The sequence below is a fragment of the Citrus clementina genome, unplaced genomic scaffold (genome assembly GCF_000493195.1).
Source record: "Citrus clementina cultivar Clemenules unplaced genomic scaffold, Citrus_clementina_v1.0 scaffold_5, whole genome shotgun sequence".
NCBI classification, from domain to species: domain Eukaryota; kingdom Viridiplantae; phylum Streptophyta; class Magnoliopsida; order Sapindales; family Rutaceae; genus Citrus; species Citrus x clementina.
The window spans coordinates 33273770-33410190 of record NW_006262201.1 but is presented as its reverse complement, the minus strand read 5'-3'; the positions used below and the strand labels follow the sequence as shown (position 1 = coordinate 33410190).

The window sequence follows — 136421 nt, the reverse complement described above, 5'->3', positions numbered from 1 at the left end:
CTAGGAGCTCTGCAAGAAGGCCAAAGTACCTCTCCGAAATATATAATATGTGTTTTCCGTTGTCTCAATTAAAATCTACTGGCAAGTACATGAGTTTCAAGTTACCTTTATGATTATTATAACATGAAAGCCAAATATATATATATATATATATGCAACTCAATAACTCTTACATGTTTTCTCTTGTTAGTCCTTAAAAAGTTTAATTACAATTTAACTATCACTAATATAAATATGGCATAATCAAATTTAATACTAAACTAAATATAAGTCAGTATGATATATAATCTAACTTAATCTAATTTAATCTATCATAGTCTAATTCTAATACTTATTTCAATTTAATTCTAAGTGATAAACGTAAAAATTTAATTAACTATCACAAATATAAATGTAGCATTAATTTCACGTTATATCTTCTTCTGTGTGGAGATAAATGGTACTCAGGGCATGCAGCCTGCAAAATGACATAATCATTGTCTCATCGTCTTATTGAATTACCTCGAGATCTGAGCGGCATTGCGTGTACAGAGTCCCACATACACTTAATATTCTTCCTTCAATCGATCTATCTTTCTGCAGGAGGACCGCAGTAGCTAAATAATTGAATGGCACTGTCACGCATACACCAGTATGTGTGCACTACGCAGCGGCAACACAGCAGCATGTGTTTAGACCATTGCTTGCATTTTAAGGTTCTTCATTTGTGGGCACTGCTGGTTTCTTGTCCCCCCACGGCCCACTCCCTCTCTCTTTTTCCTGTTTCAATTTCCAACATATCTTTAATGGCCTATCCCATCAAAATCAAAACCACCCCAGCAAGACAAGCTCCCCCACTTTCTTAGGGTAAAAAGTGAAAGTATCACTGTTTCTTACTTTATCAACTTTCAACTGAGCCTGCCAAGCCGATACTTAATTGCTTTGCTTTATAGCTTCGTTCTAATTATAAAACTACCTTCCTGCAGGCTGCAGCCGACTGACACTTACGTATGCACATACTTACGTGTGGATCTTTTCCGCTTCGGCTTGTTCATTATTCTCCATAGCCACCCTAATAATGGAGAGTTGCATGTTGGACCAGGATTTTCTTGATCCAAGTTTTTACTCTGACTAGATATAGGACGTATGCATAGGGATGAAACTATTGTGAGTCTCAGTTAATTCATTGGCAAATGCTAAGTTACAATAATTGTAACATACATTCTTTATGTGAACCACACAAATTATGGGTCCTACAATTTTGTGTGGTTCACATGAGGGATGTATGTTACAATTATTGTAACTTAGAGGCTCCCTAATTCATTTAGTAAAATTTTCAAGATTGAAATAGTAAATTTAGGTTTAAACTTGTTGCTATAAGTGACGGCAGAGTTCTAAATCAGGAGAAGATGCTAATTTATTTTTATGTATTCTGCAAAATATAGTGCCCCTCAGACTCAGAAAACAGTAAATTTCAAGGGCAGGGCATGACTGATAAGGGCTTTGTTTGTTTTCCAGGACTAAAATTATAGTCCCAAATTAACCAGAATTTCATCTTGAGCGTGTATAGGATGAGAAAACCTTGCCGGCAGTCAAAAGGAAGTTTAAAATTTATATATCCGAGGCCGCTCAGGAAATTGCACTCTGTTCCCTCATTCAACAAGTTCCGTACTCAACAGTACCGCTAATAAAGTTTGCTCAATTTTCACGTCAAAATTAATTGCCTTCGATATTTATAGCTAACTGGACGTTTTTAGCCCGTAAAACAAAACTACAGTGATTTTAATTCCAACACAACACGTATCAGTGGTCCTTCACTGCAGTCTACAGTTTACAATGATCGATGCGTAGCTCTTTCCATTATTACATGCAAGTAAGTATCAGTGGTCCTTCACTGCAGTCTACAGTTTACAATGATCGATGCGTAGCTCTTTCCATTATTACATGCAAGTAAGCTATGTCAAGATAACTTCCCATTTGTTCGGCAATTTTTTAACATATTTTCTGTTATCTGCTTCTCAATTTATGCAATATATTTAAGATTTTAAGGAAAAGCCCAAGAAATGTAAACCAAAAAAAAAAAAAAATCATACAACAGCAACTTAGAAAAGTAGTAAAATAAAAATAATTGCAGTTCCTATAGAGGGTGTGAATTGTGAAGAAATTCAAGAAATAATCAATTTACCTGAATGTATGAAAACATGGACAGAAGCAAAGCTTCTTAATTTGCATGGAGAATGAGAGAATTGAGGGCGAGAAACACGTGTTGGAGAAGGGGAGCGCGTGCAAAGTCTTGTAAGATATCATATGATCTACGCATGTGAATTGCACGTGCCCTGCTTCTCCAACAAGAGCTACCCACCCATGCCATGAGTATGCTATAGCTAATTGCTAAAGCTTCTTCCTCTTCTTCATCTTCTTGAGAGTTTGGAAGAGCAAAGATTGCAAAGCCATGCATGCATTTATATATGCAAGTTTCTGTAAAGGAAGAGAGAGAGATAGGGAGAAAGAGAGAGGAAAGTGACAAGGAATTAAAGAGATTGAGTCTTGAAGTGGGCATTCTTTAAAGACTTACACCTAAAGTGAAAGCAATCAAAGTTTGTTTCAACTTTCAAGTCTTGGCCCTCTCTGTACAAAATAGCCATGAATGCCCACTCATAAAATCTTTATGGTTAATTTATTTTCGATCTTTTATAAAACCAAAAAAAAAAATTAAATAAAAACCCCATTTCATAACTTCAATTAAATTAAGCCAACAATAACAATAACTCCTTATCAAATTAAAAGAGTGAAAACTACGCAGCAATGAAATTGATTAATTGAATAGACCCTGGCACGTGATTTGCGCAGGTTTTGAAGAAAATGAATTGGAATTTGATTGGATCTAATTTGCGACCGCATGTGCCTGCTTAATGGATTTTGACTTCAAATTTGACAAGCTTGGTCAGTGAATCTTATTCTTACCGGCTTGGATCTAGAAGATGATAAAAGGGTTTGATAAAGAGGCAACATGTAATATTGTTGCGTATAAATTGGGTCATTTTGAGGGATACTTTCTGCCGCCAAAATCGGCATTCTCTTTCTTTTACTTCTTTTAACCAAAGATTTGCTTACCATTCTCTGTCATCATCATCAAACACATTGTCCCAATTATTTTTTTAATCAAAAATGGATTTTAAGTTCAAGTTTGAGTCAGTCTCTTTAAAAGTTTGTTTGATCACTACTTTCTTTACATTTCTAACTACTTCCAGTCTCTTTAATTCTAATCGATCGAGTCCAATGACCAAGAGAGCTCATTCTTCCAGAAAATAATTTTATTATGTAATATTTCTTTTGTACTTCTCCAACAAACTTGTCATATATATGATTTTGTTTCCTCAAATTACTAACATCAGTAGTTAGAGACTCAGCTCCTCGCTTCAAATGGGATTGAACTATTTAATCCAAGGACATGTCTTTAAACTTTAAAATATTTTGGTATCAGCACTAATAATGTGCGTAGTACTAATTACCGAGGACAAGATCTACTATTTAATATTTTGGTAAAATAATTTGGTCAGGTCACTTTGAACACATCAAATGATAGGTGATGAATGGATTGTGAGCATTTGGACCAACAGGCACAGTAATGATGGCAGTGAAAGATGGACACATAATGGTAGCAAGAAATCAGAAAGAAAGGGATATTGATATCGGATTGGATGGTGGTGGAGCAGATTTCAGAAATCGCACGTTGGGGTTGCGTGTTAGACGCGAGTTTTTTCTTGTTTTTTTTCGTGGACAGAGACGAAAATTTTTTGTTGGTTTTGAGAGAAGAGCAAAAGACTTAATTGAATTTCTAAGTAGATTTGATTCTCTAATTTCACTTTATCTTTTCTTTCTTTTTCAGTTCTCACCCTGCCAACACTACCAGAGAATCAACAGGTTCATATATCATACACGTTAGATTTGAAGAAATAAAAGGACTGGAGAAAAGGAGGAGGAGAAAAATAATTTAAGAGAAATGAGATGAATTTCATGTTAAATAAAAAAATAAAATTGAGAATGATCCTCTTTTGGAAAAAAGGGAATCAATTTCATTTTTATTATTTAGTTTCACATTGAATCAATTTTTTTTCCACTAATTACTTTCCTAGTTCCTCCTTTCCTCCCCTCACTTTTCCTTTAATTTCCTCAAACGAAACGTAGAATAATGTGAAAAGCGTGCTGATTACACTGAAAACTTAGAATTTATTCAAGCCAATTTGCCGTTTGGTGTATTATTTTTTGAAGTTTTTGCTTCCACAAATAATAATACGAGGTGTATTGAAAGAATCCAAGTGATTTATAGACATTAGCTCGGAAATGTATAATCACTAAAGGTGACATCTCTACTCCACGAAGATATTTACCTCTACTTAATTACCCATATTTGCTGGAAGGAGATTGATACTAAGCTTCGACCAGATGACTCGAAACACAATCCCACCAATAGGCAAGAAGTGTAAGTGGCAGTCTTGGTACTGTATTTCTGACAAGACATAACATAAATTTTCCTTCGTTAATGTCGTGGGTATTTTGATTAAAGTTAAGTTCGCTGTAACATTATAGTGCACAAGATTTTTGTGTCATATTTTCCTTTTTTTTTCACTACATAAATCAAATTCAGTGAGATGCAATATTACAAAAGCAATATATATAGACTATTCAACCAACTTTCATCTACTTTCAGTCGGGACTTTTTTTTATTCATTATTATTACTTTTTTTAAGAGCTCCTTTTCGTAAGAGAGCCTCCTAAGTTACATTCAAGTGTAACTTACGCCACACACAATAATAGTAACACATTGATAGAACCCGCATAATTTGTGTATGTGGCGTAAGTTACGGTTGAAATTAACCTAACATTTGTCTTTTTGTTAGAGTTGAAATGCTGTAGGTCTCTGTTTCCTAATAAGTAATAATCACGCAGGAAAAAAAGGGCGTGATTCTTTACATTGTACTACTACAATAACTGAAGAAACTTTCTAATTAGTTTCAATTCATTACCTGCCATTAGTAATTGCTATTCAATTCATGTTCACATGAATTAATCATCCGTTTATCTTTAAATATATTGGTGGGGCCGGGGGGGGGTCAATATTGTTCTAAAAGCCACAGAGTTTTTTCATTTTCAAAAACTATAATTTCTAATTGATTCAAAATACTCCCACGAAAAAAAAAAATAATACAGACAAGTTACCAATTATTTGGAGAAAAAAAAAAGAGTATCAAAAGAAGATATATGAACTTTTAACGTACAAAAGTTGGTTCAATTCCAATTGAAAAAGCATGCTCGAAAAAGAACTGTACTGCTTAAATAATCAATCAATTAATGATAAATAAATTCAATTACGAAACTAATATAAATATATCACAGCTAAAGTATCAACACCAAAGCTTTGGAAAGATGTCGCGAATGAGCCACATTGCCATGTACTTATTGGCCTTTTGTGTCAAATGAACTCCATCCCAGCTGATGCGTTTATCAAGATTTTCACAAACTGGAACGCCAGACATTCCACACATTTTTGTAAGATTGAAGTCATAATCACCTCCAATGCCGCAACAAGCTTTTTGCATCGATCCATTGTCAAATTCTGTTCAATTATTAAGAGTTTATGGTATCTCAGTAAATTATGATTCTCTCATAATCTGAACTTTATATGTATATTTATACACACACGTGTATGTACATACATATATATGTATGTATGAATGAATAAAAAAATATAGACAAAGATTTAGCAAGTTCAAATCTGGGAAAAAATTATTTTTATTAGGAGACACTATCTTAGTGTTAATAAACTTACCAAGAGTACGAACATGGCCAAGAATCCACATGAACGCAGTGTAATAATCACCATATATTATAGCTACATTAGGATGTTCATTTTTCAGCTCTTGAATGGCTTGTTGGAGCAGCTCATTATGATGGAACGACAAGTTGTTCAAGCACTTTAGGCAGTGAAATTGATCATAAGCCGCAGAATCATTGGTGCGGAATTGGGTAAGATAAATTGGAAAACAGCCTACAGGAAAGTTCCCAGGAACAACGACTCGAACAGCACCAAAATCAATGACTCTCTGAAAACCAAAAACACAGTTCGGAGAACTCAAGACTTATAAATTTATCACAGGCTCGCGTAATAAAATTCATACGCAGAGTAATTTGATTAATTAACTTGAAAGAAGATTAAGACTCACAGTAACAGCATCTTTTATGGCTTGGACAACTTCGGGCACCAAGGTCTTAACCTCTTCAACAGTCTTGCCTTGAAACAATGCATATTTGTAGTCATTTTCTCCAATCTCTCCGACAATGAAGAGAGAGCTTTTAAGTTTCTGAGCACAGTCTATCAAATACGTACAACAAGTTAATTAAGATATTAAAAACATCAATTACACGTAAAGCATTTTCTAATGTAAACATCTGCACGATATAGAATATGAATTTGAACCTCTATATATCATATAGTTTAACAACAACATAATAATTAATTGTAATTAATTAATTTATGTTGTCTGGCTCTAAGATTTATATTTTTAAATGGGGGGGCATCTTGCATGTTTGTGAGAAGTGAGAAATGATTTGGACACCGACACTTACCGTCATAATCGTAACAAATTCCATTGAAATAGGTGAACATCCAGTCGAGCTGAGTGCTCAGAGAACTGTTGGTGACGGGTGATGAAATTTTCTTATCTGCTAAAATGTATGAAGGCAAAGCAGTAGAGCCAGCAACGGCAAAATTCACTCCATGGCCTTGAATGTACAACGATGCATTTGAATTCAAGAAGGCATCCACAAATGGGATGCCAGCTGATATTGCTGCGAAAAGAAAGATGTTTACAAATTAACTCAGCTTTAGTTTATTTTAGCTACCATGTTGAATTTCAGAAATTACAACAATAAAAAAAAAAAAAATCACCATTACACCCATAACAATCATCATCAAATAGCGTGTAGGGTCTAAAGGGTATGAAGCGTGATGATAATTCATAATTATATAATTTTCTTTTTCCTTTACGTGGCCTGATGCGATTGGAAAACTCTGTTGCACCATCATCGTATCACTTTCTTAGTGTAGCATTAGTAAATGGAGAGTGTAAAAAAAAGAAAAGAAAAGAAAAAGGAATAGGGAAAAAGAAAAAGAAAAAGGCAATCTGAATTTTGAACATGCATAAGCAATTAATATTGTCAGTCGGTCACGTTGTTGATTCTTTACTCTAGATCTCAGATTACTGAATCCATCAAGGAATTAAAAATAAATAAATAATTGAGTTATTATTGTCGATTGATGTATCAAGAACAAAATGCTGGCAATTATATTGTTGAGTGCTTACCAAAATAATCGATCATTAGCAGCCCGTTTGAGCATCTACCAGTTGCATTCTTGAAGAAAGTTTCTCCGTAGGGAAGTTTAGCAAATGCAGATTCAGGATGCTCCTGTATTAGATTGCCTGTGTCCGATACCGAGTCGCCGAGTTGATATATCGAATTAAGCCCACAAGTTTTAAGAGTCTGTGCGTTGCATGGAAGTGGAGAAGGAGCAAGAAGAAAGAAACAGATGAGAGCAAGGACAGGAGAGAAATGAACGTTATCAGCCATTGATTGCTTGATCGAAAGAAATTTAGAATAAAGTTTTGGGTTTGGCAATATATATGTACGTTGGAAGAACTACAGTGAAATGAACGTTATCAGCCATTAATTGCTTGATCAAACTTAGAATACAGTTTCGGTTATAGCCAATATATATGGAAGAACTATAGGGCACCGAAAAGTTCTTAGCCATTAATTGCTTAATCAAGCTAGAGCTACATACATATAGATAAGATACGTTAATAGACCTTTTACACATTGAGAAGTTTATAGTGCTGTAAATAATCGAGTTTGTAGTTTATAAAGTGTAGATGTCCGTACTGTTGTTTGATTTTTCAAAGCAAAGTTTGAGTTTTGGAATTGTGGGTTTTGAGAGTTTTTTCCACTTTTGTAAATTCTCATTTATTAGTAAAATTATCTTCCAGTTTTTGTTCGTGAACGTAAGCTTTAGACCGAACCACATAAAATTATTATGTTTTTTTCTTTGCATTTTGTTTATACCACATTTATATTTATTTCTCCAGAAGTTGCAGTTTATATCAAATCTTATATAGAATCGCCCAAATTTTAATCATCTCAAATATTCGAGATGCGTCAAACTCCACTTCTAAGAGAATTCTAAGAGAAAGACTGCATTCACTCAAGTTTTTGAGGAAAAAAATTTAAATTAAACCCCTACAATACATCCGTGGGGGCTCGAACCACTTCTCTCACACTTGTGAGGGAGTGACTCTAGTCATTAAGTCAAGCCCTAGTGAATTATTTCTACTCATTGTTACTTGTTATTACTTGCTATTAATTATTTATAGAGTAGTTTTATCTTTTCATTTCTAATATAGTTTTATACTCAAATTATAAACATGAATTAAATTAATTACGAACCCACTACTCAAACAGTTTTACTAAATTTATCATACTAGAAGGACATCACTATAGATGCCTCCGTTTCCTTCAAAGACAATGAGCCAAAGAAACTCACGAACTCCGTAGTATTCATAAGAAACAACAAAATTTGAAAACTACAATAAACAATTAGGAAAAAAAAACTAAAAACTAAAACAATCTACAAAGAGATTAATAAAAAGGGTATAGTAAAAAAAAAAAAAAAAAAACTCTCCCTCGTGTGATCACCGATGGAACCAAGACATTGATATAGTCTTAGAAATCCTTAATATCAGTAAGTACAACAACATTAAAATGGAAGGTGGGACAATCAACGGCATGAACCGGGTCTGGTTTGGAAACGAACCGAAACCAATTCATTAGTCAAATGGCAGAATTACCAGTCAAAACCGTTCAAACATGGCATGCATATAACGCACGTGTTAAGAAATCTAAGGCGACAACGCACCATGTGATTCGTAGTACCAGCATTTGGTAAACGCGTCCAGCCGTGCACACGGGAAATAGCATACCGCCTCCGCCCACCGCTTTTTGAGGTTTACTACAAGTATTTGTCTTCCTCTTCTCTTTAAAATTATAATTAAAAATTCAAACACAATTTTCTCGCTTGTACGACGACTCCTTTAAAAACCAGACCGCCTCCTCGGACCTCATTTCTCATTCAGTTTTCGTTTTCTTCTTTTTTCATCTTCTCTGAAATAATCTCATAGAAAATCGATTCTCTAAAATGGCGGAGCACAAGTCAAAGCTCGAATCTGTTAGGGAGTGGGTCGTTCAGAACAAGCTTAGAACCGTTGGTAACTTTCTTTTTTTTTTGGGTTTAGCGAAGATCTTAAATTCATTTATCTTTATTATTATTATTATTATGGTGATGCTAATATTGTTGATTTTTGTGACAAAAGGGAGTTTGTGGCTCTCCGGGATTGCGGGTTCCATCGCCTACAATTGGTCTCAACCCGGTATGAAAACAAGTGTCAAGATCATTCACGCTAGGTATATTTTTCTTTCTTTATCTTTTTTTTTAATAAAGAAAAAGATTTTTTGATTTGGGAATTGGGATTTTGTTTATGTTGATTGATTGAAAGTAGGTTGGCAATTTGTATTTATTTATTTAATTTTTGGTATCTAAAGAGATGGTGCGAATTTAATCTGAAGTTCTAGATAATTTAGCTTTGGGTCAAATGGAATAATCAGATTTAAATTCTGAATTTGTAATCCCATCTGCGACTTCCAAACCTGATGGATGCTTTGTGTTATGAATTCCCCATAATTCTTTTATTGTAATGTACAAGCATTGCTTTCTGCAAATCGTTTCTTGCACCATCCTTTTTGGTGACAAAGAATGGTTGCTTTGTGGTTCGTTTATGTTGTTGGTGATGGTGGCAATGGTCAATGGGGAAATGTAGGGAAGTTGGGGCTATTCTTAGTGGTTGTGTATATTACAAGTTTGTTGCTGCTACCTTCAGCAAGCTTAATTGTCTGTGTTGTTGGTGCATCGTATTTGATAAGGGGTGTGCTTGTGTTTCAGACCAAAGAATGTTTCGTTCCTCTTTTATTAACTTAAGGTGTTGTCGTTGGCCCCCAAAGAAAATTGTTTGGGGATGTTTGAAGCCATTAGCTAGGAGGTTATTAAATTGTAATGATTCCAATCTTCAAAAGCAGACAAGATAACCCTCTGTTTTTGTTGTTATTGTTGTCATTGAAGTCATAGAACCGCTTTCATGATATTTTAGTCACTATAGTAACTCTTACAGTTAAATGCCAATTAGAATCAACCTGAGGGTTAGTCGAATGGTCAAGCATGTGGTTCGCTCATACAGGGTTTGGGGTTGGATTCCTCAGGCTACATATCTGACAAAAAAACTTTGAATTTCTTGCTCCCCTAAATTTTGTAGGGTTCTTTGGGGGAGCCATAATTTCAGAGTCAAGTTCCTTGTGTGGGGTATGTCGTATGTGACAAGTCCGGAGTATTAAAAAAAAAAAATTCCTTTGCAATAATTCTTGTTGTAAAATTATGTGAAGTAGTAACTATAATTATTTCAACTAATGCTTTATTTTATCTCTAATTTTTTTACCTTGTCTTCAAATATTAAACCTTGTGCTCTTAATTTATGTCTACTAAAGTTCAGACATCATTTTTGTTCTCTCACCTTGCTGACCACTTGTGTATTACAAACTTAATCTCAGGTTGCATGCACAGGCTCTCACACTGGCTGCTCTTGCTGGTGCTGCTGTAGTCGAATACTATGACCACAAATCGGGTTCCAAGACAGATCGATATGCAAAATTCCTCCCGGCTGATCCATACGCACACAAGGATTAAATGAACCTTCCTGCAGCATATGCTCGAACCGGATTTTTTCTAGGCCTATGATGAATGAATTGTTTTAACAATATTTTATCTGAGGAGGCATTAATATTTTTGCTTTCCTATTATTACATTCTTTGGCAGTTGAATTGGTGTATGGAGCATCATATGATATTATAGCTTGCTAATTAGTAGTTAAAGGCAGGCAGGTGCTCTTCTCAGAACAAACATTGATTTTTATTCAAGAATAATGTGTATTACTATGCTTATTACTGATGTGAATTATTAATATTATAGTATATATGGCATCTTTTTGGAACAGATTTTGCTACATAGTTGAGGTTCCTTCAAAAGCGTGAATAATTGTCCGATAATTTTGAAGTCTTGATTATTTTGATTGGAATTAATGTTATTTCCAGATTTTGGCAGAAAATCTTGTTTTCAATTACAAAATCTTGGTCAAATGGTCTCGAATATCAGTTTTATTTATTTGACCATTTGAGTTCACAAAATATTAGGTTTACAAAGCTTATTGATCTGTGAGGTCCAAGGTTGTAACAAATTGGGCAATATTTTTAAGAAGTAATTATACTGATAATGCAAAGAAAAAGCTGTTTTAATTGAAGAAAATTCTACAATGCCGTAATGAAAATTCATTACGGCAGCAATACTGTGATAGACAGACATCAATATTGTAAATTATATATAAAATTAGTGATTATAAAGTAAAATTAGTAAAATTATACAAGATTATTAATTATTTAAAAAAATAATATTATTTTCATAGAATTTTAATGAAAATTATTTTATTCATTCAATGAAAATATTTTCTTTAAGTAAATAAAAAAATTATTGATTAATTAAATAAGAAAATTATGATGAAACAAAGTGGAATAAGTTTTATTAAATTAGTTTAACCATAAATTCTATATTTATTTTAGGATATTTGTATACTTTTTTTATTTTCTATAATAATATCTATTTATTACATAAGGTAATTGAGCACAATTATTTATGTTATATGGATAAGCAAAAACAAAATAAAAAAATATTTTAATATTACTAGACACATATATGATATATCAATAAAATGATATCAAATTTTGAGTCAGCATACTTTATTTCGTTTGAAACTTTTTACCTATACTTATCATTTAGGGTTGTTGTTAAGAAAGTCTAAAAAGATGTAAAATAACCTCATCTTACAACAACTATGAAAGATATTAAAATAATATTTTTTTTTCAAAATCCAATTTTAAGAATAAATTTCATCCTTAATAATAAAACATCATATATATTATATAAATACAAAACTAGCATTATTCAATTTAAATAAAAAATAATAAATATATAAGGTAATAAACATTATAATGAGTTTTTATTTTATAATTGTGATTTTTTTTTTTTTTGCAGTAACTCTTATATTAATTTGTTTATTTTACCTTTTATTCATAAGTTTTAGGCATAATCTACAAAACTTATGTTTTATTTTGCACTTATGTTAATTTACTTGTTTTATATTATATATGTAAGTTTTCGTTTTATTTATTAGTAATACATCAAGTTACTAGCTTTATAGTAATTTATTTGTTTTACCTTTCTCTTACAACTCTTATGTTCTACTTCCAAAATTTATGTTTTATTTTGCACTTAATATTGATTTACTAGTTTTATGTTATATTTTTAAGTTTTTATTTTATTTACTAGTAATACATCAATCTACCAATTTTATATTAATTTGTTTGTTTTAATTTTTCTTTACAAGTCTTTTGTTTCATTTCCAAAATTTATGTTTCATTTTATAGTTAATGTTGATTTACTAGTTTTAAGTTATATTTGTAATTTTTTATTTTATTTATTAGCAGTACATCAATTTACTAGTTTTATATTTATTTATTTATTTATTTTATCTTCAATTTACAAATCCTATGTTTAATTTCTAAAAATTATTTTTTATTTTGCACTTAATGTTGATTTAAGAATTTTATACTATATTTAAAATTTTTTGTTTTATTTACTAATAATATGTCAATTTATCAATTTTAGATTAATTTAGTCGTTTTACCTTACATTTACGAGTTTTATGTTTAATTTTTAAAATTTATATTTTATTTTACAGCTAATATTATTTACAAGTTTTATGTTAAATTTATAATTTTTATCTTTCGTTTACATAATTTATGTTTAATTACGGTATTCTTACCGTAACTTTAATCACAATATTATAAAATGACCCTTCAATTGAAACGAGATTGCATTTTATGGAATAATTGATGTTAAAATGATGAGAAGTTATCCACGAATGTGATTAAATGTCTCCTTTGCCCTTACATAGGATGAATTTTATTTTTTTTAGCCTAACCGTAGTCGTTTAAATTAAACATTATTTACTGTCTAAAGAAATTTAAAAATTGTTTAGAAAAGACGAGATGTCGTTTACCAAGCTTCACAGAAAAAAATTAATGAGACGACGACTCGATCGCATCGTTTTTCATGGCTAAACGCCTAAATCACTTGTCATCCAATCCATGAATGACAAAACAGGAGCCAAATACAAAATATGGAAAGGACAAAAAAGATAGGGGTAAAACAGGAAATAGACAATATGATTCGTTCATTTTCGATCGTGCAATCAAAGTGATAAGCCTCATGAGTCATAACCTAACCGTGCACGTGACACCATAGAATCACAACCCTCTCTAAAAGACACGTCACTCCTTCCAGAATCGTCTTACGTTTTCTACACTCTCTCTCGTCTTTACCATCGCTGTCTTCATCCCTTCTTCTCTTTTTAATTAATTCTCGAGCTCCGAAGTATCACCAATTCCGGAACTTACAATCGAGATTTCCACCTCTGAAATTCTAATTTCCGATCAGGTACCGAATTTATTTACTTTCTGATGATCACAAAACAAGCACCATGCACAATCATTACTCGATGATACTGCAATTTTTTTTTTTTAATTTTAAGGAAATTCGGAATTAATTAATTGTTTTTATTGTTAATTAATTCCTTTCTAATATCTGCAATTTGATTATTTGAATTATTTATTGTTTCAGAAAAAAAAACAAAAATGAGCAGCCGATCGAGCCGTACTCTTTACGTCGGAAACCTCCCGGGGGATACGAGAATGAGGGAAGTGGAAGACTTGTTCTACAAGGTTTCATTTTCCATAGATTTAATTATTTATAATTTTAGGGGAACAGATTTGTTGTTATTTATTGTTTGTAAACTTTTTGTTGTTTCTATGGTTCATATAAGTTTTTTTTTTTAGAGTCTTAACTTCTGTAAATTGTATTTTATTTTTGTGCTGCTGCATGTTTAATAAATGAAATGATGAATTTTCTCTTATAATTTCTTGGAAAAACAATCAGTTCTGCATGATAGTATGAAATATTTACATTGGAAGAAGCTTTTGTTAGAGTGTTACGTACATTAGATTCTGGTTTTGCTCATTATTGATTTGCATGATACAAATTTCTTCTGACAATTACTCTCTAATTGCAGTATGGGCCTATTGTTGATATTGACTTGAAGATCCCACCAAGACCTCCGGGTTACGCCTTTGTTGAGGTGATTTGATAATTTACAACTCACATGTGGCTGCTTAAGTTATTAGACTACCTTATGGTTAGATTTTGTCCGTTTTCCCCCCCTAATTTTATTGAATTCTTTTTCAATTTATGATGCAGTTTGAGGACTATCGGGACGCTGAGGATGCAATTCGCGGTCGAGATGGCTATAACTTTGATGGGTATCGATTGCGAGTTAGTAGCTGATCACCTACCTGATTTTGTTTTCCTGGTGTTTCTTTGATTTGTTTCCATTATCACACTTTGTTGCTAAATATAATCTTTTTTGTTTCTCTAGGTTGAACTAGCACATGGGGGTCGAAGACATTCGTCGTCGGTGGATCGTTATAGCAGTTACAGCAGTGGAGGTAGCCGTGGAGTCTCCAGGCGCTCTGACTATCGTGGTATGTATTGGCAGTTTGGCACCCTTGACCTGCTTGTTTTTTTGTTTAAGTGCATCCAACTGAGAATTGACTGTTTCGCTGTCACTCTCCAGTTTTGGTGACTGGATTACCTTCATCTGCTTCATGGCAAGACCTCAAGGTTAGTATGATGTTTCTTCCTAATAATGGCTTTTTGTATCTTTTCTAACGTGTACGTACTGTTTTACTTGTGTACGTATTGTTTTACTTTGGCCCTTCGGAAAAATATGGTTTACTGAACTTCTTTGCCTTTATTTATTAAATGTTTATTGCTTCTCTTTTATGATCAGGATCACATGCGTCGTGCTGGGGATGTCTGTTTTTCTCAAGTGTTTCGCGATCGTGGCGGTAAGTGGAACTGGTTGGTTTTGTTTTGCATGTTGATTTCATTGTGGTATTTGTACACTACACAAGGTAATGGAAGGAGATAATGTGGGCATATTTTAGCTACTAGTGATGGAACAGTGGTAAATGTGTTAATGGGATGAGAATGCTGAGATGGATATGACTGGAATAAGTAGGCTAGTATATGTGATTTTTGGATGCACTAAAATTATGGCTTTCTACAATTTTGTTTTTAGTATCAAGGTCATTGACCTTTTATGGTTGTTGAGTCATTATAGAACTACATTGGCGGATGCTTCGGTTTTGGGGAGGAGAAGTCAATTGGGGAGAGATTCGAGAAGCAGGAAGGATCCTCGGTGGTGGAATGTTTAGCTGTTTATATAGGTTTAGGATATTCTTCATCTACTTTAAATGCATGAGACTCTCTTACTTCAAACATTTTAGAGAATCTTATCACAATATATTTGCAGGTATGACGGGAATTGTGGATTACACTAGCTATGATGATATGAAATATGCTGTAAGTTAGTTACTTTTATGTGATGATCGTAGTAGGTTTCAATTCAGTTGGCTATGTTTTGTGCCTACAACCTAGTTATTTCCAAATGGCTCTCTGAAAGTATTCATCTCCTTTCACTTTGTAGATAAGGAAACTTGATCGCTCGGAGTTCCGGAATGCGTTTTCCCGGTCCTATGTGCGGGTATGACATGGTGAATAGGTTACTGAACACAGGATTTTGTTCATATGCTTATAACTGCTGCACCTGCCCGCTCACATTGTTCAGGTGAGGGAGTATGATTCAAGACGGAGCTATTCTAGAAGTCCAAGTCGTAGTCCTTATTATTCGAGGAGCCGAAGCCGGAGTCCTTATTATTCGAGGAGCCGAAGTCCTAGCCGCAGCTGGAGCTATAGTCCCAGGAGCAGGAGGTGTCATTCAATTGTTTGACAAACGAAAATTTAGTATCCCAGTTTAACCTAGATGCAAATTGACTAAGATGAGTGTTTCTGCAGCTATTCTCCCAGGGGAAAATATTCACGTCGGTCTCCATCTCTGTCTCCTGCTAGGTCTGCTTCTCAGCGTTCACCCTCGGGATCACCTCCTCGGTCTTTTTCAAGGTACCTGCTTCAACTTGTAAATGCAGAAATCAGATATCCAGAATTCCTCTTGGTTCATTTTTATGTATTCATCATGCCTTGCACCGTCAATTGTGCCAAAATTCATCTGTTACTGATTTGTAGTTGTCTTTTTACATCAAATGACTTTTTGGGATAGGATGAATTAATAGAAATCCAGGACTATTCATCAGAAAGATATACTTCTAGCATCCAAAATTATGTTTCTTCTGCATATGATCGCATGATTTTTCTTTGTAGTTTTTTTTTTGGTGTTTTGGGGGGGGGTTCCCAGCCCCTGTTTTTCTTATGTTTTGCCTTGCCTACTATATAACGTGATAAAACAAACTTATTCCATGATAGGCTTTCTAGCAACTAGGATTGAAAGAGTGAATGTTCCTTTTTAACTGCATCCTAAAACCTAAAAACCTAACTTATTTTCAAGGTTAACCATGTGTTATAAATTGACCCAGAAGGGGTGACAATAATTGCCTAAGCAGCTGCATTATCATAATTGCTTCAAGTTCCTTTTCTGTGTTATACTGTATATCCTATGTTATGCATAATGAGTTTTAACGTTTTGGAGATCCTGTTGATGGTCTAAGCTTTTAGAGCAAAGATCTTGCTGCAAAATACATGATACTCATACCTGGCTCAAGTTTTGCTAGTGAATGGTATATTCAGGTTTGTATGTTCTAGTGTAGTTAAGCTGAGTTTGAGAACAATGCTAGCTACTTGAAAAGGAGCATTTTATCAGTGGGTATCTAAGCTTGAGATGGTAGGTTATTCTGTAGATACAGAAATTCATCATATAGGAATTTGATGCAAAGTTCTACATTTTATCTTTGTAGTTGTCTCATGTTTAATACGGTCCTATGTTTCAACATATTATAATGACTCAAAAGTTGCTTTGGCTGAAGAATTCAAAGTTTTCCTCGGGGTTGTCTTGTCAATATTTGAATGACATATGGTTACAAGATTATTCACTGAGCAGTTGTCAAATGTGTTGGAGCTCATGTAGGGTGTAGCTAACACGTAGTCCAGCTTAAGCCTTGTGCTGCTGGACATTTTTGCCTCAGCCCTTTTGTCCTTCGTCTATCTGTTTTCAATATATCTCGTAAACTGATCGTTTTATTTGGAAAGTTTACTGCATTTCAGTTTCATATTTTGGTCATCAACAGAAGTTATTTTTCTTTCAAACATTTCTCTTCTTTTATTATCATCTTTTCTGTTTTTCATTGCTTTTATTCTGGTCTATGGTTTGTGCCCCATTTTAACCATTTTTGTATTTATCCAAATGCTCTGGTTGTGCCGGAGTTGAGATAAGCATTTCTGTGTCATTTGGCTGGGAAACTTTTCATGTCATTTACTTCAACGTCAATTTTTCTCCCTTTCCTTATTGGACCCTTTTTCCTGCATCATAGACTTTCTCAAAAAAGTTTTTATTGTTGAGGAGTGGAAGGGGAGGGTTGAAAAAAGGCCTTATTGGTAAGCCAGTAATCATACCTTGTTTATGAAGGTTGTCTGTTTGTTTGCTAGATCTGGCTCTTTTGCGAGGACATGGGGAGTTGGATATTAGGAACTTGATGGGATGTGGTGCTCAAATGCCTGCAACTCATTTGGTTCTTGAGGTAATGCTGTTTTTGTTGATGAGCACCTGTGGAAAAAACCTAATCGATTTATATTTCTAATATGTTATGCATGGTGTTCCAATGAGTGCTAGAATGGAACAATATAGAAGGAAGGGTTGCATTTAGAGCTGGAAGGAATGATTTAGGTGCAATTACCACTGAAAAATTCAAGGCATCTTCGGCTTCCTTCAAACTTCTGCCCAATGATTCTCTTTTAACTTGGTGAAAAAGACTGGGTGGATGTTGTTCAGTACTTCAGTATTTTTTATTTTGAGTTTCGTCGTTTTGTCTTTATAATTTTTAGTTACTGGATTGATGCTTTTCTGTTGGTTGCTACTAAGATTGTTGGTAATTATTTGTTTCTGAATATGCCCTCAATGAGGTGGAATTGGCATTGAGGCTTTTGGATCAAACATTAAGGATTGTTCTGTTGAAATGGATTGTTTCTGGAAATTTTTGCAGATCCCGGTCTAGGTCCAGTTCTCCATTGTCATCTGTAAGTCAAATCTAACCTGGTTCTGTTATGCTCACCTTTTTTTTTTTTTCTCCCAAAGGAGAAATATAAAGGGTGGATTATGTGCTTTATCGCTGGGATACTGTTGATAGATTTTAGAATTTTCTATGATGAAGACGAACTATGTTGTATTATGCAGCCTCGTAGCCCAAGGGGACGCAGTCGAAGCAGGACCCGGAGCATATCTCGATCCCTTTCACCTTAGGTACGATTCTTCTCCCAGTTTTCATCCACGACTTGTCAATGATTTTTTTCCATCTGCATCAAGTGATTCCGACTAATATGGCTGTGTTTGACAGGTGAGATCAGGTTAATGCCAACTGGTATGCCTCAAGGATTTGACTATTTGGGATTCAAACATAATGTTATTTTATGTAGCTTTGTAGAGGTTTAATGGTAGAAACTTGGAATAACAACTAGAGAGAGCTCATTATGATTTGGATTTCGAGTACTGCAAATCGTCATGTATTGTTGTATACTTGTGTAGTAATTTATTATTATGGAGTAAATCATGTGTAATTTAAATAGCGTATGGTGGATTAACTCGTGTTGGTCTGTTCACATCTTTGCCTTTTTAAGATTGGATTATTGCTGAGGAGAAATTTTAAATGGATTATTGCATGGGAGAAATTTCAAATGATTACGACCTGACTTCAGAGTGCTGACAAACCCCACGCATTCATTGAACCCCAAGCGATCATTGAAGCTAACTGACGCCCTAAATCCCTTACCAACCGTTAAAACGGCGTGTGTTCATTGAAGCTAACTGACGACCTAAATCCCTTAGCAACCATTAAAACGGCGTTAAAAATTTCGCCACCGAACTCCCTTGCCTTATTTATTGGTATTCCACCGAACTCCCTTGCCTTATTTATTGGTATTCCTCGTGCCAAAAATATCATGATTTCCCCATAAATTGATCCTTGAGGGTCTTATATACAAACCCCTGGCTAACCATAGAGTCCGGATTGATATTAGTTTATTTGATAGACGTTAATTATTGGGATTCGAAGGATTTGAAAATTGAATTTTTTTCAAAGTAGCTATTGTTTAAAAGTCGCAGGATCTTAATCAGCTTCTATCTCGAACAGCTACTTCGTCAGAAAGAGAAGGCTGAATGCACGTACAGAATATGGTAATGCCATGCAACAAATGATCTTATTTTATAGTTGTATCCTCAAAAGGCAAATAAACTAGAGGAGACGAAAAAGTCCATCACATCGCCACACACGGCTGCATAGAAAGATCGTTTTTCAAGGCCACTCTCAGTATTTTGAGTCTTGTCACGATTGACAAGGGACTCCAAGCATTATATATCGTTTCTCAAGCATACATAATTCTGGGTTTTCAGTCAATAGTGGTGGTAGTTTTTCATCACCAAAAGAGGACAAGAAAGTAGCCCATGACTGATTTTGTGACAATGTCATGTCCTCTCAGACCCATGCCTTCGGCGCAAGCTGCTGGGACGTAGGCCTGGATCTGAGCCACTTGCAACTTGGTGCAGGTGGAAAGCACCCCAGCTTGAACTTGAATCTCTGTCCACCTGGCTGTGTGAGAATGGAGGCAAGTGATCTCTTTCCCATGCATGGAAGCGACTCGACGGCAGATTTTCGGCTTCTTGAAAGTTGCGACCAGATGTTCCTGGTGGGAAGAAATAGAAGCCACCATTTTGATCTGATGACGAGGCCACTGGCCCTACCTGACTTATAACTCTATGACTGCCAGGTCTTCGGGCACTAGGGATAAGCGGTGCACGCATGGCTGGTGAATTCCCTGGCTGCTGCTGTTGATAATATGCCTGAAGAGCCTGGACTCTATCACGTGCCCGAGTATTACTGCCCAGGTATGGCGGTATCATGGACGAAGCAACTGAACTTCCAGCTCTAGCACTTGAAAAGTGGAAACAAGACTATGTTATGATCAGTAATGCCCCAAAAAATTAACAGAAATTCAACTGAGGGTAAAAAGGGAGGGGGAGGTGTTCTAGCTTGCATATTTGAAGGGAAAAGGGATGGAACAGGAAATTTAACCCTCTTACTGTGGTGAAGTAGATGCACTAAATTTTTAAGTAACTCAGTTAGCAATGAAAGGAGATGACAAAGTTAAGAAACAATCCAGGAACCAACAAGAAATACATAGAGATATATACCCGTGACCAATAAGGAATGGATGCATAATAGACCCTGATCTTGGTACATCGGAACTGGTCCTTGATGACCTTTGAGTGACATGTGGAATTGAAGTTTGATCACCGCTTGCAATTCGATTACTGGATGTAGAGAAGGAAGAGGAATGCTGATCCCAACCGTGATAATGGAGATCCATGGCCGGGAAAGTATACGAAGTTGGCATCTCACTGTGTATTGATGGACCATTCCAGGGATTGTTAAAATTGGAATTATCTGAAACACTTCCACTGGTGTTCGAGGATGAGGGATGAATGGGTCCGAAGTAAGCAATATAAGGACATGGATGCGTAGCAGATGATACGGCTGTGTGTTCAGCAAAGATGGCATGTTGTCCCAATAGATCATGATCTGCATTTCAAAAATTACTTCAATCAATACATTATGCATTTCGCCTTCCAACTCAAATCCTCTACAGATATCTCTATTTATGCCACAAAAAGAGAGAGAGAGAGAGAGAGAGAGAGAGAGAGAGAGAGAGGAACATCTTACATGCATTTGATGATAATTCCCCTTCCCTGCCACGATAATAGAATGACAAAACATGTTAGAAAAAGTTGAAAGAAAAATAGAGGATCAAAAGAGTCAAAACAGCAGTCCAAGGAAACAAAACTGCAACAACAAGGTGGAAAAAAAAAAAAAAGAGAAACATCACACCCGTGAAAAATAGCAGTTTCCCAACGGAGGGGGGAAAAAGAAAAAACCTAATTACATCACCGTTAGTAGCAGAATTTGAGATGTTATGAAAATTTCTAAACAAAACAGAGCGTAAATGTTTATATTGTTAATAGAATATTCTCGAGCAACAAGTAGAATCTCATAAAACTCGCAAAAAGTAGAAATAGGATTGAACTCATTTCATCTTGAAAGGTGACTGATATGGCATAGTTAGGGCAACATTAAATTCCAAGGTCTACTGCACTTACTACAGTCAGTTAATGCTTTCAAGTAATGTGAAACAGGATGGACCAAATGCATCATTAGTCATGTAAGATCATCATGAACTTATTTACAAAGTAAAGATCACCATGAACTTAAAGAGACATGGGATATCCAGCATTTCACATCTTGCGACCAATTTGATGGTCAGAATCGGTTAGTCCGTGACTTGTGTTAATTGGCTCATGTACCAGATCAGTATCCACCATCCTCATAATTAAATTTTGACTTCAGTTACTTTCAGGTCCCAACAAACCTTTTAGAAATTTTTAATATTTTCCCCCCTATATATTAAGCCAAATACAGAGGTTACAAGCTTTGCTGACAAAAATTTTAACTGACATGGATTCCGCCGATTGCATGCATTAAACTGAGGTGCCAACAAGTCATGTACCACCAAATACCCCAATCAAGAGAATCCAAGTAAATTATTAAGAAAGAGGATGACTACAAGATTTTCTGATCAGGCTAGCACATGAAATGTATTAAGATGACTATTAAGAACAACAAAAGTCTATTGCAGCACATCCAGTTCCTTGTGAACTCTTTCAAAGCATCTTTTGCATAGCATCTCAGAGGGAATGTAATGCAAATCTAATAGTGGTTAAAGGGGAAATTTTAGCCAGGGTCAAGCAGGGTAACAACAACAAATGTTAGCATCCTTAGAGATGTCCATGATTGCAGCTTTTGGAGGGCCAAAGAAATTAAGACAAGTAAGAACTCTCCTGAACTCAAGATAGATAATCCTTAAAACAACCCATGCCACCATTTTTTACATTTTGATTTAAAGGAGACTCAGTTTTCCCGATTCTTACTTCTGTCTTTTGCAAAGAGGAAATCTCTTCTCTATGGATTTCAGTCATTTTCAATAGGAAATATCCATGCAAAGAATTCCGAAGAAATGAACAAATATGCAGGTATGCAACCTCTTCATGGAAAAGCAAACAGCACAAAATTTAATGCTTACTCAAAAGATGAAGGAAGTCGTGTTAAGCTACCGAATGGACACCAGTGAACTCCAAAAGACTGCAAATGGAAACAACAAAGAAATAAGAACATGTAAAGTTCAATCAAAGTATTATCTTGTGCGTGTAAACCTAAGCACATAATATGGTCAAAAGTGACTAACCATGAAGTTGATTTATTCTTGTCATGCATGTAAACAAAAATAAAACCAAAATGCAAGCAAATACTAATGACTTGGATGCATAAATCAAAAGTTGTAGAGAACCTCATGAACAACAGCAACATTCATGTAGAATGGTAGACACTCTCCCAATTGGCCTGGAAAACAGAAAAAGTGTTGGTCGCTCAGGCTTCTTTGTTCAAGGCTATCGCTTCAGTAACCAGAAACATGGACACTGAAACTTTTTGTTTGGTATTTAAAGAAGCAATAGTGCTTCAGAGACCTTAAGTTTGTTGTAACAAAATTTTCAAATAGTAAATCGTGATGAAAAATCTTTGAATCCAGAGAGAATCTGCTTTTTAGCAGAATGCACTATGATACCTCAACAATTTGAATGAATAAAGGGTTCATGCGCAATATTTTGAATAGACCTTTTTCTTCTTTTAATGAGCTGTACAATGTGATAATCTAGTGTAAATTAGAAAGTAAAGTAGAAAAGAAATAACCGCATTGTCAGCATAATCTTATCAAAAGACGTCGTTATGAACATCCGTGAAAAGGAAATGAATGGCCTATGTGGCGATGATAAGGTAGCATATATGAAGGTAAATTAAAATAAAGACAAGAGAGAATACAGATAATCAAAGGAATGTTTGAGCAAAAGTGATCTAATAAAAATTTCGTCTCACCATTTCAGAGTAGCTTAGATCATAAAGATCCTCATCATGGGTCCAGTCATCCATGCTAAATTCCGGAAATGAGCGACAACCATTAGAGTAAAGCCATTGGCCTTTCTCAATTTTCCGACAATTAGGGCATTGCATGGCACCCTTTGAATTGAATGCTGAACCAATGCAATCTGAAGACAATCATAACAAAATTAAATTATAAACTAAGAAAGGATATACACAATGGTACAAAGTGAATAAACTTGTGAGTGTATTGAGAATAAAAATATATCTCGGAATAAATTAATATTGCTGCATTATGATCCGGTGGGTGTTAATGTGCCAAGTGCAACCATAATGCAAAAAGTCAGGAGTTCAAACCAGTTGCAAACTCTGTTTTTTATAGTCTGAACAAAAGATGTAAGGTTATGGATCAGCAGTTCTTTAAATTTTAAATAAGATGTCCTAAAACTTTAAATTAGTTTCACCACAAAGTATCTCAGTGTATAATGTTACAAGATACCTGATTCTATTAACCAGGCATATTTAGTATCATCACAAACTTACAACCTAATTCAAAACAAGTATCGAGTGAATCTCTCACTCGTCACACCACCACCACCACCACCACCAATATAGCACAGAATCAATTAAAACTTACTTCTTACACTCAAATAAGTTGTTAATGTCCCCAAAGCTACAGTTCATTGATCCACGTTAAGTCACGAGTTTATTTGTGGGAAAATACACAACAACGACGCCATTTTGGAAATTCCCAGACATGAATATGCCTCGGTTTCAATTATCAACTATTACTGATCTCTAAAATCTAATCTCAATGATGATGACAGAAACTTGGTCTTAAAAAAATCATCCACTGCATCAGACGATGGGAATAAATCAACTGTGATCCATAAATATCCTCCTTAAAACAACATCCTCATAACAATAATTCAAACATTTTCTGCTGTCGTTGTTATTTTGCTAACAAAATGTAAGACCAGAAGATAAATTTGTGGAAAAACATAAATTTAAGAATGCTCATGTAATGAAAGCATAAACATGATCATCACAATTAAGCCTAGATCTCATCAATTCAACTGTAAAACAAATAAAAACTCAACATAATAATTTAAAAAAAAAAGTTCAAATTTTGACTTACCCAAATGAAATTGGTGACCGCATTGAAGCTTGGCCCACGATCGATCCCCATTGTCGGTGACCAATTCGAGGCAAATCGAGCAAGAAACGGTGCCAAAGCTTTTTCCACGGCTGTCACAATCACCAACGTCGCCATCGCCGTCGTCAACCACCAAGTCATCGTCATCATTACTCCCTAATCCCATAATTAAGCGAAAAGTCCCCAAATCTCAAACCCTAATTCAGGCGAGAATAAGTAACACGAAGACGGAATCAGCTTGATAAGTTAATAAAACTTCAGAATTGAATTCTCGTTTTTTTCTTTTTTTTTTCCGGTTTAAGCAGATAGAAAGAGATGAGGAGATGAAATGAAATTATTTTCTTTCAATTAATTTTTTTTTCTGTTTTGTTTTGTTTTGTTTTCCGCTTCGCTTATCTTTTTTGTCGTAAACTGGTTTCGTACCGTTAGATTTGCAGCTGTTGGATTGCTGTTATTAACCGCTGTCCGCTGTCCGCTGTCCAAAGGAGGAAAGATGGACGGCTCAGATTGAGTTTGGGTGGTTCTCGTGTTGGTTGATTTTTGTTTGACATTGGTTGTTGGCCTGCTGTTGCCCGAACGCCCTTTGTTTTTATTTTCTGGGTACTCATCTGACCTAACTATTATTTTTTTTAATTTATCTAATTTTTTATTTCGTTTTTGTTTCACAAAAATAAATAATAAATGAAAAAATGTTACTGATAATATTTTTTTTAAAAAAAAAGTGGAAAAGTGAATAACTGATATCATAACAAATAGTACATTAATAAATAAATTATTTGTCGCATTTATTGAAATATACAATATAAAAAATGGATGGTCATTGTTATGTTTATTATCCAATTATAGATTTAACTTTTTAATGAGGAAGTTACCCAACAAATTTTTTTATTTTTGTAAAAAGAGTTTGCAGTGCACATCTTCTTTGACATTATATGTATGATGCAGCAAAGCAATGTGATCAGTGGCCTGCTTTATTTATTGAAAGGAAGGAATCGATGATTTGGACAGGGTCAATATCAATCCGTACAGTGCTCAATATCGCTTTTCCTTTTCTTTCTCAGATTCTTTTCAGTGTCATTGTACAATTGAAATGGAAATGGCGAAGAAAAATATCATGTGTCAGTTTGATGGTAAATTTTGCAAATTGGACGTTTTGTGTGTTAAAATGTAAAATGTAAAAATAACATTTTAGTTAATTAATGCGATAATCTCGATTTTGATTGCTTATGGTCTTATTTGAAATTGAGATATTGTAATTTTTATAAAATAAAAATTATAATTATGAAATAAAAATTAATAATATAAAATAAATAAATATTTTTAATAATAATTTTAATAAAATTATTAATGATATAATTGATTTTTTATTATACAAGTAAAAAATCATATCAATATAATTTTTAAGTTACAATAGCTCGTATTTACTAAACATTTTAGTACAATAACTTTTAAACTACAGTTGCCAAACCTTAATTCCGAACACACCATATATGAACTCTGAAAAATCATATAAATGAGATTCCCAAAAAAATTGGAGGGGGTGATTTTAGAAAAAGGAAAATGAGTGCTTTTTAATTTTTGTTCTGTTTTTCATGTGGATGTACAGTTACAGTATTGTGTGTATTTACTAAACTTAACTTGCAAGGCTTCTAAATGTCCATTGGCATCAATTGATTCAATTCTTAAAGCTTGTGCGGGTTGTATTTTTAATATATCCATGATTATTATATAATCATAATTTCTAAATACTTGAATTATACTTCAAAGCTAAATTTATAAATATTTATAGCTTACAATTAATAATTAGAATCAACGCACACACTAAATTTGAGTATGAAATAGACTATTACGATTTAAAATCACACATGAACTGAAAAAAAAAAAAACAACATTGAAATTGCTCATGAACACCATTTCTTTATTTACAAGTTGATGAAGAGAGTGCATGCCAATTGCCTAATACTCAATTTGCATGTGGCAGTCACATGGGTCATTGAGAAGAAGCAATATTTTGTAGTCAAAGATTGAGGGTCTCACGATAAAAAGTTTTAGTAACATATCTCAGCTTTATCCTAAAAAAACCCACTAAGCTAATCATGTCAAGATCAAAGAGTATGTCTGGGTGCAATGGATATTCTTGCCAACTTGGCCCATATGTATATTTCTCTCTGCTTTTACCTTTCTCTATTGCGCGTACCTGCCTGCACCCAAATTGGCACCAGTGGTGCTTGATATAATTAAAAATATTATTGCTATATTTTTTTCTTTAGGGAAAAAAAATTCCCAGCATTAAAATTATATAAAAAAAACTCTATTATTTTTTAAAATTAAAAATTAAAAAAAAACATATGTCATTATTATTTTTAACCATGCTCCTAATTTTTAATATTAATTCTTTTGAAGTTGTATTTATTTTTTTTTTTTAAAAATTATCTCTACATAAACCATTATTTTACCATTAAAAAAAATCTATTAGAATTTGATAAAAAAATCTAAATAAAATAATTATTTGACCATAAAATGTATTAAAAGTCTTGGAACTCTAAAAAATTATAAAATTGATAATTATCTACAATCATATTTCTTATCTAATTATAAATTTTATTATTTTTAAAAATTTCAAAAGGTCAAAAGTAAAATAGTGATAAAGTGGTTAAGAATATAAATTAAAAAAAAAAAAAAGAGGTGCATAAAATATATCAATTTTGTTTTGATTGGTTGGTTGTATGTATATGACAAAAAAGAGTTCGTGTAAAGATAATTTATCTTCCTTCTTTATCTTGTTGTCAACATGTGTACGGTTCTGATTATCCCATCATGAATCTGATAGGCGTACATCATGTTATCATCAGCTTTGGCGTGGGCCATTGGAACTAGCTGTCACTGGTAGGTAAGACTATCTGTGTGTACTGCATAGTACCCCTTTCCTGTCGACATAGATTTTCTGACAGGAGTGATAAAAAAAAAAATCTAAGAACAGTTTGACTTTTTTCACGTCCAGATAAATCATCACGTGACAAATTTGGAGTTTCTCACTTTTTATTTAAATACGAAATAAAATATTTTATTTGAAAAAAAAAGGTAATTTGTTTTTCCTTAATTATAGGGTCAGTTAAAATTGTGGTCAATAGAGAGAGTCAAACTGCAATTTCGGTAAGAACGAGAGGTAAATTTGTAAGTTTGAACACAACAGAGTTTGGCCGCTCTCTGGTGCAACTCTTTTTAGATTTTTACTATAAATACTCGGCGCCTCAGGCTCCGCTGAAAACGCTCAGGCTCTTTTAATTTGCTCTCTTATTTCAGTTTTCTGAATCAAATTAAACAGATACCAAAAAAAAAAAATTTTCATAAACGTTAAACATGATAGTTTATCAGGATCTTCTCTCTGGTAATCCTCTTTTTCTTCGAAATTCTGAATGATTTCCATTGATTTTTCTGTCAAATATATGTTTACTTGTTCGTATATTTGTTTGATTTCATGCAGAATATATATATATATATATATATATTTATTTATTTATTTATTTTTCCATTGAATATAGCTATGTTAAACAAAAATATGAAAAGGGTATTTTTTAAAATTTATGATTTATTTATGTTGTTTTCCTTATAATTCAAGTTTTGATTTTTTATGTCCTTGCTACAATTTTCATTTATAAGCTAAATTTTGTTTGGTTTGTTTAATTTTCAGGTGATGAGCTTCTCTCAGACTCATTCCCGTACAAGGAAATTGAAAATGGAATGCTGTGGGAAGTTGAAGGCAAGGTTAGTGTGTGCGTGTGTGTGTGTGTATTTCTTTCAATTATGAACAATTGAATTGCCCCTTTAATGTTAAAAGGTTTATCTAGCTTTTGCTCTTACTATTAGGCTGCTATCAGATTCTTTTAGTGTTGCTCTTTTAATTAGTCTATATCTTTGCACATTGGTTGGATTTTGGCAGTGGGTTGTTCAAGGGGCAGTGAACGTAGACATTGGGGCTAACCCTTCTGCAGAAGGCGGAGATGACGATGAAGGTGTCGATGACCAAGCTGTCAAGGTTGTCGATATTGTGGATACCTTCAGGCTTCAGGTGGGTGAATTGAACTACTCAACAGCAGCATTTGATGATTTTATAACTGTAGCAGATTTTTGGTTCTTATATAGTTGTTGTGCTGATTTGTTTTCATTGATCAAGTGCAGGAACAACCTGCTTTTGAAAAAAAGCAATTTGTTACCTTCATGAAGCGGTACATCAAATTGTTGACACCCAAATTGGAAGCAGAGAAGCAAGAGTTGTTTAAGAAGAACATCGAGGGAGCTACCAAGTTCCTGCTTTCAAAGCTCAGTGACCTTCAATTGTATGTGTTTTGTTACTTGATACATGAATTCACATGGTGGATTTCAATCTTTAATGTGTTCTTATAAGTACAATGCTATGTGCGTTAATTACTCGAGTGTGTTTGCTGCAGCTTTGTGGGTGAGAGCATGCAGGACGATGCAGGCTTGGTGTTAGCATACTACAAGGAGGGTGCCACCGATCCAACGTTTCTGTACTTTGCATATGGATTAAAGGAAGTTAAGTGTTAAAATCAAGTCTATGGAATACGGGTGATTATTGGCTTTCAATGGCTGCGTAAACACCTTTAGTTTTAGGACTTTAGTTGAGGATATATAATTTATTTATGATCTTCTTAGTAGGCATTATAAAAATAGTGTGTTCTGAGGATCTCTGCGTTCAAAGTTGATACTTTTTTTATCTTTAAATAATATGCTTTTCTGTCTTTCTGATGATGAGGAGATGTATACTTAATTCAGCTTGAGTAATAAAAGAATACAGATAATATGATACTGTGTTTTTTATGAAAAACGTTAGGAAGTAGTAGGAAGGATACAGTGTGCCCCTCTTTGGTGCTTCATTCATCATTCGTCTATTCTAAAAATTTTTACTCTATTAAGTTCAACCAACGTGCCGAATGAAAAAAATTATGTAAAAAGCTTTATTGTTTATTCCCATAACAGGGTTTCTTAAATAATCAGCATGTTTTGGTAAAATTAAATTGATGATTGCCCTTCATTGGACCTAAATTTTCTCGGCAACCACTCTACAGTGCTCGACGGCAATTTTTAATGTTTGTTTCACTAATTAAACTCACACTCCTGTAGATGTAAGAATTTGAAAAGTTGGTAATTTCTGTTGATGCAAATTACAATCACGAAAGCGAAAATAGCTTGGCAGGCAGACAAATCCCCAGGCATCACAAAAGCACAAATTTCACTTGAAAATAGAACTTGATCTTTCAGCTAATGCATTTGTCACAATTATCATGTTTTCTTCTAAATTTCGAAACTTAGGGCAAAGTTTATATTAAAACAAAGTATTACATCAATGAATTGAAAAAACACATGATATTAACCTAACTCCCAAGAGGAGCTTCCTCTCGGGTATCAATGTCTAGGCATAATAATTCAGGCTAGCCTTCTTCTTAGCCTGGACCTGAATGATACCTTCATTGAAATCCTCATGGTTGACCTATATAAGACAACGATCGAAATACTCAAATTAGATTTGCTTTCAAGAAGCTCAAAGCCACATTAGCCTATTGTTGGAGAGAGAGTACCTCTGTAGCATCACGGCGAAGAGCTAGCATTCCTGCTTCAACACAGACCGCTTTTAGTTGTGCCCCATTGAAATCATCAGTGGACCGAGCAAGTTCTTCAAAATTGACATCTGGGTGAACATTCATCTTCCTTGAATGGATCTACAAGATTGATAATGGAGAAGATTATAAGATTTTTAAGTAAAAGCAAGAAAAAAACACGCGCAAAGTCATCGAAGAAAGCATTTCTGAGAGACATACCTGCAAAATACGAGCTCTTGCTTCTTCAGTGGGATGAGGGAACTCAATTTTGCGATCCAATCGACCAGAACGCATAAGAGCAGGGTCCAGAATATCAGCACGATTTGTTGCTGCTATCACCTGAAATAAACAAGAATCAATATTGTTAGCGATATCAAGTCTTATTCCAAGGGCCGCGGTAGAGTTGAGCTAGTCATAAAACACCAAAATGTCAGAGACAGTATTCTGCAGAAGCAAAATGTCCATCCAACTCAAATGACGAACAGAACACAAAACTGTAAACATAGAATTCAAGAATTCTGAAGGACTTTCAGTCATGTTGGACGACCCAAAAAGAGTAAATAAGAAGATCTAGCAGCTTGCACAAGCATTAACAAACCTTAATCCGATCATCACTACTAAATCCATCAAGCTGGTTGAGCAACTCTAACATAGTTCGCTGCACCTCCCTATCTCCACTCACTTCGCTGCAATCAGTGAATTGATAAAATATCAGTAATGCTATTTAAGAATAAACCTCGACAATAACCCCAACAAACCAACAACAACAACATTGGTTTTCATTATATGATAACTTGGTATGGTTTACCTGTCAAAACGCTTTGTGCCAATTGCATCAATTTCATCAATAAAGATGATACAGGGGGACTTCTCTTTTGCAAGCTGAAAGGCATCACGAACCAGTTTGGCTCCGTCTCCAATAAACATCTACACAATCGTGATAATTTGATCAGTAAGAAGAAAAATATAGCAAACATCATACTACAATTATTACATTGATAGAGCACCAGCTGTCAAAATCAATGCATGAAATGACATATTGTAAGCCAATAATGGCAATCTAAAAGAGTAGACGCAAACACTTATAAATTACACATTGCCATGCAGAATGTACTCAATATATTTACCAAAAAGAAACAGTTTGAGATATGAAAATCATACCTGGACAAGCTGTGGGCCTGCGAGCTTCAAAAATGTAGCATTTGTTTGTGCTGCACAAGCACGAGCCATCAACGTCTTCCCAGTACCGGGAGGTCCATATAGAAGCACTCCCTTAGGTGGACGAACCCCCAACTTCTGGAAACGCTCTTTGTGTGTCATTGGCAGCACAATAGCCTCAACAAGTTCTTGTATCTGTCACAATAAAAACCAGATAAAAGTATAAGACATCAGATTTTTTTTTGCATAAACAACCACCACCAAGTCTTATTATAAAGCATGAACGAGAAACTGACCTGCTTCTCCAACCCTCCAATGTCATTATAATCTTCAGTAGGTTTCTCATCAACTTCCATTGCCTTCACCCGAGAATCATACTCAGAAGGCAGTGTGTCCAGGATCAAGTAACTATCCTTATTAACTCCAACCAGATCACCGGGTTTCAACTTATCAGGATCAACAAGCCCGACTACTGGAAGAAAGATGGTCTGCAATCCAAAGTCGATACAGTTGCACATTGGTGTCAAAATTAAGGCTTCAACAGGAAGTTCATATCCAAACAACAAAACAGAGACAGTTTAAAGAAATAGCAATAATCACAAATCAGCTAATTAACATGGACATGCTCTACTGATACATACACGAACACGCACACAGAAACACATTTAAGAATGCGCAGCTCACCTGACGAGTAGAAGTCTTCAACACTACACATTTACCCTTCCTTTGCGAGTCAAGATCAATGTTAGCACCATCTTCCTCAGCCTCATCCTCCGGGTTCATCTCCAAAATCTAAACACATGAAAAAGATTAATACTGAAGCTTGCACTTATACTCAAATAAATCAGCTTAAAACCACACACAAAACATTCTTCAGTAACTGCATTGATAATTTTAATAAATAAATAAATAAATAACCCTTTCGCAAAATTAATAAGCTCAAATAAAAGGCTTTTAGCTTTACTCATACGACCGTAGATAATAATTAAATCATTGCCAAAATTGGGAAAATGCTGGAATTTTTTAACTAAAAATTACCTCAACGATGTTGCCCACCAAGTAAGGAAGCTGCTTATTGAGTTTAATCTTCTCTTGATTCTCCTTAATCTTCTCCTTGAACGAATCTAACTCAAGATTTGTTCTTTGTAATTCTTCCTAAACCCCACCCAAAACAATATCACAAAATCAACAAATTTCAGGTACCTAGTGCAAAACTAGCAAACGAATAAAACTCTTCAAAATTAAGTGTTGGTGTTTTAAAAAAAAAATGTGAAGATCTGTTACCTTTAGGACACGAATCTCGTTGTCGAGTAGCCGCGACGCCCGAACAATATCATCGGCCGTCATGGAAGACAGTTGATCGTCTTCCAAGTTGGGATCTTCCACCATCGCCGTCGCCATATGATTATTTTTTCACACAAAATTTGCACCGAGAAAATAAAAGAGAGACAAGAGTGTGGCTCAAAAGTTAAAAACTCCAACTTGTTACCGAAGAAACGGAGAGGTTGAATGCCGCTTATATGAAGTGCAAGAAATTATAAATTGGCCTGGGCTTGGGCTTTGTAATCTGACTCCAAAGGAAAATTACGACGGCTAGTGAAATCAAAAAACACGAAATTTTATTGATAAAAAAGAGAGCTCATATTAAAGTGAGGGAAAGTCTAAAAAAACACGTAGATGTTTAAATATTTTGAGTTTTAAAATTCTTAAATTTTATAATTTTATAATTTTTTTAGAATCTTCTTGTATTTATATATATATATATATATATATATATAAAAGGTTACGATACCACTAAAATATAAAAAAATACAAATTTCAATATATTTTTAAAATTTATATTTTTTGTCAGTTATTAATATCTTTACTTTGTTTTAATGTGTTTCAATACATTAGAAAATTACTATTACTATTATTATTGTTGTTGTTGTTATTAAAAATTTAAACAGATATGCTATCAAATTTTAATATAAAAAGTACAAATAACTAATAAAAAAATGCTCAAATTAGAAAAATTAAATCCTGTAATTTAAATATTTGACAAAATATTGTATTTACATAATAAATAAAAATTCAAAAAGTTCTAAATAAGTTAAAATTATTGATTTTTGCTGATACTATTTTAGGGGATTACTATATGTTCGGGAAAGAATTAATTTGGAAAAAAAAAAACAAAACAAAGTATCGCGTGCATGTGGCTACCCATATTTTTATCGATCTATCCTTACAAATAATCATAAAGAATTTATAATATCATGTGGAACATAGGGCTAGGTTGGGAATGCTGTAACTTCTAAAATAATTGATATTAGTTGTGCAATAAAAATAATCAGTTATAAAAAGAATTAGTTAAGTGTTTGGTAAATTTTGTTTTTAGAAGTATTGTGAATTTTGAAAGCATTTATGGATGTTTGGTAAATTTTACTGTTAAATTACTGAAAAAAATGACTAAAATGTACATAATGTAAAATAAAATTTACTTATACATATAAAAATACGTACTTATAATATTTTTAATTGTGTATTATAATAATTTTTACTAGAAATAAAATTTGTGATATATCAATTTTTTAATTTTTTTTATCTTTAAACAATTGATAATTAAATTTATAATATAGTGAAACAAATTTAATAATAATTTGACCAATAAATTGATATTAATAAATTTATACTGATGAGTTGCAATAAAAATTTATTCAAATATTGATTTTGTTTCCAATTTGAATAAGAATACTTTTGAGTTTAGGTAATAATTTTAAGGATGTTTATGAAATTGTATTAAAAAGATAAAATTGATTCTCAAAATCAGAATTTAAAAGATATTCTTTCCATACTTTTCAAAATCAGTTGTAAGAGGGACTGATTTTGACAAAGGTGATTTTAATTTTTTTTTATCAAACACTAAAATTAACTTTTAAATTTTTAAAATTACTTTTAAGCCTCCCAAAACCAATCCCAAATGGACCCGTATGCAATTGATGTCACACGTTCCTAATTGCAATGCATCCATGTAAATTATGAAATTCTCGTAAACAATATTAGTCATTAATGACGTGCTAGTTTTGCAACTCAATCTTGTCATTTGTATCACTCTCTTTTTGTTTCTCTATAGTTGTGTAAAATGCAACAGAAGAATACCATTTTTGTTTCTATAAAATGCATAATTCACGTGAAAAAAAAATGCATTTCTTTTCTGGATTCCCTTATAGAGTTTTGAAGATTCTCACACTAATATAAATTTTTTTGTTAATAATAAACAGTCAATGAAAAACTATTATCTCAGAAATTCATAATCATTATCTCCTCGCATGTCATTTCTTTTTTCTTTTTTTGTTTTCTTAAATTTGCTTTGTTTCGTTTATTTAATTTACGTTTAAGACATAGGAGGAAACTAATATAACTAAGTGACTCAACTTGAGTAGGCGAATTTTGTTGTCAAGCAATCACAACTAAATGTATCTTTGGGAAGTTAATATTATGTCAACTATTACGGTAGTGTCTAGTTGGATCGAGAGGATGGGTGAAAAACGAATTCAAGCTCCGTTGTCATTTCACTTTTTTGGTTACCATTACTAAACCGAATTTTACTTTCAAATGAAATTCATCTTCCGGTTGATTGAGGAATTGCGATTCCTCTATTACAGTGGTGGAATTTAGCTTCCGTTATTTTTACAATGTATGAATTGACAACTTTGCCCCATCTCATCCAACTCTCCAAAATCCAACCATTGTAAACCTCTGCCGGAAGTCCCGGAACAATGCACTTGCAATTAGGAGGCGGGAACGCATAAAACTTAAACTGTGTTTTATTTCTAGCCTTCATTCTATTTCAATAATTACAATTAGTGCAGTATACAGATTTGTTGATTGAAAAAAAAAATAGTAAAAATTTTATGAATTGATCTGGAGATACCTTTTAATTCATCTTCAAGATTTTTACTAATTCATTTCAATTTAAAGACATTGGATTTTATTCCTAATTTTACCCACACATATATAGTGCTTCTTAGATTTGGAATTAAAATTTAGAATAATATCCTAATTCTATCTTGGGCTTTAATTCCGGATAGTAGTGATTACATAGTAAAAAAATAAAAATAAAAATAATTTTAAACATAAAAAAATAAAATTATATATATAAATATATTTTAAACTAATTATGTATTACTAATTTATTTAATAATTAAATAAATTTAAAGTTTAAAAATTTTCAAATGTATTTAATAATAAATAGTGGTGTGTGGTGAAGCTAAGGGAGGCTAACTCAGGTTGTAGCTAGAGTAAGATTTTTGAAAAATAATTTTTTGTTAATTACAAAAAAAAAAAATTCTCTAGATTAAAATTTTTTTTAACATAACAAAAATTATAAACCGACGGTGGCTTAGCATTGGCAATTAGCTGCACTAATGGCTCCATGAGTTGGATCTGCCAATATAAGATGACCATAGATGGTTAAATGAGGTGAACATGGACTTTTAAGTCTTGATGTGAGGGATCAATGGGCTTTAGCTAAAGAGATCATTAAGGTTGAACTGAGTCCTCTCCTCATGAAGTTTTCTCTTGGAGACCTCAAAAGGATGAGAGAGTACAGTCGAGCCGTCATGACTCATTAAGTCACTCCGGGGTGGGTGGTTATTTTCACTGCTTTATTGAGGGTCTGTAGCGGTAGATGCAGATTTAGTTTGGCTAAGGGCTTGGTGGGGGTGCTCTCTAAGAGGCTGAGACACCAAATTAATTCAGCTATTATTGTTCAAAACAACCTCCAACGGATGGATCCAGAAGAGCTTATACGGAGATGCAGAGCAATAAGATTAAGTGAAGAGGAGGGAGGGAGAGTTTCTTTCAAGACAAAAATGAAGGCTAAGGGAGAAAAGATAGCTGCGGGCTGTTTGGTCGGAAAAGTGCTCCACACAAGGGGGGTCAACACTGAGGGCTTAAAAACGGCAATGCAGAGGGTGTGGAAAACCTCAAGGGAGGTCAAGATAGAAAGTTTAGGGGATAACACGTTTATGTTCAGGTTTGGCTCAGAGGCAGATAAAAGAAGTATCATGGTGGGGGGACCGTGGCATTTCGATAGAGCCCTTATTGTGCTTACCGAACCAGCAGGAATAGGGGATATCAAAAAGCAAGACTTTAGTCATGTATCATTCTGGGTACAAATCCATGATGTTCCCATTATGTGCATGACTAAAGAAATGGCCACCGAATTAGGGGTAATGGGAAAGTAAAAGAGGTAGAAACGGATGCAACAGGGGAATGCATTGGGCAGTTTTTAAGATTAAGAATTTCAGTGGATGTTGCAAAACCGCTAAAAAAGATAATTGAGCTGGAACAAGAAGGGGAAGAGGAAGAGGATATCCCCATGCGTGTGATGTACGAAAGATTACCTGATTTTTGTTTCTGTTGTGGGAGGATAGGGCATCAGTACAGAGAATGTGCTCACTACAAATCTCAATCCAAAGATGAATTGGCTTATGGTCTATGGCTTAAAGCAACTACCACAACTGAGAGATTAAGACAGAATAGGGGAAGAGATAGATGGGATTTTGAGCGTAATAATTTCAATCCAAAGGTCTCAACCCAGACAACAACGGAAACAAGCAGACACACGGTAGAGGAGGAGCAACACAGGAGGGGGGAATCGGGTAACAGGTGGTGCCCAGACCATCAGGATCCGGGTAAGGATTACCCGACTGATGAAATGGGTATGGTTCAGAGGGTGGTTGGGACGCAATTAATGAAAGGGACTGAAACAGGCCGAAAGACCCTTGGAAAATGCAGCCTAGATGCTGGGGATACAGTACCTCGGGATACGAATGGGCAAGCAGAAATGAGGGGAAAAGGGAAAGAGCAGAGAGAGGCAAGCCTTAAATTAGAAAAAGCAAAGTTTCCTGGAATGGCAAACGCGGGAACTTTTGAGAGGGAAGAAGTTGATGACTTGGGGGATGGGAAAAAAGGGGGAGGCAAACAAAAGGTAATGGTGGGCTCGGCCCATGTGGAAACTGAAGCTGAGAATATAGACAATGGGAATTGCTTGGACAAAATGAAGCCCAGGAAAAAGAAATGGAAGTCACAAGCCCGAAAAATGGAAGATAAAGCAAGGATAAATGAAGCAATCATAAACTTAAAAAGGCCCAGCAGTGCTATGGAGTGGGAGAACCCGGAAGCAAAAAAATGTAAAATAAATAGCTGGCAGGGCGCTGAACATTCATCACAGCATGAGGAAGTTACTACAACAGCTACTCAGCTAGTTTTCGAAAATGAAGTCGGGGATGCTGCAAAGGGGGTTCAGAATGCTGCTCCTAAGATATCGGCGGAGGCTGGAAGACAGCCCCGCCGACAGCCATGAAGCTAATAAGCTGGAACGTTCGGGGGCTGGGGCAAGACCGAACGTTCCGAGAAGCCCAGCAAATCTTGCAGGAGCATAGGCCTCAAATTTTATTTCTTTGCGAAACAAAGATGACGTCGAAGCAAATGCAAGAGAAAGCGAGTAAGATGAAATTTCAGAATTGTTTTTCAGTTAGCCGTGAAGGATTAGGAGGTGGGTTGGCAATGTTGTGGAATCCAGGGACAACAGTAGAGATAAAGTCTTTTAGTAAACATCATGTGGATGCAGTGGTTTGTAACGAAAATGGCAATTATTGGAGGTGTACGGGAGTGTATGGCCATCCAGAATCAGATCAGAAGAGACATACTTGGGAGCTATTAAGAAGGTTAGCTACTTTATCTTCGCTGCCGTGGCTTTGCTTCGGAGATTTCAATGAGATGTTGAACTTAAATGAGAAATTAGGAGGAAGAGATAAGAGGGTTAATATGGTGAATGAGTTTAGAAAAGTTATTAGGGATTGTGATTTAAAGGATTTAGGAAGTATTGGGTACCCGTTTACTTGGTCCAATAGACGATTTGGCCCTCACATTATAGAAGAAAAGCTCGACAGATTTTTGTGCGACAGCAATTGGGGAAACAGCTTCCAAGAAAAGGCTGGGTGGAATTTAATTTCTTGGAGCTCAGATCATAGTCCAATCTTGATGGAGGTGGTAGAAAAGAGGAAGGGAAAACATTTTATGAAAAGAAATTTCCCACGAGTCCATTACGAAGAGATGTGGAGCTCGTATGAGAAGTGCAGAGAGATAGTGAGGCAGGAATGGAGGGAGGTGAGTTATGAGAATGGTAGCAATCCAATTGAAATCTTCAAGAAAAAATCAAAGATGTCGTTGGCTGAATTAAAGAATTGGAGCAATGAAGAATTTAGTGGGCGAGAAAAGAAGCTGGAGCAGTTGCAAAACAAGCTGAAGGACATTAAAATAGGGTACAATCATGCTGTCAATGGAGAGGAGATTACAAAAGTAGAAAATCAGATTGATAATATCCTTCTTGACAAGGAAGTTTATTGGAAACAAAGATCGAGGGCGGATTGATTGAGGGAGGGGGATAAGAACACAAAATTTTTTCATTCGAAAGCCTCTGCGATAAGGAAAAAGAACCGGATAAGTGGGCTGGAAGATGAGAATGGCAAATGGCTTGAAGAAGTTGACGATGTAGAGCGGATGGTATGTGAGTATTTCACTAATATCTTCACTACAACAAACCCTTCATCAGGCCAGATAAGCACAGCTTTATCAAACCTGCCAGCCAAGGTTACAAGGGAGATGGGGAGCTTCATGGACCAGCCATTTACAAAAGAAGATGTAGCAGATGCCTTAGCTCAAATGTGCCCCACAAAAGCGCCAGGACCAGACGGGCTTCCAGCAGCTTTCTTCCAGAAACATTGGGGTTCTGTGCAGCAAGATGTTATCACCACATGCCTACATGTTTTAAATGAGGGAGGTAACATTGCACCCCTGAATCATACATACTTAGCTTTGATCCCCAAAGTGCAAAAGCCTAGAAAAGTGACTGATTTCAGACCTATTAGCTTGTGTAATGTTATATATAGAATTATTGCTAAAACGCTAGCTAATAGGCTTAAGAAGATTCTGCATGTTATCATCTCCCCGACCCAAAGCACTTTTGTACCCAATAGGCTCATTACTGATAATCTTATTATAGGATACGAGTGTCTTAATAAGATTAGACAAAGCAAGAGTAAAATAAATGGGCTGGCAGCTCTTAAACTTGATATTAGTAAAGCCTACGATAGGGTTGAGTGGGAATTTGTAAAATGCACAATGCAAAAACTTGGATTTTCAGAAAAATGGGTGAAGTTGATCATGAATTGTATCACTACAGCATGTTTTTCAGTGTTAATCAATGGAGTGGCAAAAGGCCTAATCCATCCTCAAAGAGGATTGAGACAAGGCTGCCCCCTCTCCCCTTATCTCTTTATTATGTGTGTAGAGGTGTTTTCAAACTTAATGGTGAATGCAGAAAATCAAAAGCTCATAAATGGTCTGAAATTCAGCAGAGATCTATCAGTCACACACCTCCTCTTTGCCGACGATAGTCTGGTCTTTACAAAGGCATCAATTAACGATTGTAGAAATTTAAGAAAGATCTTTGACAACTATGCAGCAGCCTCAGGACAAGTGTTTAATTTCGAGAAGTCCTCTATGTTCTTTAGCAGCAGCACAAGTTCAGGTCAAAGGGAGGAAATCAGAAGTATTTTCGGTTTGAATGTCGTTTCAAAACATGAAAAGTATCTGGGACTTCCATCGATGATAGGGAGGAAAAAGACTAGCTTCTTCAACGACATAAAACTGAGAGTGCTAAGCAAGCTATTAAGTTGGCAAAACAAGTGTTTCTCAAGTGGGGGAAAAGCAATACTCATCAAAGCTGTGGCACAAGCTGTGCCTGCCTATGCGATGAGCGTATTTAAAATTCCTCAAGGGCTGTGTGATGATATACAAAAGGCTGTAGCAAGATTCTGGTGGGGATCATCCGAAACTCATAGAAGGATTCATTGGGCAAGGTGGGAGAAATTGTGTCAGGCCAAGATTAGGGGTGGTCTGGGTTTTAGGGACTTTTCAAGCTTTAATCAAGCCCTTGTCACCAAACAGGGGTGGAGGATCCTACATAATCCTGAGGCTTTAATGTCAAAAATTTTAAAAGCCAAGTACTTCAAGCATACTGACTTTATGGAGGCAAAATTGGGGTCAAATCCCTCCTTTGTTTGGAGAAGTATATTATGGGGGAGACAAGTGTTGCACAAAGGATTAAGATGGAGAATATGTAATGGAAACCGAGTCTCAGTGTCCAGCAGGAAGTGGATGCAAAAACTCGAATGTTCCAGCTACGTTCCTCACCAAAATTTAGCAGAAAATGCTGTTGTTGTTGATTTTATTGATGACAAAAATCAGTGGATGGAGGAGAAGGTTGTGCAATGAGGTGGCACAAAGGATTCTAAGAACCCCTCTGCCAAGAACTCCCCAGGAAGACCTGATGATTTGGCACTTTGATAAGTATGGTTGTTACTCAGTAAGAAGTGGATACCAGGTGGCAGTTAGAATGAAATTCCCAGAGAATCCGGAGTGCTCTGATAGCTCTAAAACTCAATGGAAGGTAATTTGGTCAAATGAGATTCCGGAAAAAATAAAAATTTTCATGTAGAGAGCTGCTCAGAATCTATTACCAACAGCCAATAATCTATGGAGGAAAAATGTGGTGGGGAGTCCAGCCTGTCAAAGATGTCATTGTAAAAGTGAGAATGTCACTCATGTGTTAATGGAGTGTAAGGCTGCTCGGAAAGTATGGAAGTTGACAGATTTTAACGAAGATATGAAGTTGTTGTCTCAGCATGACATACTGAGTATGCTTCAAGAACTAGCATCGAGAAGAATGAAGAAAGAGATTGAGCAGATTCTTGCAATATGTTGGGCCATTTGGTATGCGAGGAACCGCTTTGTAATTGAAGGAAAGCAGGAAGAGCCAAAACTGACAGCAGCTAGAGCATCAGCTATTGTGGAGTCATATAAGAGAATCAAAACCCAAAATGGTCCAGCTAGATCAATTCATTATCAAAACAACCAACAAATTTGGACACCTCCTCCAGAGGGGAAGTATAAAGTCAATGTGGATGCTGCGATTCAAATGGCAGGTCTGAAGGCAGGGTTGGGGGCAGTGGTTAGGAATTCCAATGGAAAAATCATTGCTGCAGCTGTTAAGAAGGTGTGCTTTCAGGGAACAAGGGCGAGCATGGAGGCTGAAGCAGTCCTTTTTGGCATTCAAGTTGCCCAACAAGTAGAATATTTGCCCATGATTATTGAATCGGATTCAACAGAAGTGGTGGAGCTGGTCTGGAGCAGGAAAAGTAGCTTGACTGAAGTTTCTTGGACAGTAGAAGAAATAAAACAACAGCTGCAGATCTCGAATGCATCCTCATTATAGTATGTTCCAAGGAAGTGTAATGCCATAGCTCATGCTATAGCAAAAGTGGCTCTGGATTTTGAGAATTCTGTTATATGGCTGGAAGAGTTTCCAGTCCAAATCATGATGTTACTCTCAAATTTTATCAATTAGAAAGCTTTACTTTCTTCTCAAAAAAAAAAAAAAAGTCTTGATGTGAGGGTAGTGTTGAGTGTTAGAAAATGCATATTTATAAAGGAGAAAACCGTCATTTTACATTTCAAGTCTTACTAACAACCCTTACTTTTATGTATTTAACCTTCTTGTGATGTAATTACGTGTGTGTTATTTTAATTAAGTATTTTATGTATTTTAGGGGCATTATAGTCATTTCACAATAAAGGAGAGATCAGACGGCAAAACGGACATCACTTTTGAACTCAGGACGGTCGAAAACCTTAGGAGGAGCATAAAAGGAAAAATGGCACTATTCACATGTACGGTACTATTCACGTATACGGTACTGTCTACGTTACTGTTCACGATACTGTTCACATAGACGGATCGATGACGTGGCATTGACCGATGATGTGGCATTGACTGATGAGGTGTCACGATCCTGTTGGACTAAAATTCTTATGTACTGTTGACGGTGACGTGGCAGCATATCAGTGGACGAAAAATCTCGCGTACGGTGCATGCATCACACAGGATTATTTTCAACCAAACCGCGTTACTGTTCATCCGGGTCAAACCGTGTTACTGTTCATCTGCGTGGTCAAACCGTGGACTGTTGACTGATGACGTGGCGCAATCCTGAGCGTCCAAACTGTTTTTAATCCGATGGCCATGATTTACTCCATGTATCTATAAAAAGGGGGCCTCCCCCCCTTAATTTGATATCTCTGAATCCATTTTTGGGTTCCATTTTCTGTAATTCCTTCTCCATCTTGTATTTTCTACGTATTTTAATAAATTCCCATTTTGCCCTTAGTTCAATTATGAGTAGCTAATTTCCTTTCAAGCTTGGGTTGAAGGTGAAGTCTCAACATGTGTCATGGGCTTTATTTGGTAAATTTATTTTCTTTTCCCCTCTAGTTTTTTGTGGATGATTTGACTTATCGTCGACAAATAATACTGATCTTGTCTAGATACCGCCTTGGTTACACCGGCTCTCTAGTATAAGGTTATTATTATTTGGCACGATAAGCCCTTAGCACCATATTGATTAGAGCGTGGTTCATGAGGTGTGGATTCCCCCCTCATGATTTAATTGGCATTAATACGGATTATTTAGCCCATGATGCATGTTGATACGGATCCAGATACCCAAGTACGTCATTTCAATAGATTTCGCTTCAACTTATTCCCGCAATTACAATTCCAATTTTAGAATTTATTATCGCAATTTCAATTCCAATTTTAGGATAATTCAAATCACTTCCACCATAAATCCAACTACCCATTTACAAAATTAATTCTACACATAATTAAAATCTACCTCCTCGTGGGATCGACACTCGTCACCATTAGTCTATACTACAATAGATTCGTGCGCTTGCGAGTACATTAAAATTTGCACAACAAGTTTTTGGCGCCGTTGCCGGGGAGGTAAGTAATTTTAAGTCATAGAATTAATTTTTGTGAATAATTTATTTTAAATTGTTTTCTTGTATTTTTTATTTAAAAAAAAAAAGTGAATCCGCATTTAGAGGTTAGTATTTCTTTTCTTTTTCTCTTCTTTAAAATTCTGTAATTTAATTTTCAATTTATTTTTTCTTTGTAATTTTTGTTTATTTTATTAATTTAATTTTTAGTTAATTTATTTCACGTATTTGTTTTTGTGTATTTTTATAGAAAGGTTGTAATAGCGCAATAAGGTTAGTATCGTAATTTCTCCCTCTTCTTTATTTTTATTTGTTTTGTTCCCATCTTTATTTTTTGTTTTGTTTGCATCTTTATTTTTATTTTTATTTTATTTTGCATGCATGGTCGTAGGTCATTATTACCTAATCTTGAACCTATAGACCTTGAATTAGAAAAAACACTTCGCACACACAAACACGTTAAAAATAAAATGGATTTGCAACCACATGAGAGGTCATTTAAGGACTATTTTAGTCCCTTAGCTAATTTGAGCACATCATGTATTAGATACCCAAATGTAGCTGCTAGGAGCTTTGAACTAAAACCTAGTGTGCTAAATTGTCTCCCCACATTTTATGGCCTAGAAAATGAGGACCCATATAATCATTTGAATGATTTTCATGCTATTTGTCAAACATTTAAATATGAGAATTTTTCAGATGATGATGTAAAACTTAGACTATTCCCATTTTCTTTAAAGGATAGAGCTCGTTCATGGTTAAATACGTTGCCTGCTAATAGCATTTCATCATGGGAACAAATGGTAACTAAATTTTTGAATAAATATTTCCCAGTGCATAAAACCAATGCTATTCGCAGGGAAATTTCAGAGTTTACACAAAGAGATGACGAGCAATTTTTCGAAACGTGGGAGCGATTCAATGGGCTACTCTTGAAGTGTCCACATCATGGGTACGAAAAATGGCACCAATGCCAATACTTTTTGGAGGGATTATTGCCGAATGTGCAAGAATGGCTAATGGCAACAAGTGGAGGAGAGCTAATGTCAAAAAGCGCAACAGAGATTTGGGAATTCTTCCAGCGACAAGCGGATAATTCCCAACAACGGAGTCGATCACTCAGGAATACTAGAAGAATTAAAGGAGTGAATGAGGTTCAAATTGGCGAGTCAAATTCAGAAATCAAAGAAGTCAAAGCAATAATAGAAGGTCTCTCTCGACAAATAGCATCGTTATCGACTGCTAAATCAACAGAGCCACATGACCATGACTCATACTCAGATCAAGCCAATGCCATAGGTGTAATGAGAAAACCATCTAATTACAACCCATACTCCAACACATATAATCCTGGATGGAGAGACCACCCCAATTTTTCATGGTCTCAAGGATTCCAACAGAATGGACCAGCAGCTCCAGCTCTACAAATTCCTCAAGTTCCTCAAGCCTCTCAACCCCCATTTAGACCATTCAATCAGAACCAGAACTACTCTCAACCCAGACCATGGGAGGATGCATTCCAGAATTTCAAGAATGTTACTCACTCCACGATTGAGCAACAGAACCGCACCATTGATGGACTACGAAATGAATTGAGAGCGGGCTTTAACTCACAAGCCCAATCAGTTTCAAGCCTCGAGAGGATGGTGGGACAACTCGCTTCTTCAGTTCAGACCTTGGCAATGACTGTTGAGAAAGGTAAGTTTCCAAGTCAACCAGTGCCTAACCCTAAAGGAGTGCATGAAGCAAGTACCAGTTCACCACAACAGCATGGAGAGGTCAAAGCAGTTATGACCTTGCGAAAAGGAAAGGAAGTCAACAACAAAGTGGAGATGCATGTGACAAAAGAAAATCAAATTGTACCTGTGAATGTTGAAGACTCACCACCGGAGGAGAAAGAAGAAACCAACCCACGAGAATACGTTCCCAAAGCTCCATTTCCTCAGAGGTTAGCGAAAGGCAAGAAAGGAAAATCCACAGGTGAGATTCTCGAAATCTTCAAACAAGTAAGTGTTAATATCCCTTTGCTTGATGCTATTAAACAAGTTCCATCTTATGCCAAGTTTCTTAAAGACCTTTGTACTAAAAAGAGAAATATGCATGTTCAAAAGAAGGCATTTTTAACAGAAAACGTTAGTTCTATACTCCAACATAAAATTCCTTTAAAATGCAAAGACCCAGGCTCCCCCACTATCTCATGTAGTATAGGGAACAACACAATTGAGAATGCTTTGTTGGATTTAGGAGCTAGTGTAAATTTGTTGCCTTACTCTGTATTCGTGAAACTTGGATTGGGAGAATTACACCCAACTCCAGTGGTGTTACAGCTTGCAGATCGGTCTACGAAAATACCTTGTGGTATTGTGGAGGACGTGCTTATCCAGGTAGACAAGTTTTATTTTCCTGTTGATTTCATTGTAATTGACACTCAACCAATACAGGACTCAAGGAAGCACATCCCCATTATTCTAGGACGACCTTTCTTGGCAACTGCAGATGCTCATATTCAATGTAGGACCGGAAATATGCAATTGTCCTTCGGCAACATGACTATGGAGCTAAACATTTTCAACATTGCCAAACAACCTCACAGTGCAGATGATGGAATTGTTGATGTGGATTTAATAGAAACAATAGTTGATAATACTTTTCTTTCAAACCTTAGTGATGATCCTTTACAAACATGTTTAACTCACTTTGGTTTGGATTTTGATATTGACAGATCGGTCGAAGAGGTCAACGCCCTACTTGACTCAGCACCATCCATGGACACTAATAAATGGAAGTCAAGAGTTGAACAACTAGCACCATCAGAGAAGAAACTCATTCCATCATCAGAATCACCACCGAAACTCGAGCTCAAACCATTACCCAACACTTTGGAATATGCATTTTTGGGAGAAGAAAGCACTCTACCGGTAATCATCTCATCATCCCTAAACGACGAACAAAAAGGTAAGTTGTTAGATGTTTTAAAAGAGCACAAAGGAGCATTAGGATGGACCATAGCGGACATAAAAGGTATAAATCCAGTAGACTGCATGCATTACATTCATCTTGATGAAAATGCTAAATCTACTAGGGAAATGCAACGTCGGTTAAATCCTAATATAAAAGAAGTTGTTAGAACAGAAGTCCTTAAGCTATTAGACGCAGGTATCATTTACCCAATTTCTGATAGTTCATGGGTCAGTCCTGTACAAGTTGTCCCCAAAAAGTCAGGAGTCACAGTAGTTACCAATACTGATAATGAATTGATACCAACTAGAGTAACTACAGGATGGCGTGTATGCATTGATTATAGAAAGTTGAATTCTGTCACACGTAAAGACCATTTTCCTTTACCATTTATCGATCAAATGCTTGATAGATTAGCAGGCCACGAATTTTATTGCTTTCTAGATGGCTACTCAGGATATAATCAGATTCCCATAGCACCAAAAGATCATGAGAAAACTACTTTCACTTGCCCTTTTGGCACTTTTGCATATAGGAGAATGCCATTTGGATTATGTAATGCACCTGCTACATTCCAACGATGTATGTTGAGCATTTTTTCTGATATGGTTGAACGATTCCTTGAAGTCTTTATGGATGATTTTTCTGTCTTTGGTGACTCGTTTGATCAATGTTTACATCATCTAACGCTAGTTCTGCAGAGATGTACCGAGAAGAACTTAGTCTTGAATTGGGAGAAGTGCCATTTTATGGTAAAACAAGGTATTGTTCTCGGTCACATCATTTCGAGCAAAGGTATTGAGGTTGACAAAGCCAAGGTGGATCTCATTTCTAATCTTCCTCCACCTAAAACAGTCAGAGAAGTAAGATCTTTCCTTGGGCATGCTGGTTTCTATAGACGTTTCATTAAAGATTTTAGCAAAGTTTCTAGACCCTTATGTAATTTACTTGCTAAGGATGTACCTTTTATCTTTAATGATTCATGTCTCATGGCGTTTGAAAAATTAAAGCAGTTGTTGACATCATCACCCATCATTCAGGCCCCAAACTGGAGCTTACCATTTGAGCTCATGTGTGATGCATCTGATTATGCAGTAGGAGCAGTATTAGGACAAAGAGTTGATCGAATTCCCCACGTTATTTACTATGCTAGTATGACATTGAATGATGCACAGTTGAATTATTCAACTACTGAAAAAGAAATGCTAGCAGTAGTGTTTGCATTAGAGAAATTTCGATCTTATCTCATTGGTTGTAAAATAATTATATTCACAGATCATGCTGCTCTTAAATATCTTCTCACAAAGAAAGATGCAAAAGCTAGACTAATTCGTTGGGTATTACTTTTGCAGGAATTCGACTTGGAATTCAAGGATAAGAAAGGCACAGAAAATGTTGTGGCGGACCACCTCTCTCGTCTCCATTTTGACACAATTACAGAGCCATTAATATTAAATGAGTCATTTCCAGATGAACAATTAATGAGTGTGGAAGTATTACCTTGGTATGCTGATATAGTTAATTATCTTGTTACAGGTAAGCTTCCAGAGCATTGGACCAAGCAAGACAAGGCTAAATTCTTTGCGGAAATAAAGAATTTCTTTTGGGATGACCCGTATTTGTTCAAGTATTGTGCAGATCAAATTGTTAGACGATGTGTCCCTGAAAATGAAATTCAGAATATTCTTTCATTCTGCCATGCACAAGCTTGTGGAGGCCACTTCAGTGCTAAGAAAACCGCGACTAAAGTTTTACAATGTGGTTTTTATTGGCCAACTATATTTCGAGATGCTTACACTTTCTGTTCTTCATGTGATAGGTGTCAACGAATGGGGAGTATTACACGAAGGAACATGATGCCACTAAATCCAATTTTAGTGGTTGAGATTTTTGACGTATGGGGTATCGACTTCATGGGACCCTTTCCCCCTTCTTTTGGCCATCAATACATATTGGTTGGTGTTGACTACGTATCGAAATGGGTGGAAGCAATTCCATGCAGAACCAATGATCACAAAGTGGTGATAGGATTTTTGAAAAACAACATTGTTTCACGCTTTGGATTCCCTCGAGCGATAATCAGTGATGGTGGCGCCCACTTTTGTAACAAAGCATTCAAAGCTCTTTTGACAAAGTATTCAATCACACACAAAGTGGCGACCCCGTATCATCCGCAAACCAGTGGCCAAGTTGAGATCTCCAATCGAGAAATCAAGCACATATTAGAAAAAACGGTGAGGCCAGACAAAAAAGATTGGTCATTAAGACTTGATGATGCATTATGGGCATATAGAACGGCTTTCAAGACCCCGATTGGGATGTCACCCTACAGGCTAGTGTATGGAAAAGCTTGCCACCTACCTGTGGAACTCGAGCATCGTGCATATTGGGCCATCAAGAAATTCAACTTTGACATGCAGCAAGCCAGCTCAGAAAGAAGATTACAGCTGGCAGAACTTGAAGAAATTCGCAATGATGGATACGAAAATGCCAAGATTTACAAGCAACGAATGAAAGTCTTCCATGATAAGCAAATTATGAGAAAATCGTTCACTCCAGGTCAGAAAGTGCTTTTATTCAATTCTCGCTTGCACCTATTCCCAGGTAAGTTACGCTCTCGATGGTCTGGTCCCTTTATTGTTCATACTGTTTTTCCACATGGGGCAATTGAAATTAAGGACCCAACGAACGGTGTCACGTTTAAAGTTAATGGTCAAAGATTAAAGCCATATCTAGAATACCAACCACATGGAGAAGACACCGAAATAAATTTGAATGACCCACCAGATTTGAATTGATTTGTTTTTTCTTTTCGTTGATTTGATTTTTCTTTCTTTCTTTTTATTATTCTTTTGCTAATTGAAATTGTTTTTGCATAAGTGTGTTTATTTTACCATTAAGTTTTCTCTTATCATTTTTAATCATGAGTCTCCTACTTAGACCGTTCCTCCTGAACATTCTTAAACCACTTCAACGTGTCAAAACTCATCTCAAAAGGCAGATTCTATTTTGTAAAACACAACGCATTTGGGCTCTACAACCACCAGAGTTAGTAGCCTATGTTGAGGGTTTAGAACGCCAACTCAGAGACATTGAGAGAAGTGTTTACGACATCCAGTTGGAGCTTGAGGTAAATTCAATAAGAGGACGATTTTAATTTTCTTTGTGTGTTTTAATTTGTTTTTCTGTTTGTGTGCTTTAGTTTGTTACCCCGGTGAAGTGGCGGATAACGGTACTCCGTGACAATCAAGTCGGTTAACTTCAGTTTCCCATAATAACTGATATTCTGAGGCGAAGGTATGGACAGAAACGAGATTCTAGCGAAGCTTCACAAGCGATTCCCTTCACTTCCTCAGAATGCCCTCTTTACGATCTATAAAGCCCGGTCCGAACGCATGCGATTACTCATGAAGAATAACATACCTGCTGACATCTGTTGGTTAATCGAGGCTAAAGTACGATCGGCAGGTGAGTTACCTCCAAAATTTATTGCATTCATGCCTGGTTGTGGTAAAGGAAATTATGCAAGAAAACGACGAGCTCGAAGAATTTCTGTTGCTTGTCATAAGTGTGCCAGAATGAGTTGCGATAGAAACCCATGTTCTTTAGGAATGGTGTCTGATAACAGGGAAGATAAGATTCAATTCATTAGGGATGGCTTGAATAAGGAGTCATTGGATGATATCCTTTTGTCTCTTGAAACGCATCCCAGTGGATATGTGCAAGGAGCGATTCTCCAGTTATGGCCATTATTCCAGAAAGAGCATACACGATATAGTCTCGGGAATCTGACCATAAACGACCCTGTTTGCCAGTTTATAAGAAAACTGGATGGGAAGCCCATCCTCGACCCATAGAGGGCGTTCAAGCCGTTTCTGGACGTAAAACCAAAGGAAGATGTGAGCCACAGTCCCAACTACGTGTAAATATCCTTTTACTTTACTGTTATTTTATTTCATTTCACTGTTGTTTTACTGTTTGCATTATTGTCTTTAATAATTTTATTACTGTTTGTTTTTTCCTTTTTACTGTTTTCTTTTTGACTCGCGAGCCATGTGCTTCATGCGTTATTTGACACTAACATGTTACCTCATTCACAGCTGTGACCCACTTTCACCAAGACTCTTAAATGTGATTTCTTTTGTCAAGCACTCACAAATTATTTTTGAGAAGTATCACAATGGCAGCTACTCCCAATAGACAATTCAAGAACATTTGTGTGCTTTCTGGATTTACCTATGGCAAACATAAAGAGTTCGTGGAGGCAGCCATAGATCTTGGTCGAAGCATAGCAGCGAGAAATTTACACTTGGTGTATGGAGGAGGTAACCGAGGGTTATCAAAAATGGTTTCAGAAGCAGCTTTTATCAGAGGAAGTCAAGTGTTAGGCATCATCCCAAGAGTCCTAAAACCATTGGGCAGTTCGTCTGACTCATCAACTGGAGAAGAGTTAGTCGTCTCAGGTATGCAAGAAAGAATAACTGAAATGCTTAATCATGCTGATGCTTTTATTTTCCTTCCAGGAGATCTTGCAACACTAGAGGCACTTATCACACTAGCATCTTGGGCCCATCTGCACATCCACCAGAAACCCATCGGTTTGTTAAATGTCAATAACTTTTATGATGGCTTTATCGCATTTCTTAACCATGAAATAAAAAACTATTTCATTCCTTCTAATGTGAAAAAACTCTTTATTTGTGCTCACACTGCTAATGAGCTACTTGATATGTTACAAGCTTATAAACCGGAGCCAGACCCCTGGACCTTTGTGTTGGAGCGACCAAATAATGATGGTAACAGTAGCCGCAGTAAGAAGTACAAATTAGATTTAACTCTCCGCCTGTAAATATTTTCTTCTGTGTTGCACCACCCAGGTGATGTCTTCTAAACTCTACTTCTTTCCTTTAAAACATTGAGGACAATGTTTCGTTCTGGTTGGGGGGAGAGAATAGTCGACAATTGTGGAATCTTGGTTAAGTTTTTACTGATTTTTTGTTGTAGAAACTAACTGTTGCTAACATTTTGTGTTGAAGATGGCTGAATATGGAGTGTAGTTACTCTAGAAACGCATCTTCATCGTTTAAAAAACAAAAAAAAAATTGTTTTCTTCCTCTTTCTCCTTTATAAATATATATTTTCAAATTTTTGAGTCGAAGATGGCTGAATATGGAGTGTAGTGCCTCTAGAAACGCATCTTCTTAGTTAAAAAAAAAAAAAAAATTTCTTTTTCTAATTAATTTTTTCTACATCATTTTCACATTTCTGCATGCATATTTTCCTTTCATGTTTAGAATAGGTTGGGGGGTAGAATGTTGTTTAAAAAAAATAAAAAAATTTGTGTTGTTTGTTTTAACATTGGATGACATGATTAATTTCAAATTTTGGTATTTGTATTATCTTTGGTCTTAAGTGATGTTACGCTATGTTTGCTACTTTACATGTTGATGTCGGAGACAAATATGAGTTGCTTGAAGGAATGAACATGTCATAAATAAGTGCCAAGTGAGTTGTTGAGCCTATCATTTTCTTGGAGAGTAGCCCTTTTGCCCATTCTCTATACAGCTTAGCAGTTTATTATTTTATACACGATCTCTAGATTTCTTTTAAGTTAACCCTTTAAAAAAAATATGGTAAAATTAAAAAAAAGAAAAAAGAAAAAATGTGTGTTGCTACATTGGGAGGCCCATCTAACTAGTAGATATGGATAATTATTTAGAGCCCTAAAAGACGATGGAAAGGCCATCTTTGATCCGTTTGAGCCTTTCTAGCCATCCCTTTTATTAAATATCCATAGTTACCCCTTTTGAGCCTTTAAAAAAAAAAAAAAAAAAAAAAAAAAAAAGAACAAAAACCTTTTCTTTGTCAACTTATCATCTTGACCCACTCCGATTTGGAGTATTACCCAATGTCTTTTAAGTTCCATCACCTATTTATGTTTGAGAAAATGTAAATAATTATGTTGTTCAGTGAAGTTATGCCAAATAAAAGCAAAAAGAAGAAAAAAACAAAAACCAAAGTTGTTGTTTCAAAAGAATAAAAATAACAATAATAGGTGAAATCCACCTTGCAACTTCCAAAAAAAAAAAAAAAAAATTCTGCATTTTTCTCAAACATACACTTTGTTTTCCTTATTTCCTTTCTTTGTTAGCCATATCCCTAGCCTACGTTACGTCCTAATAAAAGTCCTTCTTGATTTTAGGGAACTATAGTTTGAAGTAGAAGCTAGTTATATGGGCTAAAAAGATGTAGTGATGCATAATAAAAAAAAAAAGATAAATAAAGTGGGTTGACTAACATTTTATTTGACTTGAGATCGTATTATTTCTAAGCTGAGGGCATATTTATTTCATCTTGGTGAGAGCATGTGATATCATTTCTTTATTATTTTCTCTCTCAATTACCATTCATTGGAGTGACTATGTTTATTAGGTTTTAATTTCTTTGTGAGAGTGTCACTACTTCCAGTGAGATTTTGGGGTTTGACATGTCATTCTTGAAAGTAGCTATAACAAAGTCTATTGGGCTAATTCATGTGGATGGTTGATGTGGGTGTGATGTTGCTTTAGACTGGAGATAATGCTTATACTTTTATTTGATTGCTATCATTAATCTGATTGAATAAACACGAGTGTTTCTAAAAAAATATATATATATTTTGAATTTGAATTTTGTTTTCGCTTTATTTGCTAGGGACTAGCAATAAGCTGGTTGGGGGGTGTGTTGAGTGTTAGAAAATGCATATTTATAAAGGAGAAAACCGTCATTTTACATTTCAAGTCTTACTAACAACCCTTACTTTTATGTATTTAACCTTCTTGTGATGTAATTACGTGTGTGTTATTTTAATTAAGTATTTTATGTATTTTAGGGGCATTATAGTCATTTCACAATAAAGGAGAGATCAGACGGCAAAACGGACATCACTTTTGAACTCAGGACGGTCGAAAACCTTAGGAGGAGCATAAAAGGAAAAATGGCACTATTCACATGTACGGTACTATTCACGTATACGGTACTGTCTACGTTACTGTTCACGATACTGTTCACATAGACGGATCGATGACGTGGCATTGACTGATGAGGTGTCACGATCCTGTTGGACTAAAATTCTTATGTACTGTTGACGGTGACGTGGCAGCATATCAGTGGACGAAAAATCTCGCGTACGGTGCATGCATCACACAGGATTATTTTCAACCAAACCGCGTTACTGTTCATCCGGGTCAAACCGTGTTACTGTTCATCTGCGTGGTCAAACCGTGGACTGTTGACTGATGACGTGGCGCAATCCTGAGCGTCCAAACTGTTTTTAATCCGATGGCCATGATTTACTCCATGTATCTATAAAAAGGGGGCCTCCCCCCCTTAATTTGATATCTCTGAATCCATTTTTGGGTTCCATTTTCTGTAATTCCTTCTCCATCTTGTATTTTCTACGTATTTTAATAAATTCCCATTTTGCCCTTAGTTCAATTATGAGTAGCTAATTTCCTTTCAAGCTTGGGTTAAAGGTGAAGTCTCAACATGTGTCATGGGCTTTATTTGGTAAATTTATTTTCTTTTCCCCTCTAGTTTTTTGTGGATGATTTGACTTATCGTCGACAAATAATACTGATCTTGTCTAGATACCGCCTTGGTTACACCGGCTCTCTAGTATAAGGTTATTATTATTTGGCACGATAAGCCCTTAGCACCATATTGATTAGAGCGTGGTTCATGAGGTGTGGATTCCCCCCTCATGATTTAATTGGCATTAATACGGATTATTTAGCCCATGATGCATGTTGATACGGATCCAGATACCCAAGTACGTCATTTCAATAGATTTCGCTTCAACTTATTCCCGCAATTACAATTCCAATTTTAGAATTTATTATCGCAATTTCAATTCCAATTTTAGGATAATTCAAATCACTTCCACCATAAATCCAACTACCCATTTACAAAATTAATTCTACACATAATTAAAATCTACCTCCTCGTGGGATCGACACTCGTCACCATTAGTCTATACTACAATAGATTCGTGCGCTTGCGAGTACATTAAAATTTGCACAACAGGTAGCACCAACTAAGGGTTCCAAAGTTTAAAGAAAAAGAGGGCTGCTTGTTTTACAAATTTGGAGGAAATGATGAAAAGAAGAAATTATCTGATTTTAACTTTTAAGAAATAAGAATTTTATTTTAACGTTTTAATGAGAGATGAGAAGGAAGAGAGAGACGGCGATGAACAAATTTTCATTACTTTTTTTTATTTTAATGTTTATTGTGCAAGGTCATGGGGTTTGTTTTTGTTATAATTTATTTATATTTTATAGTGCAAAGTCAAAAATATCTTTACGCTCTAACCATGTACAGTAATTAAAAGAATTTTAGTTCACCTTAAAAAAATGTGCAAACTTTGTCGCTGATAATAAATATTAATATCATGTACTGGAGATTTGGAGTTTGGTTATGTCCTGTTTAATGTTTTTTAAAATCATGATATCGGAACAGATGCCTTAGTTGGAACATTTAATTTTTTTCCTGTGAAATTTGTGCTTTTATTTCTTTTTTATTATCTTTAAATAATTCACTTTTTTTCCCTTCTGGAATTTCATTAGTAACTAGTAGTTTAAGGTTTAGTTATGCATTAAAAAATTTGATTTTTCAGATTTTTGCATCTATAGAAATTTCATATAAACAAAGCCTTGAAAGATATTGTCACATGTTTGGTGGCCGAAAAAAAATTAATATTGCATGAAAGAAAGTTCGTGAAGGGATTACAAATTTATGCATAATTTCTTTTCTTTTTATTTGAAATTAATACTTGCACTTTCGACTGGCTTGATGGTGCTTTATTAATTGAACAATTGAGCGAAATATCGCATCATATAAATATTGATTCTTTAGTACACATTAAAAGGTTTTATAATATATCAAAATAACGCTACCTTTTAAGTTTATATATAAATAATAATGATACATGTAAAAATTTTTGTACAAATTTACAAGATACATGTAAAAAAATTTGTACAAATTTACAAATTTTGTTGTTATAAGCTAATATAACAAAATATATCATTGCATGTGTCCCACATTTTTAAGAGAATAAAGCAAATGGCAATAATATAATGGGTGAACCATGTTACCCATCCTGTACGACATAGTAAATGCACGAGTTATCACCCATAATAATTCAATTGTTTCACATGCTATGACTTTTTAATTTTAAGTGACAACTCAAAGATTACTGCATGTTACATAAAATGTAAAATGATATGACCCTAATATAATATGCTTCATCATCATTACTAGCTATATAACTTCAGAAAAATCTTCAGCAAGAAGTTTCCACTAGACATTATCCACTTATTATTATTATTATTTATTTATCTATTTATTTTAAAAAAGACACTCCAAAAGGGTTTGTCCAACCTAACTTGAGCTAGTCTTGTTATACAGAACAGTCTTGATAGGCGCAATTCATTAGACTAAGCCATGGCGAGAGTAATTGAAGCCAGGTGATGATCAATATATAAATCTCAGTACTGGAAAAAGAAAACTAAAATCATTCATCAATTATCTTGCTGCAAACAAATTCACGGTGAAACTTGCAAAACTCTCTCGTATATGGTACCGTCGCATTTCCTTTCCATCAACATACATCCTCTAACACGAGTAAAAATATCTCAAGAGTAACAGTTTGACTTTCATCACATTAAAAAAAATTATCACGCGGCTGACTTGGGAGTTTCACTTCTTATTATAACATATTATGTACAGTACAAAGACAATGTTTAATACCCATTTTTTAATATTCAACCCAAAATATATTAATTACCAATTGAAGTAGAGGCTAAAACTTCGCCTTTGGATGTGTCTATGCATAGTAGTTTAAGCTAGCCTTTTTCTTAGCCTGCACCTGAATGATACCTTCATTGAAATCCTCATGGTTGACCTATATGAGACAACAATCCAAATACTCAAATTAGCTTTGCTTCAAAAAGCTTAAAGCCCCGCTACTCTGTGGCAGAAGGGGGAGAGAGGGGTACCTCAGTCGCATCACGGCGAAGAGCAAGCATCCCTGCTTCAACACAAACAGCTTTTAGTTGTGCCCCATTGAAATCGTCAGTGGATCGAGCAAGTTCTTCGAAGTTGACATCCGGGTGAACAGTCATCTTCCTCGAATGGATCTACAGGATCGATAAAAGGAAATATGATAAGAATTTAAATGCGAGAGAAAATACAACATACACAAAATCATTTAAGAAAGCATTTCCAAGAGACATACTTGCAAAATGCGAGCTCTAGCTTCCTCACTCGGATGTGGTAACTCGATCTTGCGATCCAAACGGCCAGATCGCATAAGAGCAGGGTCCAGGATATCAGCACGATTTGTTGCTGCTATGACCTGAAATTTAAAGGAAGTTATTGTTAGCGAAATCAAGCATCCTAAATAGAAATGGGATGATCTAATTCCAAGTGCCACACTACAGTTCATTTAGTCACAAAACACCAAATGTCAGAGACAGTATCCTAGATAAGCAAAATTTCCATCCCTCTCACATGAAGAACTCAAATTTACACTGCAAAAAGAATTAAAACGTTGAAAGAACTTGTACTCATGTCTGGACGACCATAAAGGGAGTAAATAAGAAAATCTGGCATATGTATGAGCCTTCACACACCTTAATCCGATCATCGCTGCTAAATCCATCGAGCTGATTGAGCAACTCTAACATAGTTCGCTGCACCTCCCTGTCTCCACTCACTTCACTGCAGTCACAGTGAGGCTATTTAAGAATAAACCTCAATAATAAACCCCCACACACCAATAACAACAACTTGATTGCACGTTATATAATGACTTAAAGATATGGTTTACCTGTCAAACCGCTTTGTACCAATTGCGTCAATTTCGTCGATGAAAATAATGCAGGGGGACTTCTCCTTTGCAAGTTGAAAGGCATCACGAACTAGTTTGGCTCCATCTCCAATGAACATCTATACATACTCAAGGTAAGTTCATTAGTAAGTACACAAATAATAGCAAGCATCATAACTACAAAGATCTCAATGATTAAGCACCAGCTGTTAATATCAATGGATCAATGGACACATAGTAAGCCAATAATGGGCAATCTAGAAGAGTGAACACAACAAATAATTCCCAGACAAATTACAAATTGCCACGAAAAAAGTGCCAAAATATATTTACTTGAAAGGAAAAATGAGTTTGAGAATGAAAAAGAAAATCATACCTGGACTAGTTGAGGGCCTGCGAGCTTCAAAAAGGTAGCATTTGTTTGTGCTGCACAAGCACGAGCCATCAATGTTTTCCCAGTACCGGGAGGTCCATATAGAAGCACTCCTTTAGGTGGACGAACCCCCAACTTCTGGAAACGCTCTTTGTGTGTCATTGGCAGCACAATAGCTTCAATGAGCTCTTGGATCTGTCATACCAGACAAATGCAAAAAAAAGACATCAGATAATTCGCATAAATAATCACCACTCAGTATTATATTATTAAGCATGAATCATCAACATACCTGCTTCTCTAGCCCTCCAATGTCATTATAATCTTCGGTTGGTTTCTCATCAACTTCCATTGCCTTCACCCGCGAATCATATTCAGAAGGCAGTGTGTCCAAAATCAAGTAACTATCCTTATTCACTCCAACCAGATCACCGGGTTTCAACTTATCAGGATCAACAAGCCCAACTACTGGAAGAAAGATGGTCTGTAGATAAATTCAAATTATTTGTTTGGCATCGGGATTAAAACTTCAACAGGGAACAAGAAATTTAATTAAAATCTAACCAACAAAGCAGAAACAGTTTTCAGACGCAATATTAATCAGCAATCAATTTAATCATATAGACATGCTCTACTGCTATACATAGAGGAACAAGCAGACATAGACAGATACTATTAGAAGATAAGAGGCTCACCTGACGGGTAGATGTTTTCAACACTACACATTTACCCTTCCTCTGCGAGTCAAGATCAATATTTGCACCATCTTCCTCGGCCTCGTCCTCAGGATTCATCTCCAAAATCTAAAGACATAAAAGATCAAGGTCCAAGCCCCAACCTCACAATCTCAGTATCTGACAGCAGTAAAACTTATATATGATTCCTTTTCCACTAGCAGCTGCTAGCGATTACACTCAAATAACACGGTTTTTCTTCAGGGAAGAACAGCTTTGAGATTTTTTTTTCTTTTTTTTTGAAAAAAAAAATCTTCTAACTTAAAATTATTATGCTTAAATAAAAAGCTTTGAGCTTTACTCATAATACCATAAATTGGGGAAAAAAGGATTGAAATTTTGAATTAAAATTAAACTCACAAAAAATAAAGGAACTGGGAAAATTACCTCAACAATGTTTCCCACCAAGTAAGGAAGCTGCTTGTTGAGCTTAATCTTCTCCTGATTCTCTTTAACCTTTTCCTTGTACGAATCCAACTCAAGATTTGTTCTTTGCAACTCTTCCTAAAACCCCATCAAAACAACAAGTAATTTAAACCCAAAATCAGGAAAAAAAATAATTATCAATTCAGTTATTTGAATACATATATGAATAAAACCCACTTCATTTTAGAGGGGGAAAAAAAATAAAGAGAGAAAATGGCACGTACGTACCTTGAGAACGCGGATTTCATTATCAAGTAGACGCGAGGCGCGGATAATATCGTCCGTAGTCATCGACAACAATTGATCATCTTCGACGTTAGAATCTTCGACCATGGCCGTAGACATGATTGATTATTGATTTTTTGAGAGATTTTGCGAGAGATGCCGTATGGCGTACACACAGAGAGAGCTTTTAGTGGTACTCTTGTATAGGATGGCAATATGCGGGCCTGGACCGGGCTTTTCCAAGTTCACCCCGAGTTGAACTTTTGTGCAAGGGAAAGAAGGTCGGCAGTTCATTTAAAATCGCATTAGGAAAACTAAATAAAAATAAATAAAAATCTGAATATTTAAAATTTCATTAATAAACTTTGTATATCGGGTTCATGTGCTACTATTTATGTAAGGTAGGATTTTATTCGTATATATCTTTTATATGTATATTAGAAATCCACTTTATATTTATAATTAGAAACAACGGCATGTACACCAAAAAAAAAGTAAAAAAATACCACAATATAATTTTTTTAGTTTATTGTTTGTGCTTTTGTACTAAATTTTACATTATTTTCGATCTTATATCATTATTCAATTAAAAATCTATTAGGACAATCCTAGATCGAGCCTATTAAACCGCAGCTTTGAGGGCATGAGGTTGCCGAACCACTCGTAGGATTTTATTTATATTAATGAGGAAGGAAAATACAAAAAAACCTTGATTTACAAATTCAAAAATTGAAGCCTACAATTGGCAAAATTTAACATGACTTGTTTACTCGACATGAACATGACACGAATAAATGAATTTAAGTCACAAATTTAACATGATTATTAAATAAGTTGGGTCCGAGTTAACACAATTTTTCTTTTGTATCGGATTAAGGTTCAAGTTTTTGACCCATGTACTCGGTTAATAACACAAATATTTATGAAGAATGAACATTAATATAATGTTTCATTTTGTAAAATTTTAGATAGATTTAAAATTTTAATGGGGTAAATGTGTAACATTTTGGTACACATGTATGTTTTATAATGTCAATAGATAATATTATTTAAATATGTAAAAGAGTGCAATTTTGTCAAATAAGTGCGAAATATTTGATGTAAATCATAATAAATAGGTATTCAACATGTTAATGAGTTGTGTTAAGTCACTGATTTATTTTTCATGTCGGTTCAAGTTTTAATATTTTGACATAATTATTAAATGAATTGTGTTTAAATTTGCGTAAATTTTATACGATATGAATGCGATCCGATGACCCAGTTTGTTGGCTCTACTGAAACTTATGGATTTGGATTTTTTAAATTTTTAAAAGAAAATACATCTAGCAATATTTGATAAAATTTCCCCAATAACTGTAAATTTTCAAAAGAAAATTGCAAAATGAAAATCGCATGCATAAGACTGTTCTAGCCCTTGATAATATGATACTCAAAATATACAATGAAAATCACAAAGCGACTAAAAAATATAAAGCACTAAGTGAAAATCCATTAAAAATTGTAATACAGGCACTAATACGACATTGGGATTCAGCAATTGTCCTTGTATCGACGATGTCTAATTGAACATTCAATAATTTTCAGCTTGAACCCGATAAAAGAGCTGTTCACAAAAATCTGGCAATAATATGGCACAAGAACAAATTTGTAGCAAATGTAATAAATTTGCGGAATCTTATTTATTCAGGATATTTTTATATCAAATGACAACATATAACATCAGAGGATTTCTTCTGTTTACAGTGTGGTTACAACTTAGAGTTTGTGTAATATAATTTGAGCTCCATGTTGTGGTTGAAGAATCATGACAGTATGAGGAGCATGGGAGTAGGAAGGTGAGAGTTGGAATGAGAAGTTTGGTAGAATCATAGCCAAAGCCAGCTTAGCTTCTAGCATGGCAAAATTTTGGCCGATACAAGACCTTGGTCCCCAGCCGAAAGGAAAAAATGCTAATTGGTCGTTATTAGAAGCCTTGGACACTCCTTCAGAGAATCTCCCTGGCTTGAATTCGTCTACATCGTTACCCCAGAGCTCAGGATCATGATGAACGAGCAGTGTAGGTAGAATTATATCAACCCCAGCGGGAACCGAGATTTCCCCTATCTTGGTTTGCTTGTAGGTATGTTGATACTGAGCAATTGCAGGTGGATATAACCTTAGCACTTCGTATAGTATCATGGTTACCTACAGGCACATTATCATTTGATTATGCCAATACAGTGAACAAATTGAGGTCTTAAATGTAATACATGATTAGTTACTCACAGTCTTGAGGTGGGTTATAGCTTCGAAATCCAGTTCCTTGTTTTGACAAGCTTGTAAACTTCCTGCCTCGCCTTTTCTTGCCAGTCAGGGTGCATGGCTAACACTACCACCGTCCATGTTAACAAGCTTGAGGTAGTTTCTTGGCCAGCTAGGTAGAACGCCTTGCATTCCTCTATCACCTCTTCAATCGTCAACCCTATAGTCCTTGTGCTACTTTCATTTTCGTTTTCACAGTACTGCAAGAGCAAGCCAAGCAAGTCATCAACCCTCGATTTTCCTGTTTTCAGCGCATTTGCTTTCCCCTCAATCACATTTCTTAGCATCGCCGTGATCTCTGTGTTCAATCGCCTTCTCCTTTTGTTCTTCTTTGTTGGAACAAATCTACAGTTCAGAGATTAGAGCGTATAACTTACATGTAATACTCATCCGAAGAGGAAGACCATAGAGTTTATACTATATATGCACCTGAAACCAGGGATGTATAATGTCTGCATGGCTTCAAGAGTTAATTGTATCAGCTATTTTTGAAGATGAAAGATATGTTTCCCTTCTTCATAGTTGCTTCCAAATGCAGCCCGTGAAATAACATCTGCAGTAAGCTTCTGAAATTGGGGCCAAACATCTAACTCGCAACTTTCTTGGCTACCAATCATCTGGTTCCACTGCTGAATCATATTTCTGCAGCTGGTTGCAAATTCCGGAATCATCACCTATAAGATTTAATCCAAAAATGATCAGTTGTAAATTATTTAAGTACATGAGAATGTACACTGGAATATTGATACCTTGAGTTTCTCAAGATGGAAGGAAGGATTGATTATCCTTCTGTGTTTAGCCCAATCCTCACCCTCTAGAGTTGTCAATCCTCTAGTTAAAATAAGAATAAGAGGATTGAGTGGTGGCTTTTGAAAGTGGCCCTGCTTGTTTGACAGAACTTGTGTCATCAATTCAGGATCTTTAATTATCAGCCTCGGGGTTGTTCCAGCCCAACAAAAGGATATTTTCCCTGTATTTTAAGACCGACATTAAAGAGTAAGCAAATGAAGTTTTAAAAGATTTGGCATTAACTTACGATATTTTTGTACATTGTCTAGTGTGAATGGATCCACTCTTTGAACAATCTGGTGGCTTAAATTAATTGGTTTAGACCATGCTTCAGTTATCAGCCTCACAAATTCTTTCACGTCTCCAATCAGAAGCTTGTAGGGCCTCCCTGCAATTCCTTGCTGCTTTAATTTCCTCTCTACTCTTTTGGGCTTCACCCAAAATCTACCAACCCCATAGAGGACCAGCAACAATGAGCATATTACAAAACAGTAGTATAGCACAAATCCACCCATGCTTGCTCTTTTGAACTTTGATATGATGTATGCTTTAATGCTTATGCCATGCCTAAACTTACACATGAAGCTCCGTCTGATATTTGACTTCAAATCTTTGTTTAAAATTTCTTTATTGACAAGAAATCAAAATTCAAGATTAAATATGTATTAATCGTTCCAAGTCCAAGATTTTGATAATTTATATTGGAGAACAAGACACGTTATACAACTTTTACTAATATCTTGATGGGGACATAATTAATATATTGTATTCCATTTTTTGACATTCTTATCTTCTTTAGAAAATGTTTGTATGCGGTGAAACCGATTTCCACTTTCTTTTATGTGCGTGTAGACCAAGTTAAGATTTTAGCCCCATTGAGAATAATTGGGGAATAAATAAAAGGCGATGACATTAATAAAGATCAATAGCTTTGTTCTGGTGTGAGAGGAGAAAAAAGCACAAGTGAATTTACATCCAGAAGAAGAAAATATGTGTACATTCATTCTCAAAACAAACTAAAGCTTCCAATAAATTCCAAACCGATGCAAAATGCCTGTGACTAAACCCCAAAACAGGATCTCTACGAAGATGACATAAAGAATAGTGCTGACTTTTCGTGAACGCCAAACTCCAAGGAAAGCGTGCTTTTTGATCCAGTATGGCTGCCACAGTACAATGCAATTCTCTGTTAAATTTTGGGATGTTAATGTAACAACTAACAACCAAAATGGTGATAAAAAGGGGAAAAAATGCTTAAAAGGAAATAATTTGGTCTTGGAAGTGTTCAACTATATCGAACTAGACCTCCTAAACCAGAAATGCTAATGCCAAAAAATGGTTCAAAGGTCTAACATAAGTAATAACTACAGGATCAATCAGCTGTTCATAAAGCATCAAGAATTGGCCAGCCAAACATAAATCTAGCTGAAAATTTTAAAGCCTTAAAGTTCAGTGGATATTATCAACTAAGCTTTGGAACTTCCAACTCAAGTTACAAAACTGAACATATAGAAATTTTCGTAGCTCCCATAAAAATGAATGCAAAATATATGATATAATGAAGAGAAAACACACCAGTGTATTATGTGGGTCACCATAATACCACCCGTTAATGAAACCAGCAAAGATGCCTTCAGCAGCCATCACATAAACAAGCATAGCATTCATGCCAATCCATGCCAATGGAAGAAATGGGTACTTCAAATTCCATATGTCAACCTGTAGAACAGAATATTTTACAAGGTTCACACCAAATTAGATAAGACAGTCCAACAACTGACTATGTCCAGGGCCCAAATATGTTGCAGTCAACCTGTGCTTGAGGATAAACGGCATCATTAATTACAGTGGCCAAACTACAGTAGCAGAGCTAAAATATGTTTCTCACTATTATCATATCAGAAGTGATTAGTATGGAACCTTACATATTCATTACAAAATGATCTATTGAGACATCACATTTTTAAAACGGCATCATACCAAGGCATAGATGGCTGAGAAAACCAATGCTGCTGCTCCAGATGTTACGCACACATAACTTAAAGTGTACAACTGTTTATTCAAAGGAATGGCTGCCATTGAAACAGAATAACTTTAGAATAGATGAACAAACAAACACAAGTTGTGGAAAATTTCCCGCTCCCATGCTCACCATTTGTGAAATGTAGAGTAAGTCCAAAAATGAGAAGAGCAAATCCCATTGTAACCCACTGTTTCAGTCTAGCCAAATGACCCTGCAACAGAAAATTAATTAGAGGACTGAATCGAGATATGCTGGTTCTAAGCAGTACACTATTAACTAGAATAGTGGACCTCACCTTCGTATGTATAATCACATGTCCAAAATGCACACCAATAATGGTAGAGAGGATGGAAGATACTGAGCTGCAATTGAAGGTGTATCCATATGTTAATTAAGTAGAACAATTTTTATTAGCATAACTTTGGAACTGAAATCACCACGGACATACTCATAGCTATTGATGGATTGGAGCACTCAATAGCTTCAAGTGCTATAAATCATGCACATAAAGACGTGAAACACATGTTTTAATATAATGATTCAGAGGAAGACTTCATGCTTTCTGAAAAATTCTTTAGTCCATCACATAATTCCCACAAAAGAAAGCTTTTAGACGGTATAAGAAATAAGGCTCAAGCCCTTCCTATTGGTTACAAAACATGAGTTTTTCTCTATCTTAACATACATTTTTAGTGCATATAGATTGAATGATGTCCAACAAACCTTAGGAGTCCTTCGGGTTCGAAAGGTGCATGACACCAAGATGGAGCATCCTTTCGCAGAGGCCCCTCAAATGGGGAATCTTGAGTGCAAGCCTGCGGCACTACATGGTATATTAAACACTTCTAATTGCAATCAACTATAACTAGTAACTTCAAATTTAAAGAGATGTTTTGTCTGCTTGCTACGCACTTTAGATCTCCTCCATGCCGGACGATGATACATATGATTGATTCCTAACACTTTTCTGTCGATATACCCCACTGCATTACATGGAGGATTGAGCTTTCCTCTCACTCCGCAAGTGACCTAAAAATAATAGAAGCTGACATAAATGAATAGAAAGCCTAAAATTTGACTAAGCAAAGCAGGTAGTAACATTGCTTAGTACCAGCACTATGATGAGAGGAAAATATACAAATCTGCAAAAAGGTGTTAATGTTTACAAGATTCATTGTCACCATCTTTGGATAGTTAAACAATACATAATGATATCAGAAGTTAGATTTTCATTTTCCTCAGGTGAACCCCCAGGCCAGTGAAATTAACAAACACTAATCAACCCTCGATAAGAAAAATTTTAGGCCCAGAAAAACATCATCCAAAAAAAAGTAGCAATAACATCTCAAAAGAAAATTACGACTCGATAATATGGGTATGGAAACTAGGTGGCTTACATTGAAGACCTTCCCATAATCTGCACTATCCTTGTTAATAATAGTAAATTGCCAGTCAGGAACATATGTACCATAAAGTAGTGCCAAGTAAACTACGAGTACACATGCAGCCATCAACCTGCAAATTTGAAAAGAAAAATGGAGTGGAAGTACCACAAGTATGATCGCTAATGTTAAATCAGGAAAAAATACAGAATTATGAACTTACCAATGCCAACAATATAACCTGAAAATAGAGAACTGGCCTACGGATTGATCCTTGTCTTGCACATCTTTTGTAAAGATTTCCACCAGAGACACTAACAAATATGACAATGCTATCCTCTATAACAGAAAAGCCAATTACTACATAGATCCATTTATTAAAGGTTGGGGGGGGGGGGGGGGGGGGGGGGGGGTTTGGGGGGGGGGGAAGGAGGGAAAGAAAAAGGCATTGAATTATGCACACAATGCCAACAATATATAGCCTTAGGGCACATTACCTGGAGAACACCACACAACCTTATCATTCTTACATCTACGCCATATGTTAGTTCGTCAGGAGCATGAGAGAAGCCACCTTGATAAGATAAGAAGCAAATTAATATCAAAATATTTCTTCATGAATCTTTTTCAGGTTGAAAAAGAAAAGATTGATAATCTATCTATTTGATAGGTTGTGATAGACCACCTGGGCTTTCCTGGAAAGAAAGAAATTACATCCCTATGTTCATGTGATTGTCAGATATTGTAAAGCAGCGATCACTTACTCACAATAGCAACTAGATTCTATCTACATGTAGCTGATCAAATCATTACTAATGGTGATTGATACTTCCAATGCAAAGGCCACAACCTTAACCAAAATAAAGAGATGCAAATAGACTCCCACCTCCTAATTCACATTTCACTACATATACAGCAATTCTCAACCAATCACCATTTCCAATTCAAAATTTTTTGAAAAAATGGGAAAGTGAAACCATGATTTCATCGAACAACTGGTCATTGCCTACAAAGAAACAAGAATGCTCTTTAAATTGATGAAATGTTTTATTATACGTGCCATAGATGTACACTGGCTTAAAGCCTAAACATGTTAGCACTAGATTGGATTTTACTTTTAAGTTCATCAAACAACAAAATGAAGGCAGAGTAGTCAAAATTAAATAAAACTGACCTTGTAACAGGATACCCCAAAAGAGAAGTTTCAAAGTTCTAAAAATCACCTTCTTAACAGCGTCAGCCCGGTCTGGTATTCTCTACAGGAAAGACTCGAAAGAAAAACAACAAAATTAAAGGAACAAAAATATTGCATGTACGAATCAGCATATAAACTTTCTCAGTACAACAATATCATATTGTTGGCACATCAGTTTGCGCCTAAAGACTTTCAATAGAAGTGTAAAACAAACCTTGAGAGCAAGTGCAATGGCCACGCCCACAATGAACAAAAAGAAAGGCATAACAAAATCAGCCAAGTTGCAGCCGTTCCATGGAGCATGACTAATCTCAGGCCAGTCTCCCCCAGCATGATCAACCAAAATCATCAACTGGGTGTTTAAAAAATTACAACCAGATTATTCATTTTAACATAAATTAATTAAAAAAAAGTGCATTTTCAAATGCTCAAAGCTTGAAAAAGAGGAAGCAACAATTTAGCCGTCATTTAACGGGGGTCAACGAGAACAACATACCGCCACAGCAAGGCCTCTGAAGATGTCTAGTGAAGCGAGACGCTGAGTTTTGAGGTGAGACTTCTCTTGTTGGTCCGAAACATCGGGTTCCGATATGATGAGAGGGTGGTGATGCGTTGTTTCGGCTTTGATTTCGGACATCCTTGTTAAAATACCAAAATTTCGGCGTTAAATAGACAGAGAAATATTTCGGACAATCTTCCTAGTAACCTGAGTTTGGTGTTCGTACGAGAAGAAAAGTTAGTTGTCTTGTGGAAAGTAACCCAAAAAAACAAGAGCGGTTTTATTTCACTTTTTTATTAATCAATAATTTCTTGCCATAATTAAGTTTAGAATTATCATAATCACTTTGTCCATAAGTGACAACTTGTAATGTTAATATAATGTTTAAATAATTGAGTGGGTCACGTGATAATTTGGAAAGAATATAATCTCACCTAAGACAGTGAAGATAGAAGGGGTTTTGGTGAGATAAGAATGAACAAGCTGAATGTCTTTGACCACATGTGGCAAAATTGACAAATGCCTTCAATTTTCTAAAAATTATTGAAAAATATTACAAAAAGAAAATCAGAAATTATATACAAGATATCGACTCAGTTATGAATATAAGTATCATTTATCAAGTTGTAAAATTTTACAACGGGTAATGATATAAACAAATAATACAAAAGGTTAAAAAGGGTGAATTGCTGAATCTGTTTTTGCTGTGGAAGTGGAACCACCATTCTCAAGTTGACGCCAAAACACAGCAGCAAAGCATGGACAAGATTTGATTGTGCCTTCAGCAATGTCTCAACCTACACTCCATATATATCAAAAACAAAATGTAATAATGCTTCCTCGAACACCAGCTGGATAAAATTACAAAAACAAAGATGCATTGTGTCGCTAATTACAAAGGAATAAGACGAAGAAAAAAATTCGGGTTTTTGGGTTAGATAAGTTTCCGTAAACGGTCATAGCACAAGATCCGTTGTCGTCCAGTGGTTAGGATATCTGGCTTTCACCCAGGAGACCCGGGTTCAATTCCCGGCAACGGAAACTTTTTGTAATTTCCATTCCATGGACTTTTCTTGCTTGATTGAGGCCCATGGACAGTCTGCAATCTGATGGGTTATGAATTGGGCTGGACCGATCACATGTCCCTCCCACTTTTGTGTAGCTACACGGACGGTTGTTGGTGCAATCAGTTACTACCGTATGCCGTGGGGCGTGGGATTTCGAAGCTTAAATGTCATTTATCTATAGAGAGCTAAACAAATTAGTAACTTCAAAATATGTATATATATATATTAGTACTAGGAAATCAGGTTGGGCTCTAATTTCCACAAAATATGAGTTATCCAACTTTACAAAATATTTGACAAACATCACAGAGAAAATGAAATTTCCTGATATACATGAACTGTAATCAACACCCAGCAGCATCATACACAACTAAAATGTATCTCTATTGACACGGTATGAATGGGATGGCAGATTTGCAAATGACCAAATCCAGGCAGGGTAAGAGGCGAAAAAGTGAGGAAGAATTTTGTATGCTGAAGTTGCAAGCTACAAATAGTTGGGGAACTCAACTAACTCAAATTTTACGCATCAAGAACATGGATGGCTTTGGGTTTTAGCAGGGTATATTCACTTTCCGATTCCAAGTTCTTTTGTGATTTCTCTTGTTAGGCTAAATTGAGAAGTGTTATGCCAAGGGAACAAGGTACGAGTAACTGGAAGTTTCCTCCGAAGATCCTGCAGCAGAATCATAGGTGTTAGATGCCTTGTGAAATAAAACTAAATTTACATCTTAACTCTTAACTAGCACAACTGTCATATTCCATGGATAATAAATATAAATATTTGGGTTGAGTCAGCTACTTGGTACTAGAAATTGATCACCCAAGGACAAGATCTACACTAACATGATTGAAACAAAAGCTAAATGCAGGACATAGTCAACAAGTGGCTTTTTAGGGCAATTTCAAACAGTCTTTTTTTTTTTTTTTTTTTTTTTGAAGGCAAAACTGAAGGAAAGAAATAATACACGATAAAAAAAAAGGTTCCTCCCCCCCCCCAAAAAAAACCGAGAAAAAAACATGACACCAAGCACGTTATAGGAGGGTGGTGGCGTAGAAGGGAAAGCATCTTCTGAGTTTTTAATCAAGTGAATTACCATCTAACAGGCATGTAACAGTCATACATTTTACAACTGATCTAGACAAAGTAACCTAGCTTAAATCTTGTTTACTAAATCTAAGAAAATCTATTAGGAAAGTTTGAGCAGATATATTTCTCAAACTAGACGGTACCTTGAATGTGTTATCTGGCAAATTGGAGTAAGAGACCTGTTAATGTGAGAATTGAGAGTAAGAACTAAGAAATAAATAATCAAGCATTTGAAAATCAAGAGAAAATTGCGAACCTCAAGAGATGCCAGGTACTCTGTCTCATGGTGACGAAGGATGTTGGAAATGGATATTGCAGAGTCATCAGGGGACTGAAACAAATAAGAAATAAACATAAAAAATATGCATGGATGATGAAAAAACAAAAAAAATATTGACGTACTGGAATAACAATAAGCTTCATGTACAAGATGCTTATTAGCAACATTGCCGAAAAATCCAAGAGAATTGTGCGACCTATTACAATTCCTACCACCTTGTTAGCATCAAGACCAAGCAAGTTGAACGCCATGTACTTGGCCAATAACTCATAAATGGCCTAAGCCTTAGTCTTACAGTTTGAAAAATGAAAATTGAAAAAAATTAAAAAGAAAAAGAAAGTGCTCCATGATAGAAAGAAATTCCTAATTAAATTGACATGAATTTTTGTGATAACTTACCTGAAAGAGTGTTGAATCTCCACATTCATGTTTTGCATCTAACTGCACATTGCCCTCTTCAAAATAATGGGCACCCACCTAGAACAAGAATAATGGACCAATAAAAAAATTTACATTACCAGTATATAAATATCAATTGTGGAGAAGCAGAAAGTCATAAATCTGACATGAAAAACACAAAATCACCGTAAATACCTGCAATTTGCCCTTTACTTCTAGTACTTGTGCTTCATCTTGGAACTCAATGGTCCATACTGAGCGCCAACTTCCATTGCTGTTAATATTCCAGAAATATATTGGCCGTTAACATTACAGTGAAAAGTATGCTTCCCTTAGGTAACTGATACATTATCGGTTAACAAAAAGTAAAAACACGCCGAGAAAAAGCCTGTGCGAGTTCTCATAAGCTGAACTGCATTACCAAAGAAAAAGCATCCTAACAATTCAAGATGATTTGATAGATTCACACACCAGAAGTTCTGCGGGCTAAGTCTACATGCAGAAATCACCACTACGAGCTCAAAATTGAATCCTGGTCCCTCCACTTCTTTTCCCTTGGTACAATAAACTGAACATACACCTTTTGGATAAGCTTCACCTGCATATTTAAGTATTTCTACATCCAGAGCAGACCTGCCACCAGAAAGAAAATTTGGCCATTGCTTAATCAAGATATGTAGGGTTTAAGCAATGGAAGTTGACAACTATGAGGCAATAAACTATCAATCAAACTGCACGACAAATTGATACCCCAAGAACCAATTCACATGAATTTGGATTGCCAACATGCCAAAATGGAGGTAATGGGACAATAAAATAGGAAAAAATTTAACATTCTGAATGTCTGAATCAAAGTTGCACAACAAACACATCTTTAAGCTCAAAATAGTGAAACACTTTGAGATTCAAAATTGAGTATATTTAGTAAAACAACTTATGGCATTTGAACTATATATACATGATACAAGAGAAGAAGCAACTTCTACATATTCAAGAGAAAACATCTATAAAGAGGAGAGCAATAAAGGGTACCGGAATTCCTCAACATAAGCAGATGAAAGTTCCTCGTCAGTTGCAGGTCTCACTTCTGTACAAACCTGAGCCAATTTAGCAAAAGTAACATAAAAATGGGCAAACCAAATAAAATAAAAAAAATCATGAGTCATCAATACTTTTTTATTAACATAAGAAGTACTAGTGTAAGATTTTTTAAAAACGGCAGAACTTACTTGTTTAACATGGTCAACTATAGCAACCTGGGCGGTCCTAGGATCAAGATACTCATTCTCACCAAGCTCGCCAAATGATGTTACCAACACCTGTAAACGCAAAAAGAGAACAGCAATAGAAAGAGAAAAGAGATAAGATTCAAAATGTATGCGCATCAAATATGATAAAAATATTTCAGAAAGGTATATAATCTGGAAATCTGAAAATAACATCAAGAAGGGGCAGTCTACACACAAACTACCGTTTAAAAAAAAAAAAAAAATCAATGAAAGGCTCAGGCTATAATGTTTCAACTTATTTCAGTTAGATCAAACAGTTTGCAAAAATCATCATTCATCACTCAGCACCCCATTTGCAACATACAGCGAGGCTAAGTCAATGTAGAACCTATGTAACAGAAATGGGACACTATTTTGCGATACAATTCTCAAAATATTTCTATCCTCTTGGTAAACGAAGACAAAACTGAAACTTTAATTACATTACAAGCATCCAAATTTTTATCTGCAAAAGTAATACCAACTACTAATGATGAATTTTGCAAATTGTTTAACCTAGCTGAAGTAAATTAAAACACTATGAAATCTGAACCTATCATTAATTTTTGTCCCCACAAACTATGTAATCCCAAAACGCAAACTCCGGACGCAATAAACTAATTCTCCTTATCCACACCAAAGTTCTTATTCATTACTGCTTTAAAAATATTAAAAATAATGATGAAAAAAGACTTACATCTCCCGCTCCTGCCGGCATTTGGAGGCAAATCATGTGAGATTTGTTGTAAATAGGAAACGACTCAGAAACCGCCTCGTCGTACACTTCGTTGTCGTTTAGAACTAACCTTAAGTCTGTAACAAATCGAAATGAATGTGCTTCTTAATTAACTTTACATATCTACGGATCCGAAACAAAACAATGCCAATTGAAATAACAGAAATTAAATAAAATACAAAAAAAGGAGTAAATATTATACACCTTTGGCGACGTATTGGATTTCGCCGGCGGGAGAGTTTAAGAGGAACCATTTGGCGATCTCTTTCTTCTGCTTGGGGTTTAGCTCTACTTCTTCCGCCATTAATTTTTATTCTTCTTTTGAAAAAATGGTGTCGGTTTGAAAACAAATGCAGTGACTATTTGGAGAAAAGGGTAATGTATGATCTGTAACGGGCCCGAGTATGTGCGACTCGAAATGATTTTGGTGAGTGGAGTGAGTATTACTACAGCACCAAGATAAAAAAATTTCGCTTTTTTTTTTTTAATTAATTCAATTTCTTAAAAAAAAAAAAAAAGAGTATTTGTGAAAAAAAATGAGATTTTATGTTTTTGCACGTGTGAATATTGAAGACAGAGAAAATAAATCTCATCGTTCGTCGATTCACTTGACAATCTTTTATGATGCAACCTCAATACTAGATAATAAAGTTGAACTTCTGGTGAAAAAATGTCATCATTTTTTAATGATGGTCAAATTAAGCAGAGTGCACTAAAAAGGTTAAGAAGCTGGGCCAATCCTCTCAGTCACATCTATTAATTAGTATCCAAAGTTAATACAATCCTTTGCAAGATTTCCACGAACTCAGCTAAAAGACTCGAGATGCAATGTCCAACAAACAGACCAAATATATATACAGGACTGGCTCTTTCTGATTTTATTATTATGTTGATTTTTCCCAACCAAAATTTTTTTGTTGTAAGCACCAAAATTTTTTATTTACATTAGCAGATTCCATTTTCCTAACAAATTAGCTTCCATATATTGTTTCCACGCCCTCAAAGGGCCTCTCTCTCTAACAATAGCAGCAATATCTGTTGTTCTCTCATTCATAAACAACCCTCTAGCTGCAAAACCCATGAGCTCAGTTGGATCCATGTAGCCACGCATCCTTGAAGCAAATGCATCTCCGTATGATAATCTCATTCTGAAGAACGAGCGTTCTTGTGTAGGAGAAATGTCCAGCTTGGATTGAACCAGAGCTTCCTGTGCTAGTGAGTAGTCTTCATTAAGTAAATGATTTTGCAATCCCAATGACTCCCGGTCGACCTGATGCAAGATATCAGCCACGCGTTCAGCGCTTGGTTGTTCAAGAGCCAATCTGTCAACCTGGAGTTTTAATTTTTTCAGTTGATGACCGATTCTTGAAGCTACAGCATCATACAGTTTTCCTCTTGATAGATGTTTGGTTTGCTCCTCGTCGACAAGGTCATCAAACTCAATTGGGTCCCCAATAAGTACAGTTACCTGCAAAACATTATATGTCATATTATTTGCCTAGTTGGTCATATGGAACTAACCACAAGAATAAATAAATAGAAGTTTTAGAATCTTGGAGGTATAAAACCATAGACTCCTTGACACAAGAGTACCACAAGAGGGAAGAATTACCAACTACACAGAATACAATGATCTAAAAGCCTCCCAAAAGTAATGGCAGCTTGGTAATCTTGCCTGCCCTGTGGAGAAGGCTGAGGGAGGGAGAAGGGAAAGGGTGGCCAAGAGTAAATCCTCACTTGCAGTGAAGCAAGGCTAGGACTTCACCGAATATATAGCAGAAGTTGGACTCAAATTTGAAGAACAAATGTCAGGCCACAGGAAATTTGTTGGCAAAACAAATCTACAAATTAATTTCGGTGCAAGAGTTTGAGAACCTTCTATAGAGAGACTACTTACTGTCTTGCCAATCCTGGGGAAGGTAGCTCCTATAGGCATGACATCCTGCATCCCAGTATGCACAAATGGAACAACCAGCGGAACATTATCTGCATCCAGGATCAACCTATTGTGGAGTGTTAGCATACAATGGTTAATAAGAAAACAAATTCTCACAGAACTAAAAATAAAAACATCTCTTCATGCCTAAAAGGGAAGACTCAAAAATTTCTAAAACAGAATTAAGTTGGCCTGTGATCACTACTGGAAACCTCTTGTCCATTGGGGACGACAATAAATAGACTTATGCACCAGCAAATTCTTACCTCCCCACACCCCTCTTGGGAGACCCTACCGTTTTTCCACCATCCCGTGAACGACTACCTTCAGGAAAGATATGGACCCACCCACCACTATTTAACTTTGCAATAGCCATGTCCATACCCTGCAGCATACAAAGAAAGCAAGCCGATAAACTTTATTTTCCAATCTCTGCTGATAAACATTCTTGAGCTACTAATTAAAAGGTAGAATCTGTAAATCATACCTTCTGATAGATCCCATCACCGCGAGAAACTGGCAACACTTTGACACTTCGGAAGAATGCAGTAGTAGCAGGATTTTTAAAACACCGATCAGTAGCACAAAGCGTCCATCTTAAGTTCTGAGCATCCAAAAGAACACTGGGAGGGAGTAATGAAGCAATAACAAATGGATCATCCACAGAAGCAACATGGTTGCTGACCTGCAAAGGAGCAGCAGTTCATATATCAGCTTGAAAATGGAAATGCGTACAAGCAAATGAGCAATCTTTGTAAGAACATCCAAATTCTACTAGCTTATCCATGAGAGAAGAGGAGTTAAACTTACTGTTATTAAAGACTTGTTCTTGGGTCTGTGTAACAATGCATCATGTAACTTCTCCAAACCATACACCTATCATAAACCCAAATTAATTGCAATGAATATCAAAATGCAAAGGCACCAGGTGCAAAGAATTTGTATTAAAAAAAAAAAAACCTGAACACTATTAAGGCCGTGCATAAAGATGTGACAGACATTCCCAATGACAGGAACTGCCACAGCTTGAAGCATACGATGAATAACACAGTCCTCCTCCGCATTTAAGTCTTTAGTCACTGCAAACCGAAGAATATCAGAGAATCACAATGCAGTGACACAAAGCACCAAATATTTTAAAACTACATAAAGAATAAAAGACACAGAATGACCAAAGAGCACACTCAGTTCGACATCTATTCTTCTGCACTTATTAGCTTGACAGTTTCTTCTCAACAAATAAACTTACAAACCATATAACTTAAACACTCAACCAAGCTCATGAAATTCAACCCATGAATCTATTACCATTCAATTTCCAAAGATAATTTATGCAAAGTAATTCTCAAACTTTCCAAATTAATCAAAAGTACTTTCATTCTTTCAAACAACAAGCCAAATTCAATTCTTCGTTAGTATCTAAGATAATAAATCTTTGCTTCTAAAAGCAGAAACGTAAAATATTATTTTTTAAGGTTCTCTACGGTTTTTAATAATATTTTTCACAATATCCATTCGTATCATTGCATTATGAAGACTGCACTTGAAAGTGCTTTTAGCATCATAAAAAAGCGCTTCTTATATAATAAAAAGCTCTATAGATTGAGAAAGAAGACCTCGCTTGCGATAAAAAGTGGAAGTGGAAGGGAGCGAATCACGGCGGAAGTCACGGAACAGACGTAACCAGCGTTCGACGGTCGACGAAAATGAACCATTTTGAGAAAAAATCGCCGGGCGGCGGCGATGCTTGTCCACTGCCACACGGAAGCGGTCCCTGAGCTGCAGCTGAAGCGCACGTGCCTTGTTCTTCCACATATCTCCTCGTTCTATTCTCTGTACGCTCATGTTCAATAATTTTTAACAAAATTTTGTATTTTTTTTTCCCTAATTTACTTTGACGCGATTTAGCTTTTGATCTGATGTTTGAGAATTTGGAGGAACAGTGAGAGAGAGGCGCGAGAGTAGCGGCGAAGGAGAAATTGGTTTGTGTTTTGCTTGGGCTAAATGTGGATAGTCCGCACAACTTTTAATTGGGCCCAATAAGTTGGTTAGCATGCTAACAATGGGTCCGAGGAAATATCGAGGTGTGGGCCCATCTTGAAGCTGACACGTGGAAGGACTTTTTTTTTTAATACACGTGGCAGGATATTTGATAGTTAAATATAACAGGCAAATATATAGTAACTTCCAGAAGTATCCAGAGCAAGCGGGTTGATTTTCTGTTTTTATTCCTATTTTTTTCAGCAAAGTTTAAGCTGATAGGAAAGCCCAGTTCTTATACTTCTTTTGCGGAATATAACTGAGCGGAAGATAAGCATTTTTCAAAATGTCCAAAGTTCTACACTTGCTATATGAAGTAATTCACAGAATTATTTGATAAGTTTTATTTTGCGTTGAGTCAATTATCATTTAAAACGGGGGGGAAAAAATATATGACATATGCTATAAGTTAATAACATACATGAAAGACTAATCTCATACAGCTACAAACCCAACCTACAAATTCAGATCATAAACTTAATTGGTAGTAGAATAGTAGGTGTGAAGAATCATTCATTAATGTCTTTTAAGACATGTTAATATGTGATTATTCTAGCATCCTACATGAATATCCAACCAACCATAGTACATGGATGATAAGTTGAAAGAGAGTTGAGTAACAAGAATGAATGATATACATATTTGATCCAAGAGCACATGAGCTTGGCTGAATTACTGCTTCAGAAACCACACCCATCACCATATATAAAGAGTAGACAAAATTTCTTTAGCTGTTATTCCCACTTGAACAGACTTAAAGCTTAGTCACAGTCCGGCTCAAATCATCTACCATGGGAAGAAAGCAACTGCATTAATAGAGACAAGGCATGAACACATGTGGTGGTATGATTCACAGCATATATGAAGCTTTGTCAAATTAAGCTCATCACATGAGTGTCAACAAATGAAAATCTGATAATCAGGCACTGGTTTTCCAACATTCAAGTAGTTGACATCGGCCACAATATCCCCAAACTCATCTGACCAAGAGCAACAAGTTCTTGTTATTAAAGCATCTCATAGATTCATACCAAACTTCAGATACAATTGCATTTTTAAACTCTGGGAAGGAAACAGAGCTGGAATGGCAATGAAAACTCAACCTTCATATATGGTCCTCACAAACTTTACATATTCAGGTACGAGGTCTCTGTATATGATTCCATCAGGTCGGGCATCAAGAACAACCAGGACTCCTGTTACATCATTAACACGGCCAAACTGATTATTACTACTGGTAAGAAGTGAAGATTGGCTCAATTTCGTTTCAGCAAAGGTTTTCATGAATCAAGATTGCGAAAGACATTCCACTTGATCTTCTAGCAAATCAAGCAAACATACTACAGCACCAAAAACACTGTTTTCGACATAGCATTGAAACCAGGTGCCAGTTGAAGGACGTACCTGGGGCTAGCCAATCTTTGGTGGAATTGCTCGGCAATGGAGCAAGCCATAGAATATTTCGCAGATTCATTGAATCATCATATGTCACATTGGATCCTAAGGAAAATGGAAAATAGCACGTAAATCATATGATAAAATTGCTGGAAATTCCATATATCTCTGTCTCTAAATAAAATTTGCTTTCATACTCAGGCGAAAAGAAAAGAACTAGGCTGTCAAATTATTCACAGTATGGCAGTGGCGTGATCAGATCACAAATTTTAGTTTTCTAGTTTTATTTTTTCATTATTATAGGTCAATTCCAGCTAGAGATAGAATCAGAGATTCATAAATAACCGAAACTACTCAAATGTTCCGATACCAAAAAAGTAGGAGATCTGAACGAAACCCATATGGCATAAACTTGAGATACTACCCAGTATACTTTACCTTTGTGGCAATAACCCAGGTTATATGGAAACTTTTCTTTATCGTAAGCTGGGTATTCTCTTGCATGAAACCTGCCAAGTTAGTACTACTAGTGAGAAGATGCAATCTACTTTTTCAAATTATGACACAAGCCAATTAACGAGAGATATTTTTGTCAAGAACAATTAACCAAAACATGACAAGCAAATACTAAAAATCATAGAATTTCTTAGTTGATTGGAAGCTAATAACTCATGCTATTAATCAAGTGGATTAAAATAACCGTGCTTCCAACTCCATCTCAAATGCAATCGTTCATGGAATTTAACAACATGAGAATGATTCAATGATAAAGATGATGCCGACTCACAGTATACCAAGCCGTCCGGTTTCCACGGCAAGAAATAGATGACCATGAAATAAATCATAGCGATTCAATGACACATCCAACCCAACACTTGGACCCCGGGCAACAATTAAATCAAATAAATACCTAAGATATGAATTCAAGTCCTGCAATCCAACAACAAAATTGCTAATTTACTTGACAAGAAACCAAGAAAATTAACTGTCACATCATCAATAAAGGAAGAAAGTTTTCTTCAAATCTGACTCTAACCTCACTTATGAAGCGCCTCCCGTATGGTGTTCTGGTTAGCTCACATTTATTTTCTTTGGACCCTTCAACATCAGGCACCTATAACATTAGTAAAATGAACAATCTTTCAGTCTCTCATATACCAATTTTGAAATAAAAATGACTAAAAATAATCTTTAAGAGCAACCCAATTGACTTAATAAAATAATAACTACACTTGCGTCTATAAATAAAAGAAACAAGAAACAATAACTCACAGGAAACATTGTAGGATCAAGAGCTCGATAAATGGCATCAGGGTCTCCCCCAGAATCAACAGCGAGGCGAGCCAGCTCAAGAACGGGCTCGGGCGGCCACCAAATGAGCTCATTATCTTCCCTTATTTTACTCTTGTCACTATTAAATTTTTTATCTTTCAAACTGCGTCTGTAAGAAAAAGCATCACAAAATTCAATCTCGGGCCGTTTGATTGGAGTGAAGGGAACAAGAAACTTGAAGCAGGACTTGAGTTCTTTTGCAACGAGAGGGTTTATGGAGGAGGTGGGACCCAATAGAGAGAGCAGATCAGACGGTGTAGCTTTAGGAATGGACGGTAGTGGTGGTGGTGGTGATTTGAGAGAAGGAAAGAGCGAAGACGAAGCTGACGTGGAGGCTGTTACGGAGAGGGAGAGAAAGATTGTGAACCGGACTGAGAGAGACTGAAGACCCATTTCTTCACTCTCTTCTGTTGACAAATTCGGGTTCGGACTATTCAAAGTTTAAATTAAAAAAAAATAAAAATAAAAATAGTAATAATACATTCCGATCCCTGACCTTTTCTATTTTATCAATTTAGGATATGGTTTTTTTGTTAGCAATACGCTATTAAGGAAAGATCCTATATTCCTATAAACATTTACTACAAAGACTTTGCGTCCCAAAATCTCACTCAACGGCACTAAAAGAGAATGTCACAGCTAACTATGGCCAATATGGCCCACCAACTGTCAGCCCACAAGGGCTCGTGGGCCGGCACGGCACGGCCCACTAAATTGGTGGGCCGTGCCGTGCCATGCCGACTTTTTTTTTCAGTTGAGCCCGGCACGAGCCCGCTCGTGCTGTGCCTAAAAAAAGCTCACCAACTTTTTTTTTTTTTAGCATGCTTAAAAAAATCTACATATCTGACGTGCTTTATTCAAGCCCATGTGCCTGACGTGCTTTTTTAAGCCCACCAATATAATAATAATAATAATAATAATATTCATAATTTCATATTCATAATCTGATAATCATATTAATTTTTATTAAGAGAGCAATTAACATTTTATTATTAGTTTATCACAATTTCACAACTATATATTTTATTTCACAATAATCAATCATAATTCATAACACAACAATACATAAATTTAATTTAATTTAATTCCATAGATCATAATAATAATTAATTAAAATTAAAAATACAATCCTCGAATAATCATTACAATAAGTCATAACTACGAAATATTAATATAACAAATCATAGGTCACAACTTACAAGTTATGATTTAATATTAATATGAAAAATATTTCATATGAAAAATATTTTATTATTAATTTTGTAAAAAAATTATTTTTTATTTATAATTTATAAATTTATGATATTTATAATTTTATTTATTAAAATCATGATATTTAGTTATTTACTTATTCATTTAATAAATTATAAACATAAATAAAATTAAATATCATAAATAACATTATTCATTTAATAAATATCATAAATAAAATAATGATATTTATAATTTTATTTATTAAAATCATGATATTTACTTATTCATTTAATAAATTATAAACATAAAAAATTAGAATATTTATTTAAACTAATATTTAATTATTTAAATTAAATTTTAAAAGTCTATGCTAAAAAATATATTAAAACATTTAATTTCAAGATATTTTACTTTAATTTCATAACATTTTATATTTACTTTTTGTTAAAAAAATTTACTTAGATATATTTTGGCCCACGTGCTATTAATGGCTCACGGGCCGCGTGCTAGCCCACCAATGAACCGTGCTTATTACATGCTTTTTCGCGTGCCGTGCTTTGGCCCATCTCTAATCGTGCCGTGCTTTAAAGGCCTGCGTGCCGTGTCGTGCCACGTCCCGCTCGGCCCATTGGCCATCTTTAGTCACAGCCAGAAGGGATGGTAATTGGATACAGGCTTATAGCCTGACCCGGCGGCGACAGGATTTTCATATTTTTATTGTCCATAAGAAATATCAATAAAAATCACATTTTTATTTTTCCATAGTATACAGTATAGATGTCCACATATAATTAAGCAATAAAGTGTGTACATGTTCACTCCACCTTGCATTATCAAATCTTATATTATTTGTATCAAACTAACTAAGACATGTACATACCCACTCAACCCTTGATAAACTAGTAACTCGTCATCTTGACTAAAGCTGAAGCAATCACAAGAATATCAGCTATAGAGAAAATAATAAAATGTTCATATAATAATATGACATGCTATTACTAAGTCAAAATAAATCAGGTTTCGCATAAAAATTTGAGAGCTAAAAATCATAAAAATTGAAAAATCAGTGCATTAATGCAAATGTATTCAAGTGAATGCATTATTGCAAATGTTGTAAATGTTATTATTTGTATGTACCATTCAAAAGACTATAATAAGATTGATCATTAATCTTCCATAAATGACATGAATGCTGCCAATTGTTATAATTTCACTCGCGGGGTTGCACAAATACTTACTCATTGAAACCATCAGAAATACCAAAAATTTCTAGTATGTTAACAGTAAATTTTATACTATCACTTGCAGAAGGATTATTTGACATTAATTCTTTCACATCAACATCGTCTTCATCAATTAAATTAGAATAATAACCATCAAGTGCAGTTAAATTCATTGATTGGAAAGAATACCTATGTCATTGTTAATAAATACGATCAAAACTATTGAGGTGAAGATTAGAAGTGCATGTGTGTCATACATAAAATAAAAATTTTAAAAAACAATTGACATGCATTTGTTAGTGATTGGTATAGATTAATTTGATTGAATTAAATACTCAATTCACAATGTATGATTAATTTCATTGAATAGGGAGTCCATTATTCCCAATTAATTATTTGATAAATTTTAAGTGCACCTTTAGTTAAATATTACACTAATAATGGGAAAAATTCCTTCAAAGAAGGCAAAAGTTTAACAAAATTGTTATATAGGCACAATATATGTGGACGTTAATAAAAATTTACGTATATTGTGAAAATTATTAAATGTGTATTTTTATATAATTTGCTATGACTATTTTGTTTAGTCTTTCCTTTATACATATACATAGAGAAATGTTTTATGGATAACTTTTAAGTTCAAACATGAATTTCTAGTTCTTGCAAAACCCAATATGCTCAAGGAGATCATCTGTCTGTTGAAAATAAAATTCATCGAGAGTCGCTTTATCATTGTCTATTTTTTGATGAAATGTCAACTTCTTCCGTTAGACATCATATCCCCGTAGGCATTATGTTGGTAGGGAGTATGCATGTAAACATGTTGCTATTAAGAGAGCATCCATCCATTGAAAATAAGATTCACCGAGAGTCGATAACATTATAAGATCAAATTTCAGACACGTGCATCATCATATTTGTACATCATTTAAAAAGGAATAATGCTAATATAATATTACATCCCACGAAAATCATTGTGATTGGTGATTTACCAACACAACACTATACAAGAGAGACGGAGAGTACGAGACTTTAGATTTCAGTAACATAGTTCTGTTTGTTGTATACAACAAAGATATGAAGATCTTATTAGAGTAGCAAGCTAAAGCGGGGAAGAAGTTTTTAGTCAAAAGATGATGCATTGAGATGCATTTTGAAGTCGACCATTTACCAGAAACCAATAAAAGAGCAATCAAAGACTCTTGAAAACGTCATATTGCACTTCCATCAAAATAACTATTTACTGCATTCATAAAAAACAACAGCACCCAGTTATTTGAATATAAGTTGATATAACTATCATGGATCTCACACCATATAAGTTTGAACCATCCACCAAACTGGTGACCCGACCTTGGGAAACTGGATTCTCCCACCCACAATATCCTTTAAAACATGTCATGTCTAATTTCTTCCATCTTGCAGAAAGCTAAAGTAGTAAATAGACCGCATTGATTGAAGACAACATATTATTTGTTATGTTGGGTTCAATAAATATGTTTGGTGGATAGCTAGTGCTAGATGAGGCGAATGAAAAAGCAACATCTCAAATTTTGTAAAACAACTTTGCCCTAGGAAGCCATGGGCATCTCTATTTCATATAATTTTTGTCCACATAAAACAGTCCTCTTATGCATGATTAAAGAAAGTAGGTTATATGGTTGTGGTCCATGTCTCGCACAAAATGACAATTATATATTTTAAGCAATATATCATGTAAAATTTGTCTTCTAGATAGTAACAACTAATAATTGCTCATGCTTAGAGAAGCCAGCCAAGTGTTCTGGTTAGTATCTCACTGCAGTTGACACTTTAGCCTACCATAACTCCTAAAGAAACAAATGAATTTTATTTTTTTTGAAATGTCAACTTTGTTAGTTAGACATCATATGCCTGTAAACATGTTGTTCGTAGAGAGTATGCATTTGGACATGTTGTTGGTAGGTAGTTTGGCAGAAAGATTTACAATAAATTTGAAGTCAAAAGTCATTGTTGATTTTTGTATGATTGTTAACTTCATAAATTGCATCATTCCTAACTCCATTCTTTTCTTAATTTTGTGATTTTTCTCCTAATTGGTTTTTAGTATTTGGTTTTATTGGATTTCTTTTAATCCGTTGGTTTTATGTTTGAATTAGAAGTCTATATATACTTTATTTCTCTGAACATTTAGTTTAAAAGTTACATTTAGTTTTGTTGATGCCGAAAAATGACCTCAACAGCTGAATTTGTTTCTTTTGGGGAATTACAACGCGAATCCAAGCTCAAACGCCAATTTGACCGCAACTTTCTGTACCTGCCAACCAGAAAACACGGTTAGGATACGCCGATGGGGTTCTGGTGTAGACCCTCCAATACTTAAGTCAGAAATTGTGTATAAAGAGAGAAAAATGAGAGGGAAGAATTGTAACGGTTAGGATACGCCGATGGGGTTCTGGTGTAGACCCTCCAATACTTAAGTCAGAAATTGTGTATAAAGAGAGAAAAATGAGAGGGAAGAATTGTAAATGAGTGAAAATAAAAGAATTTTCCGATAGAGGAGCTAAAAATCTTGTAGGGAATGTTAAGACTTTTAGATAGGTCACTTATAGAATTTTTGGTTGATTTTGCTAACCACTTCACCTGACACACTCTTAAGTTTAAATAGGCTCGTAGTCGTGGACGGTTACTTCCTTAACTTCAGCCGCTTTCTTCAGCGGTTGCAAGTGGTTGTCAGTTGGAGGTGGTTTAAATAAATCGTGACACACAATTTCTCTAGAAATTAGGCCACGTTCTCTTGACTAGCAATTTTCCATGTCAAGCTAATTCTCAAGTCGGACAAATGAATTTCGAGGTTGGATTACTTCACTTTCAGATTTGACAGATGAATTTTGAGGTCACTCATATAAGCTTGAGGTTGTATTTTTAAACTAGGTCATCCACATAGATCTCAGGTCGTACTTGTAAACCAGGTTGCTAATATAGGCTCCAGATTGTACTTATAAGGTCAGCTCAATAGCAATAAGTCCTGAATAGATTATGATCGACTATATTTCGAGACACTACCAAAAAAATCCAACCCAAACAAGTTTAAAAGTTAAAAGTTAATTTGAAGATATAGCTGAGAGTTATTGATTTATAATATTAGATTGTTCCAAAATTTCATTTCATGCCATGGTAAACAAGTTGAGATATTTGTTATATGCTTCTCCAATGTGGATTGCGGAAATCATCTCCTCCAACTAAACGTGTTAAAAAGGATGAGATATTTGTTCTGACTTCCGAGCTACTTTCAAGCTGCTAGTCAAATTGTATAAGCAGAGGAGAAAGTACTATAAACTATTCATATATTCCTAGAAAAAAATATAGGAGTCTAATTAATTTATAGAACTCAATAATGAAGAATGCGCTGGTTTAGAGACTTAGTTGGGGTCATTTAGCGATTCCCAAATACGAAATATAGAGTAAAAAATCCACATTTGTGAGTTCTTACAACCATCAATCAAAATTCAGAAGATACCAAAATAGATTAGAATTTATGCTACCATCAATCAAGCACGTTCATCACCCATCGTCAAGGCACGTTTGAGAGTCGGGAATATTGTATTGGATGAAGTTTAAAAGAAGAAAAGCCGTTGGAAGTTATACGCGAGGAAAAGTTAAAACATAAATTATTATAAACTCGAACACGAAATAAAGAATTATACAGACTAAAATTAAACAGACATCATTGAATTGACTTCCAATTCTAGAGAACCTGCTTTTGTTGTATACATATAATTATCAATCATGATAAGAAGGCTACAACTCCAGACGATATGCGAGCATCACTATCTATAAAGTCCCTCTTAGACTTGCTTACATTGGGCTGCCATCTTATACGGGCAGTTTATGAATCTCCATAAGATGTAATCCTTTGAAGATAAACTAAGCTTCAATAAATCATGGTAGCTTCTCCGAGATGCCTTCAGATTTCAGAACTTCCTACACGAGAAGAAGCATCACTATTCTGATAACATAAATGTCATTGCACACGATTGCAATTCAGTTTTTAAAGGACTTTCAAAAGAAAATAGATACAATAGAATGTTGCTGCAGGTTTTATAGGATCATCTCTTTCATATTTTAAAAGCATGAGATAGAGAAGTTTCATTACAGCTGTGGTTCGGCTTGTATGCCATAGTAATTATGTATACGCAAAAAGAAGAGAACTCACTTCCTGTGATAAGTATCCAGTGAAGAGATTAAAGTCCAAATTTATCTACAACTTTAATCCCAGCACTCTTATCCCATTCCTCTGGAGGAGCAACTTCCGCCATAATAGTTTCCTGACCACGCCAGAGAACCTGGATATGGCATACCACCATTAGCAGGACACATGATGTGATTCATCACCAAAACCAACATGTAAATAAACCTTAAATATACCTTGTCGATGACTCCAAATTCCTTGGCTCTTCTAGAGTCCATATGATATGGTCTTCTAATTGTTTTAGTCACGAACTCCTCTGACTGATAAGAAGTCATAATCATATGATCAGTTCTCTAATTTTCTCTAAGTTGTATTTATTCACAAAAGAGTGATGTAATAAGCCATACATTTCCAGTGTGCTTGGCCAGAAGTTTTACAAGTGTGTCTCTGTTTACCATTGCCTGCAAAACCATTAGGCACCATAAAAATTTCAAAAACGTAATCTAAATATGTAAGGCCTTTTCATTTAAGCCCTTCCAACTCAAGAGAAGAACCAACTCCACCAATATATAACCAAGGGGAGGTGCAACATTAGAATGCGCTAAACAATAAAACAGAAAAGAGAACACACTAAAAGTTCAACTTTTGACTGTCAGTCAGTTTCATTTATAAGCCAAAAGACAATATAACAAGTAAAACTAACCTCTTTTGCACGAATAAGAACATCACTAGCGGGCAGCAACCCAGATGATGGAAGACGAGGTTGCTGAATCATGACTGAAACAAATAACCTTGTTAGCATGTGAAACCAGACAAAGAAAAGGAGAGAGTATCAAAAGCATAAAACCTCATGTTAAAGAAATCCTCGACATACTTTTGGCATGAGGCATCATAAACCGTTTTCCTTTAGTTCCAGCAGCAAGTAGTAGACAAGCCATGCCTATAGCAGCTCCAACAGCAACTGTATGTACCTGCAAAAGCAAGAACAGAAGTAAAAAATAAAGCATAAAGGTTCATTCTATATCAGTGACCTTCAGTGGAACTATGGATCATTCAGAAAACAACTCATTACTTATCCACCTTGTGTTAAAAGGAAAAACCTTAAAACAATAATGAGACTAAAAGAGGTTGTTGCCATTGGAGCTTCACGATGATAATCATCTTACATTAATTACCAATAAACCTCACCATCACAATATTACATTGTATTACATCATGCAACCAACGTGGCCAACCAATCATCCTTACCACCACCAAAATAGCGGAAGAAAGAGAAATCAAAACAAGTTCAAAAAATGTGAAACTTGCCTCACACTTCATTTGCATCAATGTATCATAAATGGCAAAGCCTTCACTCTCCATCCCAACCTGCAAGGTAGAAACTAATTGATACTTGTTGACAAGGAAAAAATAAATAGATAAAAGCTGCAATACAAATCTAGCTCTAAGTTGTATCTAACTGTTGGCTTTTCACAAATATACCCCCAAAAAAGAAAAAATTATGGGCATTCAGACATCCAATCCTCAACTCAACTATCAAAATTTGTAAACTGTCACAATATTTATTACTATTTTAGTATATGTATCGGCTAAATCTTTTACAGTTGAAGTAAAATTTGACACAATTATTACTTAGAATCAGACCTTATATACAAACTAGCATACCAATAATCAATAATGTCAGAAGGAAATCTACAAACTCGCCCAGTTTATTCTTGCCAAAGAAAGGCAATGAGGCAGTGGTATGCTATTGAAATTCCAGGAGCTACGAAACAATATATTTCTTTTCACATATCAATATTTCAACAGTAAAACAAAAAGATATAAGTTTCTTGGGATTCAGATGCAAAGCTCACCGATTCACCATCATCACGAGTCGTACCCGTGGAATTAATATAAAGATATATAGGTGCCTTGGGATCCATCCACTGCAAGTACATCAGTTCTGCCACAACAAGCTCTGTGACAGCAGGCACCAACTGAGAGAATATAAATGGTTAAATAGTTTAATATACTGAAATACGACAGAAAATATGAAACTTATAAACTTTATAAGTTAGCACAAAATGATAGAAACATTTACACCATGATCGTCAGTAAAAAATAAAAAAAAAAATAAAAAAAAAAAGGACCAACCAACCAATTCTTTCACAAGCATATATTCATGGTTGCACACTACACAGTAAAAAAAAAAAAAAATCACTATAACAGACGTAGAGGTTGTTACATTTTAATATCCTATCAGGCAAGGGGAAATTGAAGTTATTTTTCAAGAATAATTTCAAGGTTTGCAGAAAATGGAAGTTAAATTTATATGAAAGGTAAAGGAGGCACTTAGAAGAAGCTATATGGTTCATGAACAAGAACCTTACTACCAAAACATCTCTTTTATCATTTTCATCTGCTGGACTCAACTGAGTCCACTTGTTACCTAAAACACATTGTACAAGAAAGACAGTGAAGCTAAAAACTACTCAAGTAATTCACGTCAACAAGGTATGGGAGCTACAACAGGAATACAAGACACAATTTTCATCAAAATTTAGGAAACAATACTTTGCAGATTAAGATGATAGACTGAGATTCATTAACAATGAGGGCTTATTCACATAATCCCAATATCAAACCACTTACCGGCATGCCAATGTATACAATCCTCCCATGAAGAAGCAGCGAAGGCAAATCCGGAGGCGGTGTATCTGGCCTATGTTCATTGTATGTAGCCGATCTTTCCACCTATCACATTCACAAATATAACACTAAATCAGGCAAATAAAAACCACTTAATCATCAATTACTAAATAACGCCACCTTCCATAAACACTGAATAGAAAACTTCAATTTCAAAACACCAGAAATATGCCCATATTAATATCACATTTACATAAACCTAATGTTTGTTTATTCATCTTCTCTAATAAGTTCCCCATCATATCAAACAAAACCCAGATAAATCAACTAGTTAAGCAAACAACAGGCTAAAAGCAATACAATTTTTGCAGCTAAGCTAAGTTAGCTAATAACAACTCCTCCATAATAAAAATTATAAAACAGAGAAAATCAGCCAATGTAAAACGGAGCTTACTTGGGCAGGGGAGGCCATAAGAGTGGGAGAATCGTAGATATCCAAATACGGCAGCGTACCGGAATTGGAAGGACGATTGACAAACGCTTCCGGAGAGGCTGCCGCGGCAGCGGCGAGTTTAGAAAGAAAGGGGTCGTTAGGATTAATGTGTGCTGGCATGGGATTGGGAATTTTAGCTGAGCAAAAGGTCTTCAAACTTCGGGTGCTTTTGCTTCTAAGAGAGTGAACTGAAGTTGACGGGACTAAAGCCGCCATGGGTGCTTGCAGGAAACTCGTCGACATGGCTTTTTATTTTTGTTTATTTCTAATTAAATTGGTGAGTTCTGTTTTGATTGTGCTTTGTAGTTTTGAACTTTGATTTTGAAGTGAAGAAGAAACTGGAGAAGCGAGAGGAGCACAACACAAGTTCTGGTGATTGTGTTATGTTGGGTTGGGGCGTTCGGTCGGGCCAGCCACTCTTAATGGGTCTAGCTGGCCCAATTTTTCCTTTACGATGTTTTTAATATATTTTTCATTTTAATTAAAATTTAATAATTCATATAATTTCTGTTTTATTCCAAAGTTCATTTCCTTCATTAGAGTTTATTTAGGAAAGTGACCAACTTTTAACACTATTAAGAGCAATGAACTAAAAATCTAAACACAGAAGAAAAGTCAAAAACAGAAAGTATTATGCTGACGCCACAGAATTAAGCAATGTCTTTAAAAATTAAATAATCGTAATCCACTCCATTTTCAACCCAATACACATCCAGAAAGGGAAACATTTTCACTCCACAGCTTGCAAGAAAAATTGTGAGGCCAGAAAACAGAAAACAGAAAACACAGCTATCAATGCACAACAACATCAGCTTCATGTCCAGCAGAAGCCAGAGGCTGCGATTCAACAACCCCGTTGCTGAACACCTTAGCAATCCTCTCAGTAGGGACCAAAGGCAAATATGAGGAGACCTTGTACCCCTTATCTGCAGCGCTCACCACTGTTTGGTTGTATTTTTCGGAACAATAGGCAGCAGTTGGCACAACAACTTGAGCTACTTGAGGGAATAGTGGCATCTGATTGAGCTTGCGCCAAGCTGACACAGCATATTGCTCCGCTTTTGGTTCGTACTTGGAGTAAAGTTCCTTGGCTGCTGGCTCGTACTTGGTGTAAACGGATTTTGCCATTCCTGAGGCAGTGCCGGCTACACCGGCAGTCTTCACTTCAGAAGCCACGGATCGTGCCACTACGGGAGCCATTTGAGCAGCGGAGAGAGCTTGGGCAGGGACTTGCTTGAGGACTGGAGGCACACGGCAGTCCAGCTTGGTCACAGACTCATCCACCTGCCATCAACAGAACAAATTTTCAAAATCTCCTTTGTTGAGGACATTTTCACGACACAACATAAGCCCCACTGAAGAGCCATCGTCATTGAATAAAAAAGATAAACAAGACCAAAAATCAACTGCATATGTTGGTCCATTCAACCAGTCCTAATGAGTTATTCAGATGAGAGTCATCTGTCAGCATCATGATAGCAGCCCTTCAAAGTGGAGTAAGAAAGGGAGAAATCACAACCAAGTCTTTTGCAACTTTCAAATGCAGAAACTCTGCCCATTTCTCACTCTGTGCCCATTGTAAAAGAGGGCCAGCCATAAACTAATCTTGATCAACTTTAGAAGTACACGCACGCTAGAGCTAGCACAGCATTAGCCAGAATCTTCATTACCCAGTTTCTCATTAGAATCACTAAGTAAAATTTACTGAACCTAAGAGATCGAGATCTATACTTGTATGCCAAATAAATAAATTACTATTACAATTAAACATTAATCAAACCCTGTTTATAAGGCACTGTGACCTCAAACTCCGGCACCTTACAGACGTGCATATAAAACAAGTCCATGGAACAAGCAATTAAATAAAAAAATCAACCAAATTCAACACAAAGAGGACTTACCTTGCGATCAATAAACTTAAGGAGCTCAATCGGGAGACCATGATACTTATCATAAACAGGTCCAACCACATTCTTGACAGTCCCCTCAACGGACTCCACACCAGGTTTCAATGGTCCGGACTTGGCTTTAGCATAACCATATAGATTATGGAAGCACAGCAACACATGGATTGTGGCAACTTGCACAAACTCCAAATATTTCAGCCTCTGCTCCTCCTCAATATCCTAGCAAAATATCGGTTACATACAATCAAAGTCAGCTTCAAATTCATTATTATAAAGAAACTAAAAAGCAAAATTCCCACAAAGGTTTATGATTTCTCCGATAGGCTTCCAGGAAAAATTTATGCCACGTAATAAAAATCAAAATTTATATGTAATTCTTAGTTCTCACAATAATTTTATCAGCATCTTTTATTATGTAACGCTAAGCAACGCTTTTAATTCTCCGTTTGGCTTCTCTGAAATTACCAAAAGAATTTATAAAATAATAAAAAAAAATGAACCTTTCTATATGAGATGTCATATTTCTCTGGTTTTAACAATAAAATTGTCATCTTTTTTTCACGTATAAGGGAAATAAAGGCTTCTGTATTCGGTTTGGAAAGTGGGAAAATTTTAGACAAGGCAAATATTTTTAACCGCACAAAAAGAAATTATCAAGAAATTTAAAATCAAACAGATGATTGTTCCCTCACCATGTTTTGTTGGGACGGCACGTTCTTCTCTTCGGCCATGATGATGATGATTGACGAATGACTGTGAAACGACGTCGTAGAAGAAGCCTTTAACTTGTTCGAGGAAATCGATGAAAGATTTTAATGGGTTTTGAGGAATTTGACGAAACTATATTTATAGGACGGATCCCTAAGTTACATGCACTTAGCATTAGATCAGCGTCAGTTTCGGTGTGAACGTAGGGGTGGTCGGGGCACCACGTGTCAGAAACTTATTGATTGGCTTACGGGGGATCAACGCTGAGTCGTTGACTGCTCCTTGCTTAGTTGTTAAGTTGCTTAGCCTGAGATTCGATACACGATTGTGTGTTCTAGAATGTGCTCGTATCATCTATTATTTACGAGTGCTTAACAATTAATTTTAATTAGACCCCCTCCCAAAAGCGTTGTGTTTATTATGGCATAAATTTTTTACTCCCATCTTTTATTTAAAGAGGATTCAACAATATACATTTTTTTTTTAATTTAATTCTTTTTTCATTAAGCCAACTGCTTGGTCTCTTAATACGATACTAAAGTTCTCTGTTTCAAATCGAGCTTACACTTGAATCGGTGGGTGCGTTATGTAACGTTTAGGGTTTAGGAAGGAAAAGGAAAATCTTTAAATAAGAAAAAAAAAATCCTTATTAATCTTGCTATGAGCATGATTTAAATTCCACAATCATTACATTTTTTAAAAAAAATTTACTAATTGAACCGGCTGATGCCCAAACTAAAATGTAGAATAAATAAATAATGTTGATACTTTATGTGTTTACAAAATTTTATCAATCAAAAAAAAAAAAGAAAGAAAGATTTCAAAATATGAGGAAAAAAAGTTAATTTTACACATTTTTTTAAATAGAAATTGTGAAATAATTTTTTACAATATTAAAATATAAAATGTTTCTTGGTAGGCTAAAAAGTATCGAAAATCTTCAATTTGAGGCATTTGATATCAAGATGAAATGCATGTCTCATATTTAAATCATGTCACTTGAATCACGCCATAAATACAAAATAGAAAATGAGTATGCCCGGAGTGGATTCAAGAAACTCTAGCTGCAACGTTAATTTAAAATGGGTGGGCCGGCAATTTTGGTTCAATTGGCCCGTTTTAAGCTTTACGGTCCTTGTAATATATTGTTGTTGGGACTAGCTTTTTTGTCCATAGAAATGAAATATATGACTAATTATGACTATACAACTTGCATACTCTGTAAGTGCTATTTAGTTTAATTGATTAAACTTTTTGTGGGGATAATTAAAAAAAAAAAGTTTAGGTTTATATATATATATATATATATTTTTTAGAAGGTTTAGGTTTATATTATACTCATATGAATTGGGAGAAAATTAGGCTACAATCTTAGGTTAAAAAAAAAAGCCCTGAAATTCTCAGCTCTATTCTTCCTTACCACGAAGTCGCAGTCTCAGATGTATTCTCCCACACCACACAATAATAGTCTCGGCTCCATTCTCCTTCACCATACAATTTTAAATTATGGACAGCCGACGCATCAATATTTCAATATTCCGGATATGCAACAGTTGCAGAAGCTTAAAATATTGAATGGCGACAGCGGTCTTGCTTGCTAACAAAGAATATGCAAATGTGAATTGGGATGGGCTTGGATTAGTAAGCCTAACTCCAACTAATTATGTGTACGTAGTGAATTGTTCTAAAGGCCAATAATTCCCGCAGGAAACTCTCATAACATCAATTATTATTTGGTCTTTTATTTTTCAGTCAAAAACTACAAGCTAAAGCTCAACAGTCAAGCTAAGTGACTATCAAGACTACAATAGCACAAAAATCAGATTAGAAACTGGCATTCACTGCTCAGAAGCTTAGCAAGGGTACTAGATCTTGGTGACGACCAAACGACCACCCTCAGAAATTTCATCAAGACCCAGAATCCCACCCAGCCACCATGAGACATCAGCGGCTATGAAGATGGGATATATGAGAGAGCCACGGCGGCTGTGGATTTAGGAGAAGAGAGAGTAAGGGAGCCGAGAGTGTTGTTGCATGGTGAGGGAAAAAGGGGAACTAGATGCAAAATTTAGATAAATTATCTAAATACGTGAGACGAAATGAGGAGTTGAATAACAAGTCATTGAATTAACTTTATACTAAATTGAAAAAACCACTTGCCACAAATTTTAAGCTTCTAAGTGAGGTTTTAAAAAACAACTTTATATATTATAAATTTTACATTTCGATTTAAATTTTAAATAAATGTTACAAAAGTGTTGTAAGTATTAGGGAAAATATAGTTAATTTTAGATCACTGTTAGACAACCTTACTTTTTAATATAAAAAATATAAAAAAATAAAAATTATAAAACAAAGCAAAAACATTAATTTTGAGGAGGGCCCTTTGGATAAATCCGAAAGGGGCCCATGTTTCAACTTTTGATTTTTTTTTTTTTTTTTTTTTTGAATAAGGTTGTGATGTGCAACATATCTTCTAAAGAAATTAAATTATACAATTTGGTGTGTGTGTGTGTCTATATATATATATTTCTCACAAAGTTGTTTTGTAATGTTAATGGGATTGTTTTGGTTGTATAATTCAACTACATACCCTTCATGCGAAGGATTTAAAAAATGGAAAATTTTCAAGTGGCAAGAAAAAGCAAATGGCAGCTGTTTGATTGTGATTTCAAGATTCTATTCATGTGTCAACATACACATGCCATGATGCTCAACTTGAGATCAAGGCATTTTTTTAATATCAGCATTTGCTATTGTAATTATTTCTTCATCCTAAACTACAAGCATCTATTTTTAAATGATAAAATAAAAGAGGAAAATAAAAATTTCCCAGCATTATTCTATTATTATGTAAATAGACAATGATGTCAAAAAAAATATAACTATATAATTTTTTTTTTTTACCCTAAAACATAAATGAAATGAGCATTTTATTTTTTATATCGAAATTTAAACCTATCTTGGTAGTTGTCCATTATTTTTTTACATTTTTTTTTAAAGAATCGAGGATGACAATTGTATAGGTTGCTTATAAAGATGAAGATGAATGAGATCATTACAATTGCAACATACAGTTGCTTATAAAGTTGTATACCTTGCTTATTTTTCATTTTAGAAGAATTAAAAAACTAATGATTATCAGAAAAATAATAAACATTTTCTCGGCTTCATCCCTAAAGTACGCCTTGATTGTGTTTCATGCATACAATTATAATAAATTTGAATGAATTCCCTCCACCTTTTCTCCTCAAAAGGATAAATTAAATTGTGCTCTCAATTCTTTACATTTTTTTTTGGGGGACACAATAACTTTTAAATAACACTTTTTAATTTGCAGAAATTTCTTTTGATGCTCTTTTAAGTTTATGACAACTCGCCACTTCGGCCAAGGCCGAAGTGGTGGGCTGCTGCCCTCACAAGCATTGTGAGGGCTTGTGAGGGCAGCGGTTCTAGCCCCCACAAAAGTATTGTGGGGGCTAGATGTTCTTTATATTTAAAAATCATTCTCCCTTGCGAAATGTAAGTGGAGTATGGACATCCCTCTTTTGTGAGGGGTTATTTGTCTGGGCATGTACTTCATAGAATTCAATGTAATAATGTAAGTCTCAATCATGTATATCTGATTGTAAATATCAGTGTAATATCTCTGCTACAATAGCAATTGTTGTCTGGGCATGTACTTCATAGAATTCAATGTAATAATGTAAGTCTCAATCATGTATATCTGATTGTAAATATCAGTGTAATATCTCTGCTACAATAGCAATTGTTGTAAATATCTGTGTAATACAGTAATCTGATGATTAATCAGTATTAAAAAAAAAAAAATTTATGACAACTCAGAACCGTCACTTTGCCTACATTCCTTATTATCTTTTTGCCTTTCAATTGTTCATCAGATTCTTTCCTCTCTCTCATATTTTCATTCACCAATTAAAGAAAACCCAAGAAAGCTAGCTTGTCAATTTTGAATTAAGAGGGATGGTATAAACCTAAACCCACTACGCCTAAGGTATCAAAAAAAGAAACTTGCTGAGACAACAAAGAAGAGTGTTAAAAATAAAATTGTTTTTTTTTTAAAAAAAATTAGTGAACTCAAAAATTAAGCTACATGTAAAATATTTTGCTATTACACAGAGAATTAATAATGTACAAAAAAATCATATAACAAAATGCATTATTTTCTTATATTTAACTGGATATGGCCGACCGGCCTTGCAGCCCAACAGGCACGGCACGGCACGGCCAGATACGTTGTCATTACCATTACTAGTCCAAGTATTATACGCAACAAGAACCCTCTTCGGCGGCAGCTTAATGAGCCATGTAAGCTCATAAACCTTAATCTTGAATATTTGAGAAAGAGTCCAGATGAGGAAGAAATAGAAAAAAAATACAAATAAATATTATTTGATTTTCAATAAAGATAATTTTAAAAATTAATTTCAGGATAGAAATTGGTGAAATGAATTGAGGGAGTCAAATATCACGATCTCCTTGAAATTATGATTATGATAATACTAATACTGCTAATAATAACAATAACAATAATAATAATAATAATAATAATAAGTTCACAAATTTCCCATATAACACCGTATAATGTACCATAATGAAGAAAAAAAGAAGAAGAAGCAAACTCATGAGAAAAAATATAATTAGAGTTATCGTTTAGAGGAGACATCAAAAATATAATAACAACATTATAACAAAAAAATATATATTTCCATAAAACAACAAATACCCATCACCAATTTTTCTTCTTCATGGATAACAATAAGACCCATTTCCGAAAATAATAAGGAAAAAAATTAACCCCTGCACCTTGTAATGGCACTGCAGCCACGGTTATAGGGGTTAGCCTGGCCGCCATTCTGGCAGTTGTAGTAGGAGGCGCCCCGTCGAGAGCAGGGCACAGTGTTCCTCTGAAGTGCACCGTAGCTGATGTATTTGTTGGTTGCTAAGATGCGCCTGTTGATCTCCGAGTCCAGCTCAAACTCCTCCTCCTCTATCGCCAAGGATCCGCTGGGCATCCACCCCAGGTGGTGCTGGAGGTCCCCACTTGCATCAACGGCGGATAATGAGTTCAACATGAAGATCATGGCACTAATCACAAGGAGAGCTGCACAAGAACTGAATAACTTTGCCATTTTGGTGAAAACTTAGTTTATCTTTCAATTGGGTTTCTTTCTTGAATGAATGAATGATTGGCTTAATTGCTGGCTTTCTTCAGTTTCTTGTGTGGTTCCTTTCTTTCTCTTGTTGGTAATGGTGTTGTTGAATGGAACCTGTGAGTTGTTGTTTATTATTCAGCCTTGTTCAGCTTATTACATACAACTGAGGGCTAGTCGGGACTTATTATAAGGGGGTTCATGTGGAGATATGACATTAGTTTCTGTCTAAATTACATAGATGCCATTGGATAGAGTCATGTCATGTACGCCACTTTTGTAACGTCTAAGTTGTTTGACTTTGTTGATTATTAAAAAAAAAAAAGAAAAAGGAAAAAAACAACGTTGATTTTAAAATGAAATGTCATTTTCACTTGACTTAATACTTTTATCAACAAAAATATGTGAAGATGTTGACAAATTATCAATTCTCAATGAATTAAACCTTACACAATTAAAAAAATATTATTTAGAAGTAGCTTATTATCTTCACACTAAAACGTATGGAATTTGTTTAATGCAAAAAGATAATTTTCTTACTTCAAAATAATTTTTGCGTTAGTTGAGTCGTTTGTTACATGATTGCCAAGTGCTCTTGTGGAAGTAACATACAAAAATCAACAAAGGCAGGCAATTTCGTAAATAACTGGAAAACAACGGGCACAATCATATAACCACGTTCGGCACAATTAGTTGACTGGTTGTCTATACCTCTCTTCTCTTTAGTTGTTACATAGTTGGTATGAAGAGAGAGAAGAGAGAGTGAAAAAGAAAAAGAAATAATAATAAATAAAAAAAAGAAAGAAGAAAGGCGGCATCTATCTAGGGTTAGCTCCCCTTCCCACAACCCCCGTCCAAAGAATATCTTAACCGAAACACGTTTTCTCCTTTAACATCTGGTGGCCGCCCTACTCGCAATTTTATTACGACCGTTTCCGTCACCGTTAGTTAATGCGGCCGTTTGTGCTTTTTACAACATAAGGTCAACTTGTGCATTTGAGCCTTTTGTTTCTACCCCTGCAGGGCAACCAATATTGATTCTACTACATTAATGCCCTTGCTGCGCAGTTCCTGAGTTCCAAATTATCCAAATAATTTACTTGTAATATTTCATTTGGGTGCCGACTGCCAAATATACTAGACAAATTTTATTGTAATATGACTTTATTCAGACTTCAGAAGTTTTAGCTATAGGAGAAAAACGGAAAACTTGTATATATCTTTTTAAAGAATGAAAATTTCATGGTCTTTGAAAACTGTTAACCGGGGAAAAAAATAGAAACAGAAGTAACTTTAGACGGAGTTAGCCCATGGGAGAGATATACCGTATACGTGCGCACGTTACGAGCACGTAGTAGCCGTTATGAATGTGGGGGCCCGACACAGATCACTAGACGGTGATGCATGCCCCGAAACAAAACTTCCTCAAGCCAGCTGTCTGCTGACGATATTTTCTAAGAAATCTTCTAATACTTTTTTCTTTTTAATATTTACAAATTAAAAAGCTTTTTCTATTTTTAAATTTACAAACCTCCAAAAAGATTAAACAATAAAAACGACGCAATGATAACAGCTAAAGGGCAGACATTCTTTCTCAACTGAGAGAAGAAGATATATAAAAGTACCTGCAAATTTCTAAATCAACAAACAAAGCAAACTCATTAACAGTTCTGGACTTTCTCTAACCCTTTTGACCTTGCAGATATGCCACTGTGAGATCCTTGATTGAGTCCCCATTTGTTTATTGCTGCAACAATGATCACACAAATCTCTCGTGAGTGCTCTGCCTCAACTCTGAAATCAAAAAACTAACAAGAAATATGACATCCTGGCATGTAAGCATTGTTCCTGGATCATGCTATTGATGATGTGAATGATAAGAACACCAAAACCATGAACTGATGGGGCCCATGCTAGATTTTAAAGATTCTAGAATCAATAAATCCAATATGTCCAGTCACCACGAAATATGACCCCAAACCCCAGTCAGTTGGCTTGAACAAGTTTTCACTAGGCCATGTTTTCCTTTATCTAGCCATACTAGTAGAAAAGTAGAATACTGTCAATAACATTATAAGAACAAATTTCAGCCATGTGTTCTGGTTAGTATCTCACTGCAATTGACACTTTAGCCTACCATAACTCCTAAAGAAACAAATGAATTAGTACTGCCAACATGTGAGTTACTTGTAATATTACTCTTTAGAAGTTTCCCGATTTTGATGTAGTATGAACCTGTTATATCACTCAGACTCATGAACCTATTCATATCACTCAAACTGCTGCACACAATCATATTAATGTAGGCCCACCTAGTTATAAAATCGTTTCAAGTTAATTTCTGACTGGAGATTGATGCTCGGTACAGGAATAAGAACTATGCTCGGTACAGGAATAATAAAATATAAGTAGAGCGTCTGAAATTTATAACACGAAACTAATAACATCTCATTAAAAGAGAAATAAGACAAAGAGATTCACCATTGCTACTGTTCTCCACAATATGGCGGAGTTGACTGCACATACAATTCACGATCATCCCCCTCATCATCATCATCCCCCTCATTTGCATCTACCCAATTACTGGGATGACGCTGTGAAAAACCTTGGCCATCAATTTGAGACCTAACTGAGAGCATAATATTTCAAAGTGTTAGGTTGCTGCAGAAGTGACAAACTTTTCTAACAATAAACATAAATAACTGGTCCGGTAACTAACCTTGTGCTTGTTCTGGATGAATATGTTCCATAGGATGGCGGCTAATAAAACAGTCAAGGAATTTAAAAAAACGCAGTCAACAAAATGAATTCATAAGTCATTCTGACCATTGTAGCAAAAGTTTAGATTCCTAAGGCAACTATGGTGTACTCAATTTTCGTGAAGGAAAGGAAAATGATATCAATAAAAGTAAAATGAATCGTTACACGATGGAATGAAAAACATACATAGCCAGGACTTGCTAGTGTTACATCCCTCAAATTAGAGTTCCTAATACTTTACTTCCCACCCTGCCTTGTAAAGACCAGCTGTTGTTCTGAAACTACCAACTTCCAATTAAAAAAAAAAAGTAATAAAAAATTCAAGACTGACACTCAATCCTTTTCTCCATATTCAATGCTCTAATATTAAGTTCAAACTAAGGCCGTACAACTTTTAATTGAGAAGCTAGGGGCTTGGTGCTGTAAGCCAGGGCTTGGACTTGGCTCTAGAGCTTGGATTTCCATAAACTAAAGAGAAAGGCACGTGACCTTGGGGCCTGCACACAGACACAAAAACTCGGAAAGAGACACTAACATATGTATGTACGTACAAAGACATGCATCGAGACAGACACAACAAAAAAAACTTGGGGAGAGAGAGAGAGAGAGGAGAGCTAAAATCACGTTTTGGATACGAAGTTGGAGCTTCAGAACCATTTTCTCTAGCAGATGTATTTTTCGATATATGCATTGTGCTAGTCTTTTGGATTACCCTCTGAGCACTACCATTCATATTTCTTCGCCCATTAACCTGCCTTTCTGCACCACTACCACTCCTTACTGCACTTCCTGCATAAAATTGAAACATATAAAATATTGGTTTCACAACACACTGTCACCATTAGAAAACAGTTGTATAACTACCTGAAAGTTCAGACCAAACTCTGGTATGATCAGATGGGTGCTCAGAGACATTCATTCTGCGTCTCTCCTTTTGTGCTTGGGACTCTGTCCGGTTACCATTCTGACCAGGTATTGAGGCAGCCGCTTGCTGATGTTCTGAGGAATTGGCTAATTGAAGCTGTGATACCAGCATGGTTGCAAGTACAAGTGTAGCATCAAAATTCGAACCTGAACCATCATCTAGTCCGAACTTTGGTGCCATTAATATTGGCCTGTTTCACCAAATATGATTTTACAAAATTGAATTCACATTTTAGAAAGTGCAATTCTTGCATATAAAGGGCATAATAGTAAGCAAGACAGTTTATGATACTTGATTATTGCATTGTTGAATAGAAGTAATAATTTTTCATGGTCAGTCTACATATATTAAATCCATATCTTCGGAAGGAGAAAAAGAACTAAAACCATAGAAAACTGATAAATTTTATAGGAGTGAAACCATCTTACTCGCCGGCTTTGTCAAAGAATAGGTGTATGTCAACTTCACATCCCTCACAAAAAGAAAGAAAAGCCTGAAATTTACCCCAAACCAAAAAAAAAAAAAAAGTGAGAAAGAACTGAATGCGCATCCAGATTCTCCACTAAGTAAGTTGCATCAGCCATAGTAAGAGTAATTAGCTGGATTAATACTGTATCGAAATGGTAACGAAGCTCACTAGATGGTTTAAGATTTGTAAATTGATTGTATGAGGTACACAATTAAGTATCAGAACAATATTGTCCCAGTGTATGAGTTACCGTACCTTCAATTCCTTCACACCAAATGTCACATCTACAGGATCTCCAGAGTGAGTATACTGCACAAACTCCTCTGTTGGATCTATCCACAGTTGAGTGTGCAGAGTAGAGTCATTATCTGCAGATGAAAAATGGACGATAAAATCTCCTGTTGGTATAATGTCAGGAATATCAACAAATCCTTACCTTTGGTCGGATCTATGTAACTTCTCAGTTCAACAGCTTTTCCTCCAATTTCACTTGCAGCATCAGAAGGCAAGGAAGTGGGCTCTGTTGCAATGACAGTAATCTCCTGTAGGGATGATTGAAAATTAGAAAGCAATCTGTTGAGATCACGAGGCCTCACTACAAAGTTACTTGGGAATCTTCTTCTATCAAGGGATAGATGCTGTATGTCGGGTTCAACATTACAAGTAATCCAATAGGCTTTCTTCATACCTAGACAAGATAGATTAAACATTTGTTAAAGAGAAACTCAATATTATAAAGCATAGGACGATTATTGAAAAAGAACATCTGCATTGTGCATTGCTTCCTTATGAAATGTGACAGAGTAATTCATCACAAAACTAGAGGATTAGAGTAGTGCGCTCCAATTTCAAATCAATATTATCTTTGAATCTGATTGTGCTGCATCAATTACCATTAGAAAAATTAAACTGGGTTAAAGGTGTCATTGCCTTTGCAGTGTTGTATGCCGATCATGAATGATGTAAGAGGCGGTTTTGGCAAATAGTCATACCATGATCAATAGAGGTATGCTTGCAGCCTCAAATCTATCTCTAGTTCAACAAGCTACAATCCAAAATCTCCAGAACATAATATCACAGTTTATGTATGATATCAACATTGTCACAGATAGCTTTCCCTGCCATGGACGAGTTCTTACATGATTTTACTCCACTGTAAATCTACCATGTTAAGCACCATGAAGTGATTTAAAGTCATTATGCAACCAGAAATTTAATACTACCATGGTACAAATCAGACTTTCTCCTCTCAGTTGTTAACCATATTTCAGCAGATACACCATAAACAATCACCCTACACAGAAATTACCCATCCCTATACTTTATTCTTCCAATATATAGGTGTACATCTCCGACTTCTCAGAAGAATCAACACAGTAGTATGTCATGTAGGAAACAATAAATAAGATAAGAAATAAACATGATGTAAAAGCACCTTACCGTTATAGCATTTCAGAGTCCATTGAACTTTCGGTGCATCAGAATTAGGCAATTGCACAGTCAGATTATCAATGCTTGCAGTAGGTGTCCTAAGAACCGCACAAACAGCCTAAATGGCTAAATCAAGACAGATGCTAAATATTGAAAAATCCAAATGATTCTACATAAAATCAAAATACAATATCACACACCTTTAACAGCACACTACATTGGACTTGCGCTCCAGACACTGTATAGACATCAAAGAAATTGGGCATAAATGTAATAGACTGATAAGCAGACCGCGAAGAATTGAGAGTGTGGAAAGCAAGCTGCAAAACACAAGGGAAAAAAAACAATAAAATCAACTTAATTCAGATACAATACAAAATTTCATCTTAATTAAGTAAGATTAAGTTCTTCAGAGAGCAGAATAAGCAAAATTACAAACAACATAACTTCAAATTCTGTTGGTTTACTTCAATTTCACAGCAATCAAACAGAGCCTAGTCATGATAGCTTCGTTCACAGAATTTTCACTTTATCTCCACTAATATTTTGAATTATTCCAAATAACCGGTTTATGCTATCCAAAACCATAATATGAACACAAAACCCTAAGTATTATCAGTAGATATATACAATTACAATATCTAAGCATAATCACTGACTAATTAAACAAGATTTATATACAATGTGCTTAAAATCCAGAAAAATTATGAATGAAAAAGCAAATTAAATCAGGTTATTGAGTGTTATCGTGAAATTAGAAAAATTGCAATAAGGGAATTAACTGACTGAGAGAGCGGTTACCTGATGAGAAGAAGCTTGAATGACAAGCTCGTTGCCTATACGTGAGAGGCACGCGAGGCACCTGGCAAAGGTCTTGAGAGCATTCCCGCTCACAGCGAACTCCATCGTTCCGTTTGGCCCCTCAGTCCCCACGCTCTCGCGCTCGTTCTTTTCAGTGAAACATAATTGGTGTTGGCGGGAAGGGAAGATGATTTTGTCGCAATAGGTTTATTACTAGCCGTCGATGACGAGCAGGGGACCCACTATCAAAAGGTCATTCTCTTCTTTGAAAGGTCCAGATATTTTCATGGCTTCAAGGAGAAAAAAAAAGTGTACTTTTTTTTTTTAAGGAAAATTACAACTATGGCTATTATTTGACATGAGAATTATACGTTTATAAACAATGATATCAATTACGTTTAATGATATTTATAAAAATTAATATTTTATGTTTCAATTATTATTAAACGAGTTGTTGTCTTGAAGATAAGTTTAATGATAAATAATTTATAAATTCTTGTCCAGCTAAAGAATTTCATTATTAGATCCTTTTGTCTTTAATGAGAATTTGTTAAAAGAAATGAAATAGAACAATCAAAGTGAATGATTATATACTTGTAAATGTTAGAAACAAACAATACTGTAACTCTATAAGTACAATAATCATCAAAATAAAACTGAATAGCAAAGTTTAGGGATGACAAGAATCTTCATAAATTTAGGTCTCATAAGGTTCCACTCTAAATGGGGCAAATTTTGAATAATTTTTAGAGAACGAGGTGAGAAAGAGAGAAAAATAATCTCTAAATTCTTTATAGAGTGAGGTTTTATTTTGTACCCCACCCTTACCCCAATCCCCATTATATATTATATTTTTTTAATTTTTGTTCAATAATTTTTGTTTTATCAATTACAATTTTATTTAATAATTTTTCTTTTTCTTTTTATTTTTATTTTTACCTAATATAAATAGATTATAACTAAAAGAAAACATTACATTATAATTCTTATTCAACTCTAAACACATTGTTATGTTTTCTTTTCTCTCCCAATGTGTTGCTCTCTTTAAACATTTTTTTTTTTTGTTTTGATAGTATTTCTTGATATTGAAACCAACCTTTTGGAGTTTTTTTTTAAATAATTTAAATATTTTATAATATGATAATAATTTTATTCAAGCCTCTATTTTTTAATTTACTAAAATCATTTATCCATTCCTACTATCAAATAAGTAAATGGGGAATGAGAATTTTTAAAATAATTAAAATATTTTATAATATGATAATAATTTTATTCAAGCCTCTATTTTTTAATTTCCTGAAATCATTTATCCATATCTACTATAAAATAAGTAAATGAGGAATGAGGTGCGGATAGGGGAATGATTTTCCCACATGGAGATTCTTTATTCCCACCCTACTAAATTTATTGAGGAATGGAGGTGAAATTTTTAATGAGATAGGGAATATGGTAGGTCTTCGCACCCCTACCCTACCCCATTGTCATTCCTACCAAAGCTGAATTACTGAAAAAACATGGCAAACATGACTAAGGCAGACTTATCATGATTTGGGCAACATTTATATATGTGGAATGCGTAAAAGAAAGCCTTTATGTTTATAATTTTATCCATTTACACATGAGCAATTATATATAAATCTTCCATACTTTAATTTCTTTTTCACGTTGGACAAATGCATTGTCCTTTCATTTTTCTAACTCCATGGATGTACTTTGAATAATAATTTCTTACTTAATTGAGCATCATTTTGAGCATATAAGTATACCATTTTTAAATTATTGTGGAAGAGTATCTTAATTGCTATCAACCTTCCACTTACACCAAGTAAGTCTCACTCAAAATTATGCTTCAAAATAAAAATTTGTGCGATATTTTTCTAATAATAAATATATATAATAAAATTTGCAATTATTTACAACATCTACTCAGCAAATAGATATTATTTAAGGGTTATTTGTTTTTTATTAGGCATTTACTTCATGAGACTACTTTTGTGGCTGATTTTTTGGTCAATTGGGCCTGCATTCATCGGGTTAATCGACATTTATTGGGTTCTCAGGATCTTCCTACAAGCTTAACTAGTATTTTTCATTTAGATATACGAGAAATTCCTCATGTAAGGTTGTACGATTGTTGATTTTTGGAGACTTTATGCTTTTCTTCCTATGCTTTGTACTTGCATTTGCTTTCGGAGGCAATGGTTTATGTTTCTCTCTATGTATTTCTTGTTTTTCTGATTTATATTATAGGTAGGGGTCCCGCCCAACCCCTCATTAAAAAGTAATAATAATAAAATTGACTAACATATACTAATTTACCATATTAAAGAGTTGTATTCAATTGAATATTATTTATATTATGATACTATATTATCTCATTTATGTGATGATATTGTACTATGTTATTTATATTTTTTGAGTTGTTATAATTTGTAAGGGTATAAATGTAAAAATATTAGTGTTCAGATTTCTTAAGTTAAAAAATAACTTAATATTTATTTTCAGTGATTTAGATAGAGAAATAAACATATAATTAGATTCAAATATTCAGTTGTATTCAACTATAACCTAACTCATTACAAAAGTCTATAGAAGTTATAACTTATTTCATAACTTTCGCATAACTCAACATTAGGCACACAATTTATGGTAATAAATGTTTATTACCACTGCAATTGTATTCATCCATTAAACAGCTTGAAACAAAACGCATATACTATGTGTAGTTAGAAAAATTCAAGACTTATGACAAATTCTTATGGAATGAGAGAGAGAGAGCATTTCTTGAATCTAACAAGAGATAACTAGTCAAGAAAAGTAGCTTGAAGACTGCTCACTCAATATATGGGACTTCATATTAACAAAATCAAAACATGATTGAAATAAGAATATAAAATTTTTAAATGTTATTGTTACATTTATAGATACATTATAATTTAAGAGTTCTAAATACATATATTTGTAGTGCACTGTAAAAAATTACCCACTAATAATTCAAAATAAATTATCGAAGAGAAATCTATTATATTTAAGACACATTGCACTTGTGAGGCTTGAACACATCTTCACGTTGAGGGCCTAACTTTTTATCATTGGACAGAAAAGCCTAATGGCCAGCTAAAAGAATGGACCTTTTAACACCCCTGGAAATTTCTTATAAACCCCATTGAGAATTATAGTTAAAATCAATATATTGTTTGAAACATGTCTTCAAGGCCCGCAAAAAATCAGAAAGTCTTCTTCTTCTCCTCTTTTTTTTAAAGGAAATAGAAAAATTGGAGCTATTCTTAAATAGAGTTTCAATCACAAATCAATATTACTCTAATCGCAAATCACTATTAAAACTAACTAAACACTAAATACTTGTTAATAAAAAATAAGTTCAACTAACCACTCAGGCAGTAGCCCGAGTGGCCAGGGCTGCTGCCCTCCAACTTAGAGGGCGGCAGTTCGAACCCCCACAAAAGCATTGTGGGGGTATTTTCTTCTTCAATTAATTTGAGTGAATGCAATCTTCTCCCTTACCCATAAGTGAGGAATAGACATCCCTCGAATATTTGTGAGGGTTAAAATCTGGGCAGAGCTCCATTAGCATTGATGTCAGTTGGTCCCAGTAATAATCTGATTTGTAAATATCAGTAATAGTCTCATATATATGAGTTGTAATCTGAGCAATAGTCTCATGTAATTAAAAAAAAAAAAATAAGTTCAACTTAAAATCTTATATTTTTAATAAAGTGGGGGGTTTTTATAAGGGTTTTTGGAGGCGAAACAAAGTGCATAAAAGAGAGGGCGAGAGTCTGGGTCACATTCGTCATTAAGAAATATTTTGAGGACATTTTCGTCCATCAATCACAGTTAGGGTTTTAGATACAGTATTTATAACTCTCCAAAGCCAGCGCCCCTCAGTCGCCGTCTCTCCTCGCGCTCGGTACTCTCTCTTTCTCTGTCTATAAAGCTGCTCCAGAAGATTATCCTTGCTGTTGCCGCTAACTCTTTACTGTTTCTGCTAACGATTTTTTATGAAACAGGTATTTGGATACTAGTATTTCCGGCCGTCAAAAGGAAGAAGAAGGAAAAAAAAGAAAAAAGAAAAAAACTCAGCCAAGATGCAGAACGAGGAGGGTCAAAACATGGATCTCTATATCCCCAGGAAGTGGTAATTACTCTGACAACGACGTCGTTTATTTACATCTAACAAGTTTTGTGAAATTTGAAAAGTGATATTCAAAATTTATTTCGGCGTTGCAGTTCCGCCACAAACAGGCTCATCACCTCCAAGGATCACGCCGCTGTCCAGATCAACATCGGGCACGTTGATGCTGATGGCATTTACACCGGCCAATTCTCCACTTTCGCTCTCTGCGGCTTCGTCCGCGCTCAGGTTCGATTCCCTTTTCTTTAATGTCTGTGTTTTCTTTTTTATTTGTTATTGGATTGTCGCTTGTGATCTCGATATGCTCGAAAAGCGAATGTTGTGTGTAGATCCCTTCCCATTGTAGTTAACAGTAGAAATTTTTTTGGAACCACTTCGGTGTTAATTGTTGTGGCAAGCTGCCAATACTTTCTGTAGATATGAGTAAAACTGCAACTGCCTTTATTATTCTGTGACCCTTGACCCTTGACCCTTGACCCGTGTTTTAAGACATGAGATATGGAATATAGGAAAGGATTTTCTGGCAAAAGAGATTTTGCTATTGGGCATTTTGTACCGTTTGAACTAATTTGCTACTCATGAATTTGGGTCTTGGGATTAATGGTTATCAGTGGTTTATAGTAAGTAGGCTTTGTGCATTGGGTGAACTATTATGGTGATTGTGAATCTGATTCTCTTGATTAACACATCATTGTGTGCTTTTTAACATTGTTGAACTTTATTGTTGATTTGGTGGTTCAAACTTTTCCAGGGTGACGGTGACAGCGCCATTGACAGGCTTTGGCAAAAGAAGAAAGTTGAGGTCCGACAACAATAATTTTCCATTAAAGCAAGTTATGTGTCTTCTCTAGCAGTTGTCTTCTTCTGCAAGGGTTGGAATGTGATTGCAACGACTCGTTTGTTCTAGTTTTACTTATGTGGACCATGTTGAAATTTACTTCTGCTTTTGGACCATGATTAGCACTTAGTTTGTTTATCTGTCGAACTTAATATATGGTCACGATTTGCTTTACAGCTATGGATGACCTCAAAAATTTTGATTTCTTCTGCCATTTGAGCTGTTGAATGATATATTCTTTTGTCCTATGCATGTTAGTTTTGGGATTCATAGAGACATATAATGCCTTTACCAATTGCAAGTAGTGTTCACTAGCATAGAAGACTAAATATTAATTCTCATATTGCCATTGGCAAAGCTGAGAAATCTATTAGTTGGCTTTAAAAATCATATGCAGTAACTCTAGTTGTCTAGAGATATGGCAGATGATTGTCAGAGGTGAATACTTCTGGAAAAGTCACTTTGCGTTTTGAAATTACTTTTAGCTTGTCTCTAGATCTCTAAACAAATATCTCACCCCCTTGGTTATGTTGTGGTATGCCAATTTCATCTTGCATTTTCTGTCATCCAATTTCTCCTTTACCACTATTTGTCATAGCTTGAAGTTACGTCATGATTTGATCCTTGTCAAAGTTTGTGCAATTCATAAAAATTTGCAGATTAAAGTAGACGTGAGGTGAGAGATAAAATATCCACTATTTATCTTAGGTGATGTAGATTTTTTAGACAACTCAAATGGGTTTACACTGATGTAATTATCAATGATGGAAATACAACATGCTTATTGGTGCATGCTGTTTGCATTGCATCAACATAATTGCTGCGATACAAATGCCACCTAATAATTTGGTACCAATTTTTATTTGATCTGGTAAGATCCAGATAAGAAATTTTCACAATTGCAATTCAATAAGACATTTGAAATTTTGATTTCTTTCTGCCATTTGCATTGCTAATGGTAGCTTGATTGCACTATGTACACCCCTTTTGTGGATCATAAAGGCACGGCATGCTTGTTCCAGATTCTCATTTTGCCATTGCTAGAGCTTTGAAAAATCTTATAGTAGCCTTGTTGATCCAGTTGTCTTACAGTGTGATGCTTTTTGTAGCCGACCATTAGAGCTGAATAATTCCTAATGGCTTCATAAGGAAAGGTTGTATTGCTCGCATGAAACTACTCTTAGCCTGTCTCTAGATCTCTATATAGCAATCTCAATCCCTGGGTGATATTTCGATTTGTGATATGCTGCTGGTGTCATCTTACGTTTTCTGTTGTTCTATTTCTGCTTCATCCTCAGTTAGCCATAAGTTTAAGCTGCATTATGACTTGAAGTTGAAGTTTGTGCAATTCACAAGGTTGGAGCTCAAGATAAAAAACACATTTGTAGATGTTTATTATTATATACAACTAATTTGCTTACATCCATATAATTATCATACTGCTGTAGGATATACTTATTGTCATCAATCTTTATTTTAGGTTTGGTTAAAGATCGAGATGAAAAATAGTTCCAAAATACAATACCACAAGGATCGCCAATTTAACCTACAATATCAAACTTCTTTTCTACAGAGAAGCTGAAGCATTAAATTTTCTTCTTTAGAAGTCTTGCAATTCTTCCATTTGCCACCCTGCGGAAAGAATCTGCCGGGGACGTGCTCATTGCCGGTTCCATAAGAGATCCTGAGGATCTCCTCCGGAGATCTTGGATAGGAAAAGGAGTTAAAAGCCCAGGGACGAGACATTGCTACCAATCTGCGATTCAGCTCCAAGCTGCGGAGGGACAAAAAGCCCTTCATCTTTAATCCCGCACATTCCTAGTCGGTTTCTTAGATTTGAAATCCGTGTTGTGAAACGCGTGCAACTGTGTAATTGTATGGCTTCACAATTTGATCAGCTCTCCCGAACAGATATTCTCTTACTATTCTGTCTTGGCCAGATTCAGGTGATAAGAGCCCTGCCGCAAGCTGCACCAAAAGTAATGTTATAATGTCAGTTTCGATGAACTAGATTTTCTTAGGTGTGAGATATGTGCCCACCCTTTTTGCTAGGTAGCCGCAAAGGAAAGGATTAGAACCAGTGTAGCCATTGAGTCCCACGTACGGCACCATCTATGAACCCACCATATAACTTAGGCTGTCGCGGTAAGGGTAGAATGGAGGATCCAGGGGGAAACCAAATGCTTCATCAATTAATTTTGCGAAAAGGATTTTGCACTCAGATCCATCAATGGCCTTTGAATCCCTCCAACACTAGTCTTCAGTGCCCCAGATCACATAGAACACGCAAAAAGGTAGTAAAATTGACATTAGTGCTTGTAACATACATAGTACCGAGTCATAATAGGTGCGGAAGGCAAGAAATTTCGCGAAGATGCACACACCTTATGGCATTGTAAAAGGGCGTGTCCGCACCTAAGCATTGCCATATAGTTGAATTATGATAATTATTTTAGTAATCACACTTTACCTGAGATGTCCAACTTCTTGGTATCCAAATTCGGTGATGATGGCTCTAGTAAGATTATCAAGATTAGCTTCTAACCCCAATTGGAGGAGGGCCACCAAAGACTTAAGTATGGAGCAACCTTGTCGAGGCCATAACCTAATCCTCCCCCCAGAAAGAGCTCTGCTTCTAAATGCTCCAAGCTTTGAGCGAATTGCAGGTTGTCCACGTCGTCTCTGCATAACGGCGGTTCGGGCAGTGGAGACGTCGGCCAGCAAGCTCTAGGGTACTTAAACTGATCAGCCAAGCAGTAGCTTATGCATATCAAAAAGCTAATTGTCAAAAGCACTTCTAATTTGGAGGTGGCCATTATTTTTTGTTGTGTATTGTACAATTATTTCCGCAGGCTCAGTGCTGAACTGCATTTTATAATGGCATATTAATAACTTTTTTAACAGCTTGTAAATATTAATTATTATCATGTGGTATTATAAAATATAATTAGTTATTGTGCTCTAGCTAATATTCGTGTTTTAAAATGTGTGAACATTTATATATGAGAATTTACATACAAATATTAAAGTATTCATCAAGCACCTTAACGATTGTTTGTGCATGATCATCTATTATGTGAGTTAGGAACTTGGCCCAATGGTTCTCCAAGCAGCTTTCTCTGATTGATCATCTTTGTTCGAATCCGATGAGAGATAGGGCCTAAAAAAAATAATTAAACTTTGATAAGGCTAGTAGAAGTCATAATCTTACATCAACTTGAAGAAAAATTTATGTGAGGCAGTCCAATAAATGCTTGACAACTGCTTCAAATTATTTATCTCTTCCTATTATGATTGATTAATTTCAAAGCTAAATATATTTGTGGCATGATACGCTCGTTTTATTTATGATTTATCTCATCAAATATGAAATGAGAGACTAAAAACATTTTAACTAAAAAAGTCATCAGATTACGGTATTAGAACTAGAATTCTAAGGTATCAAACCACATATAGTCTAAGATGATAAGCAATCCGCATAAAGTCTAAGATGAAAATCAATCCGATTTAGTTTGCTATCTTTATATTAGATGAGAAACAAGAGTCCTTGTTTTTGCAAAATTTCTCGGAAATTATTACAAGGTAAAAGAGCTATAACGTGCGTACGAATGCAGGAAACTAGCTTAATATATTAAGTCTTTCAACACTCTACTTTTTATTCTATTTTTAATCAAATTTCTACACGTGTATAAATAGTGTGATGCCTAAACCAAAATATAACAAGGCATTTCTTTCAGTATCTATTGACATTACGTTCTAACACGAATGCATATTCAAATAAACTTTTAACTAAATGATTTCTTCGTTTCAAATATTTAAGTTTATGTTTGGAATGTAAATACTTATTATGGTAGAAAGAAAATGTATAATGACTTTAGACATAATTAATAATTTGATGTGTATTCAACGTGCTACGACAAGGACTCTTCCCTTTTTGTAATGATAAATTGTGTTGTTTAGGAAATGCTTGCTTAAACTCGACAATCAATGTCGACAAAGAAATTTGAAGAAACATAAGTGTTTAATTGAGCTTATTTTGTGTAATTTTTATTTTTCGGATCCTTCAAACTCAGTATAATTATATTATAATCCACTTAAGTTGTTTTTATACTTTAGCTATCTTCCTACTATAAGAACGACAAAATCCTCCACATCTTTGGAGCTCTACGGATCCCACTGCAAATAAACGAAATATTTAGGAGATTAATTTAAAGCACACGCTATATATAAATAAATTTAACTTAAATCATATTTTAAGATGTCAATAAATAAATAAATTTAACCTAAATTATATTTTACTATAAATCAACGATCAAATTCATTTTCAATCATAAAAAGATGCTGCTTGATTTTAACGTTTTAGAAGCAAATCTCAAACAGCTTGTAAATTGTCATGCCTTAATGGAAAAATAGGCTTTGATTTGTCCAATTGCGTGAGAAGATAGTTAATTCAAAAAATAGCTTAAGCACATTGAAGTCAGATTTTTATTTACCAAACATGATCAAATTTAATTAATCAATTACAAAATGTAACTGAATTTGAATATCTATTGGTCTAACGAACAATAATATTTATATGATATGATATGATTAGTGAGAAGGTGAATTGATAAAACTAAAAGAATACCCAGATCCCGGAATCTTTTCCTCCATTTTCTAGGCAGTCAAACGAGTCTTTAATGCTTCCATTAATAAACTTCTAACATAATCAAAACGGTTTACTAGTTATGGCAACAAAAGTAGCATACATTATAATTCATTTGTCACCATTATATTTGAATTTGGCAATTGGCACATCTCCTAATGCCTTTGTCTCTTTCAAGTAAAGCTTAAAAGAAAAAAAATATAAAAAAATGAACTGGGTTCAACTTTTATGATGTTTCCAATGAGCTTTGAGATTTAAAAACAAGTTCGGAACATAATCAAGGATTTGAGGGTAAGTGGCTGCCAAGGCTCTCCTTTTTTAGTAGCTAGTGGGTAGCTAGGGTTTCATATCAACTACCCAACTTCCTTTTCAATCGGGCATGTGGCTCAATACGATTTGTCTTTAAGTTTTTATGGGGTCTATAGTCTTATTTTTATGATTACAGTCACAATCCTGTAATTGTAGGCACTAAAGAGACGTTTTATTCTGAGTCTGTTATTTAACAATGTAAATACTCCCCTCACGGCCTCACTTTCATTTTCTTTTCTTTTTTTTCCTCTTATCATTTTTATGGAACAATAGAGGTTTCATTAAAATCAAACACATGATACCCATTACATATCCGCAACATATTTTTATAGAATTTTGAGGATTAAGAAAGAAGATGTATGGTTTGGATATGAAAGGAATCAGGTTCCTGATAAAATGGAAACTGCTTCGAAGATGATCGACAAAAGAGTATGCGAATTGAATTTACATGACTTTTGTTTTTGGATAAAGATTCTCTCGCGGATTTATTTTCAACATTTTCACAACTCGTCTTACGCACATAATTTTTCTTTCTAGATCATTCTTCTTCTTGTTTTATAATTTGGCTAATTGGGTAAAAATGGACTCCTCATTGAAGAATCAGAATAAAACAATAGGGTTCCCTTTGCAATCAAGCTGCTGGGAATGTCAAAATGACCTCCTACAGTAGTGGTCAAGAGAATAAAAGCCCAAAGATAGAGCTTTTTACATATTGGAAAGTATAATTAGAGGGACTCTTTGGTGGCTTCTGGTCACTTAATTGCTCAACTTCTTATCGAAGTTGTATCAAAAGCGAAGTCCATATATTCTCCTGTCTGTCAATATTTAAGAAAGAAGAATGATACTCCATTTTAAAAAAGAAATGGCGTCACAGTTAATTTCAGTACCCATCAACTCCTAGTTTCTGCTGTTTGACTTATACACACACATACATGCACCCTATACAAAATCACAAATATATGAATTTTCTAGTACTAAAATCGGAGATTGAAAATTTTGAGTCCTGGACATCTGCACTTACAGAATGATAATCAGAGCAATATTATCAATTCTTTCGTTTCGTTATAAAATGATATTTTTATTTTATTACAAATAAATTTATTATTTTTATAAAGCGCGGATGTCTGCATAAGTGATAAATTATATTACATAGAAAAAGAACATCAAAACTTATAACACTTTGATATCGGTTTTGAATGTCAGACTAATAACATTATTGATTGATTCGTTTGCACATTACTGAAGGGATGTAAGTCAAATTATCCAAGTGGGTTTAGGGAGAAACCACTTTTGGACGAAAATGTAAAACAAGCAAGAAGTAATTAATTCTGTTTCTGACCCTCATCCTCAATTTGCATTTTTTTTTTTTCTTCATGGAATTCTTTCTTGATCCCGGTGGATAAAATTGAGAAAGAGCTCCAAAAGAAGGAAAAGGTCATGCTACATGCATTATTAATGCCACCGTACAAGCTTGCTTTCAGTATGCCAGTATGAGAGGCTCAGAAATCAGAAGCCTGAGGCTAGCCATAAACTTCTGCATTCAAAAATAAATAAACTGAAAAAGAGAGAAAGTGAAGAGATTTAAAAATAAATAAATTTATATATATATATATATATATAACGAAGATAAAGAAGACTGTCATCACACACTTCAAAGACGGTTTTAATGAAAGAATTAAAGAGACTTCTTTTCAAAAAGAAAAACCTGCCAGAGGCCAAAACCCTGCCCTCACTTCACTGTTCACAAAAGCCAGCAAAGATTTCAAGGTGTTAATTGCTGCTTTGACTCAATTCCGCAAAAAAAAGTGAAAATTTTTTTTACACAATATATTTTATACATATACATTTATTTTTTAAAAGTGATTCATAAACCAGCACCCTTACACTTTGTAAATTTATCTTTCCAGTTCACAATCTAAAGCCTTTAAAGTAGTTTAAACATGCCTCTAATTAAAAAACCCTTTACACATCAGAAAGATTAGATGAAAGGGCCAACAAGCATTTTAAGCATTACAACTAAGACAAGATCTTATTAAGCTTAAACGACGATGACACATGTCCAATTTAGTCTATATACTCTAATGGGTCACACTGATCAATTTCCCTTTAAATTTTTTGGCCACTATGCTTTTGCCACATGTATCTTAAACAACAAAAATCTTCAGGACCCACTAAAGCATCCATGCTTAATGGCCTATAAACATCTCGATGTCATTAATCACCATCCAAAAGATGCCAAAATTTCAAATCTATTTTCAACTTGAGAAAGTAAGAGAATGGCCTACTAAACAACTAAGCATTACAAGGCCAACACTACAACCATTTTTAAAACAAATTACCTTAAAAGAGTAAAAAAAAGTACTATAAAAAGCTAAAACACCACACCCAGTCATCCACTAAAGTGAAGTTCCAAGACTCCAAGGCCCCTAAAGCCTCACTTATTTTTACCCTAACTTAAGCTACAATCTTCCTTTTACTTATGTACATTACTCATTACATTACAAAATCAACCCCCATTCACTTATACAAGTAGTATAAGTTCAGTTTCCTTAAAATGTCCAAATTTCCAATGCATCACTTGCACTAACATTGATGATGATGATCGTCGTCGTCGTCACATGATTGCACATGCATTTGGGTTTTCGTCGCTAAATATCTCGAACGAATCGGAGGGCTGTGAAGAGTAGGAATCAACATCGGACGGTGGAATTTCACTCCCGGTACCCGGATGCATATACGCGTAAGAATTCGGTGTCGGTGCAGCATAATACGATGTGGTGTAGCTAGGCCTGGGGTGTGCTGTGTTGTAACTCGTAGCATACACTGGGGGTGTATAATAATGCGGTGGTGGGGCATACTGAGGATATGGATACCCATGCTGACGTGGAGGGCTATAACTTGCTGGGGACGGAAATGGGGCATGGGTAGGCCCATGAGGCCCATACATGGGTGATCCAGCACCTGCTGGTGCATCACCACCAACACCACCAAAAGGTTCACCCCCACCAATAACAACATTACTATTGCCGTTATTCCCTTTATGGCCCTTCTTTTTCTTCTTTTTCCCTCCACTGCCGCCACCGCCACCACTTTTCTCAACACCACCCTCACTCTCACTATCACCAGCTTTCTTGTCACCAACCGGCGACTGGCCACCGGCCGCGAAGGTCACAGTTTGCTTCACCTGATCAGGCTTTGACTCCTTGGCTATTTGCCCACCAACCTCATTAACTTTGATAACATGATGAACAGCACCATTGTTTTCAACATTCTTGCTAGTGCCAGCGCCGCCATTTCCATTTTCTTTGCTTTTGGAAGGTTCTTTCACTGTTTCTTTTTCTGCTGGGTTCTTGTTGCCTTCATCACTGCTTTCTTGGTCACCTTGTTGTTGTTGCTGCTGCTGCTGCTTCTCTTTGTTCTTACCTTTGCTTTGCTTTTTCTCTTTTTGCTCTGCTTTTGATTCAGGCCATAACTCAGCATGCTTCCCATTCTTTTCCAGTTTCCTGATCAAAGTTTCAGCAGCTACATCTCCTTTTACTACCACTTTGTGTTGCCTCAAATCAATTTTTGTGGTATAAACACCTGCGAAATAAATATTAGAACCAAATTAGCAAACTGGTCAAGAATTTAAAAAGCTGACATTTTGAGGGAAATGAAATCAGAATCTGGATGCATGAGAAAATTATGAACTATTAGATGCCGAGTCAAGAAGCTTGAGAAGAAAAAATGGAGGGAAAATTACCAAAAATGAACAAAACCCAGTTGAGAAAAATTGAAGCTTTGAGTTTTGAGCTGAAAGAGTACAGAACTAACGATAGAGTATAGAACTAGGTATATAACACAAAGACAAAAAGAAAAGAAAAGAAAAGATCAGTAGTAAAAACTTAATTTAAAAATTGAATATTCTAGCAACAATATGACTAAAAATTAAAGAAATTCCTCTTAAAAAAGAAAATTTCTCAAAGAAATCCGGTGGGTTCAGTGAGTATTAACACATACCATCAATGTTTGTTAGGATCTTGTGTACTTTCCTTTTGCAGCCTTCACAGTGGATGGAGACTCTCAACACCCATGTCTGAAAAAAGAGGAAACAAGTGAAAAAACAGAAGAAACACACACACACAAAAATGACACCATCAAGTTACAACGTGAACCATGCAAAGTATGATTTGGTTCAATTGTTACCTTACACTTAAGTTGTTCTTGATTTTCTCCAGCTTCTTTCTCCTTATTAGCTTCTGGTTTAGATTCAGGTTTAGTTTCAGCTTTAGCCTCTGGTGCTGCTGTTGCCATTACTACAAAGAAAAAAAGAAAAAAAAAGAAGTTTGGTGGGTTCCTGAAAGAGAGAATACGCAAAAGGCCAAAGGGGTTGTTGATAAAAAGGTTGGGAACTCAAAACCGAAGGATTCTAACTGAGAGGAATAGGGAGAAGGAAAGTGTTCAAATGCTTAAGAAGAAGCAATGAAACTGAAGGCTTAAAGTGGGAGGGGAAGAGAGAGAGGAAAAATCAAGTAGGTCCTTGGGTTTGGTGCTTGATGCTTGGTGGGGTGGGCATAGTACCTGCTTTTATGAACTGAAATTGTTTTTTAAATATAAATTTTTTAAGTCTACTTTCCTGTTATTATAATTTATAAGGGACACCTATGATTTTAGCATTTGATGCCTTTTGCGCTTAATTCCTTTTTGCTAGCTAAGATTACATGTATTTGGTTCTAATTATACCAATAGACAGCACAGTTTATTAGTATAAAAGATTTTCCTATCAAATATTGTTAATACGATTACACCTTTTTTTTCTTTTCTTTTTTTGGTTTTACAAGTCAAAATGCATCTATTAAATTAAGAGGTTTTTTTTTTTAAAGAATTAGTTAACAGAGCTTAATAAGTATAAACTAACCAACAACAATACTTCGCTGGCCTTGTAAAATATACGGAAATCTACTTGTATTTCATATTTTTGTGTAAATATAAAGAGTTATTATGGGGGCTTGAATGGTACCATCAACACTGTTGGGAGTGAGTACCAGTCTACTACTGGACAACTTGATGACTTAATACTGCTGTTGTTAAGTTGTTGTTCAGTAATTTAAGATCATGGATCAAGTAATCTAAAGAACATAATACGAAACCAACTCCTTTGTTTCGATTAAAATGACTTTCAAATTAAACATAGTTTGAGATATGAAGTTCAGTTTGTTTTGAAAATAGTTTAATAGTTTAATACCTTACACTCAATACCAATAATTAGTCAACTAACTGGCCTTTGGCCTAATAGAGTACAATGTGTTTGAACCTTTATTAAATAATTATGAGGGTTTAACAATTTTTTCTCTTACAAAATATGAGTGTCTCTTGAATATTATCAGTTTTAATCTGATGTAATATCAACAATAATAATAATATATCAATGTGATTAAAAAAAATACCAATAATACAGAAATTTATAGATTAGATGTGATTAATGTGAAAAAAAAAAGTTTAGAGCCCCTGTTTACCCCAAAAAAAATGTGAAAAAAATAAAAAATAAATTTGAAATGATTTTCAATGTGCCCGTGAGAAGTTAGGCGAACGACCAAATCCACACCAATGTGAAGTTTGTTCAAGCTTCAACCGGGAGCAGGTTTCATCAATTTTTGAGTGTGGACTTGACTCGGGAATGGTGTGTTATAATATGATTAATCCATACAATGTCTCGTAGTTATTGAACTAAATTTATTAATTAAATAATTAAATTTGGTTGAATATCTGAATGAAGTTGTTCAAAACTCATTCTAATAAAATCATCAAATGCAATTATTTTGTGATTGAATATCTGAATGAAGGATTATTAGATTTTATTTTATTTTTTGTTAACCTTGGCCAAACATTAATGATTTGCCAAAGTGGGTTTTTTTTTATGAGCTGTGGTAAGAACTTTCATTGCAAGGAAACAGAGAGAATAAAGTTATCCTTTTATTAATGGCAAAACTAGTGGTATAAATATCTGTATGCTTAAACCTTTATAAACAAATGCTCCAACAACTTAAGTCTCCTTCTCAATTAAGGGGTAGAATTTTTTTATTTTTTATTTTTTTATAAGCACTTCTTAATAGAGGGTTAGATGGATATTAATAAAGATAGCTGCTACGTTAGAGATGGTTCAATATAGAGCAGACTTCAGATTTATTGGATGCGTGTAGTTGAATTTAAAATAATTTTATCAACGGTTTTTTGTATGTTGGAGGTGCTGTAATATAGCTGAACCCAAAAAGGTAGCTGATTCTCTGAAACTGTTAATATTGCTGGGGATATTTATTCCATTTTCCCATTCTTATTCCCCTCAAATTTTCTGGGAAAGCTTGAACTAGCAACTTGAAATTTGGAATCGCTTGCAGAGACCAGACTACTACTGACTTCTTGCATTTCGTTGCTTCGATTTGTCTTATGTTGCTGAAATTTTACATCTTCTATAATTATCCTTCTTCTTCATGAATTTTCTAGATAAATATCTTCATGCACACGCACACAGACAGAGAGAAAGCGATCATATACAAAAGAAAAAATGGAAATCGATCCTCTAATCTATTCCAATCTCACTTCAATATAATTTCTGATTAACTTTAAAATAAAAATAAATAACATTACTTTTTACTGCAAGTGGAATCCACAGAACTGCAGAAGCGATCAAACCAGGCATTACATCTATCTTGTACCCACAAGATTATATTACATTTACAAAAGAATAATATAAAAAAAAATAAGGAAAAGAAAAGAAAAGAAAAGAAGAGCGCATGAAGTAAAGACAAGTTCAAAAGTTTTCTTTGTGAAAATCAAATTTGGTTGTAGTTTTCCGAGAGAAGTCTTGAGATAGCCGCCGTAATTCCCCAGTCAATCCTGGAGCTCCACAGTAAAACACCCCTGTAGCAAAAAGCAAGATCATGATGATTAGCTTAATTTGGTTTCAAAAAAGATAATCACTTTAATCATTTTAATCCTACTTCCACTCTCTGATAATCAGAAAGGGCATCAATTCCCCACTATAATTCCTCTCCTATTTTGAAATGCAAATTTCAACTCTGTATTGCTAATAGAATAATTTTCCGAAGGACCAGTAATTTAGTTATATTTTTATAATCCCATGTTTAATGCATATTAGGAATATTAAATCAAGATCAAGGAATAGGACTTACCAACTCTTTCGTCAGTGTGTTTAACAGCCACATGCTTAAACACAGTTCTCCAGTTTGGTCTAGCAAAATGGGTCTTCACCCTGGTGCCAGAAACAATATCAAGACCATTTTTAGCATGATGGATGGACTGAAGCATGGTGATTAGAGCCGATCTTGCATCTCCTTCTTCATAAACACTGGTGCAGTAATTATGGAGCTCAATCACGCCGTCTTGATCGTACTCCGCAACCTCGTTCATTACGCCCCTGAACCACTCGAACGAGCCCTGCTCGCGGGTGACCCAGTAGAAATAAGCTCGCTTGGTTGCGAAAGGCTTTTTTTTACTATTTTTCGTTGCACCGCCATCTTCTGTGATTCCTTCTTCTATTTCCTTCTGTTGCTTAATGTTATTGAGCACATCTTTAATTATGCTGATTAATGGGGTGGCTCCAATTCCGAGGCCTACGAGGAGGAGAACATCGTAATCTTTGTAGTCCTGTGCTGGAGCTCCATAGGGGCCATCAATCAAGAGTTTTGGAATCCTGTTAATTTGCAAATTACTCAGTACTTTTTAGCACAATCCTGGATACTGATAAGAGAAGCATAACAAAAACAGAAATGTAAAGTACCTAGGCCTGTTATCGGCTTGTCCGATATCTGCCCTTAATAGGCCACTTTGATCAACTGATGGAGGTTGACATACCTACAACAAGACAACAATGTTTTAACTACAAGCAAGAAATTTTAATTAAGTGATTGATCCTGGTGTGAGCGAGATTCGAATTGTCTCAAAATTTCTTGCCAGTTGAACTAACTAGTACTGGCAATTTGGTCTTGAATTTGTTTATGAGGGATTACCTTGGCGAAAATGGATTTGAGTTGAGATGTCCAGTCTCCCAAGGTACGGATATGAATGCTGAGATAATCGTCTCCAGGAGCTGAAGTAATGGAGAAAGGGTGCCTGAATGCAGCAGAGACATGCATAGTTAGCTAATTTTGCTACTGCAAATTGCATCATTGTTTTCAAAATACTATAATTAGTGTATTCATAATTCAATCCTGGAATTACCATTGAAATTGAGAAACTGCTGCACAATTTACAAATATGTACTGCCCACTAGTGTACTTGAATCCTTGAGGCTTTGACATTTGCAGAGCTAGCACGTTTCCGGGATACACTGCAACCTGAATCACAGATATGACATCGTTTAGAGTTGCCCTTTGTGCAAGATAATGAATCGTGTGATTCTTAAACTACAGGACCGCTGTTTTATTTACCTTAAGAATCCTCACTGATTTATAGCCAGACCTGAATGCTCGAATAAGGCGTTCACAAGCATATAATAACACTGGAACTGCCAAATACATCCATGTCTGTGCCAAAATGTGCAAACACAATAAAAGTTAGTACCAAAATGGAAAACTAGGTACAACACTAGCACCGGTGCGAATGTGATTGATTACAGGTTTTAGAGTAGCTTACCGTTCTCTTATACCATTTCTTGGAAAGGTAGAGAAAGTAGCCATGGATGATGAATAGCACATAGACAATAACAAACAGGTGATGTGAATACCAGAAGGCGTTGAATCCTGTGAGTTTTTTAAGGATTTTAGGGAGGTTTAGTCTGTTGCGGCGGAACCAAGGCTGAGCTAACGTGTAGGATATTGCCATCAGTACCACCATCACCACCCCGGTCCAGCCCTCGGTCCCTTTGACAAACCACCAGTAGTCATCCGGCCGGTCATCGCCAAAGAATGGCTTCATTGGCTCATACTCCTCATCCGTTGCATGCAGCAGCCTTGGAAAATCACAGGTTAAATGTGCTCCAGCATGTAGCCCAACTCCAATGGCTATCCCCACAGCAATAACCTATACAAATTTTACATGTTTTTGTGAATTTCTGAAACAGAAAACATATTTTAATTTTTTCTTTAGAAATACTTTCAAGTGGGTCATTACTCATTTTGGTACCTTGTGAAAATTGATATTGTCATCAAAAGGAACAACTCGTCCCAACTTTGTTCTGCTTCTAAGCCAAGTAATTGTATTTCTGCACACTGGGAGAAGAATTAGAGCCATGTTGAACTTAAGTGTCTCAGCTGCACCCTTAGCTGTGGTAACACAATACCCCATGACATGAAACACCGCACGATGTTTATACTGAATGAATTTCCAGGTGAAAAGACCTGCACAGATTGAAAGCCAGAGTAGCATCACCCAAATTCTCTTCCAATTGTCCTGGACAAAGTAGCTCAGGCCTCTGCAGCATTTCTTGATCGGGTTTCTGTCTTTGGTTGGCACCAATCTTTGACTGAGCATCTGGCTCAAAACGCGACTATCGGTTAGCAGGTTTGCCGATTGGCTTGGAGCTTGGAGCAGTAACATTTCCAGATTGTACAGCTGCATTGAAAAGAAATGTTAGGTTTAGATTATTAAATATAATAATAGTGCTGAATCCTCGATTAATACAGTGTGAGCAACATCGTCTATTGCGTTACTACTCTCAGATTAATAGATGATTACTGTGTTTCTTTCTTTAAAATTTTGAAGTGGGATTAAATGGAGTGACCTCAATGTAACCGAGATTGTGGGGGTCGAGCTCTTCCATGATTAGAGCTGCATATTCTTCCACACGTTCTTGGATTTTTGACAGCTTATTAGCAGATGCACTTAGAGCAATAATCTGTAAAATTATATCAAAAGATAGATGAATAATGATTTACATAATTTGCTTCAAATTAATTGTTAACAGAGACCTTTTATTTTTCTGTTAAAAGAAAATTACCTCTTTCACCTCTTCTTCAGTGATCCTCCCATCTAAATTCTTGTCCACCCTGCGTTTATTACAATTCATTTATTAAAAAAAAAAGGTATAATTTCTCAAATTACAGAACTATTTCTCCTACAGTTCTTTTTTTAATAAAAAAATAACAGTAGCTATCTCTTATTTTTAAAAATAATCAGATATACCTTTTTTTAGATATGATATTCTTTAATTATAGTAGCTCAAATATATTTCATTTAATTATAATTATCCAAAAATAAATTTACATGCCCATTCAAAAGAATTTCATTAATCATTTCACCACGACTGTCATGAATAGTATCCTTTCATTTTTTTTTTTCAAGTACCACGTTGAATTTCTTTGAACAAGTTGGAATTAAGTGACTGATCCTAGACGTGTGGAATAGCAATTCATTTGAAAGTCAACGCAGGTTTGTCAACTCTGGATTAAAAAACTATTAAAATATTTTTTTTTTTATAAAAAAAAAAAGCTAAAACCTGAAGCATCACAAGAAGCGAAGTTCCCTAACTATTATAATAATTTTTTTTGTTTTATGAATGCCTGATCTTGAAACGAGTGTCAGAACATGCAAACTGCACATGGAAGGTACCAATACTTCCGGGGTTGATTGTTTCTATGATTGATCAAAGATTAATGTTGCATGGAAGTGGGTATGAATATGATTGAAATTCTTTATTAAGTTTTTCCAAGCAATTTTGCTGAATGACATTTCACAAAAGCCCCCAATTGCTTTTGGGAAGCCCATGAACTGTTCTCATACCTTACTCGTTTCAAAAGTCCTTTTTTTTTTTCAAACGTTAAAATACGTTGAAAATTCTCATTTTAGCTATTTTAAGTTTTTACTTTTGTTTGCGTCAACAATTATTTCTAAAAGCGTGATAGTTTAGATACACAATCCGTTATAATTTTGCTATGAGTTTTAACACCGTTAATTAAATATTTTAAAATAACTGAAGTTCGTCATATGAAATGTAACACAATTACTAATTAAATCCAAAAGTGCTTACATGTCAAAGAAGGTTTCAAGCCTAGCATCAAAGCTTTGGTCTGTAATCTGTTCCCAAAATCCTCTCAACTCAGACTTGGTAATTGAAGAAGATGTTAAGCCTCTCCTACGAGCCAATGCATCAAATAATTCACTCGCAAAATCCTTTGATTCGTTCATCCCTGATCACATCAACACCAAACCCAGTTTAAAAAAGTTCTTGTTGACCATCTAGAAGTGCTTGTCAAACATTATCAAAACAACATAATCAGTTAGTTAAATGTTTACCTATGCATTGACCAAAGCTGGATTTAGGCAGCATCCCATCAACAGCCAATTCATCAAAGCGCTTTTCAACTTCGCCCCAACCTTCAGTCCCCACATTCTTGGTGATAAACTTTAGCCCTTTCAAAGCACGAGCGGCTCCCGACTTGGTGCGATCAACTTTATCAAATCGCTTTGAAGAAGCCATTCGCTTTAGCTCCTGCGAAACTTGCCTCAACCGGGCCGAAAGTGCAGAAGAAGAAGAAGGCTTCCTCTCCAATCTGCTGGCCAAAAACGCCGTCTCCGAATCACCTCCCCTGATGTTCTGGACAGAAACTGAATCATCTCGCACGTCCAGTGTGATTTCAACGTAGCACTCATCTTGGTCCTTGAACCTGGCACTCTTTCTGCTGCTGTTCTTTTTGTTCGTTGTCGTCACCAACGGACCGCTCAACGGCCCGCTGTAGCCTACTCTTGAGCTTGTTGTGCTTCCGGTTTCGGATAATGAGTCGTCTTTGTAGTCTTGAATATCCATTTATTACGTCGATCCTGTAAAGAAAAAACAAAGCTTAACATATATATACGAGCACGATTTAAACTTCAAATTACTTATAAAATCCTGACAGGTTTTACCAGTTTAACTAACTAGCACTATTAACAAACTAGAATTATAAAGAACTCTTATGTACTGAAAAAACTAAAATTAAGTACTTGGAAATGTGATAAAAAGTGCTGACGAATATTAACAAACCTTGTGACAAAAAAGTGGGAAGATTTTTTTTTTCTTTTTTCTTTTTTTCCTGAGGAAAGCAAAATGTGGGAGGCTTAATTGTGCAAGAAAGTTTTAATTGGTGTTGAAAGGAGGATTTGAAAGAGTTTATATATACGGAGGGATTGGGTGAGGAGGGACAAGTCAAAAAGGATAAGAAACCGAGGGGCGGGGTTTCGGCTGTTTCAAGTGCTTAGTCGTGGAAAGTGGTTAGGCCTGTTTATGCATATACTTTTCAATGTTTCCAATTCCATCTTGTCAATGAATCACCATTAAATTTCAACAACCCAATGTTGCTTGTCAAACGAGAAAATTATGAAAATCTTAAGCGGATAGTTACTATTGAATTTTAAAATAATTAAATTACTTATGTTACTGATCTAGCATGCAAATTGTATTTGATAAATTAATAATTATCTACGGATAGAATTTTATATTTGATTTAAGAAAACAAACCCTACCGTAGTTTTCAAAATTTTTGAAAATTTATGTGAAATAGAATACTAACAACAATTTGTCAATTTGATGTAAGAGTAAAATACTTTATCAATATTACAGTCTTAGGAACTAAATCAAAAGAGAACAAAAACAAACAATTAAGTTAGTATTTCACGCCATTAGAACAGGATTTTGGTTCAATGGAGAGCAAAATGAAGAAACTACAAACTTTATGATGCTATAATACAAAATCTGTAAATTTATAGGGGTCACAACATAAAATTAACGAAGAAATTAATTAAATTCCGATTAAAACCCTTATCTTTTCTTAATTATTATTTTTCAATATCTGTCCCTGCCTACCTGCGCCATCAATAGATTTAATTCAATTGTATATAATGAAATTTATCTTCTGAAGTAGTTGAAGAATTTGTTAATTGATGATGGCGTCTCTCGACGACATCTGGCATCACCCCACTGGAAATCTGTAATCCTCAAGATAAAACGTTTTAATATTTAGTATTTAATCAATTTATTTTTTTTTTGACTATTTGCGAAACACAATTGACTTCTCCCTCAACTTCATCACAGCTATCAATTACATTTTAAAGAGTCCTTTCAGATGTCTCAAGCACACACGTCAAGGAGAAAAAAAAAACATTCTATAACCCATTCATTTTTTTTTTTTCCACACACATCATGCGTATTGATGATTGGTTATTGTAAGATTGTTAGATAACAATATAAGAATGTTGTTAAAAGTAATTAATAATTACTAATCATACTCCATCATAATTTCAATCTCCCTAGATATGGAGAGCCCCTCGGCTCGCCTTTAATTTCCTAACTTGATTGGTGCACTTGTTAAATCCATATATTGTTAGTCAAAAACTATTCTGAACGTGAATCTTTTACTTTCTGAATTTCTGTGACGTTATTTTCAGAGGGTTTTGGCTTATATGCATCCGTGAGAATTCCACTAAGAAAGTTGAGAGACAATTGATGGTTTAGTCTTTGAATCTCTGTAATACACGAAACGCTGATGAATATGACCTTATTCTCATCATGCATGTAACCTGACAACGAGCCACAAAATTTGGACCCAGCCGGCCAATTATTTTTTTAAAGTCAAAACATAAGTTCAACATCCTAATTGGGTTTTAATTGATTAATCTTTTTCGTACCCATTAACTATTACTCACAATTACGCATTAGAACATTGACACTTTTTACTTTTAATAAATATTACGAATTCATCCTTTCTAATCAGCGTTATCAATGAGATTTTCAATTTTAAATACTCACGTCTATACAGTCAATATTACAGTTTTATTTTGAAAAGCTACACGATTGCATCATATCGCACCTTATTTGGAGACAAATTAATTCCAATTTTATTGCTAAATCTCAAGATTAGTATGCGTTCAACCGTCCATCCGTGCAACACATGCTTATACATGTATATATCTGCTCGTATTGACTGTAATTTTCTTTTGGCACGTCGGTTCCAACTTCATTAACCCGTTTCTTCTTATAATATATGTCCATTCATGCAATGTAATCCTGATGCTATATACACGTAATTTTTTTTTTATAATTAGGAGCACCTCCTTGTCAACTTTATAATTAATTTAAGGGTGCGTTTGGGATTGAGGTACTGTAATTTTTAAGATACAGTTACTGTAGAAAAAAAAAACTGTAACTATGAAACAAAAATTAGTAATATATAGTAAATGTAAATTTTAAATAATAATTTTGATAAAATTATTAAAGATATAATATATTTTTTATTATACAAGTGAAAAATCATATCAACATAATTTTTAAATTACAGCAGCTAGTGTTTACTAAATACTTTAGTACTATAACTTAAAAGTTACAGCCGTCAAACTTCAATCCAAAACACACCCTAACAATTATTCTTTTTTAATATATAGAGATTCACTTTATATATACTGCCTAAATTCTTTAATTTTGTGGTAAATTAGTAACTATAAAATTTACAACTTTAAATATTAAAACTTGTAAATTAAACCCCTTATTTTCCCTCTTCTAAAAATAAAATGATGATTTTTTTAGAAGAGGACTTTCACATGCAAAAGATTATGACGTGACACCTCACTACAAAATTTCCAAGCAACTTGCAATGTTGCAGTGTCCATTTTCATGGATAGGTCTATTAAATGCAGAGGACAGGCGTGCAAAAGATTGAGATGCCAACAAATATAGAATAAATTTGATTTAAAAAAAAAAAGTCCACTTGGATTAAATTAATTACCGAGGTTTTTGAAGAGCCACTTGATTTACCCAAAAACCAGTCAAGTTTGTAGGCTTTTGTCTCCCAATTGTGCGAGTAAACACAACTGCAGAAAGTGTCAAAACTAGTGAAAAAAACAGCTGGAAGCATTTGTGTTTAATTTCGCTGGTTTTTATTTTTCCATGTTTGAATGAAAATATAAACAAATGATATGTGACGCGAACTCTATATGGATATATGTATACGCGTTGTTGTAGAAAAATTGACATAAAAAGAGAAGCATTATCATGTCAAAGGTGACTAACTTTTCACAATTTCTAGCCAATTTCTTCAAAGATTAATTAGAGATTAGAGTAACATAAATTTATTATGTTTTTTAATTGTTGGTATAAATTTTATCCCAACTTACTAGGTGGTAATTACGACTAATGATGGTCCCTTTAGAGCTGGGCTTCCTCTTTTCTAAATCTAACAATGATGAATTTATCTTTTCTGATAATGGGTCTATGAATTTTCTCTTAAAAGTCTATTTTCTTAGGGGACAATGATATCTTTATCCGATGATACTCTACAAATATAAGAAAATTATCAAAGAGTCAACTTTGCTGTCTTAAGAAAACGAGAAAATGGTCAAGTCAGTCATTATATTTTTGAAAATATAAATTTAGAAAAAGAGAAAATCTAGAAGAGAAAATCAATATTTCTCCTTTTGAGTTCATTTTTCTTACCTTTAAGTGAGATTAGAGGGCATAGTTATTGACAAAATTAATTTTACTTGAGTAGTAACTACTTTGATGACAGGTTCATTATTCTCGTGACATCTAGTGAAACTTGTCTTCTTATGCCCATACTAATTGTCACATGGACATGCCCATATTGATTAACACATGAATATGTAAGTTTGTCTATGGATCAAAGAATGGAGTGATTTAATCTTAGGTTGTTTTTCCTAAGATACTAGGATCATAGGAACCTTAGAAATTATGAGATTTATTCTATGTGTTTTGTCCTTAGATCTTGAGATTCTAAGAAACTTGGGGTCTTCGGGGGGTTTGTCCGAAGATTTTGAGAACCTATGAGTCTTGGAACTTTAAAAATCTAAGAGGCATGATTTATCTTAAAAGATTTATCCTAAGAACATGGAAAATTTATTTTAGGTGGACAATTCATCCCTTCATGGGTTTTATAGAGACTCTATTTATTTGGGATCTAGTTGGGCCCATTCTATTTTTGGTCCAACATGAGTGAATTGCTGAAGTTAATTTAGACGCGCGTCATGCTAACATATACACAACTCATATATGTGGTACAATTATCCTTATTTCTCATTAAAACTTTTCAATTTTTTGTTTCGCGACTACAATATATATATTTTTAATTATTGATCTCAATTTTTGTGGCATAAAACATAAATAGATTTGTTAACTGTTTAAATTAGGATTAATTTGTAGGAAAATATGAAAATTGCTTGTAATATATAAAAAAAGTGAGAGAAACTCTAGGCACACACGACAGACGGTTGTATTGCAGCCCTAAGCCCCTAAACAGATACGTATGATATATTTATTTAAACAAATTGAAAATATTTTTTTTATAGTACACAGCATAATTCATCCTAAAATAAAAAGTTCAAACTGAAAATGATTACAGCATTGAAAGTAATATTTAAGAGGGTTATGAAAAATCACAAACTAAGAAATTTATAATATAGAGTGTTTGTTAAATGAGCTTAAATATTATTGTTCGGACCATCACCTTTAAAGACTTTAGGTCAGAGTAACTTGACCTAAAGTCTTGTACACGTTCGAGCATGATAATCGTGAATTAGATTCACACAAATTTAAACGTGTCTGTTTGTGAATTGGGTCCATGTGACGCCATCAAAAGAAATATTCTCTCGCCTTCAACCCTCGTAGATCAATGGGTCATAAACAAAAGCCTAGCAACAATAATAATGCGAGACAAGAAAATGACTAATCGTTCTTATTTTGGCTTGATGTCTTGTGTCCAAATTGATATACACTTGCAATGAATTTGCCATCGACCACCCTTCAGAAGACAGGCATAAATTTCTACACGCATTGGATTCTCTGTTGTCTGTAACTTGTGGATTAATTTTGTTACCCACACAATACTGTCATTTTGCCTTCAAACTTTTCTCCTTCCAAGATTCTTGACACCTGTTTACGTGTCGTCTGCTTCTGGGCGATCACTAGCACTGTTGTATGAGTTTAAAGATTCATAACACGGTGATTTATTTTTTGCATTTACCCCATTGTTTTTCAATCTAGTTTTGCTTAATTACCTTAGTTTCCAGAATCTATCCATTTGTTCCCCATCTTGGGTTCTATGTATATGAATACGCGCGCGCGTGTCTATATATATAAAAGATTAGGATTCATTAGGTTATATTAGATGTCATTAGTCCTCCATTTTGTAAAGTGACTTAAACATGAGCATTAGAAGAAGATTGCTAGATTTAACAACACTTGAGTTGTTACTCATTGTGCTAATACTCTTTACTCAGTCTTAAATCTAACCATGCAATTGATCACCACATATACTGAAACCTATCAACAATTAAATTTTTCAAGTTCTCGCTGACATTTTGTGGTCCTGGCAGGGCCTCTGGTACAGTTGGTCCAAGTGACGGCTAAGCTAAGTCAATTGCCCATTTGTATACAATTAGTTACTAGCTGTTTGTGATTAGGTGATGAGGAGGACAATACAGTTTACTCATAAAAAGGCTAACATATGCCATAAAAAGGCCTTAAGATCAGCTGCAAAACCCACCAAACGGTGGATACTATGCAGCGAAACCTAAAAACAGCAGAAAAAAACAACAACAATATATGGATCCTCATTAATGAAAGTGTAAGAAATAGACTAGCATATGCAGTTTGTTTTAAGCCTCCCATAATTCAATATCCAAAGATTCACAACATGGTCACATGAGAAAGTGATGGACCATTTTTGTTTTTTAATTTTTTGTTAGTGGTAATGGGGCAGGTTGGGGGAGAGAAAAGGGCTTGAGGTTGGAGAGAATGCCAACAAATGGGGACCCATTTGAAAACTTTGGTTTGTTATGACACTCAGAGCCACTAAAAAAGCTTTAATTATTCAACTGTAAAGTTCATGTCTCATAAAATCTTGGACTCTAAAAGTTGTCAAATGATAGATTTGCATGAGTGATGAAGGGCTGATGATAATGAGAGATATATATGATCAGCTTTCTAATGATCAATAAAAGTAAATTAACAAGAAGTAAATGGACATGACATTAAAAAAATATATACACGAGTCATTGTGATTGCATTGGTGACATGTACTCTGTTTTGCAGGGGAATTAAAGGAGGAAAGAAGAAATAAAAGTACAGGAATCGAGAAGTAAAATAAGGGCCAATTTCAACTGCCAGGCTCAGGGGTTCCTTGGAGTAGCATTAAAGACTCTGCAACAGTAGATAGTCTGCTCAACACATTACCTGCACCACCCAAGATAAATGATATTTTTTTTTCAGGGAAAAATGAAAGAAATAAAGTAGATTTATAAGCAGAAAGTTTGATTGGTGCTTTCATCTCATGATTTCTGCTGATTGAAGAACATGGGAGCTTTTTCTAAGATTGTGCACAAGATCTTCATCATTAGCATCATGATGGTCTTATTCTTTCTCCTGTCATTGCACAGGTCTCACATTTTGATTATTGATGCTGAGGCCTCATTGGATGCAGCATCGGCAGATTATTATTACTCCAAAGTTCAGAAAGTTTCAGGAGAAGATGAGAATGAACAGAAGGAAGCTTTGATAGTGGAGAAGTTCAGAACATTGCTTGGACTGAGGAGTTTCAAAGCATCCAAAAGGCCATTACATGGTCATGATTCAGAATATTTTTCACCAGCACCTTCTCCAGCACCAAGCTTTGAAGCTGAGACTCCAGCTCCAGCTCCTGCTACACTGCAGCCAATTCGAGCACATTCTCACCATCCTTCCCAGCAGTCAAATCCAAAACCACATCACAAGATTCAGAAGGAAAGTACGGATAAAGGAAGAGTTAGAAGAGTTCTATTACCGGTTCTTGTGTCCACAGGAGCTGTGTTTGTAGTTTGTGTTCTCGGGGTCATCTGGGTCTGTTGTAACAGAAAATACCACAAGAAGTCTATAAGAACCATGTCGGTGTTCGGTAAGAAAGGAAGAATCAAAGGTAAATCCAAGTATGCGAGTTCTCAAAGATCAACAAGCAAGGTAAACTTAAATCCTAGCCTTGATCTCTTCTATCTAAATTCATTAGGAGGGGACTTAGAGCAACAAAGTTCTTGTCTCAAACCAATTAATGAAAATGTGACCACATCATCAAAAAAACAAGAAGTGATAAAATCAGAATCAGATAATGCCAGCAGTTCCTCCACTAGGGAAATCACTTCTGTCCATGAAGATGCTGCAGATTCAATTAAGTATCAATCTGATGGTGGTAATTCCTCATCTGGTGATAAAATTATTCCTATTGAGTGTCATTCATCTGATGATGAATCCTTTCATTCTTTCAACGATTCAAATTCATCAAATATTCGGCTTTCCAATGCTTCAGCTGCTAGTGTTAGTGACACACAAGAGATTTTCTCCCCAAATTTGGCAAAGATACCTCAATCTCCTATGCCTTCTTCCCCAAATTTACAAAATGAAATTCATCATACTCTCAGCAATGACAGAGAGGAAAATGTGAAAGTTGCGCACTCTCCAGATTGTCAAAAGAATTTCGAGGCCTCGCCTTCACCACCACCACCTCCCCTTCCTACTCCACCTCCTCTGCCTCCAATTGTGAGTTATTCTCATTCGAAGTCCTCTACTTGCCCGGCTAAACTTATATCTAAAGCATCGTGTTCTTCCACAATGCAAAGTTTGTCATCTCCTAGGAATTCAGATTCCTCTTCAGAACTACACCAAACTACCCAGAGTGTCTTGCTTTCCCCTCAAGAAACTTTAAAACCCTCACCAGCATTTCCCGGTATTCCTCCACCGCCGTGCCCACCTCCACCTTTCAAACAAAAAAAATGCTCTATGAAAGGGCCACCTCCGCCGCCATCTCTACTTCCTCATGACACACCACTGGGGAAAGATGGAGCTCCTCTGCCGAAATTAAAGCCACTTCATTGGGACAAAGTAAGAGCAGCACCTGACCGTTCCATGGTGTGGGACAAGCTGAAATCAAGCTCATTTGAGTAAGTTACTTCATATTTTCAGATGGATTAATTTTTTCCTCTTTGCCTTTTCACGGTTTATTGAGTTACTTTACATGGAACAGGTTGGATGAAGAAATGATTGAGTCACTTTTTGGATACAATTTACAAAATTCAATGAAGAATGATGAAACAAAGAGCAAAACGCCTTCTCCAAGCAAGCATGTCCTTGAGCCCAAGAGACTACAGAACATAACCATTCTCTCAAAAGCCTTGAATGTAACCGATGAGCAAGTATGCGATGCATTAATGCGAGGTATTGCTCTTTAAATTTTTGATAATGAGAAAAATCCATAAAGCATTTAGTTTTAACCTTCTGTATATGGCGAGAACCAGGGGAGGGATTGTCTTTACAGCAACTAGAAGCACTAGTGAAAATGGTTCCAACAAAGGAAGAAGAAACTAAGCTCTCAAGCTACAAAGGAAACATCAATGAACTAGGATCTGCGGAGAAGTTTGTCAAAGCAATGCTTGGTATCCCGTTTGCCTTTCAACGAGCTGAAGTCATGCTTTACCGCGAAACTTTTGAAGATGAGGTGGTTCATCTGAGAAACTCCTTTTCAATGCTAGAGGTAACACTCAAAACTAGAAACAAAACTAGCCATTATTCATAATCATATCATCAACTCTCTCTCATTTCCACTCACTTCCTTTCAGGAGGCTTGCAAGGAACTGAGATCAAGCAGGCTGTTCCTGAAGTTACTTGAGGCTGTGCTCAAAACAGGCAACAGGATGAATGTTGGAACAATAAGAGGAGGCGCGAAAGCATTTAAGCTCGATGCCCTCCTTAAGCTTGCTGATGTGAAAGGAACTGATGGGAAAACAACCTTGCTTCACTTTGTTGTCCAAGAAATCATCAGGTCAGAAGGAATAAGGGTTGCAGATAGCATAATGGGGAAGATCAACCAGAGAAACAAAACCAAAACAGTCGAAGAAAGGGAAGAAGATTACAGAAGAATGGGCCTAGACCTTGTTTCAGGTTTAAGCACAGAACTTTACAATGTCAAGAAAACGGCCACCATTGACTTGGATGTTCTCGCTAGCTCAGTCTCTAACTTAAAAGATGGAATGGCGAAGCTGCAACATCTTTTAGACTTATGCATTGACGAGAAAAGTGGGAACTTCGTGCACTCAATGAATGCTTTCGTGAAATATGCAGAGAGGAACATAAAGGAGCTTCAAGAAGATGAAAGTAGAGTCTTCTTACATGTTAGAGAAATCACTGAGTACTTCCACGGAGATGTGAGCAAAGAAGAAGCCAACCCCCTGAGGATTTTTGTGATTGTAAGAGACTTTCTGGGGATGTTAGATCATGTTTGTAAAGAACTCAGGAACTTGAAAGTGGCCAGCAGTCCAAATCCTCTGGCTCCATTCAGATAGATTAGATTGCAAATGCTTCTGCGTGTGCTTATGTTTGCCAAACAGAGTGTAACTTTAAACTATCGTGAGAAAATTTTGTGTAGAGTTTAGCTTTTGTCATGTTTTGTGTTAGATTCATAATGTGGCACAATGGATTTGTATTAATCATAAGTGACCGCCAATGTTTTTGCAAGAAAAGAAGCAATATCATCTGTTACCATACAGTGGTGCAACTACTATTAGATGAGACCCAATATCTAAATTTGAACCCCCCCCCAAAAAAAATCAACGTTCTTTGTTTTTCATTGTTGCAAATTACGTAACCTCTAAGTGATGCTGATTTTTTTTAAAAATTTATTTTGAATAATACAATAAAAATTTACTCTCTTACAATTGGTTGGTGCTACATGTCTAATAAAAGCTTTGTTGTAATATTAACTTCTATTATCTTCACATAACAATATGTACGTGTCGCATGGATTTGATTGAGCGCGTAGCAACATTAGTCGATTTAACGACAAATGTTCTTCTTCCCGAAAGGGCCCAACCATTTTTTCACAATACCCAAAAGACCCCTGAAGTGTTTCCCTCCCAACGTTTCAAGAACTATCGCGACCTCGCGCGAATGTCCATCCAACGTGGCGACGCACAATTGGCTACTAGACGTGTAACTTTCTTCAAGGATTTGGTAGGAAAAGCAACTGTATAATGATGTGTTTCGTCATTATTGGACCGAACACTCTAGCAGAGAACAAACACACGAACACTATAAATATGAACCCGCCCCATCAACGCCCTTTCGCTCCACTTGAAAACAGAGAAAGCAGCACTTTCATAAAGCAGCAAAAACAAACCCAGAACAAGCGCAAAAACAATGAAGATCAAGAACAAAGCATTATCCATTTTGCTCCTCTTTGCTTTCGGTAAGATGGGGTTCTTTCTGTGTTCTTTTATTTAGCTATGGAAACCTTTAGTATCCTATTCTGGTTTGTTTATGCTCTGCTGTTTGCTCTGTTTTCTTTTGGCTGAATTTTGCTTAAGCTTTTTTTTTCCCCTTGTTTGTAGAGTTCTCGTTAGCTTTAGCGGCAGCGGACGATACAACGAAGCTGGGGACGGTGATAGGTATTGATCTGGGGACTACGTATTCTTGTGTGGGTGTATATAGAAACGGTCGTGTAGAGATTATAGCGAACGATCAAGGGAACAGAATCACCCCGTCGTGGGTTGCATTCACTGATACTGAACGTCTGATTGGAGAAGCCGCCAAAAATCAAGCGGCTCTCAACGCAGAGCGTACCATCTTTGACGTTAAGCGCCTCATTGGAAGAAAGTAAGTAATGCTCTCTGTTTTCTCTGTTTTAATTATATGACAGTCGGGATATGTCCAGTAGCGCTTTTGTTGCTTTCAAAAGTCAATTTAATATTCGAATTTGATTTTGTGTTTCCATGTTACTGTGTGAAAGAATGTTTGCAACTGCTGTAGTAGATTTAAAGCTGTTAAAGTTCTATTCTAGAAATGTCTCTTACTCAGAAGTGCCTTATGGAAAAGCACTTTTAAACTCGCTAGTTTTCAGTTTTGTATTTTTGGAGGTAGAAATGACGTGAGTATGGTTTGTTTTGCTTTTGACGTTACAGGTTTGATGATCCTGAGGTGCAAAGAGACATAAAGTTCTTGCCTTATAAGATTGTGAACAAAGATGGTAAGCCTTATATTCAAGTGAAAGTGAAAGGAGAGACTAAGGTCTTTAGCCCTGAGGAGATCAGTGCTATGATCCTGCAAAAGATGAAGGAGACAGCTGAGGCATACTTAGGGAAGAAAATTAAAGATGCTGTCGTTACGGTACCAGGTATCTATAGCATTTCTATATGAATGATCTTACATTGTCCTACTGTTTGTGCATAGTCTAATGGGTATGACTGTGTTACTTGGTTGTAGCTTATTTCAATGATGCGCAAAGGCAGGCAACCAAGGATGCAGGCATCATAGCTGGGCTCAATGTGGCTCGGATTATCAATGAGCCTACAGCAGCTGCTATTGCCTATGGTCTCGACAAGAAAGGGGGAGAGATGAACATTTTGGTTTATGATCTTGGTGGTGGTACATTTGATGTTAGTATATTGACTATTGATAATGGTGTGTTTGAGGTTCTTGCCACTAGTGGAGACACTCACTTGGGAGGAGAGGACTTTGATCACAGAGTCATGGACTATTTCATTAAGTTGATTAAGAAGAAGTACAACAAAGATATTAGCAAAGATAACAAGGCTATTGGGAAGCTTCGAAGGGAATGTGAGAGGGCTAAGAGAGCTTTGAGTAGCCAGCACCAAGTTAGAGTTGAGATTGAGTCACTCTTTGATGGCGTTGATTTCTCTGAGCCACTGACAAGAGCGAGATTTGAAGAGTTGAACATGGATTTGTTTAAGAAGACTATGGGGCCAGTGAAGAAGGCATTGGAAGATGCCGGATTGAAGAAAACTGATATTCGTGAGATTGTACTTGTTGGAGGAAGCACTCGAATTCCTAAGATTCAGCAATTGTTGAAGGATTTCTTTGATGGGAAGGAGCCCAGCAAGGGCATTAATCCAGATGAAGCTGTTGCACATGGTGCAGCAGTTCAAGGTGGAATTCTTAGCGGCGAAGGAGGTGATGAAACCAAAGGTAAATCATCCAGTTCACATTTTTTTGTATCATTATGAGTTGATTGGAATAACTAAGTATACAAAATGACTAACGGAGTTGTGCTTTTTGTTTGTTACAGGCATTCTTTTGCTCGATGTAGCTCCCTTGAGTCTTGGTATTGAAACTGTGGGTGGTGTTATGACTAAACTAA

At 35.2% G+C, this 136421-nt stretch overlaps 21 protein-coding genes, 2 non-coding genes and 1 pseudogene across 34 annotated transcripts in view; 8 read left to right on the top strand and 16 right to left on the bottom strand.

Moving 5' to 3' along the window:
* Window positions 1–5384: 5384 nt before the first annotated feature.
* On the bottom strand, window positions 5385–7780 carry LOC18040698 (GDSL esterase/lipase At5g03980). The gene is made up of 5 exons (XM_006433366.2): window positions 7344–7780; window positions 6607–6828; window positions 6204–6352; window positions 5810–6083; window positions 5385–5596 (listed from the first exon to the last, which is right to left on the bottom strand). The coding sequence occupies exons 1-5, from the start codon at window positions 7606–7608 to the stop codon at window positions 5385–5387; spliced, it is 1122 nt and encodes a 373-aa protein (XP_006433429.1). The 5' UTR covers window positions 7609–7780.
* A 1290-nt stretch (window positions 7781–9070) lies between these two features.
* On the top strand, window positions 9071–11131 carry LOC18041178. The gene is made up of 3 exons (XM_006433365.2): window positions 9071–9299; window positions 9405–9495; window positions 10690–11131. The coding sequence occupies exons 1-3, from the start codon at window positions 9230–9232 to the stop codon at window positions 10823–10825; spliced, it is 297 nt and encodes a 98-aa protein (XP_006433428.1). The 5' UTR covers window positions 9071–9229; the 3' UTR covers window positions 10826–11131.
* Window positions 11132–13514: 2383 nt separating this feature from the next.
* Window positions 13515–18970, top strand: LOC18041973 (serine/arginine-rich splicing factor SR30). 7 transcript variants are annotated; one of them, XM_024183291.1, is made up of 14 exons: window positions 13515–13687; window positions 13871–13971; window positions 14319–14384; window positions 14504–14578; window positions 14682–14787; window positions 14880–14926; window positions 15096–15153; window positions 15621–15670; window positions 15795–15851; window positions 15936–16078; window positions 16163–16267; window positions 17784–17895; window positions 18358–18391; window positions 18549–18620. In XM_024183291.1, exons 2-13 carry the CDS (start codon window positions 13885–13887, stop codon window positions 18367–18369), a joined length of 918 nt encoding a protein of 305 aa, XP_024039059.1. In that variant the 5' UTR covers window positions 13515–13687; window positions 13871–13884; the 3' UTR covers window positions 18370–18391; window positions 18549–18620. The 7 variants fall into 7 exon arrangements, 5 of the variants coding, with proteins under 5 accessions (XP_024039059.1, XP_024039058.1, XP_024039057.1 ...); XM_006433364.2 differs by lacking the exon at window positions 17784–17895 and adding an exon at window positions 18709–18970 and having other exon boundaries at window positions 13517–13687; window positions 18549–18614; XM_024183290.1 differs by lacking the exons at window positions 18358–18391; window positions 18549–18620 and adding an exon at window positions 17988–18094.
* Window positions 18971–19540: 570 nt separating this feature from the next.
* LOC18041972 (E3 ubiquitin-protein ligase RFI2) lies at window positions 19541–25088 on the bottom strand. The gene is made up of 7 exons (XM_006433360.2): window positions 24932–25088; window positions 24491–24705; window positions 23350–23519; window positions 22502–22560; window positions 21088–21113; window positions 20559–20946; window positions 19541–20298 (listed from the first exon to the last, which is right to left on the bottom strand). Exons 2-7 carry the CDS (start codon window positions 24672–24674, stop codon window positions 19833–19835), a joined length of 1293 nt encoding a protein of 430 aa, XP_006433423.1. The 5' UTR covers window positions 24675–24705; window positions 24932–25088; the 3' UTR covers window positions 19541–19832.
* A 2651-nt stretch (window positions 25089–27739) lies between these two features.
* LOC18043154 (translationally-controlled tumor protein homolog) lies at window positions 27740–29312 on the top strand. Its single transcript, XM_006433359.2, has 5 exons — window positions 27740–27896; window positions 28200–28273; window positions 28449–28577; window positions 28688–28845; window positions 28957–29312. Exons 1-5 carry the CDS (start codon window positions 27869–27871, stop codon window positions 29072–29074), a joined length of 507 nt encoding a protein of 168 aa, XP_006433422.1. The 5' UTR covers window positions 27740–27868; the 3' UTR covers window positions 29075–29312.
* Window positions 29313–29763: 451 nt separating this feature from the next.
* Window positions 29764–32852, bottom strand: LOC18043153 (26S proteasome regulatory subunit 6A homolog). Its single transcript, XM_006433358.2, has 10 exons — window positions 32569–32852; window positions 32323–32439; window positions 31969–32076; window positions 31581–31772; window positions 31288–31479; window positions 30935–31053; window positions 30725–30812; window positions 30346–30465; window positions 30106–30246; window positions 29764–30017 (listed from the first exon to the last, which is right to left on the bottom strand). The coding sequence occupies exons 1-10, from the start codon at window positions 32683–32685 to the stop codon at window positions 29940–29942; spliced, it is 1272 nt and encodes a 423-aa protein (XP_006433421.1). The 5' UTR covers window positions 32686–32852; the 3' UTR covers window positions 29764–29939.
* An 8093-nt stretch (window positions 32853–40945) lies between these two features.
* Window positions 40946–41608, top strand: LOC112098184. Its single transcript, XM_024183824.1, has one exon. The coding sequence runs from the start codon at window positions 40946–40948 to the stop codon at window positions 41606–41608; it is 663 nt and encodes a 220-aa protein (XP_024039592.1).
* A 2416-nt stretch (window positions 41609–44024) lies between these two features.
* On the bottom strand, window positions 44025–44128 carry LOC112098613. The gene has a single exon (XR_002905723.1). It is a non-coding gene; the product is annotated as a small nucleolar RNA R71 (small nucleolar RNA).
* Window positions 44129–55856: 11728 nt separating this feature from the next.
* On the bottom strand, window positions 55857–58952 carry LOC18043189 (26S proteasome regulatory subunit 6A homolog). Its single transcript, XM_006433357.2, has 10 exons — window positions 58763–58952; window positions 58496–58612; window positions 58070–58177; window positions 57667–57858; window positions 57378–57569; window positions 57002–57120; window positions 56805–56892; window positions 56408–56527; window positions 56169–56309; window positions 55857–56074 (listed from the first exon to the last, which is right to left on the bottom strand). Exons 1-10 carry the CDS (start codon window positions 58877–58879, stop codon window positions 55997–55999), a joined length of 1272 nt encoding a protein of 423 aa, XP_006433420.1. The 5' UTR covers window positions 58880–58952; the 3' UTR covers window positions 55857–55996.
* A 1483-nt stretch (window positions 58953–60435) lies between these two features.
* LOC18041081 lies at window positions 60436–62367 on the bottom strand (annotated as a pseudogene).
* Window positions 62368–62716: 349 nt separating this feature from the next.
* LOC18041080 (heparan-alpha-glucosaminide N-acetyltransferase) lies at window positions 62717–67691 on the bottom strand. 4 transcript variants are annotated; one of them, XM_024184048.1, is made up of 14 exons: window positions 67674–67691; window positions 66949–67090; window positions 66667–66804; window positions 66432–66513; window positions 65755–65831; window positions 65481–65596; window positions 65273–65390; window positions 64788–64904; window positions 64599–64690; window positions 64171–64237; window positions 64005–64086; window positions 63833–63924; window positions 63428–63571; window positions 62717–63015 (listed from the first exon to the last, which is right to left on the bottom strand). In XM_024184048.1, the coding sequence occupies exons 2-14, from the start codon at window positions 67087–67089 to the stop codon at window positions 62869–62871; spliced, it is 1413 nt and encodes a 470-aa protein (XP_024039816.1). In that variant the 5' UTR covers window position 67090; window positions 67674–67691; the 3' UTR covers window positions 62717–62868. The 4 variants fall into 4 exon arrangements, with proteins under 4 accessions (XP_024039816.1, XP_024039819.1, XP_006433416.1 ...); XM_024184051.1 differs by lacking the exon at window positions 67674–67691 and adding an exon at window positions 67386–67503; XM_006433353.2 differs by lacking the exon at window positions 67674–67691 and having other exon boundaries at window positions 66949–67257.
* Window positions 67692–67920: 229 nt separating this feature from the next.
* TRNAE-UUC lies at window positions 67921–67992 on the top strand. The gene has a single exon. It is a non-coding gene; the product is annotated as a tRNA-Glu (tRNA).
* A 250-nt stretch (window positions 67993–68242) lies between these two features.
* On the bottom strand, window positions 68243–72250 carry LOC18041793 (F-actin-capping protein subunit alpha). Its single transcript, XM_006433350.2, has 10 exons — window positions 71996–72250; window positions 71753–71868; window positions 71017–71106; window positions 70820–70884; window positions 70259–70420; window positions 69983–70061; window positions 69788–69865; window positions 69365–69439; window positions 69252–69287; window positions 68243–68694 (listed from the first exon to the last, which is right to left on the bottom strand). Exons 1-10 carry the CDS (start codon window positions 72093–72095, stop codon window positions 68587–68589), a joined length of 909 nt encoding a protein of 302 aa, XP_006433413.1. The 5' UTR covers window positions 72096–72250; the 3' UTR covers window positions 68243–68586.
* Window positions 72251–72529: 279 nt separating this feature from the next.
* LOC18041792 (tafazzin) lies at window positions 72530–75748 on the bottom strand. The gene is made up of 7 exons (XM_006433349.2): window positions 75344–75748; window positions 74688–74806; window positions 74538–74603; window positions 74215–74412; window positions 73994–74112; window positions 73689–73794; window positions 72530–73259 (listed from the first exon to the last, which is right to left on the bottom strand). The coding sequence occupies exons 1-7, from the start codon at window positions 75570–75572 to the stop codon at window positions 72732–72734; spliced, it is 1365 nt and encodes a 454-aa protein (XP_006433412.1). The 5' UTR covers window positions 75573–75748; the 3' UTR covers window positions 72530–72731.
* Window positions 75749–76235: 487 nt separating this feature from the next.
* Window positions 76236–78904, bottom strand: LOC18041287. The gene is made up of 7 exons (XM_024182900.1): window positions 78435–78904; window positions 78199–78276; window positions 77950–78092; window positions 77601–77671; window positions 77172–77267; window positions 76871–76963; window positions 76236–76747 (listed from the first exon to the last, which is right to left on the bottom strand). Exons 1-7 carry the CDS (start codon window positions 78885–78887, stop codon window positions 76665–76667), a joined length of 1017 nt encoding a protein of 338 aa, XP_024038668.1. The 5' UTR covers window positions 78888–78904; the 3' UTR covers window positions 76236–76664.
* Window positions 78905–84601: 5697 nt separating this feature from the next.
* On the bottom strand, window positions 84602–88587 carry LOC18041286 (ATP-dependent Clp protease proteolytic subunit-related protein 3, chloroplastic). The gene is made up of 10 exons (XM_006433347.2): window positions 88168–88587; window positions 87717–87818; window positions 86939–87061; window positions 86391–86450; window positions 85957–86053; window positions 85786–85859; window positions 85490–85543; window positions 85319–85402; window positions 85107–85236; window positions 84602–84874 (listed from the first exon to the last, which is right to left on the bottom strand). Exons 1-9 carry the CDS (start codon window positions 88447–88449, stop codon window positions 85135–85137), a joined length of 978 nt encoding a protein of 325 aa, XP_006433410.1. The 5' UTR covers window positions 88450–88587; the 3' UTR covers window positions 84602–84874; window positions 85107–85134.
* LOC18041285 (REF/SRPP-like protein At3g05500) lies at window positions 88506–90980 on the bottom strand. Its single transcript, XM_024183274.1, has 3 exons — window positions 90806–90980; window positions 90108–90332; window positions 88506–89490 (listed from the first exon to the last, which is right to left on the bottom strand). Exons 1-3 carry the CDS (start codon window positions 90842–90844, stop codon window positions 88999–89001), a joined length of 756 nt encoding a protein of 251 aa, XP_024039042.1. The 5' UTR covers window positions 90845–90980; the 3' UTR covers window positions 88506–88998.
* Window positions 90981–95558: 4578 nt separating this feature from the next.
* LOC18040420 (protein RALF-like 33) lies at window positions 95559–96156 on the bottom strand. Its single transcript, XM_006433345.2, has one exon. It carries the CDS (start codon window positions 95972–95974, stop codon window positions 95636–95638), a length of 339 nt encoding a protein of 112 aa, XP_006433408.1. The 5' UTR covers window positions 95975–96156; the 3' UTR covers window positions 95559–95635.
* A 1382-nt stretch (window positions 96157–97538) lies between these two features.
* On the bottom strand, window positions 97539–102666 carry LOC18040419 (cell cycle checkpoint control protein RAD9A). 2 transcript variants are annotated; one of them, XM_006433344.2, is made up of 11 exons: window positions 102382–102666; window positions 101781–101900; window positions 101590–101698; window positions 100586–100837; window positions 100405–100517; window positions 100109–100173; window positions 99620–99870; window positions 99391–99544; window positions 98715–98755; window positions 98477–98624; window positions 97539–97742 (listed from the first exon to the last, which is right to left on the bottom strand). In XM_006433344.2, the coding sequence occupies exons 1-10, from the start codon at window positions 102484–102486 to the stop codon at window positions 98482–98484; spliced, it is 1353 nt and encodes a 450-aa protein (XP_006433407.1). In that variant the 5' UTR covers window positions 102487–102666; the 3' UTR covers window positions 97539–97742; window positions 98477–98481. The 2 variants fall into 2 exon arrangements, with proteins under 2 accessions (XP_006433407.1, XP_024040047.1); XM_024184279.1 differs by lacking the exon at window positions 97539–97742 and having other exon boundaries at window positions 98483–98624; window positions 99380–99544.
* A 3560-nt stretch (window positions 102667–106226) lies between these two features.
* Window positions 106227–107581, top strand: LOC18041187 (40S ribosomal protein S21-2). The gene is made up of 4 exons (XM_006433343.2): window positions 106227–106312; window positions 106413–106540; window positions 106633–106765; window positions 107289–107581. Exons 2-4 carry the CDS (start codon window positions 106491–106493, stop codon window positions 107352–107354), a joined length of 249 nt encoding a protein of 82 aa, XP_006433406.1. The 5' UTR covers window positions 106227–106312; window positions 106413–106490; the 3' UTR covers window positions 107355–107581.
* A 6985-nt stretch (window positions 107582–114566) lies between these two features.
* LOC18041920 (heavy metal-associated isoprenylated plant protein 36) lies at window positions 114567–116865 on the bottom strand. 2 transcript variants are annotated; one of them, XM_006433341.2, is made up of 3 exons: window positions 116515–116865; window positions 116329–116404; window positions 114567–115911 (listed from the first exon to the last, which is right to left on the bottom strand). In XM_006433341.2, the coding sequence occupies exons 1-3, from the start codon at window positions 116620–116622 to the stop codon at window positions 114944–114946; spliced, it is 1152 nt and encodes a 383-aa protein (XP_006433404.1). In that variant the 5' UTR covers window positions 116623–116865; the 3' UTR covers window positions 114567–114943. The 2 variants fall into 2 exon arrangements, with proteins under 2 accessions (XP_006433404.1, XP_024040251.1); XM_024184483.1 differs by lacking the exon at window positions 116515–116865 and adding an exon at window positions 116072–116156 and having other exon boundaries at window positions 116329–116382.
* Window positions 116866–118932: 2067 nt separating this feature from the next.
* LOC18041919 (respiratory burst oxidase homolog protein B) lies at window positions 118933–124375 on the bottom strand. Its single transcript, XM_006433340.2, has 13 exons — window positions 124286–124375; window positions 123559–124083; window positions 123293–123452; window positions 122264–122312; window positions 122048–122161; window positions 121450–121878; window positions 120961–121347; window positions 120756–120851; window positions 120547–120662; window positions 120336–120438; window positions 120107–120180; window positions 119499–120019; window positions 118933–119226 (listed from the first exon to the last, which is right to left on the bottom strand). The coding sequence occupies exons 2-13, from the start codon at window positions 124067–124069 to the stop codon at window positions 119117–119119; spliced, it is 2670 nt and encodes an 889-aa protein (XP_006433403.1). The 5' UTR covers window positions 124070–124083; window positions 124286–124375; the 3' UTR covers window positions 118933–119116.
* Window positions 124376–130267: 5892 nt separating this feature from the next.
* Window positions 130268–133693, top strand: LOC18041918 (formin-like protein 11). Its single transcript, XM_006433339.2, has 4 exons — window positions 130268–132213; window positions 132297–132487; window positions 132568–132803; window positions 132889–133693. The coding sequence occupies exons 1-4, from the start codon at window positions 130601–130603 to the stop codon at window positions 133609–133611; spliced, it is 2763 nt and encodes a 920-aa protein (XP_006433402.1). The 5' UTR covers window positions 130268–130600; the 3' UTR covers window positions 133612–133693.
* A 699-nt stretch (window positions 133694–134392) lies between these two features.
* Window positions 134393–136421, top strand: part of LOC18041784 (luminal-binding protein 5) — a 2992-nt gene continuing 963 nt past the window's right edge. Inside the window, exons 1-5 of the mRNA XM_006433338.2 lie at window positions 134393–134513; window positions 134656–134920; window positions 135226–135437; window positions 135527–136249; window positions 136350–136421. The exon at window positions 136350–136421 is cut by the window's right edge and continues 83 nt beyond it. Of these exons, the coding sequence (XP_006433401.1) occupies window positions 134465–134513; window positions 134656–134920; window positions 135226–135437; window positions 135527–136249; window positions 136350–136421 (1321 nt within the window). The 5' untranslated portion in view covers window positions 134393–134464. The remainder of the gene's footprint in view (window positions 134514–134655; window positions 134921–135225; window positions 135438–135526; window positions 136250–136349) is intronic.

What these genes read in the sequence shown, in the direction of transcription:
- LOC18043154 (XM_006433359.2), top strand. Translation starts at nt 27,869, where the DNA reads ATGATAGTTTATCAGGATCTTCTCTCTG. An exon ending in TGTGGGAAGTTGAAGGCAAG is followed by an intron (nt 28,274 to 28,448) that starts GTTAGTGTGTGC and finishes GGATTTTGGCAG; the next exon opens with TGGGTTGTTCAAGGGGCAGT. An exon ending in AAGCTCAGTGACCTTCAATT is followed by an intron (nt 28,846 to 28,956) that starts GTATGTGTTTTG and finishes TGTTTGCTGCAG; the next exon opens with CTTTGTGGGTGAGAGCATGC.
- LOC18043153 (XM_006433358.2), bottom strand. Translation starts at nt 32,685, where the DNA reads ATGGCGACGGCGATGGTGGAAGATCCCAACTTGGAAGACGATCAACTG. An exon ending in TGAAGACTTCTACTCGTCAG is followed by an intron (nt 31,773 to 31,968) that starts GTGAGCTGCGCA and finishes TTTGGATTGCAG; the next exon opens with ACCATCTTTCTTCCAGTAGT. An exon ending in CAGGCCCACAGCTTGTCCAG is followed by an intron (nt 31,054 to 31,287) that starts GTATGATTTTCA and finishes ACGATTGTGTAG; the next exon opens with ATGTTTATTGGAGACGGAGC.
- LOC18040419 (XM_006433344.2), bottom strand. Translation starts at nt 102,486, where the DNA reads ATGGAGTTCGCTGTGAGCGGGAATGCTCTCAAGACCTTTGCCAGGTGC. An exon ending in AATGTAGTGTGCTGTTAAAG is followed by an intron (nt 101,699 to 101,780) that starts GTGTGTGATATT and finishes TTAGCCATTTAG; the next exon opens with GCTGTTTGTGCGGTTCTTAG. An exon ending in TTGGTGTGAAGGAATTGAAG is followed by an intron (nt 100,174 to 100,404) that starts GTACGGTAACTC and finishes GGTAAATTTCAG; the next exon opens with GCTTTTCTTTCTTTTTGTGA.
- LOC18041178 (XM_006433365.2), top strand. Translation starts at nt 9,230, where the DNA reads ATGGCGGAGCACAAGTCAAAGCTCGAATCTGTTAGGGAGTGGGTCGTT. An exon ending in GAACAAGCTTAGAACCGTTG is followed by an intron (nt 9,300 to 9,404) that starts GTAACTTTCTTT and finishes TTGTGACAAAAG; the next exon opens with GGAGTTTGTGGCTCTCCGGG. An exon ending in GTCAAGATCATTCACGCTAG is followed by an intron (nt 9,496 to 10,689) that starts GTATATTTTTCT and finishes ACTTAATCTCAG; the next exon opens with GTTGCATGCACAGGCTCTCA.
- LOC18041080 (XM_024184048.1), bottom strand. Translation starts at nt 67,089, where the DNA reads ATGTCCGAAATCAAAGCCGAAACAACGCATCACCACCCTCTCATCATA. An exon ending in CGGCATGGAGGAGATCTAAA is followed by an intron (nt 64,691 to 64,787) that starts GTGCGTAGCAAG and finishes GTAGTGCCGCAG; the next exon opens with GCTTGCACTCAAGATTCCCC. An exon ending in TCTCAGCCATCTATGCCTTG is followed by an intron (nt 63,572 to 63,832) that starts GTATGATGCCGT and finishes TCTGTTCTACAG; the next exon opens with GTTGACATATGGAATTTGAA.
- LOC18041793 (XM_006433350.2), bottom strand. Translation starts at nt 72,095, where the DNA reads ATGGCGGAAGAAGTAGAGCTAAACCCCAAGCAGAAGAAAGAGATCGCC. An exon ending in TAGTTGACCATGTTAAACAA is followed by an intron (nt 70,885 to 71,016) that starts GTAAGTTCTGCC and finishes AAATTGGCTCAG; the next exon opens with GTTTGTACAGAAGTGAGACC. An exon ending in AGTACCTGGCATCTCTTGAG is followed by an intron (nt 69,288 to 69,364) that starts GTTCGCAATTTT and finishes TCACATTAACAG; the next exon opens with GTCTCTTACTCCAATTTGCC.
- LOC18041287 (XM_024182900.1), bottom strand. Translation starts at nt 78,887, where the DNA reads ATGGGTCTTCAGTCTCTCTCAGTCCGGTTCACAATCTTTCTCTCCCTC. An exon ending in GGAGGCGCTTCATAAGTGAG is followed by an intron (nt 78,093 to 78,198) that starts GTTAGAGTCAGA and finishes GTTGGATTGCAG; the next exon opens with GACTTGAATTCATATCTTAG. An exon ending in TGTGAGGACCATATATGAAG is followed by an intron (nt 76,748 to 76,870) that starts GTTGAGTTTTCA and finishes GCTCTTGGTCAG; the next exon opens with ATGAGTTTGGGGATATTGTG.
- LOC18043189 (XM_006433357.2), bottom strand. Translation starts at nt 58,879, where the DNA reads ATGTCTACGGCCATGGTCGAAGATTCTAACGTCGAAGATGATCAATTG. An exon ending in GCAGCGATGATCGGATTAAG is followed by an intron (nt 56,528 to 56,804) that starts GTGTGTGAAGGC and finishes TTTAAATTTCAG; the next exon opens with GTCATAGCAGCAACAAATCG. An exon ending in CTAGAGCTCGCATTTTGCAA is followed by an intron (nt 56,310 to 56,407) that starts GTATGTCTCTTG and finishes TCGATCCTGTAG; the next exon opens with ATCCATTCGAGGAAGATGAC.
- LOC18041792 (XM_006433349.2), bottom strand. Translation starts at nt 75,572, where the DNA reads ATGAGCGTACAGAGAATAGAACGAGGAGATATGTGGAAGAACAAGGCA. An exon ending in AGAACAAGTCTTTAATAACA is followed by an intron (nt 74,413 to 74,537) that starts GTAAGTTTAACT and finishes GCTCCTTTGCAG; the next exon opens with GTCAGCAACCATGTTGCTTC. An exon ending in TCCCCAGGATTGGCAAGACA is followed by an intron (nt 73,260 to 73,688) that starts GTAAGTAGTCTC and finishes AATGTTTTGCAG; the next exon opens with GTAACTGTACTTATTGGGGA.
- LOC112098184 (XM_024183824.1), top strand. Translation starts at nt 40,946, where the DNA reads ATGGAGTGTAAGGCTGCTCGGAAAGTATGGAAGTTGACAGATTTTAAC.
- LOC18041285 (XM_024183274.1), bottom strand. Translation starts at nt 90,844, where the DNA reads ATGGCCGAAGAGAAGAACGTGCCGTCCCAACAAAACATG. An exon ending in TGCCGTCCCAACAAAACATG is followed by an intron (nt 90,333 to 90,805) that starts GTGAGGGAACAA and finishes ATATTTTGCTAG; the next exon opens with GATATTGAGGAGGAGCAGAG. An exon ending in TTAAGTTTATTGATCGCAAG is followed by an intron (nt 89,491 to 90,107) that starts GTAAGTCCTCTT and finishes TGTTGATGGCAG; the next exon opens with GTGGATGAGTCTGTGACCAA.
- LOC18041187 (XM_006433343.2), top strand. Translation starts at nt 106,491, where the DNA reads ATGCAGAACGAGGAGGGTCAAAACATGGATCTCTATATCCCCAGGAAG. An exon ending in CTCTATATCCCCAGGAAGTG is followed by an intron (nt 106,541 to 106,632) that starts GTAATTACTCTG and finishes TCGGCGTTGCAG; the next exon opens with TTCCGCCACAAACAGGCTCA. An exon ending in GCGGCTTCGTCCGCGCTCAG is followed by an intron (nt 106,766 to 107,288) that starts GTTCGATTCCCT and finishes AAACTTTTCCAG; the next exon opens with GGTGACGGTGACAGCGCCAT.
- LOC18041972 (XM_006433360.2), bottom strand. Translation starts at nt 24,674, where the DNA reads ATGGGATTAGGGAGTAATGATGACGATGACTTGGTGGTTGACGACGGC. An exon ending in ATCTAAGCTACTCTGAAATG is followed by an intron (nt 22,561 to 23,349) that starts GTGAGACGAAAT and finishes TTCCATTTGCAG; the next exon opens with TCTTTTGGAGTTCACTGGTG. An exon ending in CCATTCCTTATTGGTCACGG is followed by an intron (nt 20,299 to 20,558) that starts GTATATATCTCT and finishes CCACTTTTCAAG; the next exon opens with TGCTAGAGCTGGAAGTTCAG.
- LOC18041919 (XM_006433340.2), bottom strand. Translation starts at nt 124,069, where the DNA reads ATGGATATTCAAGACTACAAAGACGACTCATTATCCGAAACCGGAAGC. An exon ending in CAGCTTTGGTCAATGCATAG is followed by an intron (nt 123,453 to 123,558) that starts GTAAACATTTAA and finishes TGATGTGATCAG; the next exon opens with GGATGAACGAATCAAAGGAT. An exon ending in CTTGAAACCTTCTTTGACAT is followed by an intron (nt 122,313 to 123,292) that starts GTAAGCACTTTT and finishes TAATAAACGCAG; the next exon opens with GGTGGACAAGAATTTAGATG.
- LOC18041920 (XM_006433341.2), bottom strand. Translation starts at nt 116,622, where the DNA reads ATGGCAACAGCAGCACCAGAGGCTAAAGCTGAAACTAAACCTGAATCT. An exon ending in AAGAACAACTTAAGTGTAAG is followed by an intron (nt 116,405 to 116,514) that starts GTAACAATTGAA and finishes CTCTTTTTTCAG; the next exon opens with ACATGGGTGTTGAGAGTCTC. An exon ending in GATCCTAACAAACATTGATG is followed by an intron (nt 115,912 to 116,328) that starts GTATGTGTTAAT and finishes TTTATTTCGCAG; the next exon opens with GTGTTTATACCACAAAAATT.
- LOC18041973 (XM_024183289.1), top strand. Translation starts at nt 13,885, where the DNA reads ATGAGCAGCCGATCGAGCCGTACTCTTTACGTCGGAAACCTCCCGGGG. An exon ending in CGGGTTACGCCTTTGTTGAG is followed by an intron (nt 14,385 to 14,503) that starts GTGATTTGATAA and finishes TTTATGATGCAG; the next exon opens with TTTGAGGACTATCGGGACGC. An exon ending in CCTCCTCGGTCTTTTTCAAG is followed by an intron (nt 16,268 to 17,783) that starts GTACCTGCTTCA and finishes TTGTTTATGAAG; the next exon opens with GTTGTCTGTTTGTTTGCTAG.
- LOC18040420 (XM_006433345.2), bottom strand. Translation starts at nt 95,974, where the DNA reads ATGGCAAAGTTATTCAGTTCTTGTGCAGCTCTCCTTGTGATTAGTGCC.
- LOC18041286 (XM_006433347.2), bottom strand. Translation starts at nt 88,449, where the DNA reads ATGTCGACGAGTTTCCTGCAAGCACCCATGGCGGCTTTAGTCCCGTCA. An exon ending in TTGTATACATTGGCATGCCG is followed by an intron (nt 87,062 to 87,716) that starts GTAAGTGGTTTG and finishes ATATTCTCTCAG; the next exon opens with TTGGTGCCTGCTGTCACAGA. An exon ending in TATGATGCCTCATGCCAAAA is followed by an intron (nt 85,860 to 85,956) that starts GTATGTCGAGGA and finishes TATTTGTTTCAG; the next exon opens with TCATGATTCAGCAACCTCGT.
- LOC18040698 (XM_006433366.2), bottom strand. Translation starts at nt 7,608, where the DNA reads ATGGCTGATAACGTTCATTTCTCTCCTGTCCTTGCTCTCATCTGTTTC. An exon ending in GCTAATGATCGATTATTTTG is followed by an intron (nt 6,829 to 7,343) that starts GTAAGCACTCAA and finishes TTCTTTTCGCAG; the next exon opens with CAATATCAGCTGGCATCCCA. An exon ending in CCATAAAAGATGCTGTTACT is followed by an intron (nt 6,084 to 6,203) that starts GTGAGTCTTAAT and finishes TTTGGTTTTCAG; the next exon opens with AGAGTCATTGATTTTGGTGC.
- LOC18041918 (XM_006433339.2), top strand. Translation starts at nt 130,601, where the DNA reads ATGGGAGCTTTTTCTAAGATTGTGCACAAGATCTTCATCATTAGCATC. An exon ending in CTGAAATCAAGCTCATTTGA is followed by an intron (nt 132,214 to 132,296) that starts GTAAGTTACTTC and finishes TACATGGAACAG; the next exon opens with GTTGGATGAAGAAATGATTG. An exon ending in ACTCCTTTTCAATGCTAGAG is followed by an intron (nt 132,804 to 132,888) that starts GTAACACTCAAA and finishes ACTTCCTTTCAG; the next exon opens with GAGGCTTGCAAGGAACTGAG.